Source organism: Primulina tabacum, chromosome 3 (assembly GCF_025594145.1).
Source record: "Primulina tabacum isolate GXHZ01 chromosome 3, ASM2559414v2, whole genome shotgun sequence".
Taxonomy (NCBI): domain Eukaryota; kingdom Viridiplantae; phylum Streptophyta; class Magnoliopsida; order Lamiales; family Gesneriaceae; genus Primulina; species Primulina tabacum.
This window is the reverse complement of record NC_134552.1, coordinates 11,333,204-11,437,728: the sequence shown is the minus strand read 5'-3', so window position 1 is coordinate 11,437,728 and position 104,525 is coordinate 11,333,204. Positions and strand designations below refer to the sequence as shown.

The 104,525-nt window shown below is 35.3% G+C and overlaps 14 protein-coding genes and 1 pseudogene across 24 annotated transcripts; 7 read left to right on the top strand and 8 right to left on the bottom strand.

Moving 5' to 3' along the window:
- Window positions 1-444: 444 nt before the first annotated feature.
- LOC142540288 (cell number regulator 6-like) lies at window positions 445-2,996 on the top strand. Its single transcript, XM_075646321.1, is given in 6 exon segments — window positions 445-711; window positions 852-974; window positions 1,374-1,488; window positions 1,973-2,241; window positions 2,567-2,698; window positions 2,700-2,996. Coding segments are annotated over 5 exon segments (723 nt in total). The 5' UTR covers window positions 445-711; window positions 852-863; the 3' UTR covers window positions 2,796-2,996.
- Window positions 2,997-5,335: 2,339 nt separating this feature from the next.
- On the top strand, window positions 5,336-6,630 carry LOC142540287 (H/ACA ribonucleoprotein complex subunit 2-like protein). Its single transcript, XM_075646320.1, has 4 exons — window positions 5,336-5,530; window positions 5,647-5,716; window positions 5,875-5,980; window positions 6,266-6,630. The coding sequence occupies exons 1-4, from the start codon at window positions 5,401-5,403 to the stop codon at window positions 6,425-6,427; spliced, it is 468 nt and encodes a 155-aa protein (XP_075502435.1). The 5' UTR covers window positions 5,336-5,400; the 3' UTR covers window positions 6,428-6,630.
- A 426-nt stretch (window positions 6,631-7,056) lies between these two features.
- Window positions 7,057-12,523, top strand: LOC142540286 (uncharacterized). The gene is made up of 6 exons (XM_075646319.1): window positions 7,057-7,427; window positions 8,678-9,166; window positions 9,653-9,874; window positions 9,973-10,045; window positions 11,387-11,497; window positions 11,861-12,523. Exons 1-6 carry the CDS (start codon window positions 7,311-7,313, stop codon window positions 12,226-12,228), a joined length of 1,380 nt encoding a protein of 459 aa, XP_075502434.1. The 5' UTR covers window positions 7,057-7,310; the 3' UTR covers window positions 12,229-12,523.
- Window positions 12,524-16,238: 3,715 nt separating this feature from the next.
- On the bottom strand, window positions 16,239-17,345 carry LOC142540285 (ethylene-responsive transcription factor 5-like). The gene has a single exon (XM_075646318.1). It carries the CDS (start codon window positions 17,178-17,180, stop codon window positions 16,380-16,382), a length of 801 nt encoding a protein of 266 aa, XP_075502433.1. The 5' UTR covers window positions 17,181-17,345; the 3' UTR covers window positions 16,239-16,379.
- A 9,558-nt stretch (window positions 17,346-26,903) lies between these two features.
- LOC142540284 (ethylene-responsive transcription factor 2-like) lies at window positions 26,904-28,074 on the top strand. The gene has a single exon (XM_075646317.1). The coding sequence runs from the start codon at window positions 26,927-26,929 to the stop codon at window positions 27,794-27,796; it is 870 nt and encodes a 289-aa protein (XP_075502432.1). The 5' UTR covers window positions 26,904-26,926; the 3' UTR covers window positions 27,797-28,074.
- Window positions 28,075-31,987: 3,913 nt separating this feature from the next.
- On the top strand, window positions 31,988-37,360 carry LOC142540283 (transcription factor TGA2.2-like). 3 transcript variants are annotated; one of them, XM_075646313.1, is made up of 9 exons: window positions 31,988-32,070; window positions 32,906-33,098; window positions 33,338-33,403; window positions 33,480-33,539; window positions 34,167-34,244; window positions 34,339-34,393; window positions 35,934-36,205; window positions 36,449-36,694; window positions 36,884-37,360. In XM_075646313.1, exons 2-9 carry the CDS (start codon window positions 33,033-33,035, stop codon window positions 37,028-37,030), a joined length of 990 nt encoding a protein of 329 aa, XP_075502428.1. In that variant the 5' UTR covers window positions 31,988-32,070; window positions 32,906-33,032; the 3' UTR covers window positions 37,031-37,360. The 3 variants fall into 3 exon arrangements, with proteins under 3 accessions (XP_075502428.1, XP_075502429.1, XP_075502430.1); XM_075646314.1 differs by lacking the exon at window positions 31,988-32,070 and adding an exon at window positions 32,084-32,295; XM_075646315.1 differs by lacking the exon at window positions 31,988-32,070 and adding an exon at window positions 32,310-32,518.
- Window positions 37,361-47,885: 10,525 nt separating this feature from the next.
- Window positions 47,886-49,644, top strand: LOC142540282 (uncharacterized). The gene is made up of 2 exons (XM_075646312.1): window positions 47,886-49,048; window positions 49,360-49,644. The coding sequence occupies exons 1-2, from the start codon at window positions 48,664-48,666 to the stop codon at window positions 49,392-49,394; spliced, it is 420 nt and encodes a 139-aa protein (XP_075502427.1). The 5' UTR covers window positions 47,886-48,663; the 3' UTR covers window positions 49,395-49,644.
- Window positions 49,645-55,569: 5,925 nt separating this feature from the next.
- Window positions 55,570-57,753, bottom strand: LOC142540280 (large ribosomal subunit protein eL13z-like). The gene is made up of 5 exons (XM_075646311.1): window positions 57,623-57,753; window positions 56,977-57,092; window positions 56,579-56,712; window positions 56,056-56,214; window positions 55,570-55,993 (listed from the first exon to the last, which is right to left on the bottom strand). Exons 2-5 carry the CDS (start codon window positions 57,083-57,085, stop codon window positions 55,772-55,774), a joined length of 624 nt encoding a protein of 207 aa, XP_075502426.1. The 5' UTR covers window positions 57,086-57,092; window positions 57,623-57,753; the 3' UTR covers window positions 55,570-55,771.
- Window positions 57,754-60,369: 2,616 nt separating this feature from the next.
- On the bottom strand, window positions 60,370-62,108 carry LOC142540279 (late embryogenesis abundant protein At5g17165-like). Its single transcript, XM_075646310.1, has 3 exons — window positions 61,894-62,108; window positions 61,172-61,183; window positions 60,370-60,824 (listed from the first exon to the last, which is right to left on the bottom strand). The coding sequence occupies exons 1-3, from the start codon at window positions 61,980-61,982 to the stop codon at window positions 60,563-60,565; spliced, it is 363 nt and encodes a 120-aa protein (XP_075502425.1). The 5' UTR covers window positions 61,983-62,108; the 3' UTR covers window positions 60,370-60,562.
- Window positions 62,109-65,563: 3,455 nt separating this feature from the next.
- Window positions 65,564-69,121, top strand: LOC142540278 (uncharacterized). 3 transcript variants are annotated; one of them, XM_075646308.1, is made up of 8 exons: window positions 65,564-65,621; window positions 65,889-66,007; window positions 66,097-66,174; window positions 67,218-67,266; window positions 67,453-67,549; window positions 68,009-68,061; window positions 68,261-68,323; window positions 68,627-69,121. In XM_075646308.1, exons 2-8 carry the CDS (start codon window positions 65,904-65,906, stop codon window positions 68,879-68,881), a joined length of 699 nt encoding a protein of 232 aa, XP_075502423.1. In that variant the 5' UTR covers window positions 65,564-65,621; window positions 65,889-65,903; the 3' UTR covers window positions 68,882-69,121. The 3 variants fall into 3 exon arrangements, with proteins under 3 accessions (XP_075502423.1, XP_075502422.1, XP_075502424.1); XM_075646307.1 differs by having other exon boundaries at window positions 66,094-66,174; XM_075646309.1 differs by lacking the exon at window positions 65,564-65,621 and having other exon boundaries at window positions 65,894-66,007; window positions 66,090-66,174.
- A 2,826-nt stretch (window positions 69,122-71,947) lies between these two features.
- On the bottom strand, window positions 71,948-73,907 carry LOC142538410 (cellulose synthase-like protein D3; annotated as a pseudogene).
- A 1,104-nt stretch (window positions 73,908-75,011) lies between these two features.
- On the bottom strand, window positions 75,012-78,342 carry LOC142540277 (TOM1-like protein 1). Of its 2 annotated transcripts, none has more exons than XM_075646305.1 (4): window positions 78,250-78,342; window positions 77,248-77,790; window positions 76,524-76,766; window positions 75,012-75,628 (listed from the first exon to the last, which is right to left on the bottom strand). In XM_075646305.1, the coding sequence occupies exons 2-4, from the start codon at window positions 77,764-77,766 to the stop codon at window positions 75,194-75,196; spliced, it is 1,197 nt and encodes a 398-aa protein (XP_075502420.1). In that variant the 5' UTR covers window positions 77,767-77,790; window positions 78,250-78,342; the 3' UTR covers window positions 75,012-75,193. The 2 variants fall into 2 exon arrangements, with proteins under 2 accessions (XP_075502420.1, XP_075502421.1); XM_075646306.1 differs by having other exon boundaries at window positions 78,233-78,332.
- A 6,192-nt stretch (window positions 78,343-84,534) lies between these two features.
- On the bottom strand, window positions 84,535-88,187 carry LOC142540276 (uncharacterized). Its single transcript, XM_075646304.1, has 7 exons — window positions 87,974-88,187; window positions 87,788-87,892; window positions 87,489-87,603; window positions 86,399-86,514; window positions 85,557-85,745; window positions 84,881-85,023; window positions 84,535-84,797 (listed from the first exon to the last, which is right to left on the bottom strand). Exons 1-7 carry the CDS (start codon window positions 88,099-88,101, stop codon window positions 84,613-84,615), a joined length of 981 nt encoding a protein of 326 aa, XP_075502419.1. The 5' UTR covers window positions 88,102-88,187; the 3' UTR covers window positions 84,535-84,612.
- Window positions 88,188-88,818: 631 nt separating this feature from the next.
- LOC142540275 (WEB family protein At3g02930, chloroplastic-like) lies at window positions 88,819-92,532 on the bottom strand. 4 transcript variants are annotated; one of them, XM_075646300.1, is made up of 4 exons: window positions 92,376-92,532; window positions 92,160-92,289; window positions 91,474-91,690; window positions 88,819-91,311 (listed from the first exon to the last, which is right to left on the bottom strand). In XM_075646300.1, the coding sequence occupies exons 2-4, from the start codon at window positions 92,174-92,176 to the stop codon at window positions 89,095-89,097; spliced, it is 2,451 nt and encodes an 816-aa protein (XP_075502415.1). In that variant the 5' UTR covers window positions 92,177-92,289; window positions 92,376-92,532; the 3' UTR covers window positions 88,819-89,094. The 4 variants fall into 4 exon arrangements, with proteins under 4 accessions (XP_075502415.1, XP_075502418.1, XP_075502417.1 ...); XM_075646303.1 differs by having other exon boundaries at window positions 88,819-91,308; XM_075646302.1 differs by having other exon boundaries at window positions 92,160-92,285; window positions 92,376-92,515.
- A 1,482-nt stretch (window positions 92,533-94,014) lies between these two features.
- Window positions 94,015-101,937, bottom strand: LOC142540274 (protein PARALOG OF AIPP2-like). Of its 3 annotated transcripts, XM_075646299.1 has the most exons (12): window positions 100,948-101,040; window positions 99,920-100,867; window positions 98,734-98,819; window positions 98,168-98,640; window positions 97,509-98,009; window positions 96,740-97,415; window positions 96,426-96,656; window positions 96,191-96,315; window positions 95,402-95,718; window positions 95,136-95,172; window positions 94,882-95,003; window positions 94,015-94,795 (listed from the first exon to the last, which is right to left on the bottom strand). In XM_075646299.1, the coding sequence occupies exons 1-12, from the start codon at window positions 101,023-101,025 to the stop codon at window positions 94,424-94,426; spliced, it is 3,966 nt and encodes a 1,321-aa protein (XP_075502414.1). In that variant the 5' UTR covers window positions 101,026-101,040; the 3' UTR covers window positions 94,015-94,423. The 3 variants fall into 3 exon arrangements, with proteins under 3 accessions (XP_075502414.1, XP_075502413.1, XP_075502412.1); XM_075646298.1 differs by lacking the exon at window positions 100,948-101,040 and adding an exon at window positions 101,636-101,937 and having other exon boundaries at window positions 94,110-94,795; window positions 94,882-95,172; XM_075646297.1 differs by having other exon boundaries at window positions 94,110-94,795; window positions 94,882-95,172.
- Window positions 101,938-104,525: the final 2,588 nt, after the last annotated feature.

Sequence of the window (104,525 nt, the reverse complement as noted above, 5' to 3'; positions counted from 1 at the left end):
AATTATTTTCTTGATGATAATTATATTTCATATTTATAATATTATTAGTTGTTTCACGTCGGTTGGATAAAATACCTGAGAATTATATATATGGTCTTGGATAATTCTTTCCACTTGAACTAGCTTTTGGAGTTGAGTTAGATTCAAGTTTCAATTTTAACATGGTATCAGAGCTCAGGAAACTTAACGCTCCAGATGCTCATTCCTGGTCATTTGGGAGATTCTTTCCTGGACATGATGTGATGTTTTAGTTGTCTCATATGTGATGTATTAGTTGTCTCATATCAGTTGGATAAAATAGCTGAGAGTTGTATATATGATCTTGGACAATGTTTTTCATTGAGTTAACTTTTAAAATTAATTCAGGTCCAATTTAAATCTTAACAAGTATAACATGATAGTCATATCTAATAAAGAAACGACACATTTGATTGACCTGGAAGTCACGTATGGTGTGGATTCCCAAACCGAGTAAATAAATCCCTTCGAGACCGGTGAAAGATCCAGCCTCCAGGAATTTACACCCCTAGTCATAGCCAAATTTCTCGCTCGAAAGTCTTCGCCATTTATTCCTCTGTTTGATTTGATTTTGAACAAGAACAGGATTAAATAAATTTCAGCTGCATAACTCAGCAGTCACTCCAAATCCGTTGACTTGTTGTGTATCTGCAACGGGACGTTGGTAAGTAAACAATTGTTTAGTGTTTTTGCGTGAGTGTTGTAGAGGTGATTTTTTTCTTTCTGATTCGTGTGTCTGAATATGTACTTGAAGATGGATTCATTTGTTTTTAGTCAAATTTTTGTGGGTTTTGCTAGTTGATTCCGTTACTGTGATTGCGTGTACATTTCAGATCTCTGGGAGGATGGCGGAAGAATTGAACCATCCGTCACGTTATGTAAAGTTGAAGAAAGATCAGGCGCCGCTCGAGGACATCACACCCGGCGAGCTTAATCAACCCATCGATGTCCCTCAGGCACTCCTCTCTCTCCCTCTTTCTCTCTCAATGTGCGTGTGCGTGCGACAGTAAGCATGTCGTGTTCTTTATGCATATCTCTACGTTATTTTTACTTGATCAAAGTTAAATGGATGAATCAGGTGAGCCCCTGGAAATGGCTTGACGCTTTCAGATTTTTTATTTGTAATTATGGACACTTTTTTGTCAAATACAACGATGATACGGCACTTGGTTCGACTTTTCTCATTCAGTTTTCTATCCTCGGGCCTGTTACTGCAGTCATTTCACTGGATTATCATTCATCCCCAGCTGCAGTCGTTTGCTGCAACTTGCTTAGAAAATTAATTTTGTTGTGCACCAATATTGTTTCTATGCCAACCTAGTGTCTTTGCTGAATTTGGATTCTACTTGTTGCAGTTGAATGTCCGCAAGTGCAATGAATGTGGACAACCTTTGCCCGAAAGCTATCAAGCTCCTGCAGATGAACCTTGGAGTACTGGTATATTCGAATGTGCTCAAGATACGGAAAGTTGTAAGTTCCGTATCAGTGCAAAGAGACATGAAATATCTGAAGTTTCATGATCAGTTTTGGGCATTCACTCTGTCATTAAGTGAAACAATAGCTATTTTAGCATTCTTTATGCGTTTTGAATTGTTTCAAGTGTGAAAAATTGTTAATTTCTGAACTCAAAAGATCAATCTTTATCAGCTAGTTTTTAGAAAAAGTAAATTTTCTTGTGGTGAATCGTTATCGTGACATGCTGAAAATGAAAGACATACAATTCATCTCTATAGATGTATTCATCATTATAATAAAGAGCATCTATATTCAAATTGTAAGCGTGCCTTTCATTTCCAACTGATCAGGCACTCGTGTGCAATAATTTTTTGTGCATCTTTCCCGCCCAAAAAAAAACCCCAAAGTTATATTACGCTGGTATGAGTACATAATCTACTAGAATTACATATTGCTGAAAGTTATGTAGTTCGAGAAGTTAAGATTGGCTCTGGCACAGGTTGGACAGGGCTACTCTGCCCCTGTGTCTTGTTTGGCCGTAATGTTGAACAAGTGAGAGAAGATACTCCGTGGACTGGGCCTTGCATTTTTCATGCGGTATTTGTAGAGGGTGGCATCACATTTGCCGCAGCAACGGCAGCCCTTCACGGTTTTATCGACCCTAGGACAACATTTCTGATTTGTGAGGGTTTGCTTTTCAGTTGGTGGATGTGTGGAATTTATACCGGCCTTATGCGACAGTCATTGCAAAAGAAATACCATCTCCGGGTGATCTATATTCCTCCTTATGTGACACAGTGTTCACATATATTAAAAATATTCGTTTCAAATTCAATACACTGAATACGATTTACTTTATCCTGCTACATTTTTTTGTATAAATGGCCTTGTTCATGTTGCCGCCTAGAAATTTTCTGCCAAATAGTTGGTTTGTTATTCATGTTGTTCTTTCTTACCCACTTGTTTTCCAAGGGAAAATTCTCTTTAGCAATGAACTTCATATATACGAGGATCTGTAAATTATATGTTCAATGCTACACACTCGAGGCTTTATTGGCAATTTAATGTTTAATCTTTTTCATGTTCGATGCAGAACTCACCATGCGACCCTTGCATGGTGCATTGCTGCATGCACTGGTGTGCCTTGTGCCAGGAGCATCGTGAAATGAAGGGGCGTCTATCAGATGATGCTGTTATGCCAATGACAGTTGTAAATCCACCTCCAGGTTCAAGAGATGAATGCTTCTGGTGACACTCGGGATTCAGCTTCGCCCTCTTCGAATCGCGTGGAGCAAGTTCATGTAGAGATGCGGGCTTTATAGGGCTTGCTTCAGGTGCTTGAAATAGGAAATATTTATCATAGTATATACTTCGTAAACTTTGTTCAAACTATTTGACAAATTTAAAAGTGCGCCAATGATCGTTAACAGAAGAGGACAGATATTAGTGATTGAGAAGCCAAAGTTTCTTGTGGTTTGCATATTGAATTTTTTCCCTCGGGGGTGCAACTGAGACTGACTTTCGATATGCTCAAGTCAAAATAGGGAAATTTCATTCGTAGCGAAAATTTAACAAATATTATTTTACATTTCACTCATAAATATGACAGTTTAAAAAATAATTATTCTTTGATATTTGCATATGGATCAATAAACCTTCAATAGCATATTTTATTCAAATTCCACATCAAGAGTCCAAGATCTTTTATCGTTTGCAACTCCACCGAAATAAATGCAGAATCTTATCCATCTTCGACCGAACCCGATGGTCTTGGGCCATCCTCACCGACCCGTGGAGACGTCTTCCTCCAGCGCCACCAATCGTCAGCTGCTTCCGCCTCCGTGCTGTCCGGAAATGAAGAACAAAGAGAAGAATAATAAAGACAAGGCTTCTTCTTTTACAGTTCATAGTTGTTATGGCTGCGGAGCCCCGCAACAGATTACTGAACACGATTCCCCGGTTTACGTGGAACCTGAAAACTTATGACTTGGTATCAGTTAATTAATAAAGTAGTAATTTGCTAGTTAAATTGCTTTAATGTTTTTTTTTAAAAAAATAAAATTAAAATTGGTTGTTTCTTAGGTCATCTCCAACCCAAAACTCTATTTTAAAGCAACTCTATTTTAAAATAGTGTAATTTCTGCACTAAATACAATATCCATCTCCGACTCATCTACTTCAAATCTTACTCTAAAAAAAAATATTCTCAGAATATTTTTCTATTTGATTTATTTAGTTTTTTTCTTATTAGTCATCAAATGTGTATTTTTTAAATTTAGTGATATAATTAATATTATATTTTATTAATATTTGCGACCTATGTCGCACAAGATCTCGATCCACTCTTTTTTTTCAATTAAAATTATATTTATATTTGATATAATTAATATTATATTTTGTTAATAATTGCGACTAACGTGGGTCGAGATTACTGGAGGAAGAACTCGACCCACTCATTTTTTTATTTTAGGGAGAGTGGGTCGAGCTCTCACAAAGAGCCCCTCTGCTCCAAATTTGGTGAGAAGAAAATGGAGCTGCGTTCTCCGGCATCAAAATAGCGTGAGATATCAAGATATTGAGAGGTACATATAGCCCCGCTAAACCGTGTTAATCTTTTTAATAACAACTCAACAAGGTCTAGCGATTTCACTGACTGTGTGCAGCAAAATTCGTTTCCATAATTTATCTCTTCTACATCCTCGTTCCTCTTTAGGCCTGCCTGTGATGTAGCTATATCAGGGCTCGGGTGGATATCTGTTGAACCGTTCAGCCAGTTTCTTAAATCATCTGATCCAAGTGGAGTAGAAGAGAGTGGATTGATAGCTTTAAACGTCCATCTCCCCAAGCCGGTTGAGATTTTTGTTCGACCTCCCTTGTCGGTTGGCGATGCTGGAGGCCAATGGTATCAGTATAACGACCTGACAGAAAAAGAAGAGGAACTAAGACCGAAATGGTACTTCTAACAGAGATGGGAAAATTTGGTTCATATATTGTATTCCCATCATACGAGGATCGGCTTCATGAACTGAATAAGGACGTGCGGGCCGAAAGACGGGCGGTTCCAAGTAAACAAAAAGCACCAGTTGCCTGTGACGGTTTGTTATTTTTGACGCATTATTTATTACTGTCGATTAATCAATGTATTTTTTTGTTTTATTAATTATAATATATTGTTGCATACACTGAATCAATATAGTGGCTCTGTCCCTGGCTTCGCAAGGGATTATCAATGTTACAATTGTCACACATTGAATATTAAAACTAATATAGAGTAGCTTATAAATCCACGAGGGTATACTGCCCCCCATTGAGCAAGTCATCATGTGAAACGGTCTCATCGATTTTTATCCATGAATCCGTGAGATTGGTTGACTCGATCTATAATTATCATGAAAAGTAATACTTTTGTTACAAACAAATGTTTTTTTGATGAGTTGGGCAAGTCTGAGGTCTGTCTCACAAAATTTACTTATGAGACGGTCTCACAATAGTTTTTTTGTTTATTAATATGAGTATGTCTCATGTGAGACGATTTTACGAATCTATATCTGTGAGACGGGTTGAATCAATCTATATTTACAATGAAAGTAAATTTTTTTCATAAAAAATAATATTTTTGCATGAACCAATGAAAGTAAATATTTTTTTGCATAAAAAATAATATTTTTCATAAACTATGTTACATCAGATATCTGTGTTATAAAATTGATCATAAGATGATGTGATGAGAATTTTTGTATTGACAATCCATTGGAATATTTTATGGAAGGTGTAATATTTTTTTTATTATTTAAACGATTATATTTTATTAAATACCATAAAGTTTTGATGTTTAATATAATATTATATAGATAAATCATAAATAATTAAATATAAAAGGCTAAAACCCTAGTCATTCCTCAGTCGACGCGCATACAATCGGAAAAGATGGGAAGCGATAGCGAGACGGAGAAGTCGTCTCTGAAAGAGAAGAAGAAGATTTCGTCTCTCGCCCCGATCGCTAAGCCACTAGCCGGGAAAAAACTCTGCAAACGCACACTCAAACTTGTCCGCAGAGGTCTCCATTTACCTCTTGTGTAGTGTAGATCATTCTTTCAGATGCATATTGTAGTTTGTTTGAATGTATTTCGAGGTTGGTTCTGTACATATGTTTATTTTCGGATAAAATTGCAGCTGCAGAGCACAAGTGCCTGAAGAGAGGGGTCAAGGAAGTTGTCAAAAGTATTCGCCGCGGCAATAAAGGGTATTTTCTTCTTCAATCAGAAAGCAGTAAAATAACCTACTTTCATTGTCTTGAATGCGCCTCTTCGTTTACTGATGATGTATGTCCTTTGAAGATTTTACCTGCTTTTTTACTGTGGAACATTGTTTTGACATCAATTGTGCACATGACTATGGCAGGTTATGTGTTATAGCCGGTAACATATCGCCGATAGATGTGATCACTCATGTTCCGGTCCTGTGCGAAGAAGCTAACATACCGTATATCTATGTTCCTTCAAAGGAAGTAAGTCAATTTTACTTGCTCTCATGTTAAATTTTACGGTTAGGAGGATCTTAATCTTGTGCTGTTGGAATAATATCATCTGTCCTGGTAAGGTAGAATAGAAACATTAACTATTAAGGCTAAAACATGCAAGGGTTACCGAAGCAAGTGGTCATTGGAGATGGGAGAAACCTGTATTTTTCACAAATGTTGCAGGATTATCACATCTTTGGTTGACATTGAGTTGCTTGAAATCATATCAAATGTGATCAAAATCTTATCTTCTTTGAATAACACTTGTTTCAGGACCTGGCGAATGCAGGAGCTACCAAGAGACCAACTTGCTGTGTTCTGGTGCTGACAAAGCCCGCTAAGGGGGAACTTGGCCAGGATGACCAAGAGAAGTTGAAGGGAGACTATGACCAAGTCGCATCCGATGTATTTGAACTGGCTAACTCAATGTTTTGATGAACCGGAGATTACTTTTTTTATAGTTGGTTTGTGTTCTGCACCCGTTGAAGGGCTGTAATCTTCATTTTAGCTAGGACAATCTTTTTCTTGGTTTCAATCATTTAAATCACCTTTCACCCCGAAGAGCCTAGCTTCCATGCCAGAAACCTTGTTTTGTATTTGAATATTTGAGAAGAAAGTGGGTGGTTTTGTATGTTAAATGTGCATTTTGAAATTTAAATTACAAAATTAGTAAGGCCACGGAGCGTGAATTCCTTAAATCTAGCCTCGTGTGTGGTGTGATACCATGCCCGAGCCTGTTCTGATATAACTTTCAGAACCGATTAGATGGAGGTTGGGAAATTGCCAACCCGGTTCATCCATTTTATAGCTGCTCAAACATAATGCAGCTATATCTAAATTATTATTCAAATTAAGATGGTTAATATATTTTATTTGATTAATGACCAGTTTTATTAAACATAAAATTTATTTTTAGTTAAATACATAATAAATTATATTATAATTTAAATAATTAGCACCATTTATATCAAATCTTAATTTATAAAATTACAGTTACTAATTAAAATCCCAAATAATATCTAATAAGAGATTGCCGAGACTAGCAAGTCGACAAAGTTCACAATATATATCATATATGGGTGAAAAGAGAACATGTTGATTTGACTGTGAAGAATTTGTAGAAATTTTTCCTACTTTACAATCTGTTATATATCCGTACTTTCAAAATTTGAACCTCTCTGGAACTCTTTTTCGCTTTTACATGAACGCAATTTTCACTGGTCCCTTTAGCAGATCCCTCGAATCAATTCCTAGATCCACTCGCATTTTCAGCGAAAGCTTTGTTTTCTCCCGATTTAATCAGATTTTGGGTTGTTAAATGGAATTTACTGAAACTTTCAAGCAGACGGGGCCATGTTCGTTTTCTCCCAATGCAAGGTTTTTGGCGGTTGCTGTTGATTATCGCCTCGTCATTCGTGATGTTCTCACTCTTAAGGTAGCTGGGTTTTGAACTTTTTATGATGAATTTTATGGGTTTGGCTTGATTTTGTCGTTTGGTAAAGCTAGCTCCTTGTATTTTTTATTTTTTTTAAAAATAATTTATTTGAAACGACCTTTTATATAATTGTCAGTTGATGCAAATTTTCAAGTTTAAGCTTTGACGGGTTGTTGAGTTTTGGTTGAGACACTTGAATTGCCCAATACATTTTGAACCCAAAACTGTTTATTTTCTAGGAGCCTTTTGTTCTTTTTCCGAGTTTACATTTTGAAATGCTTGAGAGCAGTGTTCTAAAAATCCCCGCCTAGGCGTTGGGCGGTCCAAAACCGCCTAAAATAGGCGCCACCATATTAATCGCCCGCCGCCTGGCGCGAAAGCCGCTTAGGCGATTTTACAATTAAAAATCCGCTTAGCCGGTTTACACTTAAAAAAAACAAATTATGATATTCCTAATTATAGTATATGTGCATATCACCGCCTAGCCGGATTTCTACTTTTAAAAAAAAGAAGCCATGGATTTTGAGTTTGAATCCGATACAGAAGAAGTATTGGAAAAATATGGAGATGAACTAGAAGAGTTAGATGTTTAGGTTTAATATCAATATATTATGTTGGAAAAAATGTTAAACAAATTTAATTTTCATTGTACAACGGTTGTAGTAAAGTAGTAAACTGATGTGAATGATTCATATATAAAAATTTATTAATATATATTTATTATTACAATTTTAAATTTTATAATAATATATATTTCATATACAAACATAATACTCATGAACCACTTAATGAATTTAAGCATTAAAAAAAACCGCCTAGACAACCGCCTAGTCGCCTAGGCGCTAGGCGGTAGGTAACCGCCCGCCTACCGCCTACCGCTTTTTAGAACACTGCTTGAGAAATCTAAAAATGTTTTTATTCCTTATAAAGAGAAAAAAATATTGCTTGCTGAAGTTGCGTACAAATGAATTCATAGAAGTCTACAGATGATACGACTTTTTGCTACTTTTATTCATTTTGGCATGTGTTAGGCTCTACACTCTTGTTGCGTTCTTTGGAAGGATTTTCTAGCAATCATTCCTGAGTTGAGTGATCAATCACAAAAAAGTGATACTCGGTATGTAAATGTTGCTACCAATATAATGATATTTGAGTCGGAAAATATTGAATTTAGTTTTGCTTGGAAATCCTTGGGCTGTTCAGGGTTTTAGAGTTGAATTGGTTTTGATAATGATAAATTTAATTTGCAGGTTGTGCAATTATTTTCATGCTTAGACAAAATAACGTACATAGAATGGGCCCTTGATTCTGAATACGTACTTTGCGGTCTTTTTAAGAGACCTATGATACAAGCTTGGTCATTGACACAACCAGAATGGACATGCAAAATAGACGAAGGTCCTGCTGGTATTTCCTATGCTAGGTGGAGTCCTGACAGTAGGCACATACTTACCACATCTGAGTTTCAGTTGCGGTTAACTGTTTGGTCATTGTTAAATACGGCATGCATACATGTGCAATGGCCAAAGCATGGATCTAAGGGAGTATCATTCACAAAAGACGGAAAGTTTGCTGCTATATGCACCAGACGTGATTGCAAGGATTATGTCAATCTGCTTTCCTGTTATACTTGGGAGATTATGGGTGTTTTTGCAGTTGACACATTGGATTTAGCTGATATTCAGTGGTCACCAGATGATAGCGCCATAGTTATATGGGATTCCCCTCTTGAATACAAGGTATTCTTTCTCACTGACATATCAGTGCTCCACAATATGTAGCATCTTTGCCTCCATTTGAACTGTTGACAAGGTAATTAGCTTGATGTTGTGTCAAACCAAATTTTCATACATTTTTTGGTCCTCTATTGATATTAGCGTATCACATTATATATATTTCCAGCTCTGAAAATTCCAAAACTGACTGTGTTTTATACCTGAGGCACTACATGTGCATCAGTGCATGTGCATAGTCATAGGAGAGGAAAGAATAACTTAGTCTGGCATGTGGCAACCAGTTGTCATTGTCCATTTCATTTCTTCGATAAAAATATTTCTGATTTATTTTACTGTGGAATTACCTCATATGGTTGTGGAAGGTGAACAAAAATCTTTAAGACTTTGTTGTTCATGTCTTTATAAATGTGCAAGATACTGTTCCTCTCTGTCCGTGCTTAAGTGTGTTGTTATCAGAAATGTTCTTATATTTTCGTCTTTTCGGTGTAGGTTCTTATATATTCACCAGATGGCCGGTGTTTATCCAAGTATCAAGCATATGAAAGTGGATTGGGTGTAAAAAGTGTATCTTGGTCACCGTGTAGCCAATTCTTAGCAGTAGGAAGTTATGACCAAATGATACGGGTTTTGAATCACTTGACATGGAAAGTATTTGCAGAATTTACACATCTATCTACTGTTCGTGGCCCTTGTGGTGCTGCCATTTTCAAGGTTTAATATTTCCCTTGGATTTATTTAACGATCAAGGAGTTTTTTTAAAAAATAAAAAAGCTTAGTTGATTTTTTTTTTTTTACTTATATCCATTTAGGAGGTTGATGAGCCATGGCAAATTGATATGTCAGAATTATCACTAGATGATGAATTCATTCAACGAAATGCTGGTAAGTGTTATAATTGCGCTGAATTTATTTAAGATGTTTCTCCATACAACTGATAATGTATTTGTGATTGTTGTATTTTGTGCAAAACACCTTGAGTATTTTAAATTAGTTTATAACATATCCAAAAGTGTTATTTATTTAATTTTATATAGAATATCCAAAATTGTTCTGATTCCATTTATTAGAGACTCGAGACATATTATGATACTGATATATTTCGTACATTTGTTCACATATAAAATTTACTGCATATCATCAGGTACATCTAAAGCTTGAAGGAAAGTTTTACAAAATAGCAATTAGACCTGCTATGTTATATGAAGTTGAATGTTGGGTTGTGGATCAAGCAAATGAACAAAAGATTAGGGTAATAGGGATGAAGATGTTAAGGTGTATATACAGACATACGAGGTGGACATGATAAGAAATGAGAACATTAGAAAGAAAGTTGGGGTTGCGCCTAGTGATGAAAAACTTCGGGAGACGCATTTAAGATGGTATAGACATGTATTTAGGAGGCCAATAAATGTCCCAACTAGGCGATGTGAGACAATGACAAATACACATATCAATCGAGGAAGAGTGAGACCAAAGAAGCCTTGGTTGACAATGATAAAGCATGATTAAATTTATTTAAATATAAATAAGGATATAGCAGGGAATATAACAAAATGACATAGATGTATCCATGTAGCCGATCCCACTTAGTGGGATACAAAGGCTTGTTGTTATATACTGGGGTATCGTATAAATGGCAGATCATCATTCCATCATTCCACGGTTATCATGTGCATGCTAGGGTCAGTTTTGTCCAATGATGTGGATTTTTACCAACTTTTTTGTAATTAAACATTGCTTCTCTTAGCAATCAAACTAGATAACAAAGTAACTTTAATTTTTTTCTTAATTATTACAACTTAAATTTCTCAAGAATGGTCTTTCACTTCATTGTCTAAGCTGCTCTTATTTAAGTTAGGTTGCACTTGATTCTTATCATCAGTTGCTATGAGCTAACTAGTAAGTTATGTAGTAAAAGGATGGAGATTTCAAAAATGCCCGTGGCTACATAAGTTGGTAGTTTCTATGGCATTAACTCGAGTTTAGCTATTTAAGTTGCTTAATCTCCATTAAAGTTGTTTAGCTGCATGTTTTTAAATCTTATCACTGCTGAGAAATTGATGCGACTGTAGGTATGTGTTTTTGAGGTGGTATATTCATCAACTTTATATCTTTCAGGCTTAATGATATCATTTATACCCTTACAGCGTTTATTTTTTTCTTCTTTTACCAGAAAGTTGGTGTATGATCTAATGTTTTCCCCTTTATAAATCCCTCCTGCAGATAATGCTCATGAAACTTTAATTCACGTTAGATATGATGTTATGGAACTTCCCATTACTCTCCCTTCCCAGAAGCCTCCAGTAGATAAACCAAATCCCAAGCAAGGAATAGGTGAGCCAGAGATCAAAGCAAACTCAATATGATTTAACATTTGTATGTATAATATCATTGACAACTGATAATATATTATAATATTGGTTGAAGCAGATGGTAAGTTTTGTGTGCAGACATTGGCTTCTCACCCTCTCTTTTAATCCTTGCATTTTGTTTTTGTTAAGAATGCTAGAATTTTTTACTCTCGGAGCATAAGTTTTGCCTCTTTTAAAGCGTTTTATGGATTTGATAATCTTTTATCTTACTTACGTTGTCTCGACTCGCATATATCTTGTTTCTTTAAAAAAACCTACTCGTGTATATCTTTTATCTTTTAAAGTGCTATTTCTCTGAATAATTATATATCAAAATAATCTGCAGGTCTTATTTCATGGAGCAGTAACAGCCAATTTTTATGCACTCGTAATGACAGCATGCCAACTGTCCTTTGGATATGGGACGTGCAGCTTCTTGAGGTTGCATCCATCTTAATACAAAAAGATCCTATTCGAGCAGTAGCTTGGGATCCCACCTTTCCACGTCTAGTTTTTTGTACCGGAAGCACTCAAATATACATGTGGACACCCTCAGGCGCATACTGCATCAATGTTCCCTTTCCTGAGTTTTCTACACTAGATCTGAAATGGAATTCAGATGGGAGCAGTATTCTTCTCAAAGACAAGGCATCATTCTGTTGTGCCGCTTTGCCCATTTTACAAGAATCAAGTGATTATAGTTCCGATGACTAACGCCTCATCTAACATAATCTTGACTTAGTATATGGTCATCTGCATGTGGGGAACTTCCGGATTGCATCATTCCGAGATTCAGAACATTAGCTTGAAGATCTCTGTGATAAAAAAAGGTAACATGATTCTAACATTTATTCCTAATCTATTTTGGTTGTATTAATGTGTGCTTTTAACAGAATCCATTTTTTAAAAAACGTCTCTCTTGTTTATTTTGTAACTCAATAGTGTCTTTTTCAAGGTTCTTGCAAAACTTTTGGGGAAGTTAAGTGAAATCGATGCAAGTTTCTTCGCATGTGAAATTTTAGAAACTCGTCGAGATTAATGACAAGTCACTTTAACTTGAAAAGGTTGGCATGAGTTATCTTATGCCCCAAGTTCATAGGAGACTTCAGAGACCAAGTTTGAAGCTGAAAATGAATTGAAAGAGCAGTATTACCAATGTCCAATCTAAGTCCAACTACTCTTGCATCCTTGGCTCTTTGCTAAAACCAAGCACTATAAACACTCGGTAACAAAATCTAACACAAGCATATTGGTTGATAATATTGTAACCTGAGCCTTTTGCAGTGCATTCCATCAGCAAACCATAATTATTAAATTTTTATCAACCAAAATGACACTAATGATGCAATGATCAAATAAATATACAGAGAGCGATAAAGTTCATAGGTTCCAAATCAGCTTTTGTACCTTTTAACTTTTCCTTGTGTTCATCAACTGATACCTCTTCCGTGCTACTCCCCCACGGTTTACATAATTTCCCAATGACATATCTTGCCACAAGTCCCCCCACAGAATGTGCCATGAAAGAAATTTTCTTAAACCAGGCTTCCTTTTGAGCACTTCGGGGACCTGAATGGCATGTGAAAGTTTGGATCAAAATGATAGTATCCAGGATCAACGTCATATTTCTCAAAATTAGATTGAAAACAAAAAAAAAATGTTGAGTATAGCAAAAAAGAATGTGCCTCCTTCAATCGCTAGCTTATTACATCCACGCTTTCCAAAGTCAATACTAGATTCAATAAAACAGATGACCCAGGAACGAATAAAACAAATCCAAAACTTGCAAACGATGCATCATCTTAATTTACTACAATTTTCCGAGAAAGTTGCAGTGTTACAAGTCCGCGAGCGCACAAACACAAAACTACCTTCCGACAATCCCGTGGACCATAACAACAACCCGGTTCCCCCTACTTCTCCATTTTCCATACCCCTTAATTCTTAAATGACGATTAATCAAGAATTGCGTTCAATCAAAAACTGTCAAAATTAATGATAAAATGTTGATTTTAAGGCAACTCCGAATTTAAACTTAGAAATTAACCAGGTTCCACGGTTAAAGTTGATTGTGGGGAAAGAGGGAGAAGGTGTATGTAGACGTTGGAATTGTGAGCAAAGGAGGAAGACCGCACCGCATTGTATGTATGTATGTAAGCAGGGACGGATGCAGCTAAGGGCTGTCTGAGCTGTAGCCCAGCCCTCTTTTATTTTTATACTTAATTAAAATTTCAGCCCACCCATAATGCCATGGTCCAGCCCACCAATTTCCTTAGCTCCACAATTACTGCTTAGGGCATAAGAACGCGCAATGGCATGAAACTTGTAGAAAAGGCTGCCAATCGTTGCCAACATATGGGAAGATGTGGTGGCCATGAAAAGGCTTATGCGAGACAAAAAGCTGAAAAAGAGGCCAGGGAGTTAGCTTTGTCCTAGAATATAATGTTTAGATAAGTTTTTAATGTTTCATTAGTGGAAAAAAAAATTTAAAATATTTGTTTGGAAAAGTTTTTTATAAAACTTTTATAAGGTGATTTGTATAGATTTTTCTTCCTTTAATCGATCGACATTACTTGAATATTTGTTTATGAGCCATTGATTCTTGAATTTTGATTGTTTGTTGTTGAGTCATTGATTGACTAGATTGATTCATCTTGTTTTGGTATTACTTGTGTCTACCACCAGTACTCAGCGAGCTTTTTCACCAATGAAGCATGTGAAGACGGCACCTTTGCAATAAAATAGAGGATGACTTTTCTTGCCGATTGTTTGACATTATATTGAACAAGATTTAGCTAAACATATAGACATAAATTCTATTATAGATGAATTTTATGTATTAAAATCTCAGTAGAACACTAACTTCGTTGAACAATATAATATAAATTTTTTTTATAATATATAACTTATTATATTGAGTTCACGACTCTCAAACTCATATTACTGTATCGTCCATGTATGTACGTACACAGAGCAAACCTGTTTATTTAAAATGTGCTTGCTTCTTGCAGTCTAAATAAAATGTGAACTTTTCTTTCTTTTGCTTTCTGAACATGGGGGCCCACAAGATCATGAATGCATTGGGTTATCGAATGTTTTGGAAGTTTAACATGTAATTTTTCGGTGGAAAATAATTATATTTTTTTAGCAAGGAATGACTTGTGCTCACACCCAACATACTTAAAAAGAGTAAATCTCTTTTTAGATAGTTTTATGAATTTTTATTTGTGAAATGGGTCAATTTTACCGTTATTTACAATAAAAAGTAATACTCTTAACATAAAAAGTAATATTTTTTTAACGGATGATCCAAATACAATAAAAAGTAATACTCTTAACATAAAAAGTAATATTTTTTTAACGGATGATCCAAATAAGATATCTATCTCACAAAATACAATTCGTGAGATCGTCTCAAACAAATTTTTGTCATTTCAAACTTGCCTTTTGGCTGGGGATCTTTCCGTGAAATCTGCCTACTTTAATTTTAAAGAAAAATATGGCTTTTTGTCTCGTTAAAATTAGGTCTAGAATTTGTCAAAAAAATTAAAATTAAGTTTGGACTTTCAAAATAATAAATTATTCGCCTATAAAAATAGTTATGTGGGCTCAGGCGACATGACAACGTAGACATGAGGGTTTTTTTTAAAAAAACATAATGTAATTTTAAAAAAAAAATTCAAAAATAATGTAAAAAAAAAAACATTTTCAAAACTACGGCAATCCGCGCTTCGTAAGCACGGATGCTAGTCCACGTAATCGACGGTATATTTTAGCGACGGAATATATATCCAAACCGTCGCTAAAATTAACTTAGCGACAGTTTTTTAAATCGTCGCTAAAATTGAATCCGCGACGGTTTCTCGCTCATTTTAGCGACGGTTTAAAACCGTCGCTATATTTGAATCAGCGACGATTCAAAAACGTCGTTAAGTTTAACGACGGTTAAAAAACCGTCGCTAAATACCAAAATACTGTTTCCCCGGATAATCTTGAACTTTTTACGGCTTGCAACTTTGTAGCGTGCAATGTACGCTGCGGAAAGAGAATTTGTGCGCTGCGAAAAGTCATTTTTGTTGTAGTGAAGATAGAGAAAAAAACAGGGATGGCTGACATATTCCGTCGTTTACGTGGACCAGCGTCCGTGCTTACGAAGTGGTTTTGATATATATTACGTCACTAAAATATTATGTCGCTTACGTGGACCAGCGTCCGTGCTTACGAAGCGCGGACTGATTCAGGGATGGGTGACTGGTTTGTTTGGTAAGCAGGATTTTCAGACTCCGTCTTGGTCGAACATACACAGTTTTACAAATTTGCTTAATGTTGGTCCGCAGCATCTTGTACATGACATTCGACCACAGAATGATGTTGAGTAAAATGAACAACATTCAATTGAGATCGAATAATTCTTACGACATCTCCACAGTCCCAGGAAGCACCAATTTTGGTTCCATGATCATTTCAAGATTGGCATCATCACATGCGCAGCCTCTTTTGCTCGATAAGCCATGAAAAACTTATTTTTTGATGAACTTATTGTCTGTTTTTTTCTTTAACTTCACTACAACAAAAATGACTTTTCGCAGGGCGCAAATTCTCTTTCCGTAGCACACATTGCATGTTCCAAAGTTGCAAAAACCGTCGCTGATTCGGTTTTTTCAACCGTGTTTATAGATATATATATATATATATATATATATACATACAAAAGGAAAAATGAATAAACAAATGCCACACTTTTTCTCTTGAATTATGATTGATTATGTTTTCACCCCGAAACTTTCTGTAATTTCTAAACCACCCCAGACTTTCAGAGCCAGGTGCATTTTGATCCTTGGATAATTCCATTCGAAACCCCAAAATCACACAACGGTAAGCCTGGGATATCCTAAACTTGGATGTGGAGATAACGGCGGGATCTCAAAGATGCCCAGCCCATCTCCGAAGTCCCAAACAGCCTTCCAACTCGACGGCGTTAAAGGCATCGCCGCTATTATATCAAGCTCAGCTGCTGTAACTTCACTTAATTCTTCTCTCTTGATTTCTTTAGCCTCTCTTTCTGCGGCGGCTTCACTGTCCCTAGCCCTTTTCCGGCAGCCAATTTCCGGAATCTCCGTCACCGGGCAAGTGTTCGAAATTCTGATTTCGAGTGGGAAATTGAGTATGGCTTTGCTTCCTCTTAGCTTGAATGCCGCTGAGTCGTACGCTTTCGCCGCTTCCACCGCCGTATCGAAGGTACCGAGCCAGACCCGGGTTCCCTTCTTATTAGGATCTCGTATCTCAGCCGCGAACTTGCCTGACGGCCGTTGCCTCACTCCTCTATAACGCCGCTGGTCGGCGGGATTCTGTCCAAGTCCCGCTTCGAATTGTTCCCTACTTGTTCGAGGAATGGATATATTGAGCGAAGGCTTTTTTTCAGTGAAGTTTTTCCTTGGCTTCGTTTCGCAATCTATGAATCTGGAGTCATCACTCAGGCCAAATAGGCTCGAAAACCCAGGACCGGAGCATGAATCGCTTGGGCTTGAAAAGACAGAACTTGAATTGCTTGAAGTTGTTGAAATCTGGGAGTCCGAAGAACAAGTATAGGTATCCAAGAGCGCAAAATCATCAAAAAGATGCTGGTGTATACTATCCAGAGCTGAGTTTTGATCTGGGGTGGCCATTTTTTGAGTGAATATTGTAATGAAGATCAGATTTTGGAAGTGGGAAAAGAGAGTGAAGAAGGTGGAGATAATATAGGCGTTGGAAATTTGGAGTATCGTGTGCGCGGAGGCGGCTTCCCGTGAAGCGTCTTAGCAGAACAAATGAAGCATCACACGAGGGGCCAATGGCCTTAACATTAATTATAACTACCTATTTTGCACACGTGTACGATTTTTTTATAATTTTTTATGGATTAAAATGAAATTTGACAAATTATCGAATGATTCAGAGTGCTGTTTGAATCGCTTGTAATTTAAGAAAAAACAAAAACAAAAATATTTTTTGAAATTAGAAAAATAAAAACAAAAATATAATTTTGATATAAAATGAGGGTAAAATTGAGAAAACAAAAAACAAATCAAATTTTTTCGTTTCTATCAGGGAGATTCTTAATAACAGTAATAGATATTTATTACGAGGGAGACTCTATTTTGTGTTTTATTTTATTTTTAAAATATGTGTTAAGTTTATTTAAAAATAAAATTTAACTATCATTAATTATTATTATTTATTTATTCTCACTGGTCTAAGAGTAAATAAAACATTCATTAATTTTATTATCATTTTTATTTTTTTAATGATGATGGTTTACATAAGCCTTATTAGTTTCTATTTCCTACAAATAATTTTTCTTCATATTTTTTCTATGTTTATTAAAGTCAAACATATGAAAATTTTACCTCTTATGAGAAATAAAATTCATAAAATAAACTCAAACACAAGGAACTGCTGAAGGCTAGATTAGGGATGGGAAAAATATTGGGGTTTTAACGTATCGAAGTTATCGTATCGAAAATTATCAGTCGATAATTTTAGGTATGGTATGATATCATTATCGAATTATTCGACATATAAAGTATGAGATTTAAAATTTTTGGTATATACTAAAATATCAAAATAATATATATAAATTAAAAAAATATATAATATTTTTAAATAATAAAGTTAATTTTTCTTAAAAATATAATTTTTTTCGTTATAAAACGGTATATATTGGTACTATGTCAGTATACACCATTATTTCTGTATAATCAGTATGTTAATTATACATATTGAAAATTTCGGCATACCGAGTCTCATTACGGTATGATATAAATATTTTTTATACGATATATGATATGCATTTTTTCATATTGTACGGTATGATATGTCAACCCTAACATGGTGTACGGTATACTGGATTTTCCAAATAATAACGTATGTCATACTAAAAAATTTCGGTACCCAAAAATGAATATTTTTATCGTACCAAAATTTCGGTATATCAGTATGACATAAATTACATATCGTTCTTATCAAAAACATTTATTATATCGAAATTTCGATACGATATCAGTATAATATCGTCTATACGGATATTTAAAAAAATGTGTTACTCAAATCGAAATATCGATTTTTTTAAAAGTAACACCGCACTACCAAAAATTTTGAATGTCATACCGATGTCGAAAAATTCGGTATGATATTACATCGTACCGAATTTTAAGATATATCGTTAAATTTGACATGTACAATGTTTTACAATATAATAAGTACGTTATACCAGGATGTTTGATACCGTTGCCATATAATTTCATCATTAAAATTAAAACTAAGACAGAAGTGATGAGGTTTTGGATATGGCTGTCTTACTGGAACGGTTCACATACTTACCAGCACTCTCTTCCTTTCCTCGCAACTTCCTGTGCAGCCGTGCGACGATTTTTTATTTTTATTTTTCCCTTCTTCAAATAATATGTTCTCTAAATTAAAATAAAAAAAATTCATAGTCCAACACTAATTTATAGTCAAATTTGAGTCGCACAAGAAGATTTTAAAAATGGAATTTACTTAGTAATAAAAGTATATTTATTTACAAATAAGCGTTATAATATAATAATGGTAGAAAAGAGTGAAATCAAAATCGTTTTTAAAAAACAAAGCATGTACAGTCCTTTGGGGATGGAATTTGTTACAAGACTCAAAATCTCACAACAAATTTATGACTTTGATGGCTATTGTATCCTGATTTGAAGCTTTTATAAAAGAGCAGGTCTTTTGTGAGACGATTTCACGAATCTTTAACTGTGAGACGTGTCAACCCTACAAATATTCACAATAAAATGTAATACTCTTAACATAAAAATTAATATCTTTTCATGGATGACCCAAATAAGATATCTGTCTCACAAAATACGACCTTTGAGACTGTCTCACACAATTTTTTGTCTTTATTAAATTGGAAGAATTTTTGGCGGATTACAATTTCTTTTTCCCAAAAAAAGAAAAAAAGAACCATAATTTTTCAAATTATGATACTTTCATGAAATAAAAAAAAGAGTATGTTTTTTGTGAGACGATCTCACGAATCTTTATCTTTGAGACGTGTCAATCCTAACATTCACAAGTAATACTCTTAATATAAAAAGTAATATTTTTTCATGAATGACTCAAATAAGATATTCGTCTTATAAAATACTACATGTGAGACCGTCTTATACAAGTTTTTGCCAAAAAAAATTAAAGTGAACATTCAAAATTTCCTATTTCTTAATTTTAAAAAAATTTAGACAAATCAAGGTTTCCAGAGAACAAAAACAATAGAATATGAACACTAACAAATCGATAAACCGTGATTATGAATTGGTAAATTTCGAGTTTATATAGTCTGAAATCATATTAAGGGTTATAGACCAAATCGTATATGTAGGTTCATTAATTTATGTAACATTAGCATTTAGCAGACACCACTCAAAATAAATAAGTATATATGTACTAAATAGACAAGTTAGTACACATACATATTTATATACTTAATTAGGACATTTACTTATAAATCTATTGTGATTATTAAAATAAGTGAATTATTAAAATTCGGGTAATATAATTTTTTATAGGAAAAAAACATGTGTGAGACGGTTTCACGGGTCGTATTTTGTAAGACAGATATCTTATTTGGGTCATCCATGAAAAAGTATCATTTTTTATGCTAAAAGTATTACTTTTTATTGTGAATATCGGTAGGGCTGACTCGTCTCACAGATAAAGATTCGTGAAACCATCTTACAAGAGACATACTCTTTTTTATATTATGAAAAAATTTCTGCTACGATGAATTCACTGAGGAAAGAAAAAACTATTTGAATCTTATTCTAATTTAAGTGTAAAGATTTATTCTAATCAAATCTATGATTAATGATCATACCACCCGAACCCAAACAAATTATCATAAAACAATATCATTAGTTCACAAATTAGCTAAAAATATCGTATTTATTTGCTAGGAAATCTCATAAAAAATCATACGTTTTTAATCTCTAGAATAATATATAAAAAATCATTTTAAAACCGAAATCACAACCAAGCGGCGGTAGTTTCAAATAAGTGGTCAGCACGGATCAATAAATTAGATTCTCTTTTGCAATGATTGTCAACATGTTGAAATTAGGAACTGCAAGTGGAACGAGTTAGGGTGGGTTTGGCCAAGTTTCAGATGTGTTTCATGGTCTCGCCTCACTTTAAACTCGTCTCACCTTGTTTTGTGAATCCGATTGTCCAATTCGGGTTTGACTCAGTTGAACCCGTCATAATTATATTATTTTTATATTTTATTAAATAAAAATAAAAAAATATAATATAATAATATCACCAACATCTTTTAATAAGATCCATATGTTCTCAAAGGAAGAATATGACGATTAGAAATTACTCGTGCAGACACATCTAACCGCGCGTGATGACGACATATGGTGTGTCATTTACAGGTGGTCCAATGCAAATATTCAAGCGAACACAAAAATCGTCATATCCGAGGGTGTGCCTCGAGTGGTTGAAAAGCATCTATCAGGGTGAAACGCTGAGGCCAAAGAAAGTAAACTTGAAGAAATACAAGACCTTCAATAAGAATATGTTCATTAAAATCAAGACATGTTCAGCCGTTAAAGAAATCTGGAAGAAGATGACCCAACTTTGCAAGGGAAATGATCAGGCGAAGTAGAACAAGTTGATCAAGGCAATTCAGAATTTTGACAATGCAAAGAAGAAGCCCGACAAGACTTTGAATGATTTTGATGAACAATATAACAGTTTTTTTTTTATTGAACTTGCATTATTTGGTAAATAATACACTAATTGTGAACTTGCCTAGAAAGAGATGTAAATGTGGTGGTTATGAGGGAGTCGAAGGACCTCGATAAACTCGAGCTTCATGACCTATTTGCGAACTTGAAAGCATATAAGTTTGAGCTGGAGATTCGAACAAAAGAGGAGCCTTCTATTCCATGACCCACCAAAGCTTTAGTCGTCATGACTTCAACTCCGACCGCTAGTTAAAAAAATTCCAACAGAAAATCTGCAGATCACATAAACAATGAAGAAATGTCATTATTTGTTAAAAGTTCAGCAAAATTATGAGGAGGAACCAATTTAAATTCAATTCACGTCGTAAAAAGTATCAAGATAATGATAATCATGTTTGTTTCTAACTGTGAGAAGAAGGGTCATTTCATTGCAGATTGTAACAGGCCCAAGAAAGACGATAAGAAGCCACACGAGGAGAAGATCGATATTTGAGAAGAAATAATTTAAGAAGAAGATAAATCAAAAGGTGCTTGTTGCTGAGGATAACAAAAACATGTAAGCGGATGTTGCGTGTTTTCTTGATTGTTCGCAAGCGCACGACGTCAAGTTATAGTAAAATGTATTTTCGAGTACAAGTGTCGATCCCACGAGGACTGTGTATATAAATGTATATTAGTAATTCTGATTAAAATAGTCTCGACTTTATTTAGAATAATCAATTAAAAGATTTGTTTGCAAGAATAACTAAATTGCAAATGGATTTAAATGTTACACCAATTTATAACAATTAACAATGGAATAAAAGATCTAGAGGTCCGATTTCACGCAACTGTCCACCATGTGTAAATTCTTGTAACTATGTCATAAAAATCCTTCTTATTCATTAGCCAAAAATCCTATAATTATCTACTCACTCTCCCGAGTGTTAAGTAGATATTAGTTATATAAAAAATAGATTGCAACGTTCTCATCAACAGTCTACAATTAAATAACACATCAAGCACTAGATTCTCTATGGACTTCGATAGCATTATAGGAACTCCCGAACTCTATAAATACCATTGATGTATTTTTCCCTTTTCTTGTTTATAATTTCCTCTTCCGAGTGATAAATTGTAAACATATAAATCATTCAAATTATGGCCAATAAATTGAAAGCATTAAGATTAGAGCAATACAAATGAACAATATGAAGAACTTAAATAGCTTAGTTCATAGATTCTAACACATGGTTTCTAGTTTTGTTCCATATTTCCTCTAGAAATAACAATTAGTTCATAATAACACAAACAAAATAACAAAACAAGGTTTTGAAACAAGACATATCAACTGAAAAATAAAAGAAAGAAGAACTTAAAACAAGAGTTCGAAGAGCTGATTCCGTCCCTGGAGTTGTGCAAAAGAGTTCCCAAGAACTTGATGAACTTGGATCTTCAATCCTCTAGCAGCAGCCTCTACTCCTTTCTTTGGCTCCCAATACCCTAGATGATAAGTAAATGATGTCCTTTTATAGTCCAGACAAGCCTCAATTCGTAGCACACCAATATCTTGGACTTTCATGCGCAGCACACAAAAATACAGATTTTTCGGATTCTGTTTTTCAAGGAGTGCGGGTGCGGTCAAGAGGACATCGCGGGTGCGGTGTTGGTTCTGGTGTGCCAGCGCAGGTGCGGTGTTGATTTTAGCGCGGGTGCACTGCTTTACCGCGGGTGCGGTATATGTATAAGCGCGGATGCGCTGCAGCTTCTGTAATTTTGATCTTTTGCACTTTCCGATTCAACACTTTACTACTCCAAACTCTCATTCTAAGCTTCCAAACTATAAAAACAAAAACAACAACAAATCTCATAAAACCTGCTCAAGAATCACAGAATTCCAAGTTAAAAACAAGTAATAAAAGTGCAAAAAATTGCACTTATCAGCGGACTCAGATTCATACCCTTTATGCTCCGAAACTTCGATGAAGAGAAGGTCTAATGTCTCACTACGGATGTTGAGCCGAAGACAATAGATGTTGAGCTGGAGACTGTTGATGAAGATCTGGCATTTGAAATTGATCTAGTAAAGTGCATGCAAGTCCCTCGTGAAACGGTGAAGTGACAGAAAACCCTCTATAAAATATTTATAAGCTTTTACGTCCCTAATACCATTTGATATTATGAATAAGATGAACGAGAGATTAGTAATAATGGTGATGAAATAGACATAAAGTTGGGATGAGTAGCGTATGTAGATGAATAATATATATATTGTCCCCTAACTTTAATTTGTATTTTTGTTCGCTAAATTTTAAAGTGTGTTTTTATTAAAATAAATTTTAATTTTCGACTATTTTGATTCAATTGTTGATGTGAAACTTTTAAATGATGACGTGACATTGGAAAATACTGTCATGAAATCGAAAAATGTTGACGTGACATCGAAAAAGTTTTGACTTGTCAAATGCTGAAGACACCAGAAAATATTGTCATGACGTCGAAAAATGTTGACGTTTCATTGAAAAGTGTTGACTAGGGGTGGGAAAAATACCGAAATACCGAAAAACCGTACCGAAAAAATACCGAACTTACCGAAAAAATCGGTATACCGAAAATTTCGGTACGGTATTATTATATCGTACCAAAATTTTCGGTATCGGTATCGGTACAGAATATTTTTTTTTCGGTATTTTCGGTATATACCGAAAATAAATTTTTATTATTATTATTTTTAAAATTTAAGTTCGGTATACCGACAATTTTTTCGGTATACCGACAAAATTTTCGGTGTCGATACGGTACCGGTATGAACTTTTTTCATACCGAAAATTCGGTATACCGAATGTGCGGTATACCGAATTTCCGGTATCGGTATCGGTATGAAAAATTCCATACCGATATTTTCGCTACGGTATACGGTACCGTAGTTCGGTACGATATACCATACCATACCCACCCCTAGTGTTGACTTATCATATGCTAAAACCCAAAAATGCTGATATTAGATTGAAAGGTTATGTTACATCCAAACTGGCCATTGAAATTGTAACCTAAACCCGCTAATTTTTTTCATGGCAGATGAGTTGGCCCGACGGACCTTGCTTGTTTTGACTGCTTTATTAAGGGCTTCGATGTTTATAAATATTTCTTAGAGTTTTGTGTCATTTCAACATGTTAGGAGGGGCTAAGAATTGGATGCAATTTACTCTGCATTTGGATAGATGAATTTTACATATATGTTTATAGTTTTAAAGAAGCAATTCTATAAATTTCCACTCTGGCATGTTTATATATTGCCTCATGCTAATGAGAATTAATTTCAAATTTACCCAATAATGGATGTATTTGAAATAAATTATACTTCATGTAACAAATATGTAAATAAATAAAATATCATTTTAAAATTTAACATATTATTTCATTTTTAATAATAAAATTATAATTGAAATACATCTATTTCAAATCTATTGAATCAAAAAATAACCTAAAATAATATGATTTACTCTGGAGTGTGTACAAAAGTTGGCTGACGTAATCGCATGCGTGTGCATGACATATAATTTTGGACAAAACATGATGTATTTAAGCTTAATTATAATATCCTTTCGGTCAAATTCAAGGCCATTCAAATGTAAATCAGATGCATGCATTAAAGTCTAATTTCAAATTTTTTAATGTTGAAATAATGTTCCCAGCTCAATAATAGCAATATTCAATGAATTTGGAAAACATAAGATCATAATGGTAAATAATGAACCTAATTGTGTTTCATTTGCATCTGAGGGAAGGAAATACATATATTGTAATTGAATATGTCTTTTGTGAGACGATCTCACGATATCTGTGAGACGAGTTAACTCTGCCTATATTCACAATAAAAAGTAATACTCTCAGCATAAAAAGTAATACTTTTTCATGGATAACCCAAATAAGAGATCCGTCTCACAAAATACGATCCGTTAGACCATCTCACACAAGTTTTTGTCTAATGTATTACAAGTTCTCCCTGAACTTATTTCCTTCCGTTATAATATAAAAAAAAACTATATTTATACCTTAATAAGTTGAAAATGGTAGGGGAATATTTTCTAATTTATTGGATTCGAAATTATTCAAACTGATATGATAAATTTAGATTATGAATTTGGACATTCATTTTAAATTTTTACTCCAAATGCACTAATGCATTTTTTCCTGTGTTGAAATTTTTGCGAGATTGTGCGTTTGCGGTTGTAAGATAGTTAAACTTTTAGTATATGTGCTTTAGATCATGTTTGGTTTGTTGAATTTAAGATGCTTAGATAGATAAAATTTAATTTAATTCTGGATCGATTCCGTACTAAATTATCATATTTCAATAGTGATTGTGATTTGTTTTAAAGCATCCAAGATATATGTTATTTGAAATGCATCACTCGAATCATTCCTTGAATGGAATATATACGTCCAAAACAAATTTATCAATTCAGATGAAATCTTAAACTATATTTTAACTTCTTCATGTATTATTATGTAAAATTTTGACGATATTCATGAAATTCGACCCGATAGTAATTAAATTATAAATATTTTGGATTTAAAAATTATGTTTTCATTAATGAACGAATTTAATTAAAGCCATGAAATGATGTGAGGACGAGAAGGTATTATGGTGAAGTCTGATGCCCAATCGCCGATGAATTAAATCGACAGCAAAATGGGTAAATGGGTGAGATTATCAATTTTTTATTTAGAAAAACCCAAAAAAGAAGAAGAAGAACGCAATTTGAACTTTTCACTTTGTTTAGTATATTAAACAATATTATTTTTTAAATAATATTTTCTTCATAGTTTCGAAGTCCTTGTTATACGTACGATTGCGGACAAAAGAGGGTGATTTTTTTTCTTCTTTGTAACGAGTTTCTAGAAAATAATTTTTTAAAAATGAAATAAACAATTGGCTTAATTTTAGGAATTAAAAGGGAAATAAAATTAAGAAATATGAAAATGAGTTTTGTTTAAAAAAAGTGTCTATAATTGGGAATGTAAAAATTGATGTTTGGTAAAATATATAGACAAAAACTTGTGTGAGACGGTCTCACGGGTCGTATTTTGTGAGACGAATATCTTATTTGGGTCATCCATGAAAAATTATTACTTTTTATGCTAAGAGTATTACTTTTTATTGTCAATATCGGTAGGGTTGACCCGTCTCACAGATAAAGATTCGTGAGACCGTCTCACAAGAGACATACTCTTAACAATATATATATATATAATAATAATTTATAAATATTATATATATCTAGATTATGCACGATATATATATTATTGATTTAATATTATTATTTTATATATGAATCTTAGGATGTAAAAATAATTGAATTTTAATAAATTTCAAGCATATAGTGACGTAGAAATGAGGTGAGAGAGTGATGTCAGCATCATCACTTGTCTTCCAAATTCCACTTGCCACGTGATTCTCCAATTTCCCAATTTCCCACTTGCCCACTTGCTCTCCTTCCAGAACACCTCAATGGGCCCAAACCAATCCAATCCAATCCACCCACATTAAATTCACGACAGCAAACAGATAGGACAAAGTTTTTTTAAATATTAATATAAAATTAAAATTAGTAAAAAGTTTGTAATAAAATACTCACGAAAATATTTAACTCGTGTGCTTCTGGATGAGCTGCAGTACAGAGGTTTTGCCTGGTGGCATGCATCTTATCTTTTCAACCTATATATACTCTACCCCTTCCCATTACCTCAATTTAAGATGGGAAGCAATTTTGCAGAATTTGATCGAAGCTAATAGGAATTTCAAGAAAAACCCAATTCTGCTTAGAGTTGATCGAGAAGACTTCATGTACCAGCCAGTTTTCACCGATTTGACCACGCCGGTGAGTTTCCCGGTTTTTTTCCGGAGCTCTAATTTCAGCAGTCTGGTGCCTTGTTTAACGGAAACCTGGGGAGACTTGCCTTTAAAAGTCGATGATTCAGAAGATATGGTGATTTACGGTCTATTGCGTGACGCCGTCAATGATGGGTGGACACCGTTTAACAACGTTAAGGTGGAGCCGGAGGACCGGAGCATAGCCGCAGGACTGAAAACGGAATTTTCGCCGAGTACTCCGTCGATGATGGCTGCGCCGGTGGTGGGTCGACAGACGGGGAGGCACTATCGAGGGGTGAGGCGGCGGCCTTGGGGGAAGTTCGCGGCGGAGATAAGGGACCCGGCTAAGAACGGCGCGAGGGTGTGGCTCGGGACATACGCAACGGCCGAAGAAGCGGCTTCGGCTTACGACAGAGCGGCTTACAGAATGCGTGGCTCGAAGGCTTTACTGAATTTCCCGCATAAAATCTGCTTGAATGAGCCGGAGCCCGTTAGAGTGACGGCCAAGCGGCGATCACCAGAGACTTCGGCATCAACGGCGTCGACGGTCTCATTAGGCTTGGATAACGGCTCGCCAAAGCGGAGGAAGCAAAGTCTCACGGCTGAACTTGCCGAACCGGAAGTGGAAAGCCGATCCAATCAGCTCCAAGTTGGGTGCTGATTAAGAGTGTTGCCATTTGGCGAAAGGCTATTGGTAGGGCATGTTTGGTTTGATTGTGTATAGTAAACTGGTAAATTTTGGCCCAGTTGCTTTTAGTAGGCTGATTAAACATATTCAATCAATGTGTGCAAAATGCTTGTATAAATTAAGCCTATAGTGGGAAAAGAGAACCCTATATTTTTTTTGGCTTTATTCCTATTACTTTCTTAAAATTAGTCAATTCTTGTATGGTAGGAGATGGTATATACCAATATAAATAAAACTAATAAATTAAGTAATTTAGAGATGAGATTATCGAAATTTAGATAAAAATCGGATTAATTGAATAGTTTTCCCGCCGAGTCCAAGTAAATTTACAACCTAACAATACAAGGTACTCCATGACTGAGAGAACAAACGTGGTGCCACTGAACCCAACAACCCAAGAGTATCATTAGAGCCATCGTGTTGGATCATGATATTACCAGTGACACCCGAAAGTAATCTTAAGGGGAATATCCAAAATAGATGAGCTCCGATCAATATGCATAAACGGGATAGAAGATCAGTAGGAAATCGATTCGATATACATTTTAAATTGACTATGTTTATGTTGGTAAGTAGATAGAATGGAAGAAGGTGATTGTAATTTGTAAAAACTCCATAATTTCAATAATAAAGAAAATTTCATATGCGAATTGGTTATATTCAAAACACAGGAAAGGTCAATGGTCTAGATTGACCAATGGCAGTGGTTGAAATGTGAAAAAGCTTATTATAATTAATGTTAATTTTCTTGTCCAACTTTACACTTGATTCGAAACAAATATTAATTGTCTTTTGTTCCTCAAAAATCATATTATTAATTTTTTTTTACATAATACAGAATATATATATTGAATCACTGTTTCCCTTTCCATTGGAATTGTGAGCTGTTCTGTTCCTTCGAAATCTTGCAGGTAACGGAAAAATAGGCCCACGTTAATTAATCTAAGTATGAGGAAACAAGTCCTTGATATATACGAAGTCATTACACGTGAGAATCGGGTATTATAATTTAACGAAAACTGGTTCGATGGGTACAAAAATTATCTTTGCTGTGTGTTATTGATGGTGGATTACTATAAGTTTTTCGTAACACAATATGTTAACATCAAGAATTTGGACCTAATTATTAGTGAAATTTGTTTAGAAATATTTGAAGAAAGCATTGAAGAATGACAGAATGGAGCTTAATGTTGAACATTATTTCTTTAAAAAGATTTTGTCCCACTTGGTGTTTTCGAAATTTGTCAATCTTTTCACAAAATACATCAACTTCAACTTGTGATAATAACACACTAAATCACAAGTTCCACGGTCAAAAATGATATAAACTCTTTTTTGTTTGAAAAGAAAAAGAACTTCAATACAATATGAGTATGAATTTTTTAAGAATCTGAAAAGTATTTGAAAATGATAGTTGATTCTCTTTTTTTTGTTGTTTGTCTTCATGGATATGTTGTTTCAACATACGAGGTGTTTCTTGTTCCAAAAGTCCGACCAAATAAATCAAAAGACATCATTTGTTTGAACAGAATGTAGAAAACTCGAAAGTGATTCACAATCATTCATGAAACAGGGCCTCTAGCACCTAAGTGCCACTTTCCGGGCGACTCTACTGTGCTTGGGCATTTGGGGAGAGCGCTCTAAATCGCCAGACTTGTTGCCTCGGAAATTCTCAAGCTAAAAAGAAGCACTTGATTAGGTACCTGGAAATTCCTGGCACCAAATGGGAAGCCTCATTTTGGCCCCTCCCCTTCCGATGTAACTCTTAGGTGCGAGTTAATTCTCGTTTACTTTTTTTGTTCGAGTTTTCCTACGTCTCCTTCGCTTAATTTCAATTCATTAAGCTCGAAAAATTTCAACGCCGACTTCACCTCAAAAACTAGTTCAATGAGTGATTGTCCAAATCCATATATACAACTCATAAAAATTTAATCCAATGGATGTGCGATATCTAACACATCCTCATCATGCCCAAAAATGAATATCTGAAGCATGATGTTTTTCATGCTTCAGTTTTTAAGACATTTGTGGGTGACTATAAGGACAGTCCAAACATAACGATGATTTTGTACTTTGATATCATGTCAAAGATAATGAATTTGAGCCTAACTCTAAACAAAAAAAAAAAAAAAAAAAAAACTAGCTCGAGAGAGAGAATTATTACTCAAGTTCATATATACAACTCTCAACAACTTATTCTATCTGATGTCTGATGTGAGACATCTTACACGATAAATCATCGATCCTATAATTCGGTGTCAGAGCTAATAGCATATATTATTGCAGCAAGTCCATTTATTGAGTAAGTAATAATTTGCGATATAATAGTTATATATTTAAGTTATACTATTACCACTCATAATTTTAGTAAAAGGGGGAGAGCGTGATACTACATTGGCAAGAGTGGAATGTGTGTAGGGATGTAAATGAACCAAACCGTTTGCGAACTATTTGAAGCTCGGCTCGATTAAAAGCTCGTTTGAGTTCGTTTGTTAATCATATCAAGCCAAACTCAAGCTCGATTTCGAAGCTCGAAAATTTAATCAAACCAAGCTCAAGCCTAAGGATATTCGGCTCGTGAGCTCGCAAACATATTTGATAATAGGCTCGCGAGCTCGAGCTCGATTTATTTAGGTAGCTCGTAAGCTCGAGCTTGACTCGTTTAGGTGGCTCGTCAACTCGAACTTGGCTCATTTGTTGAGTTGACAAATAAAAATATTAGTACTAAGGTTAATGGAAGGAATTGAACACAAAACATCGTTGAAAAAATGATTAATTTATACCACATAGTCACAATTACATTTTTTATCTTACTTGCATTTCATTGTACTAAAATGTTCTTTAAAACATAATAAATTAACAGAAATACATCAACATATTCTTTTTTCCCCAAAAAATTTACATCACCAAGTCATATACACGTTGAGTAACTTTAAAAATTATTATCCTAAAATAATATATTAAATTGAATATAATGAATTTATATTGATTAAAAAATAAAATTTATTTGGAACACAGCGAATGAAGTATTAAAGGAGTGAAATTATTGCAATGTAATTTATATGGTGATATCAATGTATGACGAGTATTTGTTATCTAAATGTTGGGTGTATTATTTTGGGATGTTCAATAATATAATAAGTTTATGTTTTTTAGTTGTTCTTTTTTGTCGTTTTGGTTATTTATAAATGAATTTATATTTTTATGTCTGATTTAAAATTAATTAATAAATATATTTAATTTTTAACAAGCTCAAACTCGAGCTCAATTCTATGCTTTACGAGCTCGAAAACGAGCCGAGCTCAAGCAAGGCTTGTTGAACATGATAAACGAGTTATTAATGAATCAAGTTCGAGCCTGACTTGATTAAAATGATAAACGATCTTTTTTAACGAACCGAGCTCGAGCTTTTTTCGAGCTTAGTAATTTCAATACAAACCGAGCTCGAGCCTGATAATAGAAGCTCGAACCGAGCTCGAGTCTCAAATAATGCTAAACGAATCAAACTCAAGCCTGATACGGTTTGGTTTGATTTAGATTGTTTACATTCCTAAATGTGTGTGAAATAATGCGTCCGACAATTATTCTAAACTTGCAAATACGAATACGACTCAGCGGAACAAAGAACCCAAATATTTTAAGCCGCCCTTTGATCCAAAAATTTTTATGGGCCAAAGTTAGAGTGTCATTGGTTTGGACGACCCTCCATAGTCCATTCTGCAAAGTATTGCAACTAAAATCCACTTAAATATGTATACAATCACCTCGAAAAAAGAATATGTACTCAAATATTATTAGTTTTTAGATTATCAATATATATAATTTTTATAAAAATTAGAGAGACTCACATGATTTAAAAATATTGAAATAAAGTGAAAAACACTCTCTTAGTAGTATAGACTAACCCGTCATACCGCATAAAAATATAGTTATTATCAATTACGTAAGTTTAATAAAATAGAAATATATGCTATCAATATGATAGGAAACCTTAAAGTATTTCTAATAAAAACAATTAATTTTGTATAATTATATTATTATTATTATTAAAAAAAATATATATATATATAATTGAGTTGGGATGGGAAATTTTATTTTAAAAAAGATTCACATGACTTAACTGGCAATGTGCGCTTTTAATGCAACCATTATTATTATTTAATTAATTATTAAGACAAAAACGAAAAGTATTTTCTACTTCCATTTCTCAATCTGCTCTCCTCAGCGCAAGCTCTCTCAGGCATCGGGTAATCTCTATATACTTCTTTCAACTCAGAATCGCTACTGTTTTTAGGATATTTTGGCCTTTTTTTGCGGGTAAAAGCGGAGGGAATACCTCATCGAAACTTCCTGCGAAAAGTGAAATTGGAAATGGAGAAAAAGGAATTGACTAAGTCACAATCGGCGGATTGTTTTTTTTATTTTTTTTATCCCCGTCGTTATATTTCTTTGTCTGGGAGAAAAACCCAGAGGTAATACTTGGAATCTCGGAAGGGTGGGTTGGGAAAATAAGTCAATTTTGGATATTGAGCTTTGCGGGCAATTTTCTATATTTGTTTGTATCGGAAATATTGCTGCGAATCGATGTCTTGTTTCTGATGTTTTTCGTGCTATTGGTTGGGGATCAAGGGGAACTTTTTCGGGGGTAAAGCAAGAAAAAGAGCTGAATATAAATTAAGCGTGATGGAATTGGTGGTATCGCTTGAGATCTTCTAGTTTCTTGTTTTTTATTCTTTTATGTGCTGTGTTTGCTTGAAAAAATTCCTCGCACAGTTGTGAAATGGTAAAAAGATGGTCACGGAAAGGGACAGAAACTGTAACTGGTTTTGTTTAGTTTGTTTACAAAATATCTAGTGCCGATGTTATTAGTTTGGTATTCTTTTGTTTTGACACAAGAAAGTTTTTAACAATAAAACCTGCAGTTAAGGACTAAATATCTACAAAACAAGCTAACTTGGTATGACTTTTGAAATAGAGCTTCATCATGAAACATTTATGTTTCATTATCTCCTCCTTCTCCAAGCGTGAACATTAACAAATTTTGGTTATTTAGTAATCGAAATACTTTGTTGTTCTTTACAGGGTTCTTTCGTAAGTTTGGTTCCATATTCAGCGAATTGGGCTCTGGTCTACTTCTTTTTCTAAAGATTGAATACAAGTACTCAGACTCATATTGAAGTATCAATCTAGGAGATTGTGGTGTGTCCAAATGGCAGATGCTAGTCCTAGGACTGATACCTCAACTGATGCTGATACGGAAGATCGGGATTTGAGGGTAATTTCTTTGATACTCAGGCAACATTTTATGGAGGAATCCTTTCTTTCTACTTTCACTGATGCATACATAGGATGCAATCTAGAAACTCTCTTTCTCTCTCTCTCTCTGGCTTACATGTAATACGTTTTATTTGAAGTTTCTATGAATATGCAGCATTAATTTGTGCTTAAATGCTTACTGCCTCCTCGTAATAGGTTTGTAATTGAATGGTTGTTGGTATTTGTTTTCTTCTGCAGTTTCAAAACAATCTGTCGCAGGTGTTAGTAGCTTCTGATGGCAGTGATAAGTCCAGAGATCAAAAGGTTTTTTAGACCTTAACTACAACCACATGCATATTTATTTTTAATCCAGAAGCATGACTTCTGTTACCGTTTGCAGACTCTACGCAGACTTGCTCAAAATCGCGAAGCTGCAAGAAAAAGCCGTTTAAGAAAAAAAGTAGGTATCTAATTAATGCATCTTTATATCTTTCATTGTTTGTCCTTAGAGATATGTTTACTATTTTTTATCCTTTATATTAAATATCAATGAATAAATAGCACACATGCTGCTTGCATAATGAATATTTTCTTTTGCAATAATATATACTTATTTTGATATTATTTGATGAAGTTTATGATTTAGTCAATTTATCTTACTATAGTTTCTAATAACGTTGATTTAAATAATGGAAAGATAAAATGGGATAAATAATGCATCAGGACCAGTATAACAAAGCATTATGTTAGATGCTAGTGTTATTCATATGAATCAAGTTGAAATTATTGTAGAAAAGGAATTAAGTACATTTACTTTTTATTCAATACAAAAATTGTGTGCGTAAATAAAATTATTCATAATTGAAATTATTATACTTTCAATAAGGTTAGTTTTATTAGCACATTTCTTTTAATGTAAAATTAGTTTTAGGATTGCTTAACGTACACCTACTACTTATTAGATTCATAAATGTTGTATTTCTGTATGATTCTCTGGGGATCTTTTTGAGTATCTTTGGTTTATTTTCTGATCCCATTTTAATTATGTTTTACATAATTTGTTCTTCAATCTTTATATGGCATTTAGGCATATGTTCAACAGCTCGAGAGCAGCAGAATGAAATTGACACAACTTGAGCAAGAACTTCAAAGGGCTAGGCAGCAGGTGTTGTGCTACTTTTACATAAAGTTTACAAAATTTGCATGTAGAAGTCTACACTGTTTTTCAAATTAGTGAATGCAGTTTTTTTTCCCTGAAGGGGATATTTATTTCTAGCTCAGGAGATCAATCTCAAGCAAGTGGCGGGGGCAATGGTATGATAATCTTGATTTGAGCTTCTGATTCTTATTTCACATATTTTCTTGTTTGAAGTCAGAGAAAAAAAAACTATGTGATGGCTATACTTCGTTGTTTAATTTTAAATTATTCTGGAAATTGTGCATTGAAATCTAGAGACATGAGGATGGGGGGAAAATGGAAGTAGGGATTTAAAATGGACCCAGATCTTATTGTGTGGAAAGTGCTACTGGATTTGATTACGTTGTGGATGAGGCAGAGAAGTTGCTAAACGAGCATTGCGCTTCAAGTTTTTCTCCTCATTCTTTGAACTAATTTTTTGGCGTAACTTGTAGTTGGTGTAATGATGAACGTTGTATGTCTCCTGTACTAAAAAATTTACTTTAGGAGGATCTACAAAGGGGGAGAGAAGGTGGTTGTTTTTGCAGGGACAAAGGAATGAAATGGGGAGAGTTAGTTATCGGATGCATTCAGAAAGTATTGTGTGGGTAGCTACTTATGCTAGGAGAGGGGAAATATTCAGTTGTTAGATCGTTTCCTGCTCTAGGGGCCATTTTGATCATTGCTTGTAATCACGAGTTTTTTATTAAAGAAATGAAACAATGGGTTGGCCTAACTGCTGTTGACCCGTGCCAATTTGACTGTAGCTGTTATTTTAGTTTTTCTTTTAGGCCTTAATAGTTAAGGCGGTCAGCTGCTGCCTGGAAATAATATTTAACCTCTTGGCACCGAAGAAACCAACTTCGGTGAGCATTTTATGAAGAATATGGAGTGAAACATAAAATAAAATGTTAATGATCTCCCATGTAGATCAGAACATGTAGCTTACACTCTTTTCTTGGTAAAGCTAAACTACTATTTAATTTTTCTTTTGAACTTGCTTTACATTTTTCTGCTACGAGAGAACTTGAATGAATTTATCCTAGTAATATGCTTGTTTAAGAAACTCACTATACCTTTACTGAATCATATATTAAGATGCCTGAAGGATCTAACATTGCAAATTTTAATTCCTAAATTAAAGACACAGGAAAGATTATTGTCTCTCAATTTTTTTAGTAGTAGAATATTTAAACTCCTGTATGAATAAAATAACAAGTTTATCACAGAAGATTCATTAAAATAATATAGAATCACCTCGTGAGGAGAAGTCCTTCCCGTATCAGGTACTAATTTTAAATGTCTAATTAGACCAGGTACTTATTCAAAGTTTGAACAGAAGCTGTTTTTTCTTTCTTTCTGATAATTAATTGAAGCCATAGGGTCCTATACATTTATTCATTCGACCAAACTTGTTCCATTCCAAGAATTCTAACAAAGTTTTGTACCGATCCGATAGGAATGAAATATCCTCATAACTCTCCGTTGATATGACAAGCTTTTTGTCCATTCATTCTTTTCAACAAAAGAACAGCATTTTGGCGAGGCAACATTTATCTTTTATCCGTTATTGAAGTTGACTGTTTCTAGATACCTAAAAATACATTTGTAATATTGCACGTCGATTTGAGCTATTTGGAGCTTGTATGCCATTATAGTTAGACTCCATATTACCAGGTGCTTTAGCTTTTGATGTTGAATATGCACGGTGGCTGGAGGAGAACAACCGGCGAATTAATGAGCTAAGAGGTGCTGTTAATTCGCATGCGGGTGATGGTGAACTTCGCATAATCGTGGAGGGCATTGTAGCACAGTATGATGATATTTTCAGGATCAAAGGTGATGCTGCAAAAGCTGATGTCTTTCACATCTTGTCGGGCATGTGGAAAACTCCAGCTGAAAGATGCTTCCTTTGGCTGGGTGGATTTCGTTCATCCGAACTTCTCAAGGTAATGTTTGAGTTCTTTGTATGTCTATTCTCTGCAACTTCTCGAACATCCGAATTAGGCAAAAATTGTGCATGTAATGTCGTTTATCATGCCTTATCTAAAACACTATCATCGAAGAACATAAGAAACTAGTATACGTTGTTATGTGATGTCAATAGACAAGAAGTGGAAGGGCAACAAGAGCAGGAACCTGGCAATAAAGTTCTCTATATAAAATTACGAATTTGAAGTTGTTTGTTGCAGCTTCTTATGAATCAGTTAGAACCATTGACTGAGCAGCAGATATTGGCCCTCAACAACTTGCAACAGTCTTCTCAGCAGGCTGAAGATTCTTTGTCACAAGGAATGGAGGCATTGCAGCAGTCCTTGGCTGAGACATTAGCTGGTTCTCTTGGCCCCTCAGGTTCATCCGGCAATGTGGCTAACTACATGGGTCAAATGGCAATGGCTATGGGAAAGTTGGGAACACTCGAGGGCTTCATTCGCCAGGTGATCATTTTCTTTTGTTTCATTAGTGTTTATGGGCACTGTTTGTTGCACTCCCACTTTGGTGTGGATTATCTTATGTACCATTTATCGTGTGGCTGATAGGCTAGCAATGTGAGGTATGTTAATTGACAGTTGCCACTCTACTCCATTTTTCCTTATATGTGATGTGGTATTTTCTTTCTATTACAGGCAGATAATTTGCGGCAGCAGACACTCCAACAAATGCATCGTATACTTACAACTCGCCAATCTGCTCGTGCTCTCCTTGCCATAAGCGATTACTTCTCTAGACTTCGAGCCCTCAGTTCTCTCTGGCTTGCTCGCCCTCGGGAATAACAACAATTTATTTTTTAACTTCATGCACGGTGGAAGAAACTAGACTGTTGTGTTACAGACGACAGTTTTACAAAATCTATGCTGAGGTCCGATGTAAGCAAAACCGACAGTCCAAATGAAATCAGTGTTCTTCATGTGTCTAACATTGTCCGTCGCTCTCAGTCTTCAAACTAGCGTTTGTATTAACGATTCTCGTGTTGTATGATAATCTGTAGCTAAGTTAGTTGTAGTAATTAATTGTTTTATAGTCTATTTTTCTCAACATAAAAATAGAACAGATTTGTTGAATGCTGCAGTTAATTACGAGGTGAGTTTGCCTTCTCATGCTAATTTTATTGTTAGATTTTATATATATATATATATATATATATATATATATATATATCACACACACACGTATTTTATTTAAACTAATTTAATTCAAATGACTGCTCTTAGTTAAAATAAAAATACAATTTTTTATGAAAATGAGAAAACAAAAAACTATTGGAAGAACATGAAAAACATTGGTAGTATGTAATGGTTTATTTGAATATTTGGGCTGTGTTTGGTTCGAATGATAGGATTATGGAATGATTAGCACATAAATGATAAGAAAAATGATTATTTACAGATTTGTATGGTGTCCTCACAACATGGGTATGTTTGGTTTGATTTTGAAGGGGGTGATTAACTAATCAATTAATTTTCTACTGTCAAAAATACCCTTTCACATTGTTTTTTAATTATGAAATTCAGATCCACTTTTGTGTCCTTTCCTCACATTTCCTTCGACCTCACATGTCCTTGCAACAAAATATCTTGCAAGAAAACCCTGGGCGACATAACCGTAAACACCTCGGCAAAAAAATTCATACAATTTCATAAACAAATACAGTACTGTATGGTGGAGAACAAAATTTTCTTCTTTCAAGTCTTCTTCCCAATAATATCAAAAAATATTACACAATAAAATTTAATTAGGTACAAAAATAAGTTCTTTCTTCAATATCGCCGAAATCATCGATGTTAATTAATCGATTCTTACACGCGCATCTACGACAGTGTGTTAAGTAATAAGTTGAGAAATTATTATTCAGTTCATGTTTTCGAATATTAAAAAATAAAAACTTCTGAAATCGAGTTAGAAGTTCGGCCTAAGACAAATATTACAAAGGAAAAATACTACGGTTTCGTCAAAGACGAGAATACAAACAGAAAACAGTTCACGATTCAAGTGAACTACGTGAACCAAAAGTAGAAAAAACGAGATTTTCGGCAGAAAAGCTAAACAGAAAGCAAGCTCATTTACCATCACAGCACATCGCAAAGTACATCCCAAAATTTGGCAAAGTACATCCCGAAATCTAAACTCAGAAAATTAAAAATCGACAACAGATTCTGCAACTAAAAGTGTGGAACAAAGAAATTTAAACAGTACAATAACCTGATAACCGAAGATTTCAACGAGTGTAGAAAATATCGCGGACAAACTCCTTTCTTCCTTCGTACGTAGTTGCTCAGTTGGGGGAAGACTCTTTAGTTGGGCTTCTGGGGTGGATGAAAGGGTATTGTAGGAAAACACACGTTGATACAAAGGAGGACTAATAATAATGGGCTTTCACATGGGTTTATTTTAACCAGGCTAATATACTTTAGTCCATTGGACATTGGATTGGGTGAGATTAACTAAAATTGAACCAAACAGTGGATAGTGATAGACAAAATAACACAAACATACTTAATCAAGCCTACCAATCACAGCCTTGAGGTACACGGTTTGACGGGTTTTAATTATTATTAATTTAAAAATTAAAAAATAATTTAAAAAAATTTTATTTTGCAAAAATACCTCAATCCGCGCCTACAAGACGCGGACGCTCCACATGGACGAGCGCTTATTTATTATAGTTTTTAATAATTAATTTAATTCGAATAAAAATATAATATTTAAGTTTTTTTTATTATTATTATTATTTATAATTTTGAATAATTAATTTAATTTAATAATATTACTTATAATTTTGAATAATTAATTTAATTTGAATAAAAATATAATATTTAAGTTTTATTATTATTATTATTTATAATTTTGAATAATTAATTTAATTCGAATGAAAAATATAAAATATAAATATTTATAATATATGTTAATTATTAAATATTTTGTATTATTTGATTGGGTGATTGAAAAATTAGAGATATGAGATGATTAAAAGGAAAACGTACATAAAATCAACATTTTAAAAATATGAGATGATTGAAAAAATATTTATTGGTCCATTTTAAATTATTGTTCTATTTTAAAAATATGAGAGGATTGAAAAAATATTTTTTCAATTAATTTTTCAATTAAAAATATGAGAGGATTATAATAATAATAAACTCATTATATATAATTATATATCAATATATATATATATATATATATATATATATAAATTGATAGATTTGAGTTTTAAACACGTCTAAAATATATATAATTTTTTTTGTTGAAAAATAATATTTAAAATGTGTGTATTGAATATTTGAATGTTGAAAATAAGAGTTGTAAATATTGAAAATTAGTGTGTGGTGATGTAGGTAATGATGAATTTATTTTTGGATTATTTGTAAAGATTTTCTATAAATAGATCTCTCATTTGTGAAGAAAATCATAAGTGAGTAGAGAGAAAATTTTTTAAAAAGTGTGTAGTTTGGTAAATTTTGAGAGTTTGAGATTTTTACTTTTTACCATAAATTTTTACTTTTTCACAACACGTTATCAGCACGAAGCTCTAAAAGTCCTCCATATTTTTTCAAGCTCCAAAACAGAAGAAAAAGGTGACAAAAGTAATAATATTTATTTTACTGTTTATTTATTGTGTATATATTTAATATATAATATAATGATATAAATTTTTCAAAAACTTGTTATAAATCCTGGGAGGATGTTAAGACGACATCCCACACTCCCGGTAAGGGATACGACAAGTATAAAAGCCTATAAGGTTTTTAAACAAAATAACTTATGACACCTCATTATAATAATGTGATATGATATACATAATTATTTAAACATGACTAATATTATATACATCATATTATTACCATAAAATTATACAAATACATACATTTATTTTTTTGTACACCAACGGTAACAAAACGGCTAGTTTTTGCCCTATAAATATGATCTCACAAACACATTCAATCACTCCAATTTTCTATTCTTCTCTAAACAATTATTCTTCATCAAATTTTCGAAGACAAAAGAAGATGGCTTTCTCAAGGTTATTTTTAATTATTTTGGTTATCATACTCACGAGTCTTGTATTTATCGGAGAATATCCTCCTCGTGTGTTTTCTTTATTTTTACGAATGCTTGTACTTGTTGTTTATCAATTACTTTGTATTGCAATATTCATTAACTAATAAAATGCATCGTAATTTTTTAGTACCACCATGTCAAACTTGACAAAGCTCGAATTCATTGCTCTTGATATTACGGGGAAAAATTATATGCCATGGACTCTTGATGTAGAAATACATCTTGAGTCATTGGGTCTAAGAGAGACCATAAAAGAAAATGGCATATCGACATCACAAGAAAAGGCAAAAGCCATGATATTTTTGCGTCGACATCTCGACGATGGATTGAAATGTGAATATAGATCCCATGGCTTTGTGGAAGGGATTAAAAGAAAGATTCGAACATATAAGAGAAGTTATACTTCCGACCGCCCGAGATGAATGGAATACGTTGAGATTCCAAGATTTTAAAAAAGTTAGTGATTACAACTCGACGATGTATAGAATAATCTCGCAATTGAAATTTTGTGGGCACGAGATTACTGAATTGGAAATGCTTGAAAAAACATTTTCCACTTTTCACGCATCGAATATAACTCTACAACAACAATATAGAGTGCGTGGATTTTCGAGATATTCTGAACTTATCGCCTGTCTCCTTGTGGCGGAAAAGAATAATGAGCTGTTAATGAGAAATCATCAGGCACGACCCACTGGTTCAACGGCATTTCCTGAAGTAAATGTCGTAAACAAAAATGAATTTAAATCTGGAAACCAAAATCAAAGTTATAGACAAGATTTTGGTCGAGGACGAAATCGAGGTCGTGGTTGTGGACGTGGAAGTGGTCGTGGTCGTGGACGCGGCCGTGGTTTTGAAAATAATCGAGATAGTTACTTCCATAACTCATCTCAAAAGAGTATCCCAAACCATCCACAGAAAAGGCATCATGAAAATATGAGTGTTAATGAGAATCACTCAAAAAGATTTGAAAGTTCTTGTTTCAGATGTGGTACTCCAGGACATTGGTCCCGTATTTGTCGAGCCCCTGAGCACCTTTGTAAACTTTATAAAGAATCAATAAATGGGAAAGAAAAGGAGACAAACTTCACTGAACAGAGTGAACCTTTGAGTGATTCAACTCATTTTGATGTTGGAGATTTTCTGATTGATTTCTTAGACAATGATCAATTTGCTGGTGGAATAAATATGTAAAATATTTTATGTACCCGTATGATAATGTTTTATCGCGTGCTATATATTTTACATATGTATTTTATTGTATTTTATTTTTATAAATATATTGTCAATAATTTTACTTCATTGCATATTTTTTTTGAAGTTCAAACATGGAAAATGCTATGAACAAAGCTGAAGTTTGCATAATCGATAGTGGTACAACGCACACTATCCTCCGAGATAAAAGATATTTCTTGGAACTAAAACCAACAAAAACAACGGTGAATACAATATCAGGTCCTGTAGACTTGATTAAAGGATGTGGTAAAACACAATTTTTGTTACCTAATGGTACAAAATTTTTGATCAATGATACTTTATATTCACCACAATCAAAAAGAAACTTGTTGAGTTTTAATGATATATATTCCCATGGGTATGATACTCAAACAATGAATGAAGGGAATGAGAAATATATGTGTCTTACCACATACAAATCAGGAAAGAAATATGTAGTTGAAAAACTACCAATGCTACCTACTGGATTGCATTATACATATATAAGTCCAATTGAATCAAACATGGTAGTTGATAATTCTTCAATACTGATCAATTGGCATGATCGATTAGGACATCCTGGTTCACAAATGATGCGAAGAATTATAGAAAATACACATGGTTATCAATTGAAAGACCAGAAGATCTTTCAGAATAATAAGTTTCAATGTAAAGCATGTTCTCTTGGAAAACTTATTATAAGACCATCACCAGCCAAAGTCCAAACTGAATTACCAATGTTTCTTGAACGTATTTAGGGTGATATTTGTGGACCAATTCATCCACCATGTGGACCATTTAGATACTTTATGGTATTACTTGATGCATCCAGCAGATGGTCACATGTATGTTTATTGTCAACTCGAAATGTTGCATTTGCAAGATTACTTGCTCAAATAATAAAATTGAGGAATCAATTTCCCGATTATACAATCAAGAAAATTAGACTTGATAATGCTGGTGAATTTACTTCCCAGACTTTCAATGATTATTGTATGTCTATGGGAATCATTGTTGGACATCATGTTGCTCATGTACATACACAGAATGGATTGGCTGAATCATTGATTAAACGTCTGCAAATGATTGCTAGACCAATGATTATGAAAACAAAGCTCCCTATTTCTATATGGGGACATGCAATTTTACATGCTGCTTCATTAATTCGCATCAGACCAAGTACATATCATAAATACTCCCCATTGCAGCTTGCATTTGGTAAAGAACCAGACATTTCTCATCTGAGAATTTTTGGATGTATGGTGTATGTGCCTATTGCACCACCACAACGAAAGAAAATGGGACCTCAAAGTAAGATTGGAATTTATATCGGTTATGATAGTCCCTCAATCATTCGATATCTTGAACCTCAGACAGGTGACGTGTTCACAGCACGTTTTGCTGATTGTCATTTTAATGAGGAAATCTTCCCAATGTTAGGGGGAGATAAGAAACATACCGAAAAGGAAATTACATGGTATGTAACATCATTGTTACATCTGGATCCAAGAACAAAACAATGTGAAAAAGATGTACAGCAAATTGTGCACTTGCAAAGAATAGTAAATCAAATACCAGATGCATTTACAGATGCAAAAAGGGTAACTAAATCATATATACATGTTGTAAATGCTCCTGCTCGAATTGAAATTCCAAAGAAACAAATTGAAGATACTCATGATGTCATTAAACGCCTGAAGCGTGGAAGGCCAGTCGGTTCCAAGGATAAAAATCCTCGAAAAAGAAAATTCATAAAGAAACACGATGATCACAAAATAGAGAATGATGTTCCTGAAGAAACACATGATGATCACAAAATAGATAATGTTGTTCCTGAAGAAACACATGATGATGAAAATGTTCTGTCAGAACGACAAACTGACGAGAATCGTGAAATCTCTATCAATTATATTAATACGGGAAAAATATTAAACCGAAAAGATATAGAAGAAATTGATGATATATTTTCTTATAATGTGGCAATTGACATCATAAATGATAATGAATATCATGAACTAAAATCTTTTGGTGAATGTAAAAATCGGCAGGATTGGATAAAATGGAAAGAAGTCATTCAGTGGGTTTTTATTCGAAAGCGAAATGAGAAAAATGAAATAGTAAGATATAAAGCTCGACTTGTTGCATAAGGTTTTTCTCAAAGGCCTGGAATTGATTATGAAGAAACGTATTCTCCCGTGATGGATGCAATTACGTTTCGGTATTTGATTAGCTTGGCGGTATCTGAAAACTTAGAAATGCGTCTTATGGATGTTGTTACAGCTTACTTATATGGATCACTTGATAGTAATATATATATGAAAATCCGTGAAGGATTTAAGATGTCTGAAGCACAAAGTTCAAAACCTAGAGAATGTTATTCTGTGAAATTACAAAGATCATTATATGGGTTAATGCAATCCGGCGGAATGTGGTATAATCGACTAAGTGATCACTTAATGAAAAAGAGATATGTAAATAATTCAATATGCCCTTGTGTTTTCATTAAGAAAACAACATCCGGATGCGTAATTATTGCTGTATATGTTGATGATTTAAACATCATTGAAACGAATAAGGAAATTCAAGAAGTTGTGTCATACTTGAAGGAAGAATTTGAAATGAAGGATCTTGGAAAAACCAAGTATTGTCTGGGTTTACAAATTGAAAAAAAGAATGTGGAATATTTGTTCACCAGAAAATTTATACAGAAAAGATCCTTAAATGTTTTAACATGGATAAATCAAATCCTTTAAGCACTCCAATGGTTGTTAGATCATTAAACATAGAAAAGGATCCATTCCGTCCATGTGAAGATGATGAAGATATTCTTGGTCCAGAAGTACCATATCTAAGTGCTATCGGTGCCCTTATGTATCACAAATTGTACAAGGCCTGATATATCTTTTGCCGTAAATTTGTTGGCAAGATTTAGCACATATCCAACAAAGAGACACTGGAACGGAATTAAACAAATATTCCGTTATCTACAATGAACGACAGACTTGGGACTTATTCAAAAGATGCTAATCCAAGTATAATTGGTTATGCCGATGCTGGATACTTATCTGATCCACACAAGACACGTTCCCAAACTGGATATGTATTTACTCGTGGAGGCACTGCAATTTCTTGGCGTTCACAGAAACAAACGCTCGTAAAAACTTCATAAAATCATGCCGAGATTATTGCACTACATGAAGCAAGTCGTGAATGTGTGTGGTTAAAATCAATGATCCAACATATCCAAATCTCATGCGGATTATCATTTGACGAGAAGCCTGTGATACTATATGAAGATAATGCTGCATGTGTTGCTCAAATGAAAGAAGGATACATAAAAAGTGACAGAACTAAACATATTCCTCCTAAGTTCTTCGCATTCACCAAGAAGCTTGAGAAGAATGAATATATTGATGTTCGTCACATTCAATCAAGTGAAAACTCATCAAATCTCTTCACAAAGGCACTTTGGGATGCGCAATCTACGAAATTTGTGAAGAATTGTTTGTGTCAACATGAGAGGGAGTTTACGTGACTGCACTCTTTTTCCCTTACTATGATTTTTATCCTATTGGGTTTTTACTAGTAAGGTTTTTAACGAGACAGTATAAAAACACGTAATGAAGACAATCATTATGATCATCATCACAAGGGGGAGTGTTGAAAAATAATATTTAAAATGTGTATATTGAATATTTGAATGTTGAAAATAAGAGTTGTAAATATTGAGAGAAAAATTTTATAAAGTGTGTAGTTTGATAAATTTTGAGAGTTTGAGATTTTTACTTTTTACCATAAATTTTTACTTTTTCACAACATTTTTAAAATTATAGCATATAGAAAAACGATATTTCGTTTTTGCCACATCGATATAATTTCAACTTTCCATTCCAAATTTGTGAAATTAATTAATTAATGTAACCGATGACCAATTACGACTGTATAAAAATAATCAATCTTGATTTGGTATTCATTAATTATCATCGTTCGAATGAATCTGGTTGATTAACGTTAATTAAACCAAAGGCCATAGAAATATAATTTGCTTTTTCTTTCCTTCTGTTGCTGCCTGCCTAAAATCTCTGCACTCTACGCAATCTCTTTGCTTCGATCTTTCTTGTTATCCCTTTTTTATATATTTCATTTTTGGAATCTCTCTCGCATCCATTTCTTGCAGAAACTGTTCTCTTCCAAGTGTTCTTTGTTAATTTTAATCATTTTTGAATTCATAGTTCTTCTTGCATCATTTTAGTTGCTGAATTTATATTATTTTCGATTTTACGTGTTCAGTTTTGATACCCCGGACTATACATGTCAAAACGGGCTAACGGGCCGGGCCAGCCCGCCACCCGCCGAAACCCGCCATTAGGCGGGGCGGGGCGGGCCAGCTCGCCATTTTGGCGGGCCTCTAAATGGCCAACCCAGCCCAACCCACCTTGCCGCTTATTATTTTTTAAAAAAAAAATACTAAAAAATATTAAAATAAACACAGAAGAAAAATATATTTCAGTCAAATAGTTTCATAAAAAACTTAAAAACATTGAAATAAGACATTGAAAGCATACAACAATCAACATAATCCATAAAAAATAAAGTGCTTATTCTAATTCACACAAGATTTCATCGTACACATGTACTAAAAATTAACTCATGTAATATCACCAACCATAAATACAATGAAATCTTTAAATGTGAATTCCAAATCTTTTTTAATATACAGTTTCTCCAGTTTCTTAAGGGTTTGTCCTCACAAGAAAACAAAAATTAACGATCTTAAGGGTTTGTCCGCACAAGGCACCTAACTCTTACCAGCCACATTTTCTTAAAAAGTGAGAAACATTGGAAGATAACATAAAGTCGAGGAAACAGACGGTTGTAAATTTCAGAAAATATTATGTGTTCAACAATACACATAATTACTTTATTTACTACATTATTTCTATAATTCTGGATTAGTTCGAGTTAAACATTAAAGAAAAAGGAGGAGACTGGAGAGTATAACATCTTCAAAAAAAATAGAAGCATAGAGATTTTACCAGAGTGATTGAAGTTAGGCACATGAGAAAAAGTAACGAAGAAATATGAATTTTTATATAAAAGTTAAAAATATAAAATTATACTCTAATTTGGCGGGCCAGCCCGCCCCGATTAGGCCCGCCCCGTCTTGGCCCGCAACCCAAACGGGCTCAACCCGTTTGGCCCGCCTCTAAACGGACTACTATTTTATCAACCCAACCCGCTCAATTTTTATGGCGGGGCGGACCGGCCCTACGGGCCTGACCCAATTTGACAAGCCTACCCCGGACCGAGGATGGGTCAGGCCCACGCTTGGTAGCCCAAATAATTAGTGACCCAGCGTTCAGAAACATCTGAAAGGTCATCTACCGCGAAGTTGGCAGGAGGTCATCCGAGAGGTCATCTCAGCCGACCTCCTAAACGTCCATAAACGTGACAGAAATACGGGGCCGAGCTCCCATGCCTACCTCCCTCAGCCAACCTCCCAACAGTTTCCGAGCCGACCTTCTTTATCGTGGAATTTGGTTGATTGGAAGTGTTATTGTCGAGCTCCAGAGCCGAGTTCCGTTAGGACCCAGATTCTAGCCGGGCTGATACCCCAAAGAGCCTCTATTCGGATTTCAGCGGGCAGCCCACGTAAATCAAGCCCAAAAGAATAAGGCACATTAAAGATCTAACCAAATCATTAAAAATCAAAACAAATCTTGCACAAGATTCTGAGCATCTAAATCTACCGAATCAGGACTCTCTCTTTCTCCAATAAGTATAAGGTCATTTATTGTTTATTCATTCATATATTCACATTCTCTCAGCACACACATTACTATCTCTCTGTTTTCTATTCTCTGACTTGAGCCCTGAAGAGGCTACGAAGGAACAACCTTCCGGTCCTCTTCTAACGTTTTTGTTTGTGCTCCCAAATTTCGAAAGTCTGATCCAAACTCCTCAAGTGAAGATTCGACCTCCCAACTACCATCTCGCATTTCAGCAACATCAAGTTTATTTATGGTTAAGCTGTTGGTTGGACATGAAATTATGGGGGTAAATAGTGGTGGGCTTGATTATTATTAATGTTTTTTAATTATATGCAGTATTCTTGAACCCCTGTCATGTTTTTGCTTACGTATTTATTTTTACCTTTTCTTTCCTCTGTGTTGAGTATATTAGCATAAAAGTGTATTAGCGCTTCTTAGTTTACGCTTCTTAGTTCCTTCTAGAAGTAGACATATAAATAGTGTTGGCATTGTAACTGAAAGCAATGTTGTTCTAATATTCAAAAGAATTAGAGTTCTTCAACTGCTACGAGAACAACTTCAACATGGTATCAGAGCGGAGAGTTTGATCCACGGATCCAGCTAAATCTCGCGTGACTGGTGATTTGCCATAGATCGCGTTCATTCCTTTTCAGCTGCAATTGAAGATTCAATTTTTTTCTGCTCAGCTCCTGCAATTATGGCAAATACTAACAATTTCAATGATCCGATGACCATCCATGCTTCGGATACTCCAAGTTTGAATTTGATTAATGAGCAATTAACTGGAGTTGTGAATTACGGAATTTGGAGTAGAGCAATGTTGATTGCGTTGCGTGCGAAGAATGAAGTTGCGTTCATTGATGGTACATGTAAGCGACCAGCTGCAGGTAATCTCATGTTGCAACAATGGGAACGCTGTAATGCTTTAGTGTTATCGTGGATTATGAATTCAGTATCGAAAGAGATTTTTGGCGGAATAGTGTATTCCACCGAGGCTTCGGCGGTCTGGACAGATCTTAAGGATCAATTTGACAAAATAAATGGCTCCAGAATTTTTTCGCTTCATCGTAATATAGGTCGTTTGGTACAAGGCAATAATCCAATCTCCACTTATTACTGCAAATTGAAGAACTTATGGGATGAATATTCTTCCCAGGTTACCCTGCCTTCATGTGAATGTGCTACGGCAAGGAAATATGTTGAGCATGATCAACAACAGCGGTTGCTTCAATTTTTAATGGGATTAAATGAGAGCTATGTACACGTCTGGAGCCAAATTCTTATGATGACTCCTTTGCCAACTGTTGGTCAAGATTTTTCTATGCTGTCACAAGAAGAATCACATCGATTGCTCTCTTCGAATGAAGCTCCAGCATCAGTCTTCCTATTCCATGCAGAATAAGGATAAGAGTACAGATCCGAAGAGAGATTTGAAATGTGATTATTGTCATTGGACTGGACATACAATTGATTACTGTTTTCGCCTCAATGGTTATCCACCAGGGCACAAGTTGTATAAACCTCAGCAAGGAAAGCCTTACACTAAGAAGTTTGGCAAGGAATTTCATAAAAACAAAAAGGTGCAGCGAGAAGTAAATCTGGTGGAAGATGGATCTATTGACACACCACAATCAGACACACAAAATGGTGCTCAAATTTTTACAGCTGCTCAATATGCAGAAATTTTGAAGTTGCATGGAAGTACCAGTGTCACTTCAACCACACAGCCAATTGTGAATATGGCAGGTAAAACTTCCCATTTACATCACACCTCACAAGCTTGGATAGTAGACACTAGAGCAAATGAGCATATGGTGGGAGATATCTCTTTATTACGCAATTCCAAGTCTATAGCAGATTCCACTAAATCTGTGACAATGCCCAATGGTAGTCAAGCTTTAATTAGCAAGATAGGGACAGTACCTATGACCAGTGCTTTTTCCCTTGAAAATGTGCTCTATATTCCCAATTTCAGATTCAATCTCTTGTCCATTTCCAAATTTACCAAGCATCACCATTTTTTTTTCACCTTTTACCATTTTTTCTGTTTGTTTCAGGACCTCAACACTGGGAAAATAATGGGGATTGGTAAAGAGGAGGGTGGACTTTATCACTTGGCTCCGAGTTGCCTGTCCACACCAAAACTAGATCTCTTACCTCTTGAAACAAGATGTAATACCTTGACATTAGACAAGTCTTTTATTTCTCACTCTTCTGTCAACATTTGTGATTGGCATAAACGTTTGGATCACATGTCTTTTTCTAGAATGAAGTTACTGCCATTTATGTCCATTATTGATACTTTACCACATTTTTCTGTTTGTCCTATATCAAAGCAATCTCGACTGTGTAACACTAAAACTTCTCAAGTGTTTGAACTCGTTCACATGGATATATGGGGTCCATTTAACACTCCCACGTACAATGGATAAAATACTTTTTGACCATTGTAGATGATTTTTCTCGAGGTACATGGGTGTTCCTTATGCATTCCAAACTTGATACACTTGGGATGATTCGTTTTTTTCTTGCCATGGTTGATATTCAATTTTCAACTAAAGTCAAAATCATTAGAACTGACAATGCAAAAGATTTTTTCAATTCTGGTTGCAATGGTCTCTTTCAATCCCTCGGGATAATCCATCAAAGCTCTTATCCATACACTCCTCAGCAAAACGGGTTGGTGGAGAGAAAACATAGACATATCCTTAATGTAGCTAGATCCTTAAAATTTCAGTCTTCTGTCCCATTGAGATATTGGGGAGATTGTGTACTGACAGCAGTTTATCTCATCAATAGGACTCCTACCTCGATTTTGAGCAATAAGACACCTTTTGAGATACTTTTCCATAAGCCCCCTGTATTTGATCATCTACGAATATTTGGATGTTTGTGTTATGCTTCTATTCTACCAGGTGGGCATAAATTTTCTCCCAGAGCCACTCGTTGTGTTTTCTTGGGATATTCGACTGTACAAAAAGGATATAAGGTTCTAGACTTGCATACCAAGCGAGTGTTTGTTTCTAGGGATGTAACTTTCCATGAGAATATTTTCCCTTTTGTGTCTGAAAAATCTCAAGTTCCTGTCTTTCCATGCGCTACTCCCTTCATAGAAGAGGGCCTTTTATCAGATAACACTGAAGCTGCTACCTTAGCTCCTATCACTCATCCTGGAGCAGCTTCCGATCCACCATTAAGAAGGTCTTCCAGAACCACTGTTCCCCCCATTTGGTTGAAGGATTTTTCTTGTCCTCAACTAACCAAAACCAATTCAGCCATTTGTCTTTACCCTATCTCTAAGTACTTGACCTATTCGAACTTTTCTTCCTCATACCAAAGCTATCTTACAGCCATGTCTTCAGTTGCAGAACCAAATTCCTACCATGAGGCTATCACAGATTCTAGATGGCGAGATGCTATGAACTTGGAATTGGCAGCGCTTGAACAGAATCATACTTGGGATGTGGTTGATTTGCCATTGGCTGTCAAGCCTATTGGATGTAGGTGGGTTTACAAGGTTAAATTTAAATATGATGGGACAGTGGATCGTTTTAAAGCAAGGCTTGTGGCTAAGGGTTATACACAGCAACCGGGGATTGATTTTCATGACACATTTTCACCCACGGCGAAGATTGTGACTATTAGATGTCTCTTGAAAGTGGCAGCTGTCAATCGTTGGCCACTTTTACAGATGGATGTTACTAATGCGTTCTTGCAAGGAGATTTGGATGAAAGTATATATATGACACTCCCGGAAGGTTATAAAGTGCAGAACGCCACTAAGGTCTGCAAATTAAGAAAATCCTTGTATGGATTACGCCAAGCATCTCGACAGTGGAATACTAAGTTTGCCGAGATCATGGTTGAAGCAGGCTTTCGTCAATCTCAGCATGATTATTCGCTATTTGTCAAACGTGAATCAGATTGTATCACTCTTCTTATTGTCTATGTAGATGAAATCGTTATCACCGGGAGTAGTTCGAAGGAAATTCAAGTGCTTCAAAATTTTTTGCATTCGAAACTTCAATTCAAGGATCTTGGAAACCTGAGATATTTCTTAGGGATTGAAGTTGCAAGATCCAAAGAAGGAATTTACTTAAATCAACGCAAATATGCGCTGGAGTTGATTGCAGAAACGGGTGTAGCAGGTGCTCGGCCTTTCGACACACCAATGGAATAGAGTAAAAAATTCACAAGTCATGAGTTAGATGTAATCATGCATAAGTCTAGTCACCAAGGTTCTGAAGATGTCTTGTTGAAGGATGCAAGTGTGTATAAACGGTTAGTGGACCGATTGCTATACTTGACCATTACGAGACCAGATATATGCTATGCGATACAACATTTAACTCAATTCATGCATTCACCGAAGCAATCGCATATGGATGCAGCCATTCGTATAGTCAGGTACCTTAAGAGATCGCCTGGTTTAGGTGTCATGTTGTCTGTGAATGCCACCGCTTCTCTTGTTGCTTATTGTGATTCAGATTGGGCTTCATGCCCGATGACACGTCGCTCTCTCACATGTTATTGTGTTAAGTTAGGAAATTCTATACTGTCATGGAAGACCAAGAAGCAACACACTGTCTCTCGATCCTCAGCAGAAGCCGAGTATCGGGCGATGGCCTCCACAACCTGTGAAGTGGTGTGTATTTCAGGATTGTTAAAGGATATGGGTCTGAATTTGAGAGCTCCGACTACTCATTTTTGTGATAATACTGCTGCTATACACATTGCGGCAAACCCCGTGTATCATGAACGTACAAAGCACATCGAAATTGATTGTCATTTGGCGCGTGAACGAGTTAAGGATGGTACGATAGTTACCGCACATATTCCCACTGCCGAACAACTGGGTGACATTTTTACTAAAGCTTTGGGAGGTCCTCAACATTCTTATTTGTTATCCAAAATGGGTGTCTGTGATCTTCATCAACCTCACAGCTGAATTTGATGTGTTGTTTGTTTTTCTTTTTCTTCTCTCAAGGTTGCAGTGTATTTTGAGTTGCAACCTTGAGGGGGGGATGTTGAGTATATTAGCATAAAAGTGTATTAGCGCTTCTTAGTTTACGCTTCTTAGTTCCTTCTAGAAGTAGACATATAAATAGTGTTGGCATTGTAACTGGAAGCAATGTTGTTCTAATATTCAAAAGAATCAGAGTTCTTCAACCGCTACGAGAACAACTTCAACACTCTGATTCGGTTATTTGGCTTTCATATTTTCTAAATTTTTGATCTTGAATCTGGTGTTTTGAACCGTTTACTGCGATTTCTGTTGCATGAATTCAAAATTGTCATGTTTTCATTTTTATAACGCTGTATCTGCATTTTTAATGATTAGGTAATACGGGTTCTTTATTCTTCCTCTATTAAATCTGGGGGTCGTTTTATGTCTCGCGGGTGTGTGTATACGCACAACAACTTGTATGAGGGAGCTCGTGGTTGTCAGATTTTTCCGTCTTGTGTTTGAAAAAATGTGGGGAAAAAAGGAAAAAGAAAACTTCTTGAAAACCCAGGAATATTAACAGTGATAGTCAGGAGTGTGATAGGATTATTAATCTTGGACATGATTGGACGCATATCGACATCATATATTTAACGATGGGAACCATGCTGTAAGATCTGGTTTATAAAGACAAATGGATTTGCACAGTTATCCTCGTGCTGAACGTGGAAGGTTTGAACAAATACTCAATCAGTTTCTAAATCTACTCATTTTTTCCCCTTGTTTCAAGAGAGGAGGAGCTATCAATGAAGAAATATAATTTTACTCCGGTTGATGCCCAACAAGGCCGCCTTTCCGTATCTGTCATTTATCGTGAAGATTTATCGGATTTCAATCTGGATTCCGGCATACTGTGCCCCCCAGAAATAATTACAGACTATGTAGGTAGCCCACTTACTCCTCCTGTGAAGACTTTTCCTTCTACCTCGTATGTGAAGGGTGCTCGTGCTTCATCTTTCCCAATAAGAGTGAGAGAATCAACTTCTGCATCACCACTTCAACGTCCACACAGCTGGGCACGTGGTCTCCAAAGGGATGGTTGTTCTCAACAGTACCAAGCATTTGGAGGATGATCTCCACCGTTGTATCTGTTACACAAAATATATGTAAGAAACGGGACAAAAAGTTACGCGGAAAACCAGCGAACCAATATGCTGAACAAAACAGTAGTACACTGCTTAAAGTAAATCATATCGATGCCTGTATGAAATACAGTGTCCTTAAAACAGATTCGTCCCCTCCGATACGTGCTTCGAGGATGAACTTGGACGTCTGTTTATCAGGATGCAACGAAACAACCAACAATAACCTAGCACGAGGCACCACTACGACAAACTTTAACGATACTGAACTTTATAACAGACATACAAAGCAATAGATTACAAACACAGAGATTCCCTGTTCATAACAAATCTTTATCTGATGACTTACTTTCTCCCCCTTTCTCATCATCTCCTTCCTCATCTCCCCCTTCTGCGGGAAATCCCACATATGGTTGTATGCGTTCAGAGACGGGTCCTGTGAGTATTCCACATCCAATGATGGGCAGAACTCCAAGATACCTTTCTCCCAATTTGTCTGATTCAAGCAGGCATTCTTTTTCGCCATTATTAATAATAAAGTTATTTTTATTTATTCATTTCATATTTGTTATTTCATTATAATATAATTATTGTTCCTGAAAAATTGTATATAAATATTGTATGTGTAAAATGGACAAAAAATTCGAAATTATCAAATTGAAATTTCAGAATTTACTCAAGTATTTTTTAAAAAAAATAAAAAATAAAAATTAAAAATAAAGTTGATGAAATTTAGTGAGAAAAATTGTATTACAGTTTGTAAAAATAGGTGGAAAATTGACAGTTTTTTATTATCATTTTGATGATTGAATATGTGAGTATCATATTAATACGAATATATTTATGTATAATTACATTGATATAATCGTATTGGACCAAAAATATTAATTAAGAAATATAAATAAAAAATTAAATATTAATTCAGTAGATTTTTTTATTATTAATTTATTCACGATAACGTGTATCGTGACGGCGAAGGCAGCATGTGTTTGGTTAGGTCACTATGATGTATAATCACGATACACATATTATTGATGAATTTTTGTAGTAAATGACGTTAAATCAAGTAACAAGACTAACGATTAGGGGTGTCAATCGTGTCAGATGGGTCGGATTTCGGGTCAACCCATGCAATTTTTTTTTCTAACCCGAACCCGAAAGCAACCTGAAAACCCCTAACCCGAATACGAACTCGTCTAACCCGAATTTTATTTATTTTTTAAAAAAAATTAATGAAAAAAATTCGAAAAAATAAAAATAAAAAATATTTTAATTTAAACACATAATAACAAAATTTCCGATTTAAATTTGAATGTTTAATTGTAGAAAATTAAAAGTATATTTACTAAATCAAATCAACAATTGTTAAAAAAATATACAAAATAAATATTAAATGATGAAAATTTATCATATAAATATACAATAAATTTTGTTCAAACATACAATATATAAAAATATAGATAATATTTTCAAAAAAAAAAACAGGTCAACCCGCGACCCAACCCGAAACCCGTCTAACATGTACTAACCCGAACCCACCCAACCCAAACCCGAACCTGATTTTTTTAGTGTTGGATGGTATCGGGTTGACGGATCATGTTGCATTTTGCTACCCCTACTAACGATAGGTTGAACAGCTTCAAAACAATAAAAAAAATAAAAATTCAAAAAACGTTATCAGCTTCCCACATGTTCATTTATTATGAATATTAATATCCCACGAGTGGTATGATATAATTTCTCGTAACAATCGAGAGATTTGAGTTTGGTTGTGTGACAAATAAAAAGTTCAGGATCTAGTATTTTTTGTTAAAAATACTAATATTGATATACAATTAATTGGCTACTAAAATAAGGTTAATAATTATCTTAGAAAATTTTTAAACACTGAATAAATAAATTCCCATCCACGATGACACTGTACTTGATAATTGTGACACATTTAAGCTTGTTCTTTTTTCTCCTTGAAAAAAGAACAACATTAGCATTACAAGAATCTACCAAGAATATCATATGCCATCCAATTATCTTAGTATTGTCTCCACGCAACCAAGCTTGGAAGAAATAACCACAAATAGTGCTTCACTTTGTCAAAACTTGATGCTCAGATGGCAAGTAAATCAAAATGAAAATTTACAAGTATTTGCGCTTGGATTAACAGAAATCGAGAGGACTAGATATAAAGGGAAAAAATCAAATTCGGAAAATTCACTAAATAGAGCCATGGACATGTAATAGAACAATGTAAAGACTGTCTCGGGAAAAAGATAATCCAAGCGCCTGCCCAGTCTGAACTAACAATTTGAATGAAATCCTCAAGTCTTTGATTCAGACTCAAATACAGAAACAAAAAGGATCCAGATATTCGGTCACCAGAACTTACTATTTCTTCTCTTCTTTCTCAGCTTCGGCTGCTCTCTTTGCCCTAACGCCAACGTGACGTTCATTAGCACGCTCCAGACGCAGCTTGTCGTATGCCTTAAATGATTTCATATCTGCTGTCACCTTAACGAGCTCCACGGTGGGTTTTTCAAATGCAATCGGCATGTATTGACCTGCCACTTGGGTGGCTGTGGCCAACTCCTCGGGTGTAGAATCACCAGCCTGTGGGGAGAGAACCATGTTTGAGAGATCTGATGTAACAGACAATAATCTTTAATATATACCTTTAATTTGCGAGTGCGTCTTGGGAAGACAACAAGCTTGGCCTTGTATGTCTTCAGCCTCTGAACATTAGTCTGAAAACCCTCCAAAGATCGATTTCGGCGTCGATGATCCACAGAGATACCAATGGTAGGGGCAAACTTCTTCGGAATGCCAGCAGCCTGGTTGAGACAAATCCAACAGAGATCAAATCATCAGTTCGAATTTAAAATGGTCACAAGATGAGGTACAACCAATAAATTGGTGTCATGAGGGACACAATAACAACTGTCCCAACAAATCAAGCTCAAATCACCAGAAGAGAAACAGAAATAGAAAAAATCATGAAATCAAACAGCAATAACTTCCAACAACGAGATCAAATAGATATCATCATTAGAGGAATACAATAACATGGACAGAATATTGGACAAACTCGTGTATAATTGTTGTTCAATCAATCTCAATCAGATCAAATATAAATTTTCTATTAACTAAAATAACACGAGAACCAAGCACTGATATGAATTCGCGAAAGGAAGCTACCTTAAGCTCCTCGAGAGAAAAGCCTCTACCGGCTCTGACTTTCATGTTATACTTCAATGTCTGTCCATGAACAATTGGGCGAAGGGGGCCAGCAGTAGGCCTGGGGAAGATCTTCACAGCTTTCTTCTGCCTTGCTGAAAGAAGATGCATAAAACAAGATTAAATAACGCTGAAAGAAGATGCAAAAGAACAAGATTAAACCCTTAGTTTCATTAGTAAAGCTTACCATTTGTAAGACACAAGAGGCACAAAATTAAAACAAATGCAGAAATACACCAAGAAGTATTATGATGTTATATCATCCTAGATTTGGTCCCAAACTAGTTCGGGGTGGGTAAAACGGCTACCTCATTTTTCCAAACAAAATACTGGTAGGTAATATCAAGACAGATGGTTACCAATTCTTCTCCTCGTCTTGCGGGCAGGCTGGTTGAACCAGGTTCTAACATAGTTCTGCCAATGCTTCCTGAAATGCCCATTTGGAATGACGTTGTTGTGCTTAACCATGGTCTACCTAAAACAAGTAAACATGGTATATTTCAACTCTACTGTTGTAGAGAGTTTGAAGTTTAAACTAAAACTATCCGTCAGCTAAGTAGATCAGAGTTTACGAGAAAAGTAAATTATTTCAAAAAATAGGCCATGAGTCAACTTCATCTGCAGACAGGCTGAATGAACCCAACAGAAGACAAACCAAAAATGATTTCAATACAAAATCCATCAACCTCGCACCTATTAACAACATCTCACGTTTTCTTGTACCGACGAAACAGATAAATAACACATTCGGTAAAATGACACCAGCAAAAAATAACGAAACATAAAACAAAACAATTCCAATAGCATCATCAATAAAAACCTAATCTGAGGAAAAAAACCTATAATCAAGCAAACAACGCGCTCAATATTGACATAGAAGTAATATCAAAATGATTGACACAAAATTCCGGGAACAAAAATAGCAACCCTCGGTTACTAAACGCCATTCCTCAACAAAAATAGCAGGAAATTGACAAATGTTTAGACTTTAGGTTTTCGGCTTACCAGCTCAGAGGGGACGGGATGAGGCAGTCCTTGAGTCTCAGGTGCTCGGATCTTAGGGGTTTGAGGTTGATATGGATTTATGTCTGCAGTTTTAAGGGTCGTTGGGCCGAAAAGATTTGTTGGTTCAATGACTTTATTCACGATTCATTTCGTATGGGCCTAAAGAAAGCCCACATTAATATGATCCATTGTGAGCTGAGAGACATATATCTTTTTAACACGTAACATTTTATTTTAGCATATAAATATAAAATATAAATAAAGTCATAAAACGATGTTAATTTATTACTTTCTATTTTTTCTCTAAAAAAAATAATTCAGTAAAATATAAATAAAAATAAAAATAATTACTGTAAACAGTTATCTCGTCTATGAACCTCAGTGCTTTATTTCAGGCTTTAATAATTCTGCAACTGATGAATAAATATTTAATTTTCACAAAAAAGTTGTGAGATCATCTTATTAGGGCATCCGCATCCGTCGGAATTAATCCATGTTAATAACTCTCCATCTCATCAAAAATGATGGGGTCCACGAGCCACATATTCATTACATTAACATTTCCCCATTATTAACACACACTCACATTCGTTTAATTTCAACTTTCATTATTTATGGGTCTCACTGTCCACTTACTCATTTTTTTTATTTTTAATATTTCAATATCTTTCTAATATTTTTAAAATTTTACAACAAATATTACTAAAAATAAATAGTATTATTATTTTAAAAATAACTTAATTCCAATATTCATTAAAATATTATTAAGAAATGAAAAAAAAGTTGGACTCTTTTATTTAAAATATTATTCAACACAATCTCTTTAAAAAAAACACAAAATACAAAGAAAAAGAATTACGATAATCGAATATAGCCGTTGGTGCATAATTTTGCCGTTTGCAAATAGCCGTTGGTGATAATTAGCGACGATTTTTGAAAAACCGTCGCACATAGCGACGGGTGTCAAAAAACCGTCGCAAATAGCGACTTTTTTTTAAAAAAAACAGACTCTTTTCACTTTGCGACGGTTTACGAAAAATCGTCGCAAATTTCGAAATAACGTCGTTCATTCTGATGAATTTCTTGGCTGCCATGTCAGCCAAAATTATTAATTCTTGCGCCCACATTGGTGGGCGAAAATTAATGGGTGTTATTAACACCCATTAACCAACCAATGTGGGTGCCCTTAGTAAATTTTATGATACGGATCGGATCACTAATCCAACCTAACCAATGAAAAATATTAATTTTATGTCAAAAATATTATTTTTTTTACATCTACGTACCAGTTCGACCAATTTCACGTATGTAGATGAGATGTTAAGTCTTGTTTCTCAATTCCAAAATTCTGTTTCACACATTTAGCTTTAATAATGCATATAATTTTGTTCTACAACATGTCCCGCCGTGTCTCCGAAATCATTCAAAAAACTCAAAAGCAAAAAAACACTACGAACATCACCACACGATAATAACAACAAATCATCCGCATAAACAAGGTGAGTGATATGAATATTACCATACTTTGGGTGGAACAAAATTCAGACGAACTAGACATACATAGTAGAGATCGAGACAAAACCTCAAGATACCCTAGATGAATATTGAAGGTTGACATAAAAAAAACTTATGACACAGTATACTGAAAGTTCTTGCGAGAAGTTCTTATTCTTATGAATTTTTCACCGATATTCATTGGCTGGGTAATGGAATGTGTATCTTCTACATCATATTCTATAGTATTTAATGATTCTTACCATGGATACTTTATCGGAAAGAGAGGTCAATCTACTCACATCTTAAATGAGTTGGAGCTTTTATTACAAGCCTTTGTCAATTGTGACTAGGAGGTGGATTCGTTATGTTTGTATGATTGAGACTGATGAAAGGAAAATGGGTATTTGTTAGTCAAAGGTTTAATTTTTTCATCACGAGATTTGGTATAATGTCGTCGTCATAATGATCCATATAAATACGAAATCTAGCTCATCTAATTGACCAGATAAATAGTGGAATTTATCTAAAAATGCTTACGTGATTCAAATCTTGAATTCATTTACAATACAGGCAATTTTAGTATTTCACTGAATTTTTTTTGCTTCTGATGCTTCGGTTCTTCTTTGGTTGGTGCTTGCCTGTACTTTCTTCTCTCATCATTACGGCCGGTTGGAATAGAACCCAGCAGCTTATTGTAAGTTTGTTGCGTTATTGTTTCTTTCTTTGTTTACTTGTAATTATTATTACAGGCACAAATTCATATAAAAGTAATCCCAACTATGTGAAATAATTTTATAAAAAATATGGGTACCAACATAAGTTCTATCCGATTGGACAATACAGACAATTTCATCTCATTTTGATAATGACAAATAATGTAAAAATATCGTTCGTTGCTTCGTATCTTTTTATATTTCGATGCAGGCATCTTATTGAGAAATTGTGACAATTTAATCACATAGGAAGTAGAGTCCGAGAAGTTGTTTTTATTAATATTTAGACAAAAACTTGTGTGAGACGATCTCACGGATCGTATTTTGTAAAACAGATCTCTATTTGCGTCATCCATGAAAAAATATTACTTTTTATGCTAAAAGTATTACTTTTTATTGTGAATATCGGTAAACCCGTTTCACAGATAAAGATTCATGAGACCGTCTCACAAGAGACCTACTCTAGCTCATGGGGAGCTTCAAATATATATATATATATATTTTTAACCACATTGTGAACTCATTTTCATCCACAAATAACAAAAAGCCACTCCATATCCACCCGTATTACACACTCAAAATATTGAAACGCAGTTGTTATTATGCTACTAAAATCTTTGTACATATCGAGAGAGTAGTACGGTACATATCGAGAGAGTAGTACGGTAAAAACTGAACACACGTTCAAATACTTATAACGCTTGGGTGGAACGATACTTCTTTCATCGAGTCAAGGGTGGTGTGGCTTGTCCAAGTCCTCCAGAGGACGGAAGAAGGCCTTTTGCTCCAGTACTGAATCAGTGCCGCCATTCGAACCACCATCCTCATCTACCAAGGCTGGTCCTTCTTTTGCAGGGCCGAATACCCCGGTCTTAGGGTGAGGAGCCCAATATTGTTGAGTTTGAGATGGGATCACGTTGTCTGGAACCACAGCAGAGTGAGAATGATCCTCGTCTGGGTTCTTGTCGTAGGTTGAAACGTGCACACCTCTCCTAGATTATCATTAGATCAATTCAGTATATACTACAAAACTTAAAAGACGCTGGAGGAATTGAGAATTGAAAGGTTAATATAATAGAGTTGAACAGGATAAGCTGGATTTAGTTCGTTTCCTAATACAGTACAGGGTACTAATAAAAATGAACGAAACTATGCAACATGCATCACTTACTTTCCACCATATAAAGTATACTTTGCGTGTGTGTGATTAAAAAAGGCAAGTGGTTGAGTAGCAGACGTGCATATAAAAGCTAGGTGGTCTGGTTATGATACGAATATGGGAGATGTTGTGGGACCAAATCAGTTCTCAACCCAAAAACAGATTGCCTAACAACCAAACTTTATCAAAATACTCAAGCCAAACAGAAATACAAAAGCATCTTATTTTAATCCATTTATATTTTAACTGATGTAACGCAGTTACAATTTATTGAAAATATATTAAAATTTAATCGAATAAAATAAAAATATTCCCCATAAGAGCCACAAGATGATGGGTGGGGCAGTTGAGTAAACAGAGAAGACCAATCTATTGTCATACCAATTACTATAATCTGATAGGTTGTTAAGGTATCGATACCGTAGAGAATCTCCGTCAGCAAAACCGTAAATTCTGGGTTAAAGTTCAAAATAAGTGAAATAAACATCAGAAGAACTGGTAGCACATGCAAATTCCATCACCGACTGAAATTAAATATATTTCCAGCACCAATCTCAACACAAGTACACATGAATCAGTGAGCAGATAAGGCTAAGTCGAGAGCAACATCAAGTGACGGTTCGACGGCCGTACAGATCCTTGAAACCGGGACAATCTAAGGCCTTCAATCTCGAAAACCAGATAAAAATTCGAAACAAACTCCAAACAACCAAAAAAAAAGAAAAAACTCCGATCACCGCGAAACCAAACAAAAAAGTGAAAGTCCGGTCAGCAACACATCCAATCTCCAAAAGTAACCAACATTCACATGAAACGACAAAGTCTCTACAAAAGCAGCCATTGAACTAAAAACACAGCAACTACATACAGTATAAGAAGCTAAAAAAACAACACAGACTGACCTGATTACGGTAGAATCGCGGGAACGGACCCGGCTGACAAGTTGCTTACTGAAGCTCGCCAATCCTCGACTCTGAAAATTAGCAGCCATAAAATCAAACACTATTTTTCTCTGGGAGAAATGGTGAATTTGAGAGAGAGATTAGGGAGACAGGGAAGGGGTTTGACTGATATAGTGATAATAACAGTAAAAAGAAGAGTGGGTGTTTTTTTGTCATGTGTCTGTCCATCCTCATATCTTTTTCATCCCCCCAACTCACACCTACCCCGTACTACGGAAAGACCGAGCGCCGTCGGATATTCGTACTGTAACCGTCATTCTTAACGGAGTCCGTTAACGGGTTTCTGTAGACAGGTGGAAATCGACTTATCATTATCTTGATAATATCCCTTCAATCAATGTCGATGATTAATGAATGATTCTCAAAAAAAAAATTTATCTTGTCAATAAATAAATTTTCCAGTAATGTAATATAATTGCCAAGGATAATATATAATATTGAATTTTAGGTGGGCTGTGGGACAAGATGTAGATAAATTTTTTACTATGTTATATGACTATACGTTTTCCCGTTGGCAAAAACTTGTGTGAGACGATTTCATGGGTCGTATTTGTGATACGGATCCTTATTTGGATCATCCATGAAAAAGTATTATTTTTTATGTTAAGAGTATTACTTTTTATTGTGAATATCGATAAAGTTGACCCGTCTCACAGTTAAAGATCTGTAAGATCGTCTCACAAGAGACCTACAGTTACCCGGCAATGGAAATGTTTTGACTTTTTTTTTTTGTGATCCACTTGGGTTTTGTGAATTATTTATTTATATAATAATATAATACAGAGTATATGCCGACAGGCAGGAAGAATATTCCTAAAATATTTGCTAAGAAAATATGATATTATGCCAGCATTTTCTTCCAACTTTACCCTTATATGATAATAATATTATTACACTTTTGTTTTTTATTTTTTTTATATTTCAACACACACTCTTATTTTTATTTTTATTATTTAAAAAATTCAAATAAATTTAGTCCCTCCATAATTTGTCAAATTTCATTTTAGTCCATCGATAATGATAAAAAAAACTGTATACACAACGCGTGTGCAGAATAACTAGTTTATATAATATATTAACTAAAACAATTATATTTAAGTTGAATTAGTATTAAATTATTAAGATTAATAAAAAAAAAAAAAAAAGGAAAAAAGAACGTGTCGGAGACAATACAATAATGATGGCGAAATTGCACCAGGTTGAAAATAGTCTCATTATTATTCTATAATCACAGTTTTCTATATTTTGTCACATACAACTATATATTTGCATAAAATCTTTTTATACATTTAAATATATTTTTTTACCTATTTTTTGAACATGTGGTTTCAAAATATTATTATGCTTTTAATTTACTAATGTTTTGTAATCATGAAAAAAACTTCAGTTTGCTAGATTATCGAAACGGTGATATAATTAATTTTATGATAACAAGACTAGTTTTTGTATTATTACTATATTTAATTAAGCATACATATAAAGATGTCTTAGGCTCTATTTGAATAAATATTTATAAGAATATTATTTTTTATTGTGAATATCGATAGGGTTGACCGTCTCACAGATAAAGATTCGTGAGGCGTTTCACAAGAGACATACTCTTAAAAAAATTATAAAAGTTTTTAATAAAAGAATAAATGTATGTTTAGGCGGCAAATGTTCTGTTAAAAAAATTATAGTTAAAAATAATTAATAAGATATTTGGATAACTATTTTATAAAAATATTTTAATCGTAATTTATGGTTATATATATATATATATGAAATTGAATCCCACATCTTGCCAAACGCACTCTTCCTCACGTTGTTTACGAAGAGTCCCTCGTTCTCTCTCGGAACAATTAAAAAAGTAGGAGTGTAGAAAGAAGTTATTTAAAAAACGAGGACTCTGACTTTTTTTTTAAGAAAACAAGGAGTTGACTCCTGATTATTATATTAGCCGTAATTAAACTTTTAACTTAATCAATTATTCTCTTTCTTCTCGGTCGACACACATATTTCCCAATTAAAATTTACGAGCCATCTATCCTTCCACCCAGAAAAATTGGTCGACCAAAATTAAATTGGTCGACTAAGAAGACTTTTCTTGGTCGACCAAGAAGAAAATTTCTTCTTGGGTAGACCAAAAGACCAACACCTTGGTCGACCAAGAAGAAATTGGTGTTGGTCGACCAAGAAGAAAATTTCTTCTTGGTAGACCAAATAGTGGTCTTCTTCTTGGTAGACCAAAGGACCAAAATGTTGGTCCACCAAGAATAAATTTCTTCTTAGTCGACCAACAAAATTTTGGGTCGATCAATAAAATATTGGGTCGACCCAAAAGATTAGAATTTTGGGTATACTCAAAAGGCTGGAACTTTGGGTCGACCCAAGTTGGTACATAAATGCTACTTTGGCGATCCCACGTTAAATATGTGTTTCATATGTTAAATCATGTAATATTATGTAAAAGAAATTGTTATTCATATGTTAAAATATGCAATATAGTTGTGAAATTATGATCCATATGTTAAAACATGTAATTGTGATTTTTATGTTAAAACATGTAATTCAATTGAAATTGTGATAACATATAATTGTGATTTTTATGTTAAAACATGTAATTCAATTGAAATTGTGATTCATATGTTAAAATAGTAACATAGTTGTGAAATTAATTCAATTGAAATTGTGATTCATATGTTAAAATAGTAACATAGTTGTGAAATTGAGATTTATATGTCAAAACATGTAACATAATAAGTTAAAACATATTACATTATAGAACATACTATACTTGTGATTATGTAATTGTGATTTATATATTCAAACATGTAACATACTTGTGAAATTGTGATTCATATGTTAAAACATGCAACAAAGTTATGAAATTGTGATTCATATGTTAAAACATATAACATAATTGTGAAATTTGTGAAATTGTAATTCATATGTTAAAACATGGAACATAGTTGTGAAATTGTGATTCATATGTTAAAACATATAACATAATTGTGAAATTTGTGAAATTATGATTCATATGTTATAACATGTAACATAGTTGTGAAATTCTGATTCATATGTTAAAACACTGATTCATATGTTAAAACATGTAACATAGTAGTGAAATTGTGATTCATATGGTAAAACATATAACATAATTGTGAAATTGTGGCTCATATGTCAAAACATATGTAACATACTTGTGAAATTATGACTCATATGTCATAATATGTAACATTATAGAACATGATTGTGAATTATGTGATTCATATGTTAAAAACATGCAACATTGGTCAAAATTGTGTAATTATCCGTCAAAATTAAGTAATTATCGGTCATATTTTTCTTTTAATTATGGATTCATGTGTTAGAAAAAAGGTCGACCCAAAAGCAACCTTGATCAACCCAAAATTAACATGGGTCGACCCAGAGATCAACATGGTCGACCCAATATCAACATGGATCAACAAGGTCGACCCAGAAATCACCAGGGTCGACCCAAACACTGACCAACAACAAAACTCCACCATAAATACTTAAATCGAAATAAAAAAGATCAATACAATGTCCAATAATTAAAAGATCAATACAATGTCGAATGATTATCAAACGTAATACAATGTCCAATAAAGAAGATGACGTACGAAAGAGAGAGAGAATTCTATCAGATCCAAGAGGAGTGAAATGTCGTTCTCTTTTTTTTTCCCTCTTTTTACATCACTCCCTCGAGTGACTAATTTCCTACCGATGCCTACTGAAATTTACACTTTATTTATTTATGCCAAATGAATTACATAATCTGTCAATTTTTTTTGGAAATCTCCTTGTGCGTTTAATTCCCTACTTCTCTGTGTCATGTGCTGCACATCATTAGACAATTCGAACAAGTTGTTTTCTTGATTTTCTTGTTGTCGTTTGATGACTTATTATAACCAAATGAATGCATTGTGCAGATAGAGGTGTTGTAAATGGAGGTGGCAGCAAATGAGAACCCAGAGAACTTGGCTGTTTCAGCCAATCATGATGCAGAACAGCAATACAACCATTCTGTCTCCGACTTGTCGAATCACGTGTAAAAGTTTCAGTTTCCCTATCGAAGTTATGCTTTTTTTAAGTATTTATCTGTTCTAGTATTTAATTCTTTGTGATGTGAGGTAGCAGAGGCATAGAATCCCATCAATTTTCGGTGGAAGAAGTAATATGTACATTAGAAACAAGTGCATCCACTGGGAGGTTTTGGTATGCTTTTCTGTTCTCTAAGTATCCCTTCCTATTTGCATTTCATGTCTTAAACTCTTAATCTATTTGTTTGCGGTTTTGTAATATTAATAAATCTTAATATAGATAGGGGATCCTACACTTATTTTCGATTTTATTACTGCTGAAAAACGCCATGAAATATTTTCTCTATTAATCTTCACCTCTGGGTGGTTGTAGGACTCATATTGAGGAGTAAGGTGTATCATGATTATATTCGTAAGTTTTTACTTGACGAGCTGTTTTAAATATCCATGCTAAATAGTAGTAATAGTAGTAGTAGTGTTCTATCCTATGATGCAAGGATACTCCAAAAAATGATTATAAATCATATTGGATACTTCTCAGATACAGATATGAACGCAGATACATGGAACCGGTATTACTGGTATAGGAGTACCTGAAAATTAAATTAAAAAACAAAAACAGGGATACTATATTCGACAGGGTCAACAAGTATATCATGACCTCATTGAATGTGGCAAGGGTGTTTTGTTATTTTTTAGGATACTGCATGGACTTTTTCGCATTTAAAACAATTTTGGATTTTTGGTGAATAATTAAAACTAGAAAAATAATAATTATAATTTAGAAGTATTGAGGAATCTTTATAAATATGGTGTGTATTAAATTTTCTATAATTATTAGAATGTTTTTGTGGTATATTCAAATTATCATGTGCTGTTGTCACAAATTTTTATTGATTATTAGTCATTGGTGCATATATTCATTATTATCTAGCATTCGAGTATTTCCAGTGGGATCAATTATTAAAGAATTATAGCATCAATTTTAATAAGTCCTTTGTGACTATAGAACTCTAAAATCAAGTGAATATTTAATAAAAAGTATATTGATAAACAACTATGAACCCTGAGCATTTCTATAATTGCTGGCTATAAAACAACCAGGAGTCTGATCTAACTCGTAAGTTATGTACATGTTAGTTGTATTGCTTTATAGGAATTTGTTCCAAATATTTGAATTTATTATGGATTGATTGTCAATCTATTGTTTCATCTCAGGCAAGATTGGAAAAAGTTAAAGAATATTCTATCTTACTATCTTAAACAGGTATTGGGAAATATAACAAGTTGTCAACAGTGTACTACTACAATGTTGTGTTTAATTTGTTATATCTGACCTTCAATATGCACAACTGGGGTCAAATACAGATTTTGTTCTTGCTGCTGGTTTAATAAGATTTATCTGTGAGCAAAATGTCCATGTTAAATATTGACAGTTCTTTTTTTTTTTAAGATCCTTTCAGAATATCCAGAGGCAAAGATGACTATGGACCAACAGTTTACCTCATTAGGAGAAACCTTCCAGGTGTTGGTGAAAAGGTTGGACGATGGTACTTCCCAGTGGCACACCTTATATTATATAATATTTATTGTGGTATGATGACGGGTCTGAGTACTCTATTAAGTGACAACACTTGGTGTATATCCATTCTAAGCAACTGTGTTTGCACTTTTATTCTCTACTATCTATTTGGGCTCATTAATTTTTTCTCTATCTTCACTCAAAGTGTGAACGGCCAAATTCTCTTGTTATTTATTGTTGCATGATGTTGAAGCAAGCGGTGTATGTATATTTATGGGTGAGGAAAAAATCCAGGGCTACTACTCTCACATGAGCCAAGATTCAAGATGGGCAACATGAGACATCCTTAATTTTCTAATTGGATCTGAAAAGTTGTTTTCCGAGTCGATGCTAGCTAAACGGTTTGAAGAATAGATCTTTCTTGAGTTGATTTAGGATACTAAAATCGGTGAAGAATTTACCTATTGTTTCATTCTGTGTTGTGCAGCTATTCGAAGCTTTGATGAAGGTCCTCCTTTTACTTTGCAAAGGCTTTGTGAGGTGAGCTTGTCAATGACTTCATTACCAGTTTTTTTTGTTTTTTTTCTGGAAGCTTCTGTTATTTTCCTTATCATAGCATTTTTCTGGCCCTGGATCATGGTCTCATTGTTTTACCTTCTTTCAATTGTTAGCTCGTTTGTATGGCTTTATATTTTGTACTCTATGCATCTGAAACATATTTGTAATCCTGATTAAGCAGATCCTATTGTCTGCAAGAAGTATATATCCCAGGCTCACGAAGCTCACATTGGCTTTAGAAAAGGTATTTCATTAACTTTTTTTATCACCATGGCACCAACCACCAATAAAAATGAAAAATACCAATTGAATTTGAAAAAGTGATGTGAATCTCTTGTGGGGTTAAACGTTCTACTGAAGCATCTCTTCTATTGTTTAAATGCTCTGAGACTTGATGCATGTTAATTCATCTTTATGCAAAAAAGCCAGATCAGTTGGTGTTTGATGTTCATGGAACTCGTGGCCAAATTTGGTTCACTCCTGACAGACCTCACCATGATGCTAGGATTATTAAAAATTCAGGTTTTCTTGTTTTTTATTTCAACAGAATTTGTTGGTCGCATCTATGTTGACAATCTATGCTGATGGTTGTCCGCCTTCGACCGAACAAATTTCAAATGGAGCTCCAACAGATTCGGCTGAAAATGGAGTAGAACACACTGAAGAAGACAAAGATGAAATAATGACGGAGGTAGAGGAAGCAGAGGTTAATGAAGATATGACAATAGACATGGAAAGCAATGAAGAAGAAACTTTCAAATCATCAGAAGCCGCCAATCCTACTCGAGCCACTGACTTGTAGCATGAAATTAAGGTTTTCAAGGGCCCGTGGCTTTAATTATTCAAAGACTTGAAGCGATATGGATTTATGAAGAGTCATTGTCGGGTGCCTCATTTCCTGGTATATGATGGTTCCTCCCTCAAATGTGAGTTTTTTTCCGAGTATAATTTGATTTCTGATGTATGTTTAAACAAAAGGTATTGATGTTCTGTTGTTACGACGTTTGGTTCACATTTTTCACATAGCTATATTTTTCATGGTGGCAGCTGAATCGGTGTTTGGGATAGAAACACATTTATCTATTTATTTATGGCTCATATAAGTTTTTTGAATCATATAAGTTTTTTGAATCTTACTTCCTCTAATTACATGTTATCTCACATCTACACAAATTTATTTATGCTTTGCAGAAGTTGAATCATACTTTTTTCGATTACATGTTCTTTCTACATCTACACAAATTTATTTATGGCCTATAAAAGTTCTTACAATTAAGAAATTATTATTACCCAAAAGTTTTAAGTAATCGATAAAATTAAAATAATACTTGACTATTTCAGGAAACAGCTGCGAAGTTTTATGTATTACAGGTAACGGTTCAATCGCTTATAGTGTTCAGACCGCTTACCAGCTCAACCGTTCTCAATCGGCTGTTCAACCGTTCTCAACCGGCTGTTCGAAGAATCTAATGTCAAAGCCCTTAAAGAGCCATTTATTGCTCACTTAATGAAAGACATTCTCTGACCGATTTAGAATACTCAAATAGGTTTGCAACGCTACAAGCCAACCATGTTATGCACAAATCTCAAGATTGATCTGCATTTAAGTCACTATCCCAAAAGAGAAGATTACTTATGTCCTACAAATTCTGATGGTAAAATCAGTTGTTATAAAAGGACACCCAGTAGTAACTCTTCAATGAACGAGATTCAAACATGTGCTAGCAAATAGAACATTAAATGTCTTGCTGAAGAACATTTAATGAAGTTGCAGCTCATAGTGATACATCATTCCAAAGTTACAGGTTAACGTTGCTAATTTTTTTTAACCGTTGGAATGACAACTTATATAAGTGAAGCTGGAAATATGCAAGAGGACACGCACGATAACAACGAGAGACATAACCATCAAGCTTTCAAAAGCTTGAATCTTTCAAGTCTTCATATTTTAAGAATCTGAGCGCAATCAAAGATCACATATCTCTATCGCTCACTCAAGCACCCATTCAACAGAAAGATACCCGATCTATCAAGGATCATATTCGTGCTACCGAAAAAAGATTGTTTATTAGCATCAATAACCTTTTGGTTATCTAATTTATACAAGTGTCTGGTGAACCGAGGGTTCTTAATTTCCATAAATGTAAAATGATCACTAATAGTTCCTAAAACAAGCAGTGTGATAAGTCCTTATTAGAATGGGCTATTGCAGAGAGTTTTGTCAAGCCAAATGTTTTGTTATTCTTTGTAACTGAAATTTTTTTGTAAATGTGATTTTATGACAACTTTTACCATCATATAACAACTCGGTGTCATAAAGAGTGTACACTTGGAAAATGTAAAAAAGAACACAATTTTCAACCTTTTTGGGTCAAATAGTATATAATAATCTCAACATATTTTTTAGAATATTATAAGTTTTGGTAATTTAACAAGGTTGTTGATCCAAAGGTACTGAATTCAAAAATGAAAAAACTTGATATTCATAAAAAGTTATCCAAGAAACTCAACTGAATACAGAGCAGACTGATAATATTCTGATATGCAAACTAATTCAAAGACAACTTATGAAGCCTAACTGACAGTTTATATAAGTCGACCAGTCAGATAAAATCCAAACATTTTATGATAAATAAGTGATAAAGGATCAAAAGACCAGTTGAAATAACGGATAAAATTTTCTATACCAACATTCATTGGATTTTAACAGAATGTTAGGTTCATGTGCACTTTCAGAATATATCAAAAATGACGATGACATGACAATAACAATATCTGTATTTGGAAACTAATATATTAATTTGAAAAGATTATCATTGCAGATTAACCTATACATAGATCACTTGAACAAACTCTGAAGGTTAGGCAATTACACTCTATCTCTTTACCTTTTGAATTAACTCATCTTATTTGAAGAAGCTTTCTACGAGACAAACTGAAATAATCAGCACATGCTGATAAGTCATTATTTGATCATATTGAGAATCAAATTTGTGCTTCGAACTCCTTTGTGAAATTTGTATAGTTGAGAGTAAGAAGTCCTACCGCTAAAATTGTTTAGATTGAAATATACTAACCCTATGTTTGGAAGCAAGGATTTGGAGGGATTTGGATTCGTAATCATGGTTTTAACTGTTTGGTTAGTTGGATTTTAAAAATGGAATTGGATTTTAAGGGATTTGACATGATTTGATTGGATTTCATTATATATAAACAAATCTTCTCAAAACTGATCAGATTTGATGTGATTTGGATTTGAATAAACCTAAAAAATATCCATAATAAAATTTTTGACTATTATCCTTTCTACCATATTTATATGTCATGGTTGGATTAATGACAAATTTATTTATTTTTTTTATTTTGCATATTTGATTCTTTATATCTATTTCGTAGAATTAAATTTAAATATTTATATATTGTGTTTGATAATTTTATTTTAATAATTTGTGCTCATTAACAATAGTTAATTAATTATACAAGGGTTCATGTAGTTTATATAACACAAATATATAATTGAGATGATATAAAAATATATATGATAAAATTAATTTTAATTTTTCCGTTTTTCAATAATGTGAATAATATGCTTTTAAATATTGATTTATGTAAAAAATAATTAAGATTATTTTAGTAAAATTTTAAATTTTCAATTTAAAATATTGTTTTTTACATACAAAAATGAATTCTAAATAAAAAATTTAAATTTCAAACCAAACACATGATGAAATTCTAAATCTATGAATTTTCAAATCCAATTCCAAATACAATTTTACTTCCAAATTCAAACCCAAAATTTTAAACATCCAAACACATTCTAAGAGTTTCAGTTATACTGTTAAATCCTACTTAAGTAAGTTATTTCAAATTATTTGTAATTACTAAACTCGATTAGTAGCAAATCCTTAAGAAACTTGTTCTTGTAAGGATCTTTCTTCAAAGTGAAGTATGTTTCTGGATTTCTAGGTTCGATGTTATGCTTTCGACAAAATGGGACCCATATATATATATTTGCAAAACTTGCAGCTTCCGCCATGTCCTCAAAGGCCAAAAGTGCCCTGCCATCATCAGAAACGTAGCATGCTAGTTTTTCAATTGAATAATCAGCTGCCAGTACAGACAAAATGGTGTTGGCAGTGACAAGAGAAGGTTCTTTCTCTGGATCTGCAGTAGAGATAAAGATATCTATGCCTGGAAGATCAGAATTCCCAGTCCGATTTATGGGATTCGGTGTTTAGAATTTTTCCTTCAAGACATTAAGATCAGTAGCTCGATTTATAGGACAGAGCTTCGGTAGTTGGTCAAGGATCCAAGAAAAAACAAACCATATCTCACAAACTACAGACATTCCCCACAGCCAAACAGCATCATTGTTTGGATGGCGGATTCTCCATGTCAGGAAAAACCCAAGAACGACCATTCGAACAACAACCAGAAGCTGAAAGTTCAGATCACCACATGCTCCATGCCTAACTAGAGTAACAAAATTCAGCCTGTCAAGTACTTTAGCTAACGTAAGTATCATGAAAGCTGAGAAAAGTCTTCCCTTTTTGTTTCAAATATATGAAAAATGGGCATTCCAGTAATGAAAACAATGAAACAATAACAATTTATTACAAAGGAGAATATGACGTTGTTCGAATAGGCAAGAAGGTTGAGAGTCATCGGAAAGCATGTGTATGGAAGTGCAAAAACTTATTACCAAACAAGATTATTTTCCTACTTCTGAAGGGAAAATATAGGTCAAGATGACGTACCGCTATGGGCTGATGATGCCGGCCGGAATCTTTAGTTTACGGGTAAGAGGCGTCAAGGCCTCCCTCCTTCGACCAAAAAGCATTTCTATATCCATATCTTCCCTTGGTTTGAAATAACCATCGGTTATGATCAAAATCCACTGTCTGACTCCTCACGAGTGCGGAGTTTCTTGTTTTCACCAACAACAACCTTCTCTCCAATTTAGACACTGGAGGAGAAGTGGTGGTAATGTTCGCGAGTCATCCTTCGCCTCATCCAAATCTGTCGTCTTATACTGCTCCTTACAACCGGGGCAAATTCCCTCTCCCGTTTTGAGGGCATCTATGTAACAATCCCGACATATCTTGAAATCACACTCACATGGGAGAATATCGTTTCCCCCTTTCATTACTCATCACCTTGCCATCACATCCATTAACTGCAGAGAAGAAGAGCCATTTGAGCCAGCCATTTGTAGATGGTTTGATTCAGATTCAATGACTTTATCCATCAAATGAGCCCGTGTAATACTGTTATATCCACCGGTGAATAGTGAACTAGAGACATATTGTTCTTCAAGTTTCTGCGAGGCAGGATTACCGGGCTGGTTGTCAGGTGTTGGTGGCATGTGCACCGTGTAATTAATAAAATCACTGCTGCTAAGTTCACTATCAAGATCGTTCCTTGAGTTGCTAGTATACCGACCAGACGAGGTCCTCCGAGCAAAAGTAACATCTGGAGGCAATGGTGGTTTGCCATTCTGTGAATCGAGCAAGTCAGATGACGTCTATAGATTTTACCTGCTGGCTTTAAATGACTTGGATGCCATGATTTTCAAAAACTGAATCAAGAAATGTACCGTTTAAACTTGAAGATTAACATAAACAGATCAGCAATAAAATTCAATCGCCATAGTTAAGGCGTGCCAACTTATTAAAATTCAGGCCGACATGTTAAATTGCAGGCGCACTGACAATTCAAACTAGATCGGATAATTATTCAATGCCATTGACAAAGTTAAAAACTTTAAATGGACACATTTAAATCATTCAAGATACTCATGATCCAGATACATTATCAAACAGTTTCATCCCACAATCACCTGATCTTTTAAAAAGCTTTCGAAAAGAATCAAGTCATTAACCTCTTACAAAGTAGCCCAAAAACATTTAGATGAATTTGTCGAATAAATTGATCAGTGGACATAACCAATCTTGGTTGCAACAAACGGTAAGTAATTGACAATGATGAATTCATATATACCTGGGATCTGCTTTATATACAAGCAAAACGTAAAGGAGCCGAAGCCGAATTCTACCGCCCCGCCATCTCTCCCCTTCTCTTCTCTTCTCTTCTCTTCTCTTCTCTTCTCTTCGCCTCTCTGTTAAATATCCTGTCTCTCTCTCTCTCTATCCGTCAACAGAATATATACATATATGCTCGTATTCCCAGCATGCAAAACTGTCATACATAATCTGACTGAATATGCGTTTGCAACGTAGTTGACAGGCTGGGAATAAAAAAATCACCGAATGAACTAAGATTTTACACAGAGTAATATTTTCGGACAAGATTTACTCGATATCTGCATCATCTTCTTCTCCTTGTTATGTCACTTGGTAACGATCGAGTCAAAAAACCAAATCATTAGTATTGCTTGTTTTACTAAAATCCCATTTGTATGGGATCACTGAATTTTACCAAAAGTAAAATTCTGGAATCATATTTGGAAAAATCTCCATTGTTTCATTGTTCAACTACATCTCCAAATTAGTATAAACACTCGCCACCTTTTCAATACAAAAGGACAAATACTTGCAAATTCTAAACTTTTTACATGATTCAATTCAAATATTGTAGGAGAATAACCATATCAATATATGAAATTATTATTTCGAAGCAAAATATGAGATTGTTGGATGCAATTGCGAGGAAGGGCCATCACCGCATTCCACATGACAACTTCACACGTCACAAACAAATAAGAAAACACCAAATTATTATACACAAATAATAATAATTATTATTATAATAATGCGATGTACGTCCATTTCACCTCAGGTTCTTGACCTTGATAAACTATATGATAAAACTTTAATCAAATATCATGGCATGAGAACTCCAACAATGAATACTGCCTCCCCGATTCTATGGACAAAGCACCGATTACAGCATAGTTAGAAAACAGCAGGAAATTACTATTCAGCGGATGATGTTCAATCCAATGCAGGTCTTTTTCTATACATAAAAATAATTAGAAAAAAACAACGTAACACCATAATTGAGTTACTTTTTCTTCAGCATATTTAAGTCAAGACATCAAGACAGTCCGGGGGGTAAATATAAGTTATGACTAAGTTACAGACATGACGAGTACTCAAAAGGTAATCAAATCATCTTTCGGCGTCTGCTTTCTCTTTGTATCCTGCGCTGTTTCTGATGTGCCGCCAGATTTCTTACCAAATATCATCTCATCCAGATCATTCATCATTTCATCGTTGTTCCCTCCTCCATGGCTTCCAGCTGACCGTATCCCGGATGATTTTCGGACCAAGGCTTCTTCTTTGCCGCCTCCCACATGGGGTGAATCGTCGGGCTCTACAGCAACAGGTATCATAGCAGGTTCGGGCTCCTGTGGAACCACCAAAGGTTTTTTCATGTCCTCATACTTGGATAGAACTTTTTGAATCTCATCATTCACGTTCAGTGCTTCAAAAAGGAGGGCCTCGTTATCCCCGGCTGACTCTATGATGCTCTGAATAGTGTATTGTGACTCGCGACACTGGCGTAAAAGTGTGATGGTCAAATCATCCTGCAACAAATTTCCAAACGATTTCAAAAGAGGAAATGTGCCAGTTGCTAAGGCAGCACTGGAAAATTAATACTATGTAAAGATATAAAAAAACGACTTCTTGACCAATCCCAACACTTCCCCAAAAGAAAATAAAGAAACGCGAACTTATCTACCTTACAAACCCAACATCCCCTCTGATATTTGACAAATGTTTTTAATAATATTTTACCATGAACTAGACAAATTCCATTGTACTGCTTTACGGCATGAAAAGACAGCAGACATGTCGGATTGCAACTGCAAACCTTCACATTTCACAAACAGGAAAATAGCTTGAAATATAAATAAAATTACTTCCTCGGTCAAACGATGGAAAACAATAACTTTGGTGGCAAGAAATAACGTAAACCTCTTTCTTGGACCTGACTTTGACTTTTTTATTTGGTCGCATTAAATAAACCTCTCTAATTCTCACAAATATAATTCTTAATTATGGTAAAAGAGATTTTAATGAATAGGTCAACAAACGGTACCTTTCATCCATGACAAAAGACGGAACTATGCCTCAAATAACAAGACAAAAATTAAGATAAAATCCTACAAACTTAAGACAGAGTAACCTCATGATTTTGAATCTCAATTCTCATGGCATTCACAATGAATTTTTTTTCTATATGAATAGTAAGGTAACAGAACAAATAAGGGTGAATTTCACCAATTTTTTGCGAGGATTGATAGAGGATGCAGAGAATTTATCAAAGAAACAAGAAGTTCGGACTACATTCTCAAAAATTAGATTTGACAATAGAAAAAGGGCTGTAAAAAATAAGAAAAATAGTAATGAGCTTTAATAAACCCATATGAATAAGAGAACGTCAAATGGCAAATTGGACATCAAAAAACCAAAGCAAACCTGCAGAGCATCTTCTTGTGGTGAAGAGGATAAGACAGTGCCTAGCAACTCTATACTATTCCTAGCTACATCAAAGGCTTCCTTTGTTTGCTCGGCTGAAAAGCTTCGCGCAGGGTTAACATCGCGGTGTTGTGACAGAGCAGCATCTGATTCTGAAGCCGACACGGATCTCGGAGGAGTAAATATAGGAGCCAGGCTCTCATCATCGCGACCAGGAAAACGTAATCCTCTTGATTTCAAACTCTGGAATGGGAAGAAGTGGTCTAATATATCAAAACATAATTTCAAGAGATAAAAATCAGTAACAGTGTCATCTATATCGCCCTAGCGACATTAACAAGTTAGCTCAGAATAGTTTTATAAAGAAAATTGTACATGCACGATAAATGAGAAAATTTCCAGCAACAACAATTCATATTTCATCCCATCCATTGAATGATATAAAAGGAATCAGATCACTTGGTCGAATTATCTTATAATACTTGCACTTGGTCGAATTATCTTATCTTATAATACTTGCACTTGGTCGAATTATCTTATAATACTTGCATGCGTGAATAATTGCACCATGCATCAATTATTCAGAAAATTGTTAAAAGGTTGTGATATTGGACAAAAAGAAAATATAAAATTAATCCATATTTTATCAATATGGTATGGAAAAATTTCACTCATAAAAGAATGGGAGAAAGGAATTTTTCCATCGCTCACTCGATAGGGTTACCTTGTACGTCTCTTCATAAACAGGCAAGTAGCGAAGCTCATTTGAGGATTCCCCCCATGACTCAATCAGTGTAAGGGCCTTGTTCCTGTTATTAACCACAGTTTGAGGGTCATCAATTAACTTCACCATCTCATCCAGAACCCTCTCAGTTGCGACCTCGGAGAAGGCTTTCTCGCAATTCTTTACAATAGTTTCAAGCAACACCAGAGCCAAATACTGAACCATAGAGATTTTTAACATGATTCTTTTCTTTATTCCACGTATCAATTCAATACTGTTAATCCTGTCGTGGTTGATCATGTCGCAAAGTTCAAGATTCGTGGCCCAATCAGGCCCTTCCAAGGTTTCGGCTGTGGCTTCCTCCACAAGCTTGTCTGCCTGGTTTGGGCCTTGGAATAATTCCTTCATCTTGGAACCCACAGAGCTCATTCCAGCACTAAGCTTCAGCCCCAAATCGTTGCCTCCAATCTTCAAGCGCTCGCCAAAGGCGTTGACTTTGTCCATCAAATTGTCGCTCATGTTTTCAGTAAAATAGTAGAAAACCTGTTTCGAAATGATTAAAAAAAATTAGTAGAAAAGCAGAGGCAAAAACCCTAAAAATTCTTGCATTTATAAATACAAGATCTCAAATTAAATTGACAAAGACCCAGAAGCCGTCACACTAGCTCATAATAGTAATAGCAAATGTAAAACTGAAGTCTTTTCGCGAGGTTTGAATACAACCAAAGCTTAAAGCACCACTAGAATTTCTGCCAAAGACACTGATACACAAAATCAAACCCACAAATCCAACCAATAAATAAAAAAAAATCCCCACAAAATCTAGATACCAAACTACAAATCAACGTATATAAAACAAAGTAAAAGAACAGTTGACGGGGAAATTAAGCAGCCGCTAGGAAAGAGATCACGAGATCGAACAAATAAAAAAGGATAAAAATTAAGCAGGAAATCAGAAAAAGGAAAACATGAGTAGTGATCATACGGGATTCGAAATAGTACCAGAGAGTCGAACAAAGAGCTTCGCGTGTTGTTTGAGAACCGAGACGACTCCCTCTCAGCGACCAGACATTCTCCTTATTTTTCTATAATTACAATATATAAAATAATAATAATAAATAAATAAATTTAATATTACAAAATTTATTTTATTAATTAAACAATACCTAATTTTTACATGATATATTTTGACTTTATTAACTAAAAGTATTTACGAATAAAGATAATAATTTATATATTATTTTAATAACATTATTATTAGCTGATTTATTACCAACATGTAACATTTATATAAAATCAATAATAATTATCTAGATTTTTAAAACTATTCGACTAAGTATGTTGATATTTTGTAAAACAATAAATAACCGATGCCATTAATAGTGCATTAGGTGTTTAATTTAGGTTCATGGTCAAACCGACCAATCCTATCCGATTTTAAAAACACTACTGCTAGCATCATTGTGTATGCACTTTATAAGCATGTTTTTCAAAAAATAAATAGAAATAAAAAATCAAATTAAATTTTTATGGTTTTTATAGATTTTTTTTTTTAAATATACTTTTGATATAAATTTTCTTTTATCCCAAAGATAAAATTTTAGAGTAAAAATTGTTTTACAAAAAAACTATTGATATCGATTAACATTTGTCCCAAAGATTTGAGGTAATGTGGTCGAAGTGATTCTGTTTGATAAAAAATTATTCTCTATGGATATTTCAGGGACTCCGCTCCCAGAAATATGAATATGCTATTCCAGTCGAGAAACTCAAAGTCGAAAATTTTTTATATCAAAAACTTGTGTGAAACAGTCTACGAGTCTTATTTTGTGAGACGGATATCTTATTTGGATCATCTATGAAAAATATTACTTTTTATGCTAAAAGTATTATTTTTATTATGAATATCGATAGATTTAACTCGTCTCACAGATAAAGATTCATGAGACCGTCTCACAAGATATCTACTCTTCTTTTATTATATGTCATTCTAAAATTTCTAATCAGTCCTGTAATAATATATCATCATGAAAACAATAGATATGTTCAATTACTAAATCACTATTATGCATATTGATACCCCATGGATGGGCCCATTACCCTTGGCCCATCCCTAGCTCAAAAGGAAGACAAGCCCATCAAGGGCCCATGTATTCTCCTATAAATACCAGGTTTGAGTGTTCAGTTATTGGATTCACTATATTGTTTTCAGCAGCGCCCTTAGCTGCTCCCCCCATATATCCTCAGTCTCTGACTTGAGCGTCGGAGGGGCTACGCCAGGATACTCTCCTGGCCCCCTCCTAACGGTCTTATTTGTGATTTCAGGCCCAGGGTAATTTTGAAGCCCGTGTCTGGATTAGTGACGCTTGCGTGGATCGGACCCTAAATCTCCCGTGAGCATCACTTGGCGCCGTCTGTGGGAACACTTGAGTTGAGACGTAGAGATGGTAGGCAAGAAAGGAAGTAGAAGAGTTACCTCGGCATCATCGCGTCCTCAGAGGGGACCCGAACAATCTCATGTTGAGACAAGACAAGAACAACCGCATCTTGAGACGAGACATGAACAACCTCGTCAAGAGGCCAGAACTGAGCAGCCCATCCACGAGACGAGGGTCGAGCAAACCCATCCCAATGAGAATGTGGGAAACTTGACCCTGGAACAGCTGGGCCAATTTATCACTCGAACAGTGGATGAGGCCATGAAGAGGAATCAAGAGTCTATGTTTGCAGAAGAGCAGGCCGCTCACCAGGAGCGAGAGGAGAATGTGAAGGGCAGTCAGAGTAGGGTGGAGGAGACGCGACCCCTCCCAAGTGAGGAGAATCCGGAGATGGAGGAGATGTGGAGGGAGATACAGATGTTGAGGCAGCAGTTGGGAAGCAGAGCACCGGCACCCAAGAGAGGAAGTCCCTTTTCACTAGCCATTTTAGAAGAAGAACTTCCTCCAACTTTTCGACAGTCGAATGTGGGAGAGTACGATGGACATACTGACCCCGAGGAACACTTGGGGAGATTTGAGAATGCGGCCATGTTACATCAATATTCAGATGGAGTCAGGTGCAGGGTGTTCTTGGGCACGTTGGTGAGGTCAGCCCAGCAATGGTTTAATACCCTGCAGCCCAACTCCATACAGTCTTTTGACGATTTTGCTACAGCTTTCTTGCACAGATTTGCCAGCAGCAAGAGGCACCAGAAAAATTATTTGACCCTGTTCGTGATGAAACAGCAAGAGAATGAAACTTTGCGAGAATTTGTCCAGCGTTTCAACAGTGCAGCGCTGGAAATACCAGCGGCTACCCCTGACATCATGATAAGTGCCTTCACACAAGGACTGAGGGGAGGGGAGTTTTTCAAGTCGTTGGTCAAGAAGCCTCCGTTGAGCTATGATGATCTGTTGGCTCGAGCTGAGAAATATGTAAACTTGGAAGATGCCCAACGGTACAGAAGGATGGAGAGCCGGCCCGGAGGAAGTAGAGTTGAGGGAGCGGAGAAAGGAGGAAGGAAGAGGGGTGCGAGGGAAAGAGAGGAAGACAGAACTAGTAGTAGAAGACAATTCTCATCCCATGTTCCCCTAGATAGGAGTCGGGACGAGGTGATGGAGGTGAGGGAGCCCGCGGGGAGGTGGGAGAAGTCGCGAAGGGTTGGGTACAGTGCTAGATTATCTTCACGGGATAGACGAGAAGGATCCTCATTAAGGAGTCGACAAAGGTCTCGCTCGCCCCCTAGGCGTGGTCAAGGCCCTCCGTGGATAAATCAGAGGATGGGTGAGCACAGAGGGGAAGGTGGATGTCAAGATGTCCCTCAGGAGCTCGTGGAACCGAGGAGGGGAATGAATGAGGATAACCACCCTACGAGAGGAATGATTCATATGATCTCGGGGGGTGCTACTGATGGAGACTCTGGGCGAGCTCGGAAAGCACATGGGAGAAAATTGGAGAACTTTGAGATATATAGTGGTGCAGACTTACCACAAGACCCCGTCATCAGCTTTGGGCCGGAAGACCTCCGGGGCGTTGTGACTCCACATAACGATGCCTTGGTGGTGACGGCCACCATTGCCAATTATGATGTGGCAAGAATATTTATTGATAATGGAAGCTCCGTGAACGTCTTGTTCAAGAGCACGTTGGATCAAATGAAGATGAGAGGATTTGAGTTTGAGCCGGTATCCACCCCGCTGTATGGGTTTGCAGAACACGTCATCTTGCCTTTGGGTCAGATTGTTCTTCCCCTATCCTTGAGGACTGATCCTCGGCGGGTAACAAAGGTGATAGCCTTCACTGTAGTAGATACCCAGTCAGCGTATAGTGGAATTCTAGGACGACCAGCCCTGAAGGATTTTAGAGCAGTAGCTTCCAGTTATCATCAGAAGCTTAAGTTTCCTGTGGGAAGAGGAGTTGGAGTCCTGTGCGGGGACCAAAAAGTCGCACGTCGTTGTTATGAAAGAATCGTGAAGGAAGAAGAAAAGAGAAGTCACGAGCATTCGCATGGAAGCTTGAGCTCAGTCTTGCAGTTGTAGAGTCATTCGGAGAAGCTTCAAAATGGGTAACTTTGTCCTGTGGAGGTACAAGAGGAGCTGAGAGGAAAGTTGGAGAATGCGCTGGGTAAGGCTCTAAAGAGGCATGGGAACGCTTACCATCTTAGAGAACATCTTTACTTCATTTTTGGTGTATTTCGTTCCTGAATTTGTCTTACGTTATCAGTTGATATTTAATAAAGCCAAGTTCTTATATTAAGTTCGTGGTTGTTCTTGTATTATGAGGATTATATGAATTTTATTTTACCTGCTTAGGCTGCGCCTAGTAGAGGAGAAGAGTGGGGGGGAGAAAAGTTAAATTTTTCCTGCTAAGGCATCGCCTAGCAGAGGAGTAGAGGCTGAGGTGGAGAATATTTATTTTCCTGCTAAGGCATCGCCTAGCAGAGGAGCAGAGTCGGCGATGAGAGGAGCAGAGTGGAAGAGAAGAATTTTTATTTTCCTGCTAAGGTATCTCCTAGCAGAGGAGTTAGAGGGTGGGGGCGTTGAATTTTATTTTCCTGCTAAGGCCCGGCTTAGCAGAGGAGTTAAAGGGTGGAGGTGTTGATTCTATTTTCCTGCTAAGGCCCGGCTTAGCAGAGGAGTTAGGAGATGATGAGGTGAGAGTTTGATTTTTCCTGCTAAGGCCCGGCTTAGCAGAGGAGTTAGATGGTGGAGATGTTGATTTTATTTTCCTGCTAAGGCCCGGCTTAGCAGAGGAGTTAAAGGGTGGAGGTGTTGATTCTATTTTCCTGCTAAGGCCCGGCTTAGCAGAGGAGTTAGGAGATGATGAGGTGAGAGTTTGATTTTTCCTGCTAAGGCCCGGCTTAGCAGAGGAGTTAGAGGGTGGAGGTGTTGACTTTATTTTCCTGCTAAGGCATCGCCTAGCAGAGGAGTTAGAGGATGGAGGTGTTGATTTTATTTTCCTGCTAAGGCCCGGCTTAGCTGGCTTAGCAGAGGAGTTAGAGGATGGAGGTGTTGATTTTATTTTCCTGCTAAGGTATCACCTAGCAGAGGAATTAGATGGAGGAGTTGAATTTTATTTTCCTGCTAGGGCCCGGCCTAGCAGAGGAGTTAGAGGGTGGAGGTGTTGAATTTAAATTTTCCTGCTAAGGTATCACCTAGCAGAGGAGTTAGATGGAGGAGTTGAATTTTATTTTCCTGCTAAGACCCGGCTTAGCAGAGAAGCTAGAGGGTGGGGGTAGTGAATTTTTATTTTCCTGCTAAGGCATCACCTAGCAGAGGAGCAGAGTTTGAGAGGAGAAAAATGTTATTTTCCTGCTAAGGCATCGCCTAGCAGAGGAGAAGAGTGGATGAGGAGAATTAAATTTATTTTTCCTGCTAAGGTGTCACCTAGCAGAGGAGTTAGAGGGTGGAGATGTTGAGTTTTTATTTTCCTGCTAATACATCGCCTAGCAGAGGAGCAAAGTTTGGGAAGAGAAAAATTTATTTGGTTAGTCGATAACAAAAGATGTTTACGGGGAGCAGAGTTTACGGGGAATATATCAAAATTCGCAAGGGAATATATCAAAATTCTCAACGTACTGGACGAGCGCTCGATGCGTTGGGCGAGCGTGAAGAGGCGAGCGAGTGGCTGCGGGCTGAGCGGGTGTGCGAGGCGAGATGGGGGGCGCTGGACGAGCAGGCGCACTTGGGCGAGGGTGGAGCGGCGTGAGGCGTGCTAGGGGCGCCGGGCGAGCGTGGCGCTCTGCGGGGGCGAGCGTGGCGCTCGGAGGGGACGAGCGCTTGGCTGGGTGAGCAGGCGTGCTGGGGGCGCCGGGCGAGAGCTTGGCTGGGCGAGCAGGCATGCTGGGGGCGCCGGGCGAGAGCTTGGCTGGGCGAGCGTGGCGCTCGACGAGGGCGAGTGCTTGGCTAGGCGAGCGTGGGCGCTCGGCTGGGCGAGCTTAGGCGAGGGGGCGAGGTGGCGAGGGCGAAGCTTGGGCGAGGTGCTGGCAGGCGAGGGGGCGAGGGGCGAGCGTGGCGAGGAGCTGGCGCGTGGGCTTGGGCGAGCTCGGCTGGGCAGGGAGACGGCGAGGCAGGCGTGTGGGCCTGGGCGAGGGGCGAGCGTGGCACCCAGCAGGGCGAGCGGGAGGATGGCGAAGCGCGGCGCACGGGGCTGGGCGCTTGGATGCGTGGAGCTGGGCGAGCTTGAATGGGGTTTCGGCGAGGGTAGCGAGGCGAGGACTCGGGCATGGGGGGGGAGAGCTGGTGAACGAATTGAAGAGAAAACTATAACAAGATTGCGATATGATTTAGTTTGTTTCCAAATCTTTGGAGACTGACAAACGACCGGAAGAAAATACACAACTCGTACCCGGTGACCCGAGGACAACACATCTAATCGAACTTTGAACCTACGATTCAGTTCGACTCGGGAGGGGAGACTGGTGATACCCCATGGATGGGCCCATTACCCTTGGCCCATCCCTAGCTCAAAAGGAAGACAAGCCCATCAAGGGCCCATGTATTCTCCTATAAATACCAGGTTTGAGTGTTCAGTTATTGGATTCACTATATTGTTTTCAGCAGCGCCCTTAGCTGCTCCCCCCATATATCCTCAGTCTCTGACTTGAGCGTCGGAGGGGCTACGCCAGGATACTCTCCTGGCCCCCTCCTAACGGTCTTATTTGTGATTTCAGGCACAGGGTAATTTTGAAGCCCGTGTCTGGATTAGTGACGCTTGCGTGGATCGGACCCTAAATCTCCCGTGAGTATCACATATGTTAGGCGAAATTTATGATATGAAGACATAATTTTCATAAGTTGGCAAATATTATATCAACTCTCCCATTTCTTCAAGATAATAGTATTATGCACAGTGTGATTGCAGCTTAAAACTGCCCACTAATTACAGTCAGGCACTGAGTGACATGGAAACAATTGAAGACAACTTGTATTTCCGCACTTTCGTGGAGTTCTGGGGTTGGAATACAACTTCTGTGCTTGAATTAACAGTTAATTCTTTCCACTGAGATGACCAAGAAGGTCCTTCGCTGTGATAATCACGAGGCGCATACAAAAGTTGGAGCGTCGAATGGGCTGCATCAGTTGTAAAGTGATTTGTTAAACCACAAGCTTGCATAATATCACTTTTTGCAACAAAAGTATCATTCATTTCTTACCAAAACCGAACATGCTTATCTTTTGGATAGTAAGTCTACTGACTTTAGATCTCTTGATCTCTCTTAATGCATGAATATCGTCACGTTTTCCTTTGAATTCCACAAACTCACCGAGAACATATTTGTTCCCCTTAAACTCTAGCCTGAATTTCATTGGAGTGACATATAATCAATAATTGCAAAACACATTTATATATAGTGAATTTAACACATTAACAAGTTCAAACAAAATAAGTCACCAAATAAAAATACGTAGACTAGTGTTGGGATTTAGACCAGAACGAACAAGAACCATAGATCATCGACGAAAGAGCTAGAAATATGCAAGCATTCCTCGTGCTTAAATTACTATATATTCCATCTAGATCATTCCTCAGGTGATCTTTAACTTTGAACTCAATAACCTCTGATAAATTAGCTAGCATTTTCTTTCAGGATATTTAGAAGTGAAGGCACATAACTCAACTCAACTCGACGTTTTTTTTAAAATAATTGAATGCAGCTCCATGATCTAAACACAAGAAATCGACTGCTTTGGCACTGAATATATGGTTAGTCACTAGCAATCTCATGGAACCAGCAAATGCTTCTTCCTCGTCTTACATTGTGGTAGATAATTAGGAAGTAAAATCAATCCTATATGGTAATATGTAACACAGATCAAACTATCACAGACCTATCCAAAACCGGAGCAGTGCTGAGAACCGAGTTAAGCTTTTCACTAAACGACCCTTGGTTTTTCTTATTTCCTCCCAGAAATGCACCTTTGAGCCATCCAGAGCTCACTTTTTTTTGCTCGGGTTTGAGTTGTGTCCACTGATCACGAGTAATAATCTCGGGAGGAAAACTGTCTGGATTAATGGAACTGCAAGAAGAGTATCAGGATTTGTAAGCATGGGCAATAAAGGAAAATGACCAATAATAACCAAGGATATGTTTATAGAGTTAAAAGAATAATATGAAACAGTTTCACTTAGACCTATTGCTTTGGCATAGCTAAAAAAATGCAAAGCCTAAAATCATTTTTACTCAGTCTTTCCATGTGTATCATCAGCCCACTAAACACAATGTGCACAAGCATTCCAATGTAATAATACGGCTCAATAACTAGTCACAAACTCAGTTTCTTACAAAATACACTGACTGTGAAACTAAGATCAGCTAGGCATTCTCGATAATTACTGTATTGGATAGAGAGATGTCATGAGTATCAAATAAATTTTTCCGTAAGACTTAAAATGGTGCCCCATATTTATGCACTGACCACTTTGCCTCGACCAACTATTCCGAAAGTTTTATATTAATATATACAGTATTATATGGCTGCAGAGAAATTGGACAATCTTTTTTCCACAGATTTATTGCATGATTATGATTGGAAAACACAAAACATGAATCCGACATCAAACATCCAAAAATAATCCAACTCCAGTTTATGCGAGGGAGGCAGAGGACAACAAAGTGGAAAATTGACTCTTATACTGCAAACATAGCAAAAGGAACAGATAGAATCTTTACCAGAAATTTGGATTTGGGCAAATGACTTTAAAACTTAGATATTCTTCGGGCAGAGCAACTCCCCTTTGTTCAAGATATTCCTCTAAGATGGAAATTAATTGTTTGCTCTCAGCTACCTAAGTTAGAGAAACATATGACATCAATATAAGGTATCAAAGATAAATCATGAAAGAAGAGTAAATGGACATTAAAAGATAGCAGCATATATATATTTTTTAGAGTAAATTATTCATACCAGAACACCATTTAAAATGGTAAGAAGGGAGCTTCCCACAAGAACCAATTATGTTCAATTGTCTAAACACTCATAATTATTTGATTTCATAGCCATCACAACTTCATGTAGATGAAAAATATATTTGAGACATAACACTTTGAGAAAATCACTACAATTACAATTTACATCACAGTATGAGTAAACACACATAATTATTACTATTATAATCTTGATAACATCAAACGTGATTCTAGCATAGCAAAAGTATTCATGTCTTTTAGGTATATAATTACTTTAAAAGAAACTCCTTTAGGATGCAAATTTTTCCACACGTATATGAAGTATCACGGAGAAACACTCTGTTTGCTACTCTGCTTCATCTTAATTGGTAGAACATTCCCTTGATATCCATGACGTCTTTACCAGTTTTAACCCCTAGACAGATTTGTGACTTAAATGGGAAGGACCACATAGAGAAGAGAGGAAACCTGTGATAGCTGTCTGTGTGAGAAAATCTATAATAAGGGCTGGCTTAGATATCTCAGCTGAAGCAAACTTTTTGTGAAAGCATAAATACATTTGATATATAAAATGTATTAACCTTGTGATAGCTGTCGTGTGAGAAAATTCTGCTCAAACTATAGAAAAAAAGTGTTTAAAGCATTGAAAGGCAGGATGCACGGTCGAGGCGTTGATCATCATCAAACAGATAAAATGAATTTTACTTTGTTGATCTAAAAAATGCAAGTTTCGCCATCAAACTCCATTGGGCTAAGAATAGAAGTTTCACTTGGGATTCACCACTAGTAAAGGGTTCTACTGCTAAATGGATTCTACCAATTATTTCTTAACTAGACATGACAAGCGACTTACAGGGTTTGGAATGAGCTCAGTTTTATGGTGTTTGCCAGAAGTGCCAACCAAATTGCCATCCTTATCTACGGAGAAAAATCCCGATACATTCTTCACAGAAATCACCACCGCCTCTCTGCAGATCATTACAAGTAAAGCAACACTTGAACGTGACTGTTAATCAACCCTTTAATGTTCAGCACTTTTAAATATCGAATAAAAACTACAAGCGAAAGCTAAAATAGATTATCTCAACATAAGAATAGAAGAATCAAGAAACTAAAAGGGCCACTTCAAGGATAAAAAAGAAGAAAGATTACTCATCCGTGACAAGAACAAGATCAATATTCTGACGAGAAGCGGAATCAGGGTCTGGAATTTGGAGCCCGACGTAGACTCTACTTCCACGATACAGCTTTTCCAACCTATGGAACTCAGATAATATAATAAATGGTTAGTTTTCACACAATAGAACTGACATAAAGAAAAGGGAGTAAAAGGTGAACCTTTTGGCAACGGAGAAGAGGGCATTGGCGTTGGAAGTTTCGAGATCCATGAGACTATCATCATCATTAAAGAAGGGCTTCACCAAACGGTAAAGAATTAAACCGCATATCAGCGCACCCCAGACCATTCTTGCTTTGCCCTGGCAGCTCTCTTCTTTTTCTTCCCACTTAAGTTTGGTTTGTCGACGGGCAGTCTTGATTCTTAGAGGTCAACGTCACCTTATTTTTTTTTTCAAAAAATATAATGAATAATTAACCTTGATTACGTGTATAAGAAATTTGTTGGGCTCAATTTGAATTATAAACATTAATTTCGAACGTACAACATTAATAATTAATCATCCTTAATTTACACATTGAATAAAATTCTATATAAAAAAATATCATACAATATATATCAACTCAACATTTTTTTAGCAATTTTCTCATCGAGTAATCTAAATATAGATGAGTAATACCAAAGTATACGAAGCTTGTAATTTTTACTGTCTAAGTCACTTTAGCCTCTAATAAAATGGGCCTAGAAAAGAAAGAAATTTGCTTGTTGTATTTAAAAAGAATGTCTATTTTTATTCAATCAATTTCATAAAGTCACCTCATTTTCATCTGATCTGATTTCCCAAAAATGGGATAAGGGTGAGATATCCCCACTAGATTTCACCCAAAATTTTTAATCAAATCTCATAAAATATAATTTAATATTATGAATTTACTCGATCTTTGTTCCATCGATGAATAAGGAGAAAAACTTCTACAAAACCTGGTTGTGGTTGTCACCCACAGAACACACAGAGAAGTTTTAAATCTCTGTCATGACACAACAATATATATTTATGAAACACATGTAATAAGAAATTATCGAATATACTTGTGTACTTTTGTTGGAAAACATATATCAAGCTAAAATTACAAGAAAATGGCAGAAAAACACAAGGTTACAAAATAATCTTACATTCATACACAGATTGTGCCAAAACATATTTTCTGTAATGATCTTCACACCTTTTTCATATTTAGCTCACCTCTAGCACAAGAGATGGTGAAAAAACGAAATAAAAAAAATAGATTGAGTTAACACTTTCCGGCGGTGATGTAGAATCCAGTCATGGTTGGCTGATATGTTACTTGTGGCTGGAAGGGCTCTTCTTCTTCAGTAGACCTCCAAACTTTTGAAACAACGGCTTCTTCTTCTTTTGATTCTGCTGTTTTGACGGCGAGCTTCCGCCATTGTCAAGGTTTTCTGTCAAAGAGGATAGACCATTGACCTGATCAAACTCATCAGCTTTTGAGTACCGTTCATCCTCAAAGGCTTCATGCTCTGTTTCTCCCTCGGGAGAAAGGTCTTTTTCATCAATCTTGCAGCTTTCCCACATCTTAATATCGACTTCTTCAGACATGTCAATTTCCATGTGTTTCTCGTTCAATTTATCCGTGACAGAAGCTTCATCGTTTGAATTCTTATTTGGCTTCTTCACATTTCCTGTGCCATTTTGTTCAAAAAATTCCACTACTTTCGGAAGCATGTCATAATCTTTTTCGCTATCTGTCAGCTCACCATTTTCCAAGATTTTCTTCTTGGTCAAAGCTTCTTCAAGCAACTTAGATAACTCCTCAGCCTTTATCAGTGAAGCAGCTTCTCTATTTCGTAGTTCCTCATTCTCCTGGAGAATATTCTGTATTTCATTTTCCCTCTCCATCAAAACCTCTTTCAATCTCATGCTCTCAACCTTTGTCTGACCAAGGACATCCTTCAGGGAAATTATCTCGGATTCAGCTTCCTTGAAGGTACCTTTCCAACGCTCTTCTTCCTCCTTTACCCCACAAACTTCTACCTCTACCATTTTTAGCAAGTTAACTAGCCTGTTTATTTCACCTTCCATTGTAGAGTTGTCTTCTACAGATTTCTTCACACTGTTCATCAAATGAAGCTCCTTCTGCTCCCACTCAGCGGTTAATTTCTGGTGATCACTCTTGGATTGTTTGAGAGCATTTTCGAGAATATCAATCTCTCGTTTGGCATCACTTAGAATGCTTTCACACTTCTCATTTGTTGCTTTAAGGGCAAGCTTTAGATGTTCTATCTGAGTTTCATAGTTTTCACGCTCGACTTCAACAGACAACAGTGTTTCTTTGGCATTTCTAGCTTCTGCAGAAACTTCATGTAAAGCGGATGCCATACTTTCCAATGCCTTCTTGGTTTTCTGTTCTTCGTCTCTGGAATTCTCCAACTCATTTATCAGCTTGTTTTTTTCTTCCAATAGAGTTTGGACACTATCAGCTGCGAGTTTCTCATTGCTCAAGGCCTGGATTTTCTCTTCTTTTAAAGCTTCAATCTCAAATTGTATAGATTCAACCTTCTTTGTCATCACTGAAGATTCTTCTTTAACCAGTCCAAGCCGACGTTCTGATTCTTCAAGATCAACTTTCTGCCTTCTAATAGAGATTTCCATCAAGCCCACCTTCTCTTTAAGTGACGAGATTTCAGACTGAGAATCATGCAGAGAATCAGTGCTTACTTCAAGTTGTTTCATGACAGATTCCAGAGATTCCGAGGCAGATCTCTCCAATCTCTTTGCTTGCTCTGCCTGAGCAGATAATTCCTCAACTCTGTAGTGCAACTCCTCCACCAAATTATGCGCGTAAGATTCAGCCATTTTTGCAGCCTCCAGATCAACACTAAGATGCTCTAAGGCAGCCTCCTTTTCTTCCAATTTCTCCTCAAAGATTTTCGCCTTCTTGAGTTCTTGTCTCAGAGAATCTACCTCCAGACTCAATTCTGTCATGAATTTATCATTCTCGTTGTCCTCCATTTTGAGCTTTGAATCGAGCAAAGATTTCAAGTGGACCAACTCAGCTGAAAGAGCTTCAACTTTATCGGCATGAATCTCTGCTATTTTTGTTGCATCTTCAGCATGCCCAAGTGCCTTGTTTTTTGCGTCACATGCCATATCGAATTCTTTCTTCACTTTATGAAGATCTTCAGTTGCAGATAGAAGGGCAGCCACATCCAAGGCATGCTGGTTTTTAATAGCTTCAAGCTCTTTATACCATTCATCTTCCTTCTGCTGAGTCGCTTCGATACCTGCCTGCTCCATCTCAACTGCTCGAAACTTTTCGATCTCAGAATTTTCTTCCGCTAGCTTTTGAGCCAACAAAGCTTCCCTAAGCTTTCCATTCGCTTCATCGGCCAATTTATGGGCTTCTTTCAATTCATCGAGAAACTTTTGCTTTTCTTTCTCGAGTAAACCTAAAGTCTCATTGGCCTTCTTAAGATCCTCCTGAGCTAGGTTTAATTCTGATTGAAGTTCTGGTGGCTTCAACACCCTACTTGTCTTCTTCTGAATGCAAAAATTAGCATAAAAATCATTTTAAACAACGGTGGAGCTAAGAAAATACCATGTCTCACATCTGAAAATAATTTAAATTGTTGTAATTTACTTATAGCTAGCAACAATGTTATCTTCGAACAAATAACTAAATAATAAGCTATTCAAACTTACATCAGGGGGATTACCACCAACACCAGGCTTGGCAGGCCGCCGTTCTATTGTAGGCTTGGATGTAACAGATCTTGGAGACCGATCAACTGAAAGGCGAGCACTCTGTAGGGGAGACACCGAATCAGCAGCAGATTTAGACACTCCTTTGCTTGTTGACCTGCTGATCCGAGTGGGAGGTAGTGATGCCTTACCGTTTGGAGTTTCTGATAACGTAGATCTGTAGATGCAGAAAACCACCTTAATAATCACGTCATTCATGCGCCAAATTATCTGCTAACTTGAGCATTCAGTGGCGAATCTACAAATGCACCCGTTACAAGGCACGGGACCAAGCGAACCCAGAGAAAGAATTTTTGCAAAGACATCAACTGAATTTAAGTGTAGCATTCGACAAAGTAATGAGGAAGAAAACAACAACGAAATCGCAATCCACAAAAGGTGAGAATCCGGGACATCGCTGAATGAATAAAAAAACGACATAAACACTCCCGATTGATTAATTAAACTAATATTGTCCATCAATTCCAATGAAAACTTAAAAAAGTATGGTCATCAAATTCAAGAAACACGAGAAATATAATACGGCAACGCATCACCACCACATCGGAAGATAATTAGACTAGATAAACTGAAAAGGAAAGCAAACCCAAGTCAAATCCACAGAAAAGTAAGATAAGGAGACTTACTTGGATTTGGAAGACATAGTTGATTTAATAGATAAAGTAGAAGAAAATCGGCTTCAAATGAAGATGGGTCTTCGCTGAAATGCGGACATTGTCCTATATGTATCAATGGATCCAATGTATCCAAATCTAGCTGCGGTTAATTACATTAGGTTAGTCCGTATACAAAAAAGCAGAGAGAGAAGCTTGAACTTTATCAAAGCGAACAACTTTCTTTACCCAAGAGAGAACTCGCTTCGTCTGCCCCCAACCGCTGCTCTTCAATCTCCGCTTTCAACTACAATGGTGTCACCTATGAATTTACAAAATTGCCCCTATAGTTTTGTATAATTATCTGTTTTTTGGAAAAGGAATGAAAAAGACACTGTGTGACCGTGAGAGGCAGGAGACCTGTGAATAATCGTGCATATAAAGTTAATATATTAATATAATATAAATTATGACGTCACCATAAAAAAAACATTTAAATAAAAGAATTTGGAAAATGGGCTCTGCCAGGAGGTGTTTCAGTGTATGAAATCTAATGACTTCTAACAATTTTTTTAGATTTTAAAATTACATATATATTCAATTAAGAGTTTTGAAAATTCTATAGAAGTATAGTGATGTTTAAAATAGGTTTTCATATAATTTTTTAAAAAAATCAAGTGGTATTCAATATTGAATTCTAAAAACTCTATAAAAGTTTATATGTGTATTCAAATTTTCAGTAGACTTTTAACAATTTCATGAAATTCATTAACATACAAATATTAAAGTCTAAAGTACAACTATAAATCGTCAAAAGTTGTCTTTGGTCCGACCCAAATATTTGAATAAATTGTTAAAACTTTTAACTCATACACAAGCTCTTTATTTTTCCATCTCACCTCACATCACTTATTTTTTCTTCCTTTCTCTTCTCTTCTCGTCTTCTCTCATCTCATTTATGTTTACAAAAATGTATAAAAATCTTACAAAATTTTGTACGGTAATCTACATAAATATGTTTTTAAATATGTGAAATTCTATAAAAGTTAATAAAAAACTATCAAATTCATAAAGTCTATAATTTAAAAAAAAAATCATTAAAAATCGTCAAAACTCTGGATTAAATACACCTCACTAATTATCACGGATGCACTCATTTGAAAAAAAATCAATGTTCAGGGTGGTTGTTTGTCTTGATACCATTTGTGTGTGAGTCATTAAGATATATGAATTAATTATCTTAAACTAGACAGTTTAGCTAATAATGATATGGGTGATGTTATTTACTTCTCTTTTATGTTACATAAATTCCATTTTACACATTAAATGAAGTTTGAGCAATATAAAGTGAAACATAGGTCAAATTATATATGCAACACTAATGTTTCACTAATAAAATATTTTTTTATTGTGAAAGATCAAAGATGGCTAAAGAAATTCTACTTGTTAAAAACACACAAGAATTAGTTTTTTTTTATTTATGATTTTAAAAAAAAAAATAAATAAAAATTTCCAATCCAAACTGACCTCATAATTCTAGCTGTGCCCATGTTTGTGGGACTGTTGGAAAGAGAACAGAAGCTCACATGCAATGAATTTGTGTTTTAATGGAATTGATCTTTTTCATCGGAAACTGACAAGGGAACTAACACACATGAAAGTATTTAATTAAAGTGACAACTTGCAAACTCAATCTCCAAACAAATCATTAATCATTCCCTTACACGAAATATAATATATAGATAAAATAAAACTTGATAATTTTTCTGGTGAGAGTGAGACCCGGCTTGTGTCTTACTCCACCATCTACTGTCGGCAGTCGCCTCACAGTTGTTCAAATAATTGTGAATATTGAAACATTGATTTTAAAATAATAACGCAAATATCATAATCTAGAGAAAATATTTGTCGCGTTCTAAATATGTATCGGGTTACTCATTTCAACAATCACCGATCCGCCAACCGACCAAGATGTTCACATACGAAAATGGATGGATTTTACTCCAAGATCCTCCAAATGAGGATAATATTTACACATACTAGCAGCAACCATCAGGATGGGTTGGATTTGGCGATTTATAGGCATACCCTCCAGATTTATCGATATGTTATTTCTAGAATCCGTCGGGAAAATCGTAACGCCTGATTTAAATACACATGTACCTCCAAGACCCAGATGGGTTCCAATGACCTTTTCCTGGGCATGCTTTACTTGTGTCCTAAATGGCGAAAGAGGGGATATTTGAGATATTGGTGTGACCCCTATGCTTCTCTGCACTTCGAGCAGGACTCGCAGTTCATTCCTCCTTGGTGAGTGGATATGAAAGTGAAAGGGAAAGAGCTGATGATACATCATCCTCTTCTTTGAGTGCTGCTTCATCAAGAATATACTCCTCTGTCATTTTTCTCTCTTGTTTACCGACCATTACTTGTTGGGTAGCTCGAGTTTTTTGTTTTCTTTCGGCCCCTAAAGCAAGCTCCAGGTCCGGTAATCCATCTTGAAGCACATTTTGTTCTGATGAGCGTGCTTTCCAATGACTGGATTGCTCCATAGGGAGTAATTGTCTTTTGGCATGTTCTGAACGCCCTGGGATGACAATCTCATTACAAGCTTCATCATGGTGTTGATTCTCCACTTCACGGGAGCCAGAAGCAACATGATGATTCATCTGTGATGCAAAATAGCCAATGCAAGAACAATTATCATCACCAGAATTCAACATCATCAAGTAAAATTTAATTTGCCTATACTTACCTTTCCAAGCGCTCCATGCAGTTGACTACGTGCTGCATCATTATTAACATCCACACTGAATTTCACTTGATCTTGACTGCTGCGCACCTTATCCAACATAGTTGCCTCCTCTATGCCTTTCTCTGCAGATATATCCAGAACACCATCTAGGGATTTATCAAAATTATATGATGAATGTTGGCTCCCGACTCCGAGAGGAGTATCGATATGCATTGACATTTGCTTCCTTACAGAAACATTGATAGGTGACCTACCCTGGAGAGGTCCACTGCTCAAATTGATGTCTTCTTCCTATTAAATATGTATATGCAGATATCAAAATTTCAGCTGTGAGCTGAACCAGAATGTCTTCATAACAAGATGTTAAGTAAATCTATACTCCAGAACAAGATACTATCAAAGCAAACCACAAAAATGGTCCCGTACTCGCTTCAGTAAAGCTTACAAAACAAACAAGCAAATCAAAAAACGCATATGTAGCAAAGCAATTTATGCATGCACAAACAGAAAAGACAAATACCTGACAAGTATCCCTAAGTTCTTGACATTGTCTTGCACTAAAACTCCTTGCTGCCGTAGAGGAACTGGAATTCAGTCTACCATCCAAACAATCAACAGAAGATACTCTGGCATCACAATCTCCATCAATCGCTCCATGTGACAATAAACTACAAAACTCTACGGAAGCATTCAGCTTAGGATCAGGGCATACATCATCACATGCAGGAAAATCTCTAGCACGAGGACTAAGTGAACGACCATTCTCAGGCATATATTCCAAGCGACTTTCTTTCTTTCCTCTGAACACACCCCATAAGAAAAATAACATATTCCACCCTGCAGGCAGACAATATCAAGAATATCATATCCCATCTTGATTGCAAGAATCCTGGAATTTAGAGCCTCTTCAATTTCATTTCCTCATACATTGGAACACAGAAAAGCTACTTTTGTTTCTTGAAGTTCAACCAACATGATGTGCCTGATTTTAATTAACATCAACTACAATTTGATATCTCTAGTAGGTTTTTTAGAACGGGCACATGCTTTCTGAATAGTATGAACCTGTAGGCTGTAAGGTTGGTTTTCAGTATAAATGCACTCAACACAAGTAGTAAAAACCTCATCCCATGACACAGAAAAGGTGTTTAAAAGCGTAAATTCTCAGAAAAAAGTACCCCCTTTATAAACATTAGCAATGCAAACTCTGAATTGTCATTTTACGAAGTTTGCATTGCAAAGCAGTATCCACTTTCTGAAATAAGGGGAAAATTAATTAGATTACAAGATGAAACAAAGTTGAACTTACGCTGGGAATTCTCTGGAAGCTGATTGGAAGGAAATATTAGGAGCTCAACACCATTTACATTCCCTTTAAGAGCAAGGTCATTCTTTATTATATTATCCAGCCAAATTTTGTAGATCTTGTTGTAACTGTAGGATGACATGGCTACTTTTAAACAGAAGAAAATCCGTTGCAAGAAACATCACATGAATATTAAAATATACCTATCAATGAAACGAGAAAAAAACTAAGAAATTACCTCTCAAGATCCTTCGCAAAAAAGAAAAGGGCTATGTTATCCTCTACAACCCCGCGTTCCTGAAACTGAATAGGCCATGTGCTCAAGCGAGGCACTTCATACAGAACAATTCTGTTCTTAAATTTCTTTACGACATCCAGAACTTGAGGTGATGAACTTATAGACAAGTGGGCTTGGATTCCATCCCAGGAGACAGAGATTTTACCACTTCGGCAAATATCAAAGTTTCCCCTGCATTTAGAGATGTCTGAGAACACAAAAATATAAAGTGGATAAAGTCAACTGGAAAATTTTGGAGAAAACGAAGATCTTACTGCCATATATATTCATGTTTAGGGATGGCCAAGGATTTTGAAAAGATTGCCATTGCTGCAGCATCATTACTGAACATGTCCCTTGAGGAGGACTTCCAATCCAACATCTGGGTGTCATCTCCTACAGAGGAAGCTTCTACAGGTTCCGATGGAAAATGCTTTGTATTGTTGAGTGTTTCCTGTCCAAGCCTGTCCGCAGACAAATTTTGGGACAATGTACACTTATCAACAACCTCTGCAGCAGAAGACTCGAGTCTCCTTACAGCAGAACTTGATGAATGATCTTTAGAAGCTATATCGCAACCCATGTTTGACTTTGATGCATTATCAGACCTATACTTTTGGTATACTCCGGGCTTTCTCAGCATAGCAGCCTGGATAGCAGCTTTCAGGTTATTGTTTCTGTCCCATGGAGAGTTTACATATGACGGCCTAGAGCAGCTTCCAGATTGTTCCCTTAATGGTTCACCGGAATTAGAGGACTCTCTGGGCTGAGACAATCCATTATGTTGGTCTTCATCAGCATTGAAAGGTGATCTTTCAGAAACACCTGAGCATGAGGATGAATCCGCCTTCGAGTTACTTTGGTTAGAATTTTTATCAATGTTATTAACTCCCTTGGCAGATAAAACCAGGTGCGAATTGTGCCTGTACAACGCCGGCCTCTTAAATTCACCTGCCAGTACAAATTATTGAAAGGAATAGAAACAATTTTGAAAAGGCAAAACCAGTATGAGGTATCAATTCACATCATTTGATTAAATCATACCTAAAGAACTGGGTAAATCAGAACTCTTTCGAGATGAAAGGCTATATGATCTCGATAATGCTGCTGATTTGCCATCAGGTTGCATGGATCTTGTCTCAAGGTGATCAGTCGGAGTAGAAATTTGACAATGTTCACCTCCAGATGCTTGTTTTTTATCACTTCTCGAAACATAATCCATCGAAGCATCTATAATTGAATTAGTTGGTGCATGTTTTGATTTGAAAGAGCTCTGCCGTTCAAATGTATTTTGCTGTTTTGAATTTTTCAAATTCTGGATGTGAGACGACGGTCTAGGAGATAGCATTTTTGTTTTTGATTCAAAATCAATCGAATTTTTTGCTTTGAACGACATAGATTTGTCCAGAGATCGGATACCACCATCCTTAAGTTGATGAGGGGCAACTTCCTTTACTGATTTCTCCCGCCGAAGAACTAGATCTACGAGCTTCACCTTTGGTTTTGAATTTATAGATGTAAATGAATTAGACCCAGAGAAAACACCTGCATAATTGAAAATATTGGTCCTTATAGTTAGTGACAAAGAAACTAAAACTACTTGTAGAAGGAAAACCCACTTCTTTACTCAAACTAATGAAATTTAAGGAAACTCCAGGAATGTCAACACCAGAAAAACAATGTGCTAAAAAACACCATATAACCTTGAAACTTATGTACTCGCCGATCTGAAGCAGAATGTGCTAACTTCGGATTATCATTAACTGAGACAGCATCAGAAGAGGGACCACCGTGTGAAGACTGCACTCTTCCCTTGTCCGGGTTCTTTAAAGAATTCTCACGAGAAATAGCAGCTGCTTTGGCGGACCAAGAGGACTTTTGCAATCTAGTTATTGATTCAACAGCTAGCTTCTTCACGATAGAAGAAACTTCAGCATCAGCGTCATCTCTTAGCCTTTTGTTTGGAATTTTCAAACTGCTTCTACTTCTATTTCCCTCAACATCAACACTATTTACATGTTCACTAATTACTTGACCAGAGGAATTATTTTCCTCATTACCATCCACCTTTCCAAATTTATCTTGTCTTTGACTTCTCATCTGCTCCACGAATTTGCATTCTTCACACAGCCAGTCACCTTCAGGAACTTTAGCCATCTTTTCTCGCATGCAATAACTGAGATAGGATGAATAGGTTACACTTATTTCAAATGAATTCAAATATATTGTAGCATCGATAAAAAGACAATTGAGAACTTTTAAAACTTACGTATGTTCTGCACCATCAATACACCTACAGCATATGGCAAGCAAATCCTCCCGACCTGCATCTCCACAGATATCACAGACTTTTACCTATTTCGACAAAAAGCGAAACTTTAATAAGAGTACAATTTGGTAAACAAATGAGACCTTAAATGGAAAATCAACAAATAATTGAGCATTTGTCATTTTACCAAAAACTATAGTTAGTTCAACTTAAATGTCTTTAAAATGTACGGAAATCCAAAAATCATGTTGCGAACGTCACCCGAGTAGGATATTTATTACTCCTCCGAAATCACGCAATAATGGCACTCTTTGCAATCTTCGTGAATCGAACATGTGATCGTACCTCAATCACTAATTTTGTAATTGAATGTTTATCGTTTTATCAAAAGTCTTAGTTAATTGTAATGGTTTATCTCAAATCGTATAATAGTCAAGCATCATGTTTCGATCGTTAGTACCATGACAATTATTGGTGCCCAACAATCATAGAAAATGATTTTGACAAGAAAATAAACAATCATAGAATACGAAGATACTTGCTCAAACAATTTTAGTTATCTTTCTGAATCAAGAGTTTGATATTTCAGATATTTATAGGCCTGCTCATTGTTGTAATTGTAATTCCAAAAATGTATTTTTGTCGGATCATGCATCAATTGAGAGTAGAACTAGTCATAAGCATAGTCGCACTTACAGCATCCAGGTGTTCATTCATAAACCTTTATTGCTTATAATATTTAATTCTAAAATAAAAATAATAATGATAAAGCAAAATCTTGTTGTACGATAGTGATAATATCTCATGTAAATAATCCCTAATTATCCTAACACACAGAGTCAAGTATGAAATCAAGAAAAAGATAATATATTATTCATCAAAACATAATATAGTGGCCATAATTGTAACTAGGATGTTATAATCAATATACCGTTCTATTCAAAGTCAAAAGGAACTCATTAAATTTTATTTTGTATTTAATAATAATTCAGGGGGTAGGGATATGCGACTATCATAGGACAGAGGTTATGCTCAAGATGCCTCAGGCCTTCAAACGTATTGAAATGAGAAATACTGAAAATTGGAGTGTGATTAAATATGAATGTGCCACGTGAAATAATTTTTGATAGGTTTAGTAATCTATGATAGATAATCCCCTACAAAATAAGCAAGAATACATTCTTACATCCTGCTCCACCATATCAGAGTCATCAGTATCATCGACAAGATGCATATCTACCCCCGCATCCACATTCTTCTCAGTAGAATTAACAGAATTACCAAGCAGATCACCATGAATATCTGTCACCACATCTCCAGTCAGTAAAGAATTCAAGTGCTCGCTTGAGACCTCTGAATGTGCCCCATGAGGAGCAGAACATTTATCTTCTTCCATGTCCCTCGAGTTTCTGTCACATAATGAATATTTTGCAGTGGAAGTATCCTCTACCATGAGTAAGTCAGTACCATGATCCGTGATTTTTGAATCTAGAGCCTCAGAAAAACCTGGATGACGTGAAGATAATCCAATTGGCAAGCCACTAGAGGGCAATTTATGGTAAAATTCTCCATTTATTTTTCTTAGCCTACTGTGATTTGCTGTAGAATGTTCGACTTCAGACTTAACATTTCCATGTTCAGTGAGGGTCTGACAATCAATTGTATGTCCGTACTCTTGATCAGGTGCACAACTAGTGAATACTGAAGAGCAGGGTAGATTTCTGTTGTCTACTTTTCTGTTGTGAAAAGTGTACACTTGAGTGGCTTCATTAGTGCCACTGTCACATGACAAACAATCATCTGGAATTTTTTGAGCCTCAAATTTCGAATGCACCACCATTTCATTAGACGCAGATGCATCAGATGTCCTTGAGAATCCTTTACATAGAGCATTCTCAGAGGAATCAGAAGTTGATATCATAGTGTCCACAGTGCTCATTTCGTTGTCAACTACAATGTTTTCTGCACAGGTTTCTCCAGCAGACTCTTCTATTGACTTCGAAAGAACTTGATTCGTATGAAAGCAAGATGAGCAAGGGGCAGAGCACATGTTACACTTCCCGGATTTCCCCCTATGGTCAACATTTTTATTTCTATCTGAACAACTGTAAAATCCTTTCTGAATTTGAGACACCTAGAGAAAAAAAAACGTGTAACAAAACGATGAATAGATCAATTGGATTAGTTGGGAATGACAGTAATGCAATAATCTACCGTCACTGGAAACAGATGAGTAACTTGGAATGCTGCTTCTTTTTCTTTTTCTTTTTTAAGCAGCGGGGAGATCAGCATTCCTTATAAATCTTACATTAATCAATCAGTAATTTGGACCAACTTAAGAAAGTAGAGATGACATTATCCCAATTAATTTCTCAAACCTCGTAACAAACTAGTCATTAGAGCAATCATTTGGAATTTTTCTACAGGTGTCAGTGGGTTTAAATTAAAAAAAAAAAGATGAGCAGATGCAGCAGAAGGGGAAAAAACGACACCATTGAACAACAGCAGTCATTAGACTGATATTAAATCTAACCCTTGCAGCCTCCAGTATCTTCTTAAGATAGGAGAAGCACCTAACGTACAGTCAATTAAGAGAACCTCCTAATCCTTTCGCTGGTTGGATAGAGGTACATATGCGCATCAGCTATTGCTCTGTTTTACGTACAGATAGCGATACATTTAACTCAGGTTAACAGACTCTTCGTTCACCCACATACTAGAGGAAAAAATTTGGTCATTTCCCCAAACTGGTCACAGTTTATTCATGCTAAAACAAGTACCAAATAATAACCAAGAAAAAGGACAAAACATATTGCATGTAAAAAACGCTGACAAAAATCAAACTTTGCGTCAATATTCCGAAAATTGAACATGCAACAAAAGGGAACCCTAATTGACATACCTGGGGCTGAGTAAGAGCGGAAGAGGCATGGAAGATGGTGCGTTCCTTGGGCTTGCTCATGGGCAACTCGCCGTCGATCAATTGACCACCACTTTTCCAGATAATTTCTATGAAATCACAAAATTAACCTGCCGATATATATGTGCTTTTGTCTGAAAATACAGTTAATTCCAACCACCCCTCTCAGTAGGCAATAATCAACAAAGGAATCGAAATCCGATTGAGAGGTGGACTCTATCAATGTCATAATATAAATTTTACATTCAAAGATCTGCAAAATCTACAAGGAATTGCAGAACAGGAGAAATATTATCTATATATATAAATACATAGTTTTTTGTAGTTTTCTAAAATAAAAGTTATAAAAAAATATTTTTCGTATTATATACTTAAAAACAAACAAAAAAACTAAATATGTAATTAAATATAATTTTTTTAGAAAATTCAAAAATTTGAATTTAATTTTCTATTAAAAATATAAATTATATTTAAATATTTACATTGGTTATATATTTAATTTTAGTTATAATTTTTAGCTTCGTGTTATTTTGTATTTTTAAATTTTGAAGTATATTAAAATATAAATTTTATATAATATTATATATTTCAATCTTTTAATAAAGTGTGTGTTAATTTCAACATATCATTTGTAGTAAATTATTATTATTATTATTATAATTTTAATATAAATAATTTTTTAATATTTCAAAAAATATTACATTTTGAATCAAAATTGATTCATATATATATATATATATATATGTGTGTGTGTATATATTATAAAATATTTATTTATTATTTAAAATTTTGATAGATAAAATAATATATAATTTTTAAAAATATTTTTAATATTTTTTATTAATAACAATTTCACTCGATTTAAATTTTAAAAAAAATTTAATTTAGGACTTGGGAAGGTGTAACTCCAGTGTATCAATAATTTTCATTCGTTCATCTCCAGAATGTCTTAAAGTGCTATACTGCCGTCACAGCATACAGTCTGTCACATTCACTATATCAGTCGAAGAGCAATTCCAATCCTTTCCATTCTTAAATTACAAGGATCAAATCTGGCTACCTAAATCTCTTATAGTATTTTATTTGGAGATCACTGAACGAACAAGGGAATCTTTCATGTCCTACGCATATGTTTATTGAGGAAAGAGTCTGCCACAATTTTAAACATATTTGTGTGCAGGACAAGGATTTTGGCTTTGGTTGCAAAATCTCTGTGCATACATGAAGGACCCTACTAACTACTCTAAACCGAAGCGCTTAGTCCAATCTTTTAACATGACGCATAATGAAGAATCGAGAGATTGTACTTTACCTTAACAAATGGAGAACCAGAAAGGAGATGAGAAGTGACACTTGAAGACGACTCCAGTGTTCCATCGTACATCTCCTTTGAAGCCCAGCTGGCTATTGCACCATCCATCCTGTCCTGTGTCACTGTCATTAACTGAGTTGAAAGAACCCCTTCATGCAAAGTTTCTGCTCTCTCTAACAGAGATACCCCAAGACCACCTTCCAAGGCTCTTCGAGATAGGATCACAGGGGCAAGTTGGCATTTGTCCCCAGCTAGTATGCAGCGCCTTCCTAGCAATATTGGTATCCAACAAGAAGGCTCAATGCATGGCTTAAAAAATTAACCCAAAATCTATCGATGTAATAAATCCGTGATAAAATAACTATTAACTCGACTTAAAAAATTAAATCCAAACAAAAATTTTAACTAAAGGTCAAATTTTTAAATAATTATGTATATTGAATTTTGTTAAATTTATTTTGTATGAAATAGTTAGTATAATTTTATTTTATTAAGTTAAATTAATTGTTTTAAAATTAAATGTTATTATAATAACAATAATAATATTTTTACTAGTTACATCAATTTCTTCTTATGACTTATCTGTGTTCAATAATCTAACAATTTTGATTCAATAATAAACAAATACAAATAATAACACTGTATCATTAGTTTTTGCATATTTTAGTTTTTCAAAAACACTTACGAGACAAGGCAAACTTTTGGAAACCGAAATGTTTTTCAATATGAAAACAAAAATAAATAATTCATATTAAAATAATGTTACTGAATTGAAAGCTCAAAATGTATGTATCGTGCCTGAAAATATTTTAGAAGTCCGTAAGCAAAACCCAACAGATGAAGGCCCAGGGGAGTTGCAATTGACCCAAGAAAAGAACGTTACGGCCAGTTAAAACCATTACCCAACATGAAAGATCGTGGAGAGATCGTGGAGGGGAGCCAAAACTAACATGCAGAATGTGACAAAAAGGAGAAAAGGAGAACGATCGAGATATCTACACAAAAAAGCTACAACAAGCACTCTACAGAATTCATTGTCAATTTTATGTCTGTTTATGTCAATTTCTAGTTTCAGTAGCAAAATCTTCTAAATATTCCATAGGTTCATCAATATTCTTTGTAAAAATATTGGTTATGTTCATAGCAATATGATATTTGATGTTCTTAATTGATTCTTCCTATGATTTTGGCATATTTCTTGTTGTGTGTTTTCGTTTTTGAGACATTTCGAAGGATTTAGAACTTACGACTGAATCGATATGTACAACATTTGATAAACGAAATCAAATTATTTCACAACTTTGGTACGATCACGTGTCTGACACGCCCAAAAAAAAATGATGGCGGCGGCTGGGCATGCTCCGCGTGCTTGCTCGCTCTAGTAAAAATTGAAGGACGAATTATTGAGGATACTGAGAATATGAACGATAATCGACAAAATAAATATTAAATTGCAACCAAACATAACCTTCGACTAAGTGAACATGTCATAAACTTTAACGGTAAGATATGATCATATACTGTTTTCGAATTAAGATTTTCATTTTAAAAAAATGCCCG

Coding starts and splice junctions, on each gene's coding strand:
- LOC142540287 (XM_075646320.1), top strand. CDS start 5,401: ATGGGAAGCGATAGCGAGACGGAGAAGTCGTCTCTGAAAGAGAAGAAG. Junction 5,717..5,874: donor ATTCGCCGCGGCAATAAAGG/GTATTTTCTTCT, acceptor TGACTATGGCAG/GTTATGTGTTATAGCCGGTA. Junction 5,981..6,265: donor TCTATGTTCCTTCAAAGGAA/GTAAGTCAATTT, acceptor CACTTGTTTCAG/GACCTGGCGAATGCAGGAGC.
- LOC142540286 (XM_075646319.1), top strand. CDS start 7,311: ATGGAATTTACTGAAACTTTCAAGCAGACGGGGCCATGTTCGTTTTCT. Junction 7,428..8,677: donor GTGATGTTCTCACTCTTAAG/GTAGCTGGGTTT, acceptor TTTAATTTGCAG/GTTGTGCAATTATTTTCATG. Junction 10,046..11,386: donor ATTCATTCAACGAAATGCTG/GTAAGTGTTATA, acceptor TCCCTCCTGCAG/ATAATGCTCATGAAACTTTA.
- LOC142540285 (XM_075646318.1), bottom strand. CDS start 17,180: ATGGCCACCCCAGATCAAAACTCAGCTCTGGATAGTATACACCAGCAT.
- LOC142540284 (XM_075646317.1), top strand. CDS start 26,927: ATGAGCTGCAGTACAGAGGTTTTGCCTGGTGGCATGCATCTTATCTTT.
- LOC142540283 (XM_075646313.1), top strand. CDS start 33,033: ATGGCAGATGCTAGTCCTAGGACTGATACCTCAACTGATGCTGATACG. Junction 33,404..33,479: donor ATAAGTCCAGAGATCAAAAG/GTTTTTTAGACC, acceptor TACCGTTTGCAG/ACTCTACGCAGACTTGCTCA. Junction 33,540..34,166: donor AAAGCCGTTTAAGAAAAAAA/GTAGGTATCTAA, acceptor TATGGCATTTAG/GCATATGTTCAACAGCTCGA.
- LOC142540282 (XM_075646312.1), top strand. CDS start 48,664: ATGAAGCTCCAGCATCAGTCTTCCTATTCCATGCAGAATAAGGATAAG. Junction 49,049..49,359: donor GCCAATTGTGAATATGGCAG/GTAAAACTTCCC, acceptor TGTTTGTTTCAG/GACCTCAACACTGGGAAAAT.
- LOC142540280 (XM_075646311.1), bottom strand. CDS start 57,085: ATGGTTAAGCACAACAACGTCATTCCAAATGGGCATTTCAGGAAGCAT. Junction 56,713..56,976: donor CAAGACGAGGAGAAGAATTG/GTAACCATCTGT, acceptor ATCTTCTTTCAG/CAAGGCAGAAGAAAGCTGTG. Junction 55,994..56,055: donor GACGCACTCGCAAATTAAAG/GTATATATTAAA, acceptor CTCTCCCCACAG/GCTGGTGATTCTACACCCGA.
- LOC142540279 (XM_075646310.1), bottom strand. CDS start 61,982: ATGGCTGCTAATTTTCAGAGTCGAGGATTGGCGAGCTTCAGTAAGCAA.
- LOC142540278 (XM_075646307.1), top strand. CDS start 65,904: ATGGAGGTGGCAGCAAATGAGAACCCAGAGAACTTGGCTGTTTCAGCC. Junction 66,008..66,093: donor TCCGACTTGTCGAATCACGT/GTAAAAGTTTCA, acceptor GATGTGAGGTAG/CAGAGGCATAGAATCCCATC. Junction 68,062..68,260: donor CTTTGCAAAGGCTTTGTGAG/GTGAGCTTGTCA, acceptor CTGATTAAGCAG/ATCCTATTGTCTGCAAGAAG.
- LOC142540277 (XM_075646305.1), bottom strand. CDS start 77,766: ATGAGCGACAATTTGATGGACAAAGTCAACGCCTTTGGCGAGCGCTTG. Junction 76,767..77,247: donor TTTATGAAGAGACGTACAAG/GTAACCCTATCG, acceptor TTCCCATTCCAG/AGTTTGAAATCAAGAGGATT. Junction 75,629..76,523: donor CACAAGAAGATGCTCTGCAG/GTTTGCTTTGGT, acceptor AATTTGTTGCAG/GATGATTTGACCATCACACT.
- LOC142540276 (XM_075646304.1), bottom strand. CDS start 88,101: ATGGTCTGGGGTGCGCTGATATGCGGTTTAATTCTTTACCGTTTGGTG. Junction 87,893..87,973: donor CTCTTCTCCGTTGCCAAAAG/GTTCACCTTTTA, acceptor TGAGTTCCATAG/GTTGGAAAAGCTGTATCGTG. Junction 87,604..87,787: donor CTTGTTCTTGTCACGGATGA/GTAATCTTTCTT, acceptor AATGATCTGCAG/AGAGGCGGTGGTGATTTCTG.
- LOC142540275 (XM_075646300.1), bottom strand. Junction 91,312..91,473: donor TTGGTGGTAATCCCCCTGAT/GTAAGTTTGAAT, acceptor TTTTGCATTCAG/AAGAAGACAAGTAGGGTGTT.
- LOC142540274 (XM_075646297.1), bottom strand. CDS start 101,025: ATGCTGATCTCCCCGCTGCTTAAAAAAGAAAAAGAAAAAGAAGCAGCA. Junction 96,657..96,739: donor AAACATGAATATATATGGCA/GTAAGATCTTCG, acceptor CTCTAAATGCAG/GGGAAACTTTGATATTTGCC. Junction 96,316..96,425: donor TTTGCGAAGGATCTTGAGAG/GTAATTTCTTAG, acceptor GTCATCCTACAG/TTACAACAAGATCTACAAAA.